Raw genomic sequence first — 106,679 nt, forward strand, 5'->3', positions numbered from 1 at the left:
TCAAAATTGTCCGATGATTTCCAGGTTTTATCTTTGACGGATAGGAGCAGGAAACGGCCGAGTATTTCTTGTAATGGGAAGACGAGAAACGGGTCGTCGCGTTGATAGCCAGTCAGGTGAGAGATGAGACCTACTGAGAGTGAGGACGGCGTACAGATAGTGAGTTCATGTGGTCCTCAATGCTTGGCTCTCGAGGTGCCATTTGATTGTTCACCCGGCCAAGCAGGACGACGACGGCACCATCAACGATGACAGCCGCGGCAGCGTGCTTAGAAAAGGGGGGGGGGGGCACAGTCCGAGCTCCGAGAGGCGAATTTCCTCTGACGGGTTCGAGTGATTGAGTACGTGAGTACGTAGCTTATGTGCTCATCAAGAGATGGCGGAGGCCATAGCTTCACGGAGAGAAATGGAGATTGGAGAGGGTGTTTGGCGTATCGAGTGGCGCGCCACGGGTCAAGTTATATGTCCAAATTCTAGAGGGCAGCGACGTCGTCATCCAGCATTACGAAGATGGCCAATATAGGGACGTCCAGACTCCAAAGGAGAAAACAGCGCCAGGACGAGGAGCTTCACAAGCAATGGAATGCAAGATCGGAGGCGCAAAGAGGCCCCTCCCGGGCCTCCCCTCCCACAGTCCACCTCGCGCGCACCGCAAGCTCGAGTGGGCTGAAGACCGGGACCGCGTAGCATCACATCCAAGCGTCTGCCACAAGGCCAGCTAGGTCAGGTACCTTGGGCTAATCGGTACGCGATGGAGGGATTTTCTGATAGCAGGAAAGCAACAAGAGCCTTGAGAGGCGAAGAAGAGTGTGAAGCCTGTCCTCCAATTTGGCTTGCTGTGCCCCACTATCTGGGCGTGGTGGTGCAGGACGAGCGCCAGCCGTTGGCTTGGGATCTCCCCGTGATAAAGTTTGGGGTGATGATGTGAAGCGATAAGCCTGGGTAGGCGCATGGCCAATTGGGTTACGGGAGGAACTTGGGGTCTCTTGCCCCTCCTTGATACTTGAGATGGTGTATCCGTACAGCGTAATCACGAACTAGGGACGGGAGACGTCTACACTACGTGAGAAGTTACCTTGGACAGAGTAAGGTTGAGGAGACAAGATACTGTATTAAGCGGTGAAAAAGGGGAACGTCTGCGCCGTTGTTGCGGAGATGTCCCTCCGAAAGAACCACTGCTCCTGCAGAAATGACTGACTGGATAATGCATGACAGTTCGAGGCAGATGTCAATTCAAAGCGCCTCATCTCATCCATCACCCAGCAAGCCGCAACTCACAGACTGGACACGCTTGGAGAGAGGTGGTGGGTGGAAGTAACCCGTCCGCTGGGACACAGATCAGCGGGTGCTCCGGCAAACCGTCAGATAAGGCACGCATACGTGTTGAGCAGCGACTTGTTGACCGGGCGCTTCTTTCCTCTACCGCCGCCTCCCTTTTCAGTGTGGCAGTTTTCCGTACCTACTACTACTCCGTACCTCAAGAGCAAGAGGAGCTCCTCCTCCCATGCTTCCTTCTTGATGCTGACTTGCTGCTTGCACCATCAGCTCCAATGATGACATAATGACGGTTCCGTCCACGGCATGCAGGAAAGCGCCGTGCGTTCGCGTATGTCTTCCGTGCCGGAAGGGAAGGAGAGGGGGGCGATTCCGCTCATTCGTTCATGAACTGCAATCATCAATGGTCTGATCCAGACGCAACCAAATTGGCCAATAATTCGCAAGGCACACAGCACTTCAGCATCTCAGGAACGCGGCTGCGACTGTGGGTCTACAACGGAACTGCTTGCACGAGTGTGGGAGCTTATGCCCCCGCCTTCTCCTTCTCCTTCTCCTTCTTTTTCTTCTCCTCCTACTCGCCTTGGCTTCACCACCCGTTTCATCTCTTAGGCTTGACCACATGCCTGCTCTTGAAGTCCTAAAGCATACGATTTTTCAACAATGGGGCATGGGGATGGATCATATGTTTAATGTACCTATCTGCTGACCGTAGATTTAACATGACGAGAAAATAAAATAAAAAGGAGCCCTGTCCAGTTGTCACGGCCGAGACCCTCTTTTGCCTTCTTTTTAACTCTCTCCGTCCCTTCCAGCATTCCACTTTGACACGATTTGGCGGGGCGAGAGTTCGTGTACCACTTTCACATGTCAAGAGCCGGGGTTACGATAGGGACGCATGCAAGCCATTGCTGCTGCTGCTACTGCTTGCTACAGTTACAGACAATTTTGTCACTACAGAACTGTCGGTCGCCTTGCCAAATCTATTCGCCCGTCCTACCATGAGATATCCGTACCGCTACGTCCTTTTTTCTCTTCCCATCGCTGGAGTTGCCGCTGAAGCTGTTCCTTCCAATGGGAGATCGCTACACGACCAATGCGACAATTTGAGGTACTTCACCCACGCATCTGCCCTGCGGGTTTTGCTGCCCACGGGCGGGACGGACAGGGATACGTGCTTTCGAAGCTGCCGTCAGCAGTACACTAGTGTACAATGTGCTATTGCATGTGGCTTGAGTAGCTAGCTACCTTACCTTGCGGATACTTACCTCACAAGCATCTACCCAACCATGGCAATTGCCATTTACTCTACACGATATCATTGAGCAGACAGAGAATCTTCACTACTCAATAGTAGTATCAATCCATTGCGTTACAACACAGGGCAGGCAGAGAGCCAGAAATGTAGCGCCGAGTCTGTACAAAGGAGCACACAGAAAAGCATGAAGAACAGCTACCTGCAGAGCAAGAGGAACCGACGAAGAAAAAGACGACATCCCACTGGCATGTGGCGCATGTACCTCGTTGGTAGGGATACTTGGGCCGGACCCGCCACCACGGCATTCCTGGGCGTCCCTTTCCTCGCATTCGACCTGTGAATGTCGAAGCACATGCTAATCAATCTACCTTAGTCTCGCATCCTAAGGGGTTCAGGCAACTTCGTTAGGCCAGCCGCATACAACAAGGTGAGGTGGGCTCTCTCATGCTCTCATGTTCTCACCTCTCTCTCCTATCATTTCGACCAAGACGTAGATAAATACTTTCATTTCAGTCCATGCCCGTCTGTGGCGTCAACCTCGTCACCATCCATCTGTCCACGCTTCTCTCCGTTCCAACCGCCTCTCTTCCATCCAACCAGCTGCCTCTCGGCTTCCGACACCCCTCTGCTGCTATCTGTGAGTCTCCCTCCTTCTCTCACACTCCCCTTTCTGCTCTCCTCCTGCTACGCTTCTCTCATGTGCGTCTCGTCTCGTCTCCCTCCCTTTTTAGCTTTGACTTACCTACTTACTACCTTTCTCCCCCTCCAATACGTCCTTCTCTTGATTCTTCCCCCTCCAACAACCAAACACCTTTCCATCTTCCTACACTCCCAGCTTTGCCGCTTCACTGTCCTAGCCCTTTCCGCCCTGCTCTGGACCTGACCAGTTCTGATATCGAATCGTTCAGCAAATCCTCCACCATATCTACTACGAGACCCTGTCCCGGAGCCTCAACCGCAGTTTCCCTAAGCCGCAAGCTTTCCCCCTGCGCACGAGCTTACTCCGCAGCAAATCCTACTCCAATCCTCGACCAGAATTCGCCGAGCTTCACGCTTCGACGAATCAACAACTTCAACTTTCCCACGAAACTCCCGCCAATCTACTAAATGCCCAAAATGGCCCAAGTCAACGGTGACCTTCCGAGCGTGCCCTCGGCTGCTCTCCAGGTGCGTTATCAATGAATGCAACCGTACTTTGACTCTTATCGCAATCTCCTACTAACCGTCCTGGATAGCACTTCCTGGATTACCCTGTAGTGCACGACGGTGTCGTTACCTTCAGGAACCACCCCGTCGGCAAGAAGTCCCTGGTCTACAGCGACTCTGCCTACAAGACCTTTGCCGAGCCTCTTCTCCCTTACTTCGCTCGTCCTTGGGGTTACCTGCGCCCCTATGCCGAAAAGGCAGACAACCTTGGCGACCAGGCCCTGACCAAGGTTGACGAGCGCTTCCCCGTCGTCAAGAAGCCCACCGAGGAGCTGTACGCCGGTGCCAAGGGCATCATTGCCCTGCCCATTCGTACTGGCGTCGAGGCCAAGGACCACGTCCTGAAGACGTTCAGCCAGCAGAAGAAGAAGGTTGGCAGTGAGAATGTTGTCGCATATGGCAAGGCCCTTATCGGAACCGCCCTTATCACCACCAGTGAACTCATTATCTGGGTTGGCGACGTCATCCACTACAAGAAGGAGGAGGCCAAGGACGTGGTCAACGAAAAGGTTAACAACTAAGTGCCATGGCTCGTAGTTGTACAGCTTGCTAGCTTGCTGATGTTTCCCCTCAACCCTCTCCAATTCATATACCCTTCCCTCCCTCCGCGGCGTTCTTGAACCGATTACAGGTTTTGGGACCGCGGTCATGATGGCGAACGCTTCTACGACATGTTGCAGCAAGGAACGGAATCTATACCTCGGATAAAGAGCTTTTCATGTACTGCTTTTGTGTGCTATGTTGATTTCATTTGTCTGTTCCAATCAGTCGTGTATGAGGGAGAAAGAGAGAGTGGAGAGAAGAGGCATCTAGCGTGCCGCTCCGGCCCTTCATTACCGGAGGCCAATCGGACCGGGACTATTCCCTCCGGGGCTGATGGCGCCCACCATGGCGCCCGATACGCCCTCAAGGTTGATAGGCACGGTTCAGTCGGCTTGACTTTCCGCAGACGTTGATCTTTTTCGAAAGGTTGAACTTGCGCTGGAGCTGGAGTTGGTACCGGATTTTTTCATAGGAATCCAAATCTTTAATAGACACAATGTGTGTCCTGACCAAGCTTGCCGTTGCTTGTGACGTAGCACCGCGTGAGACCAAGAAGCTAGCCAGCACGAGAGCTCACTCGCACAGGCCCAAGTCCTGGAGTACGTAGACGCAAAAGCTTCCGTGCAGAGTTGGGACATGCAAGAGTGATTCAAACTCTATATTCTATTTCTCATCTTTGTGAGGACAGTCTAGAGCAATAAGTCGCGCTCAACATCAGATCAACCCGCTACAAAACCTGGAGAAGAGAAAGAGCGACTGGGGAAGGTTGCTTGCTGCCGATTGGCGGCTCTTGATCACTGGTCACGGTGATTGGCCAGCATCTTAACAGGCGAACAGACCGTTTGCAGCTTCCCGACCTGACCTTACATCCGTACTGCAATGAGTTATACCTTACGCAGTACCTAGCTTCCCGAAGGTCCCCACACCCTTTGGTGTTCAATTGCTGACGTAAAGATCATCAGCCAGGAACTTACGGAGTACTGCGCAGGTAAGGTACTGGGCGGGTTGATGAGATGGGCGAGACGCTAAGGATGTACCTAGGTACCCTAGCCAAGCATTACCTTATGGACCCTGGCGGAGATGGTGGACAAAGCTCGCGCCGCGAGACTGAGAGACGTGCTTTTCCATTGCTGATGTAAATTTGACTAATGCGTCGTTGCTTACCAGAGAAGCGCATAAGACGATTCCTCACGATACTGTTGCTGCGCGCTTTGCCGCCTTTTCTAAAGCTAGAGTAGTATTTGCAATGTGGAGAGAACCAACGTATCTTCAGGTCCTTGGTCAAATAGATTCATCTTCTCCTTTCTAGAATATTTACACTTGATTCTTCTCAATCGCATCACCAAACTCTTTGAGAAGCGATCCGCGCACATATATCATCCCTGATCGCCACCCCTCATCAATGAAGTCCCTCTCATTCTGGCTATCCATCATCATTGGAATCGCATCAATTGTCACTTTTCGAGAATACATAGTGGACGTAGCATTCGCGACAGCAACGAGCTTATTCAACTCTCTGAGTAACATTGGGAACGGAAGCGTATTCGACCTTGAAGCCCAGTCTTCACAGCAACACGAATCACAAGTAGACCATCACCTTTACGCCACCGACATGTCTGTCCCTCGCGCCATCCGCAAGGTCTTTCTGGCCGTTGAGCAGGCTGAGGGTGCTGGTGCTCGTGTTCGTCGCTCCATCGGCACGCCTCAGCTCAAGAACTTTTCACCATTTTTGATGCTTGGTGAGTTGTTGATTAGCCCCCCCGCCAGGCGGGCTCGCTTTCCTTCCTGTTCAGCCTCCATAGACGGTAGAGTCCAAGCTTTGCTAACATGAAATTTCCAGACCACTTCCGTATTGCCCCCGGCTCGGGCTTCCCGGACCACCCCCACCGCGGTCAGGAGACAATTACCTACCTCCTCCACGGCGGCGTCGACCACGAGGACTTTGCCGGCAACAAGGGCACCATCGAGGCCGGCGACCTGCAATTCATGACGGCCGGCCGCGGCATCATGCACGCCGAGATGCCCAAGCAGAACCCGGACGGCAGCGCCAACGTCGGTCTGCAGCTATGGGTCGACCTGCCCAAGCACTTAAAGGCTTGCGAGCCGCGGTACCGCGATCTGCGGGCCAAGGAAATCCCCACCGTCGACGTCGACGGTGGTAAAGTCCACGTCAAGGTCATCTCGGGCCAGAGCCACGGGGTCGACTCGGTGCGAGATCTGGCGTACACGCCCGTGTGGATCTTGGATGTTCAGATCAAGCCCGGCGGCCGGGTCGCGCAGCCGTTGCCCAAGGGGTGGAACGCCTTTGCGTACACGCTCGAGGGACAGGCCATCTTTGGCGAGGGGACGCAGAAGAGGGTGGTGGACGAGTTCCACAATGTAGTATTTGAGGAGGAGGGCGAGATCGTCAATGTGGAGGTTGATGCCGGCGCTGACAAGGATGCGAGGTTCGTCCTTATTGCTGGGACGCCTCTTGACCAGGAGGTGGTGCAGTACGGCCCCTTTGTCCTGAGTTCCAAGGCCGAGGTGTATCAGGCTCTGATGGACTACCAGACTCACTCCAATGGGTTTGAGAGGGCCGAGGGCTGGCAGAGTGAGATTGGAAAGTCCATGATTGAATGAGACGATGCGAATTTTGCGTCTGCTATCCGTATTTGATTTGTAGTTCAGAAGCATCATGTATTTTCATCCTTTGGCATTGAGCGGAGGGGTATTTTCTTGGATTGACAGCATCTCAAGGGAGAAATTCGGAAGTTGGATGAGATACCATGGACACCATAGAATTGAGGAAAAAGAACTTTTACTACCTTGGTGAAAGAACGAAGGACAAACACTGTCTCATCACACTTTGGCCCATGTGCATTTCACCCATTGTTGTTGTTGTTGTCGAGATGATGCGCTGCAGTGCTGGCAGCTCAAGTGCACAGGCCGTTGCAGAAGTTACTCGCTGCGGGACGGGAACGCACAGGCCAACAAAGTTCCCCAGCTCTCCCTTTCCCTGCCGCCGGACTTGAGGTGGGAATTGGAACACCCACCCCATGCAAGCAAGGTACACGAAACCGAGTCAAGTCGCGGCATGCAATGCGATGACCTCCCAGCCCAACACCTAACACCCACAAACGATATGATTAACGACGACGCTGTGAAAATAACAACAACCCCGAGCCCTCTATACCGAATGCGCAACTGATATTCGAACCGACTGATATTTGAGCCGACCGATCGAAGAATCGCCAACCATTCATCGACGAGATTCCTCATAATACGAGCCGACGACAGCTGGCTAGCCAAGCCTAGTTGCCTCGACTCCCTCGAGCCTGCCTGCCATGGATGCTCCCATCCCTAAGCTCGCGGAGCTCCTCCGCCACCCAGATGATCTCGAAAAGATCGCCGGTCTGAAGCAGGAGTTCTCTCGGAAGAAAACAGCCGTCGACTCCCAGCTCCGCAGCGGCCTGCGAGAGCAGCTCGAGACCACCCAGTCCGGCATGACGGGCCTGACAGACGGCCAGAAGACGGTGCAGCTGATCAAAGAGGAGATGATCAAGATCGACCGCCTATGTTCCGAGTCGCAAAACATGATCAAAGACTTCAACAGCATCAACCTCGTCTCCCAGGCCCATCGGAATTTCGGGGCTGTCGAGGCCATGCGCAAGAACCTCGAGACGTTCAATGAGCGACTCGCCATTGTCGACCGTATGCTGGACGAGGATGAAGGGGATAAGGAGAACATGCCCAACCTGCTGCCTATCCACTACGAGTTGACACAGCTGAGAAATATTCGAGACGATGCCATGGAGCAGATACAGAGGGCGGAAGACCCGAGCCTGGAATCGACGCTCGAGGACTACTTCCAGAGGCTCGACACCATGATTGACTGGTTTGACGAGCATATTGGAATCCTGGCGCTGAATCTTATCAACTTGGTGGTTAATGACAACAATGGATTAGTGGTACGATTCGCCGTGGTCATCGAGGCTGAAGAGAAGAGTGACCAGAGGGTGCTAGCACTGCAAGAGGCGCTCAAGGATCACAAGGAGATGGCAACGCGCTTCCAGAGCATCACGGACGGCGCGAAAAAGGTGCGAGGGTACAAGGACAAGTTCACACAGGCCATCAAGATAAGTGTAGAGGGCCAGTTTAACGAAGCCAGAGGAGAATTCCTGGACGACCCTTCAGCGCTCGACAAGATCCTTAAGTGGTACTTCAACGACCTGAATGCCGTTAAGATGGGCATGACGCCATTGATGCCCAAAAAGTGGAAAATCCTCAAGGCGTATGGCGATATATATCACCAGACGATGCACGATTTTCTCACCGGGATGATTGACGATCCAGACGCAGCTTCTGCCAATACGTTGGAGATCATCAACTACCCGGAAAAGTACTACAAGAAGATGAAGAAGCTCGGCTTCAAGCAGGAGGATCTCACGCCCCACGTCATCGACTCAAGAGAGACGGAATTGGTCCGCGACTTCCGACAGCTCATCATCAAGTTCCTCGACGAATGGATCGAACGCATCTTCAACGCGGAACAAAAGGACTTTGCAGAACGCAACGTAGAAGGCTCCAATTTGGATCAAGACGAGTACGGCTACTTTAGGTCTAGGAACCTCGTCGACATGTGGCGTATGATGCGCGAGCAGATTGACGCTGCGGCCAACTCGAAGCGCATCGACGTCATTGAGGGTGTCATTGACGCCATGTTCTTGAGATTACGCGGTAGACAGCAGTCGTGGCAGAAGATGCTCGAAGAGGAAGCTATCAGATTCGAGACGGGCAAGGTCCCGGAGCTCGAGGGGTTCCAGCCTCTTCAAGATTGGCTCGTCGCCACGGCAAACGACCAGATTGCGTGCGTCGACGACAACGAGGAAGAGAACAGGTTCGGCTACCTCTCCAACTTTAAGCAAAAGTTTGAGCCCCTTGTGTCGCCGGCGTACATGGAGCGGGCGGAGACCGAAGTCGAGCTGCTGCGCGACGGCTACATCGACTTCAGCACGTGGTGCATTACAAAGTTTGTGCAGCTCATCTTCTCGGTTGACTTCAAGCTCGTCATGGCAGACTTCTTCACTCCAAAGTGGTACACGAGCACGGCCATGAAGCAGATGGTGGTGACGTTTGAGGAGTACGTCGGCGACTACCGCCAGGTGCTCCACCACTCCCTCGTCGATATCTTCACCGAGATCTTTTCGGACGAGCTCCTCGTGCGCTACCTTTCGTCTGTACGTAACAAGGGCGCAAAGTTTCGCCGGGCCGACCCGGTGCAGGACAAGCTCTTCAATGACATCTCGACTGCCTTTGAGTACTTTAGCGCCCTGCCGAACCCCGATGTCGGCAACTCGGTCAAGCAGACATGGCGCGTCACGGAGTACTTTTTGCAGCTCATCACCGTCGATAAGGACGCCATCCCCGATACGTTTGAGGCTTTCAAGACGGCATACTGGGATCTGCAGGTCAACTGGGTCGAGGCGGTGCTGCGGTCACGTGACGACTTTGAGAGGAGCATGCTCAACGCGATCAAGGCGAGAGCGGCGCAGATTGATGTTGTCAGAGGGCCTGAGACGATCATGGGCAAGGTCAAGTGATGGACGAGGGCGAGGACGACAAGGAGAAATCGAGCAAGGAGGGAGATCCGAGGTGGAGGCATAAGGAAAGGCCGCCTTTTCCGGCATTGTTTATATATACACTGCGAGCTGCAGTCAAATAATGGTTTGTCAGTCCCCAAAAGGGGGTGACAGAGCCCGAGTTATGAGGACAATGAGCACGCAAAGGATGTGGGAAGTTATCTGGAAGGGTGGTCGGTGGAAATGATGCTCTCTCTACCCATCGAGAGAATGTAAATACGGATGATTACGTTATAGACGTACTCTTTTTCCTCTTGCTTTCTTCCCATCGTGCAGCGATGGATGAAGTTAGGCTGGAGTCATGGGCACTTAAGGAAACACTTGGGCATCTGGTCTTTTCGTCGCGGCTTTCAGAGTCGAGCAAGGTCATTGAAAGGACCAACCAATCAACAAGGAGAAAGCTGACCAAATGCAAGAGTATTCACGTTCCGTAATGAGCATCCAAGAGGAGCATGTTCACTCCCAAACAAGGAGTCAGTCATAGCACTCGCAGCCATCCCTTGTCCAATCTTGTTGGCTCTACTCGAGCATTCAACGGATTACACAGTGAGACAGTGAGCAGGGAAATATCGTATCAGGAAAGGGTTGTGACATTGCTATGCTAGTATTGAATCGACATGTACATCCTACATACACATTAATATTGCCGGAGGCCCGCCATAATCCAAAGGGAGAATTGAGTGGCCTGGCGTGACAGGGTTTGGGATTGGGGGGGGGGGGGGGGGGGGGGTCCGAATAACTTTCAAGCACATTCAGGTATCTCCAGGCCAAGCGGGGAAAATGAGACGCTCGCAATCATGGGGGTTCATGCCCCTTTGCCGCCCACAAGGAAATAAAACTGCATTTCTGTTCTCTTCTTCATTGTGTTCTGCTATCTTCACGACTGGCTTGCAAGATAGTTGGCAGCCTGTTGACAGAGTTAGTCACATACACAAGGAGTGATGCATGCAATCCTCGAAGGAAATCAATCCACTTACCCTTTCCAAGTTGTAGTCGTACTTTTCCAAAGCGAGAATAGAGTCCTCTCTCGAATAGCCCATACTAGTGAGGTTCTTGAGGATCGGATCATCATGCTCGCCCGTGTGCGTCAGGGCTCTACCAGGGGTTGGTCGCGTATCCTCTGCAGGAGGAGCAGGGGCAGGAGCACTTGCGGTAGGGTTTGCATTGGCGTCACTGGGTGAGTCGAGACTGGCAAAGATGGCATCCCAGTCCTGTGCATCCGGAGCCGCTGCTGGGCCCTTTGACGCCGCACCAGCGTTCCCACCAGCGGTCGGGTTTGGCGATACTGATCCAAAGTCGTAGCTGCTCTCTTGTCCAAACGCAGTAGTTTCTGTCTTGGCTTGGCTGGGTGGTGGGCTGCTGTCGAAGACCGGGTTGAAATCATCCAAACCAGATCTAGAAATCGTCTGAAAGTCATCATCGGCAGAACCCTCTTTGGCATCTTCCAAACCCTCGAACTCATCATCAAGATCATCAAAGGAAGACTGAGCCTTGGGCTCCGGATGTTGCGCAGTCGCGGGCACTGAGGCAGCGCTAGCCTCCGATGTCTCGGGTATAGCAGGAGCTGCTGCAGCAGTAGCAGAAGCGTCGTGGATAGGCGCAGGGGAGACTGAATCCTCAATCGTAGGAGGAGCCGCCGCAGCCACCGGAGCAGTCGGGGAAGGGGCATCCTTGTGCTCCACAGGAGGTTCAGTCTTCTTCGCTTGAGGAGACGCCGGCGCAAAGTCGTCGTCAAAGCCGCCCCCCTCGCTGGCAGTGTCTGAGTCGTCGTCATCGTCGTCGCGGTCAAGCTCGGAGATGGGTGGGAATTCAGAATCAAAAGCTGAGAAGGGTTTGGTCGTGTCAGTACCGGCTTTGTCAGAGTTACTGTGCGCGCTGGTGAAGCTTGCAAATGCATCATCAAAATCAGCCTTGGCGTCGTTCGAGCCCATTGCAGCAAATGGGTCAGAATCCGCCGCAGCGCTGCCTGCCGCACCCGCACCCGCACCCGCACCCGCAACCACGCCTGTAGCCACACCCGCGGCTGCAGCTCCGTTGCTTGAAGGCTTCGCATCACCTTGGGCAGCTGGCTCATGGAAACTCGCAGTTGAAGCAGATGCCGTGCTCTGACCCGTTGCCGTAGGCTCCAGGGGAAAGGCTCCGGGCAGGGAGGCTGCTTGAGGAGTCTGGACCTCACCCTCGGCTCGAGATGCAGGCGGCGAGACAGCCCGAGAAGAGCTCAGAGACTCGTTCGCGTCGGCAAACGGCAGGAAGCTCGAGCTAATCTGTCTAGACTGCGGGGGAGCAGGAGGCTCAGCTGCAAGAGTGGCTTGCCTGCTGATATTGGGAGGCGTGGAAGCAGGAGGTGTCGAAAATGAGCCCAAGCTAGCGGTCGACGCACCTGTGTGTTGCGGATTGAAAGAGGTAGCTGGCGGCGGGGTACCGGCAGTGCCGACAGGGGGGAACGCTGGCCCGAAGACATCGTCAAAGGACTTGTCACCACTTGAAGGCTTGGCAGGCGGCGGCGAAGTGAAAGTACCCATAATATCAGTGCTTCCCGTTCTCTTGAAGAAGGGGTTGTTTCCACTAGCAGTCGAGGGCGTCGGGCTGGCTACTTGAGCCGACGACGCTACAGGAGAGCTTGTGTTCACCTGGCGAGACAACTCCTCATTACTCCTATGAAGATCAGTGATCTCATTTTGAAGCTTGTCACGCTCACCCTCGTTAGTTGTCAACTGCTTCTTGTTGATGGCAACAAGTCCCTTTTGCTGTCGCGCCTCGGACTTGAGCTTCTCGATCTGGGGCTTAAGCTGTGCGATTTCTGCATTGAGGTTGCGGATTTTCTCCTTCAGATTGGCATTCTCTTGCTGATCAGCTTGCAGTGCTGTATACACTTGCTGGTGCTGCGTCTGCAGGTCTCGATAGGTGCCGTCCAACGTCATGCATTCGCCTTGTAGCTTCTTCGTCTCATTTCTCGAAGTATTGAGCTGCACCTGCAAAGATTCGACATCTTTAGCTTCCTTCTCATACATGGTACGGAGTTGGGCGAGGCGGTGCTCAAAATTCTTCTTCTGCGAGTTGGCTTGGTTTAGTTCATTCTGCGTTGTGGTTCGTTGGCCTTGGACTTCCTGCATTTGCTTGGACAGGGAGCCGACCTGGTTCGACAGGTTCGCAAGCTCGGCCGTCTCGTTTGTCAACTTCTTGCTGACCTCAGGGTCACCGTCTCCCAAGAGATCTTCAGACGCTGAGGGAGCAGGGGGCCGACCAGAGTTAGAATCTCCAGTATTGTGAACTGTAAGTCCACGACCGAAAGAGGATGAGGGCACGAATGGCTTGAACTGGTTCCCGGTAGGCGATGGCCGGATAGGAGAAGAGGGTGCTAGAACAGCCGAGCCAGAGCCGAACGGATCGTTTGCATTCGAGCCACCAGTAGACAAGGCAACTTGCGCGGGAGCGGGTGCTGGCGGCGTATCTAGGCCGAATAGGTCATCAAGAGCAGACTTGGGAACGGGGACCGGAGCCGGAGCCGGAGCCTGGGGTTGAGGTGGAGGAGCATCAAAGGGAGATCCTGAGGTCTGAGGGCGGGCTTGCGTTCGCAGGCTAGGCGGGATGAGGTTGGGTGGGAGTGATGCCGGAAGGGAAACAGTGCCGTCGCGTCTCGTTCGCTGCTGACGGATCAAATACATGGCAACAGCAAAAGTGTCTCTGTTCAAGCGCCCCTCAGAGTTGATGTCTGCTAGATCCCAAATTTGGGCCAAAGCGTCCTCCGGGAGGTTCGATTGACTGAGAAAGGGGACAGCCTCCTCGCCTGTGATGAAGCCCTTTTGAGTCTTGTCCAAGTCATTATAAAGCACGTCGAAGCGCTGTTTGTCGTCGGGAGTGACTAGCCAGTCACTAGCAGGAGCGCCGGTCGTCTGCGCGGTGATGGGCGGGCGTCCAAGGGGACTGCCCGCACGATACTGGGCTGTACCGCTGAGTTGTCGCGGAATCGCGGAGATAGGCCCAGTTGTAGTGGGTGATTGCCTGGGTGCGGGAGGTCCGCGTCGAGTCGCGGCCTCGTAGAGAGGTGCTGGGAGGATATTGGGCAAGCCCCTGAGAGCTCCCGTCTTCATTGATGTGAGCAGATGCATGGCAATAACGAACTCGGTCAGAACCAATGCTCCGCGCTGCTCAGTGTCGGCCAATTGCCAGATTCTGCCCAGCACCTCAGTCGGTAGGCCTGATTTCTCAAAGATGGATTTGGCCGCGTCGCCGGGCAGGAGATTTCCGGCCTGCAGCGGCTGACGCTCGAATAATCCAGAGTATTGGTTGACCTTTTCAGGTGTAAGAGGAGGAATCCTGATGGATCCGCCGCCAGTGCCTTGGGCTTGAAGAGCGGCAGCGGGCGGGGGTGTAGGAGACGCGAGACCTGCTGGAGGAGGCATGCCATCAAAACGCGGCAAAGGTCCCGGTTGGAGGGCTATCTCGGTCGTTGGCTCACGTCCAGCTTGGCAGTGACCGATGAGCCTCAGCACCAGCCCAAAGCCTGCTGGGGTCAAGAACCCTCGGTTCTCCTTGTCCGCAATCTGCCATATCTGCAGACTTTGGCGTCAGCTATCGTCGCCGTTTCTCGGGTATCGGCACCGGGTTGTCTCCTTACCTCTCCCAGTACCCTTGAATCGAGTCGAGTCTTTTCAAAGAACTTGACAGCGGTCTCGCCAGTAACAACTCCTACACTTTCGGTATCGGCTTGGCGGAACAGTTGGCCATAGAGACGTTTCTCCTCGGGCGTCAGGTTCAGGTTCGGCGCGGCTGTGAAACACCGTTGTGGTCAGTACGCTGGCTCTTCTCTATTCGGATCCGCGCGCAAGCGCTACAGCGACTTGCGCACTCACCAGCATCAACGCCCTCTGTGGACATCTTGAAATATCAGGGCTCCTTTCGGTAGGAGCTACGAGACTTGCGCGGCTTGAGGTGGCCCCGATCTCGGTGATTGGCGGGAAGGTTGGTAGGTTGTCGTCAGTTTGGATGCGGCCTCCGGGAGGTTGGGGGCTTGATCGACTCCGGTTCTATCAACCGGGAAACGACACGTTAGAAGCCACACACACGTAAACTGACGAGAAAAGTTGGGAATAGGTTAAAGTTACCTTGTACACAGATACTGTGCCCGGTTCTGTTATCTCAGAGAGAGATGTAACAGGACGTATCTCGCGTTTGGACGTTGGTTCCTCCCAATGTAATGAGGTAGGTAGGTAGCGAACAGCACGAGGTCGACTGTGGACGGCTGGGGGGACTGTTGGTCTCCGCTGGCAGGTCGTCAGGCTGGCTAAGGTAATTCGCAAGCCAAGCCACACGTTTAGGTACCTGTGCCTTGAAGAAGTACGTACTTTAGCTCCCGTCTGTGTCGACCTGCACCGATGCGCCCCATTTTAAAGCTCGGGCACACTTCCCACTGCACCCCCATCCGCATTTGACACATCCGACTCCTCCGCGCCGTGCTTCCGGTACCACTGCATCCCGCCTACTTCCATCCCACCTTACCTAGCGTTTCGAGGATGATTGTGATTGTGATTGTGATTGTGTAATGTATTGATTTCAGCTCGCAGGCCTTCGGGAACAGAGCCTCCAACGATGAATGGATTCCAAGATGAAGATTGCGCATAACAACATGTAGCCATTGAACTGTGTGAAACGCGGTACAAGGAAAGGTATTGGAGATATCCGTAGTAAGGCGGGAATACGTAGCACCACACAATTCAAAGCTTTGAGGTGATTCATCCTCGTGGTATTAAAGTCGGCTATTCTTTTCTCACTCTAACAACTGAAGTAAACACGCCTTTGGCCCCGTAGGACGACAGCATCATTGCAAACATCCATGACACCAAAGCCTGCGCCCCATAAAGAATCGGGGGGTGTTGCTGCGCAACTTGTTCCGCATCCAATCGCCAGGATATAAACATCTTAATACTCAGCCTCAAGACCCTCCTCGCCCTCGAGAGAGTCGGCAGCAACCTCCTCGTAATCGCGCTCCAGAGCAGCGAGATCCTCACGAGCCTCGGAGAACTCACCCTCCTCCATACCCTCACCGACATACCAATGAACGAAGGCACGCTTGGAGTACATGAGATCGAACTTGGTTGACAGGGCGGACCAGGCCTCGGCAATGGCGGTGGTGTTGGAAAGCATGCACCTGAAATGACTGTCAGCGACATACATTCTTACTCTTTAGGGATCATGGCAGGACTTACACAGCACGGCTGACCTTGGCGAGGTCACCGTTGGGCACCATCTGGGGAGCCTGGTAGCAGATACCAAGCTTGAAGCCAGTAGGGCACCAATCGACGAACTGGATGGTACGCTTGGTCTTGAGGGTGGCAACAGCGGCGTGGGCATCGTTGGGAACAACGTCACCGCGGTACAGCAAGCAAGTGGCCATGTACTTGCCGTGGCGGGGGTCACACTTGACCATCTGGTTGTTGGGCTCAAAGCAAGACATGGTCATCTCTTGGACAGAGTTGGCCTCGTGGGCGGCCTTGGCGGCCGAGATCATGGGCGCGTAGGCGACCAGGGGGAAATGAATGCGAGGGTAGGGGACCAAGTTGGTCTGGAACTCGTTCAGGTCGACGTTGAGGGAGCCGTCGAAGCGGAGGGAGGCGGTGATGGAGGAAACGACTGCGGGTCACTCGTCAGTATCCCAAATTTTTGACAGGAAGCGTCATGTTGTCATGGTAAAACTTACCTTGGGCGATGAGGCGGTTGAGGTTCTCGTAGTTGGGGCGCTCAAGACCCAGGTTGCGACGGCAGATGTCGTAAATGGCCTCGTTGTCGACCATGAAGGAGCAGTCAGAGTGCTCGAGGGTAGTGTGGGTGGTGAGGATAGAGTTGTACGGCTCAACGACAGAGGTGGCGGTCTGAGGGGCGGGGTAGACGCAGAATTCGAGCTTGCTCTTCTTTCCGTAGTCGACAGAGAGACGCTCCATGAGGAGAGCGCCGAAACCAGAGCCGGTACCACCACCGAATGAGTGGAAGACAAGGAAGCCCTGAAGACCAACGCAGTTGTCGGCAACACGGCGGACCTTGTCGAGAACCTGGTCGATGAGCTCCTTGCCAACGGTGTAGTGGCCACGAGCGTAGTTGTTGGAGGCATCCTCCTTGCCAGTAATCATGTGCTCGGGGTGGAAGAGACCGCGGTAGGGGCCAGTGCGGACCTCGTCGACGACGTTGGGCTCAAGATCGCAGTAGATAGCACGAGGGACGTACTTGCCCTGGCCTAGACACATTCCGCTTGATCAGTACAATACTCAACAAATGATCTGGGAGTTTGTCAGGCCAAGATCGTACCAGTCTCGGAGAAGAAAGTGCTGAAGCCATGGTCGGGGTCAGCCGCCTTACGCTCCTCGGTCAAGTATCCATCGGGCTGGTAAGAGAGTTGCACGTTAGGATGCTGAACGGAATGAAGACGAGACGTGTTGCAGGCTTACCTGGATACCGTGCTCAAGGCAGTAAAGCTATAGGGCGTTGACGATTAGTTTGTTTCCTTCGAGTTGGCGGTGCCAAATTTGTCTTCTTCGAGTAAGGCTTTGACAAGTCGTTTCCAACAGTCGACTCGGCGATATGGGATATCGAACAAACACGAGAAACATACCTCCCAGCAGGAGTTGGCGATCTGGCAACCGGCCTGACCGACTAAAGGAAGAAGTTAGCAGGTGTTAAAATGTCAAAGATTAAAGGGCCGTTATGGCGGGCGATTGCCGCAGGCGCATCTGGTAGCTGGGGTGAGGATGCGGTGAAGGCGGACGCGTGGGGTCGGGGAATCAAAACAAAAGTCGGATCTGCTTACCGTTGATGCTGATGACCTCACGCATATTGGCGGCAAGTTGTATGAGGGTATAGACAAGCGATTGAAAGAGGAGAGCAAAGAAGCAGGACTCGAGGAGGTGAGAAGCAAGCAAAAAATGTCGTCTTTGCAGCTATCACGAGAGGATGTCGGACAGGAGGTTGAAAAGGTTAGGTTAGGCCTGGCAAGTGCAAGGGGAAGGAATAATAGGTGCTGGGCTCGTGCTTGTGTCTTTTCGGTGGTGGACTGTGGACTGTGGACTGCCAACTGATGGTGCTTGCTGGCAGGACCGGGGCGCGGGAGACCTTGGGACGTGAGGTGAGGTGAGGTGGGACGTGGGACGTGGGACCGGGTCCCTCAGGTAGTCGAAAAATCGGGGTGGGGTAGGAAATTTGGTGCGCCAGGGGCCGTGCAGCCAGTCCAGCGAAGTTTTGTTGATATGAACGGGCCCAAAGTGGTAAGCGCGTCTGCCCACGGTCTGTTGTCGTTGGCGATGCTGTCCAATCGCAGGAGCGCACGACGGGAGGCACCGGGGATGTCTTATTGGCCCCCTGAATGGGGGGACTCGGCAGGTAAGGTAGGTACAGGGCAGCCTTGGGTAAGGTACGTATCTCGGAGCCTGGCACTCTGGGAAACATTGGAGAAATCGCTCTGCGGGCTAATCTGCCATTGGCAGGCAAGGTTCACCGCACTTCGCTGGTTCCAAAGTTCGAATATGGCCTGCTAGGAAAGTTGCCTTTACTGTGTAAGGTAGGTACCTCGAGGTAAGGTACCTAGGCATCTAAGGTCCCTTCTGAGGCAGGAGGTGAAGGAACACAACCCTTTTCAACGCAAACTAGGTATTTAATTACCATTAACACACAGTACGATACGAGAAACGTCGAAGCCGGGTTGGTCCAATTTTTTTTTTTCCCCCCAAGACGTGTTCCACGACGGTTAGAAATGGAGACCCCGGCCACGCCTTTCTGCATTCATGTATGGATACCTAAGCTCTTGGGCAACTAAAAATCGAACAGTCGTTGAAGAAACGTTCTCGAGAGGTCCGTCCTGCGAAACACAGAATCAACGTATCTGCAGACGAGGGTAGAGGCTAGATGAGGATCATCTTTTTCTGTTTGGCTCTGAAATGGCCTTCAACAGCCTTCAAGCATCAGATACCTACAAGTCCAGGCAAATGACGGCCGGTGGCTGAACCCAAACACACAAGAATCCCCTTCCTCCGGAGCCCGCATCCGTAACCAAGGGAAAGTCAATTAGTAAGGCGGGTTCCGCACCTCACCAGGCTCCAGGAATCCTCAATCGCCGAGTGGAAACAGGACCCATCGGCGAACCGTGATGGCGGTAAAACAAAACAGTAGCCTGGCGTTGTGTCAAAATGGGATTCGATAAAGACGTTTTGTTGTTTCATGTGTAGGTAAAGTACATAGAAGCCTAGGATCGAAGACAGCAGAAGGCAGAAAAGAAAGAGAGCGAAAAGAGGCCCAGGCAGACCAAGCCTCTCAGGCGTCCGTCCCAGTCCAGATCAAAACGTGCCAGTCAGTCCCGTCATTCTCCACCCCTGTCTCACATTCGGCTCGCCGAGTAATCCCTACCTACCTACCTATCAAACAGCTTCACTCAACTACATCGCTGATCACTATACGCAGTATTTACCTACCACCACCGCCACATCTCGTCACAACAAAAGTAACCCAGGCAGCAGACAGATTAACTCCTCAAGGCTTCCGAATACCTTACAGCTGGGACCTGCTGCCTCATCGCTACCTAGGTCAACAGACAACTATGCAGCTAGCCTTCGCCGCCGGCCTCACCCTGGCCTGCTGCCTCGATGTTGTTCGGGCCAACACCGAAAAGGTCATCTTTCTCGGGCCCGAGACGGTTAATGTTCCGGCCACACCACCAACAATCCAAGACCTTCGTTTAGACATCCTCACGCCCGATGAGTGGTCCAAACGGGTTCAATTGCCAGCATCTTTTCCAACGTCGGACTCTCCTCTGGGCACGACATCCTGGCTGCTGCTCACCAACTTGACCCAAGGCCAGCGTTATGAACTTCGAGTTTGTTGGTCGGCCACGGTGCGTTGTTCGGTGACCCTTCTTAATATCTGGCATTGAATTCTTATGATACCTATACAGCAACCCACTGCTTTCGCGCTCGACGTATTTGAGCTGCCCGCCGTGTGGGATACTCCGGAGCTCATCTCATCATTGGCAACTTACGCATTCTCCCGTCAGTCTAATCAGGACGATGCCGACGCGCACCAAGCCTTGCAAAGCAGAGGACGGGAGCATGAGAGTTCGCTGCTGTTTCTTCGGGTTTCGGCCTCGGCGGATTATTTCACAGACAACGACACACTCATGACCAAAGTCGAGCCCGTCAGCGTTGACCTGATCCTTGACCCGTTCTTGTTCAATGTTTTGCCACGATCCTTGGTGCCTACCGTCGCTTACATCGTACTCGTGGCGCTTTCAGCTTGGTTCCTATCTAAACGCATTCTCGCTTGGATTCAACCGGTGCTCGCCGCTGAAGGCCGGTCCACAGAAAAGAAGAAGAGGCTCTGAGCACGTAACTAATGCAACGCGTCGCCTTCTCCATGGATTCATCTCTTGCTCAAAACGAAAGGACCTCTAACAACAAAAATTCCATTGGGTACAAAAAGCCCCCGCGTGTTGCTTCAAATAATATCCAAGGCTCGTCGCATATCTCCCATCATCAAGCAGCAAGATTTGCAAAGGAGGGGATAAAGTCCGCTTTACCTGCCAAATCGGCATCCCCTGCGTCATTCTTGAGCATATCTTACTCGGGAAAACGAACGGCTAGGTCCGATAATCCATGTGTACTATTGACGTCGGAAGCCACGCCAGGTCTTACCCGGCTACGGGAGCACTCTTTAAATACACGCCTCTTCACAGGCATCTAGTAGTGGTTACCATAGCTGGGTTGTTGAGAAGGCTGGCCGCCGTACGAAGGTTGGCTGGGATAGCCCCCTCCAGTCTGAGGGCCCTGTGGACCGTTGCTGTAGGTGGCAGGGTTATATCCTCCGTATTGTTGTTGCTGTTGGTGCGGCTGGTGTTGCTGCTGGTTGTGCTGCTGGTTTGGCTGGGCACCATAGCTGGACTGCTGACCATACGAAGGGGCACCACTGGAAGGTGGAGGTGGGTAGGACTGAGTGTGCGACTGCTGAGAGGGCGCGCCGTAGGAGTTGTTGTGATGAGGTTGGCCTTGGTTTGGCGGAGGGGCGTACTGATTAGGAGGTGGAGCATATGACTGCTGCGAATGGTTCTGGCCCTGGTTCGGCGCAGGAGAGTGATATGAACCTCCCGCTGGAGTAGACGAGTGCTGGTTATGCGAAGACGAACCAGGTGGCTGGTAAGAAGTAGGAGGAGCCTGGCCGGTGTAGCCTCCGCCTCCGCCGCCTCCGGAGGCATTGTTGGAGTACCCGAAATCATTGTTGCCCTGGATGCTCAAGTCAGTCATGCGCCTGGCAACTGATTGTGTACTCTCTGACATACACCGTGACTCTGCTTGTTTCCGCCAAACATGGTTGCAACGCCACCCATCAGAGACCCAGCCAGACCACCTTGTTGTTGATGACCCGAGGACTGGCCGCCATGGTAATTTTGTGACTGGCCCTGCTGAGACTGCTTTCCGCTCGAGAGCAGGCTCGAGGCTAGAGAGCTGCCAATCTTGCCCAGTGAACTCTTGCCGCCCCCGCTGCTACTCCCATGACTGTTACCGTGCCCACCGATACCGTTCATCAATTGACTGGCAATGCCCCCAAAGGGGCTTGAGCTGCTTTGGTTGCCGGAAGAGGAGCCGTGATTCGAGTTCTTGCTGCTGCCAAGAAGCGCATTCATGGCCATGCTCTGGGGAGGGACCCAAGTCAGTAATCGTGTCTGAAAGCATAGCAGGAACCAAACAGCGGGCGGGAAACGGGCGGGCTAGAATATAGGGAAAGGGGGAAAGGAGGGAAAGGGTCGCATGAAACGTACGCCCAGTCCGCGATCGCCTGTCTGGCCGTCGATACCCCTCGTGCTGGTGGTGTCGGGAGGCATGGAGGGGTTGACGGGTTCGAGGGTGCCATCGGCGTGCTTCACCGTCTGGCTACCGTCAGGATGGGTGATGACCTCGGGTTGAGGAACACCATAGGGGTGGTCGGAAGGTTGAGCAGGTGTCGCGCCGGTGGGCGCGGCATCAGTCGGGGTCTCCCATTGCGAGACACCCGTGGAAAGCTGCACGAAGTAGTACTTCTTGCTCGCACCATCCCACTGAGCAATCCAACCAGCAGGGAGATGGGGCGGGGCATACGTGGGGCCTTCAGCGCCCGGTGAGGTTGGCCCTGCCATAGGAGAGAGTTCAGAGGTCGTCGTCGAGTCGATATGAGGCGCAAAAGAGAGCCAGAGGGCGGCGGGTAGAATGCTACGGCTGGAGGGGATCGCCAACAGTGGACGTGTGGTGTTGACAGAGACGAAAAGTGGCGGGGAAGGACAATGGTGCGGTAAGGTATTGATGAATCCAAGGTAGGTAAGTTAAGGTCTGGATGGATACCGTACGTCTACGGGTAGGTGGTGGGCGTATCGGCACTAATACATGTGGGTGGCCCCGGGGTACAGGCAGTGCAGACAGACTGGATTACAGCCCAGAGGGCAGCCCAGATTTAGGAGCCCAGGGTTTTATAAGGTAGAGATCCATTGCCAAAAGGGACTGAAAGGGGGGTCCATCCATTCATTGCTGCTGCGCTCTGACTAACTATTTACCCATTTCCCACAAAGAAGCCCGGGCGATATGTTCAGCCACCACATGGACTGACGCAGGCACAGACAAGTCTCGATTTTGTCGTGAGAGGGGCAAGAGCACAATAGCTGCTTCTGGGTTGGCTTGGTCAAGATAAATGACTGCCTTATCTCAATGTAAGGTGGGTAACGTACCTTTGGTGACCGGTTTGCGGTCAACATTGACGAGGGGTTATGGTACCTTAAGGATAACCCGGAAGATGTTGAAGATGACAGCAAGGAAATCGTCCCTATCTAGGTACCTCAAGGATAGAGTCCCAAAAATACCTTACCTACGGAGTACCAGACGTCAAGTTCGAACAGACTTTCTATGTATCTTCAATGTGATATGCGACAAGGTAGCCAAGCGCCAGACCTGACCAGCATTGGGCAACGAAAGGGAGCAGCCAGAAAGAAGTTGGACGGTCAGATTGAAATGAATTGCCTAGGTTCTCTCTGGTTAGGTACTCAGGTTGGGCGCCGGTGGAGTCGGGTTTGGCTGGGGCGTGGCAAAGCGACTGCGATTGCGACCATCTAAGGTAGGTAGGTAGGTATGACCGGGCACCTCAGGATCTAGATTCCTCTCCATACCTTACTATGTGTACTATGAACCTAAGGATATCAGGGTTTACAATGGACGTAGCAAATGAGCCCGAGGACCGCGGTAAATCATTTTGCAGCCTGCAAAATATTGCTGAACTGCGCTTCCCTGACAGCTAAAATTACAGCCCCAACAGAGTTGCTGAACGTCGCTGCTTAGGCTGTCTTCATCCTAGATGATATCCGACCAAGCCACAGTCCACGCATTTGCGGTGAGATGTTTGGTTGGTGGGCGGCCTCTGAAGCTTAGTTTGAAGCTTGGTTCTCGTCGCAGCTGCCCACCTAAGTTAGCCCGGGTATTTCGAGTCCAGGTCAAGCCAGGTCTGTGATTTCAGCCCACCAGCCACATATGGCCTTCACTGAGAGTGGCTGGAGGTTGCGGACCGAGGAAACCCCGGCCATCAACAGCGTACCTTATGACACCGACTCTACGGAAGCTCGAAGCACCTTCTATGTTATAAGAAAGAGTCGGATACAATAACAGACTGTCCGTGACGGCAGGAGCACAAACACAGGGAGAGACCCCATTCAGTCAAGAAACGATAAATGCGGGCAGGCAAGTCCTCGCAAAAACAACCGTCTTAGTGGTTACGGCGTGGGTTAGGTGGGATTCATTGCCTGGAACCTCAATGAGTGCTGGAAATGTAGATGTCGTAACGAGGGAACGCTGCAGCAGCACGATTTGAACCCGTCGACCTCACAGTGTCGATGCATCGTCGCTCGTTGACTAAGGCGTCGTCCAAATCATCAAGCACCCTCAACTCGAAAGCTCCCGAGTGTCATCGTCCTCGTATCATGTTCGCCAAAAAGGGTTGGCGGGGAGCCTGATGAGATCTCAATGTCCACGTCCTTTCAGGTGCCGGAAAGTTTCGTCCATATACTTTCAATATGCACACAAAGGGCGAATCTACCGCCCCAGCGTCATCTATAATATAATTACTTGCCAAGGCTTTACCAACCCCTCATCTCCAGTCGTAACCAACATCTCTTCAATGCCTTTCCTCTCCGAACCTGCGTCGTATCGTTTGCACCAGGTGATATGGTTGATCTCGTACGGGCCGTGGGCATTAGGCACCTCTGCCGCAATGCGCCACTTGCCTGATCCCACAGGCACATCATCCGGCTTTCCACCCTCGATGGCCTCATCTGTCTCCATCGGCACGACATCCCCGGCATCATTCGCCTTGCCTCCCTCGCTTTCGTCCTCCTGGTACACCGCGATGATGCTGTCGCTCCCCGTGCTAGCCACCAGCCCCGTCGTCGCGCTCCAAGTCGCCGAGTAGATATCGCGCGTGTGTGCCTTGGGCAGGATTGCCGTGCACACCCATTCTTCGCGCAACGATCTCCGCATTGTATTGGGAATGCCTCCCAGTCCTCCGCCGCAGCCTCCGCGGCCACCCGTTTCGTTCTCCTCGTCCTCGACTCGCAGCGTCCATATCCGTATTGTCTGATCCGCCGAGTAACTGAGCAATCTTGGGAAGGCGCCGTCATCTCTCGGCTTCTCCTCCCATTCCACACCCCATACGGTGCCCTCATGGCCCTCCAGTACCGACACACAGACCCATTCGCCGTCGCCATCTTCGCGCCATATGCGCACAGTGTTATCGTAGCTGCTGCTTGCGACTACGTCGGCGCTGTATCTCCTTCGCGAGTTGCGACCCGGTACGTCAGGGCACCACGCGATACCCTTCATATCACCGTTGTGCTCATTCAGCACGGCGACCGTCTCCCACTCGTCATCCCCCTCGGTGGCGCCCACATCCTCCCATATCCATACCGTTTGGTCTCTACTGCACGTGGCGAGATATGCGCCGGACGGCGCAAAAGAGACGCCTTTGATCTCTGAATCGTGGCCCTCGAGTACGAGAGTAAACTCCCAGTCCTTCTCGCCATCGCTATCCGCATCGTCGAGGGAGCGACGTGCCGTCTTGCTCAGGTCGGTTTCGAGTGGTTCCGCGGCGTTGGCGCCGTTGCCAGAAAATGGGAGTTCGCCGTCCCAGCGCCACAGTCCGGCGGTGGAATCAAAACTACCGGTGACAAGGCACAGCTGGTGCGGAGGGAGATTAGGTTTCCAAGCTACCGAACGGATGGAGCGGGTGTGGCCACCGGTCAGCGTGCTGTGGGAGGAGAGAGACGAGAGCGAGAATATCTTGACTGATTTGGAATATGCGGTCGCGATGAGAGGGAGCGTGGGGTGAGGTACGGAGCACCAGGCACGCTCGTAAAGATCGGGTGTGAAGGGCGTGAGAGGGAGGACTTGGACCGCCGCTTTCGGCGCCTCTGCCGACGGACTCATCTTGATAGCGGGGTTTTTGTGAGAGAGAGGTCTTGATGGCGGCCAAAGAGGGTATGCGCTTCAGATGCAATTCGTAGATGGAAAGACTGCTGGATTTCGAGAGACAGCGTCAGGATACTGTGGTAGATTGGCGCATTGAAACACCACCTTTCTGGGGGTACAATTCCTCAAAAAGCCCGCCGTTGCATGTGAGTAAAGTATGAGTATGATTTGTTACAGTGCAAGATTATCAACCACTATCAGTGAAGAGATATGTACCTGATGCTGATTGATAAAATCAATACCCCTCCACAACCCCGGCGGATTTTTCTGCAGTGGATGGCGGGCAATGAATGATTGACTGGGGGTAATGTGCCCCGCGTTGTTTGGGTCCATCAGGTCAAGCCCGCCCAGGCGATAGAGGTTCGGGCAATCGTTGTTCCTAAGGTAATCGTACCTTGGTTGCCTCGAAACCTCATAGCCGCTTCCCGCCCCGCCTACGTACCCTAGGTAATTACCTCCTTACCTTACTGTTGTAAGTGTACATAGATACCGAAGTGTTCGGACCCGAACATCGGCCCCATTTGTCTGACCCACGTCCGTGCATCCCGGGAAGTTTCCGTCATTCCATTGTGACCCTCTGCCGCGCTGTGACTCTGGGAATGGAATTAAGTCCGCTGATAATAGCTTCTTGACCAATTCGTCGCCGAACTCCTCACAGCAGTCACTCTGATTGCGACTCTCAGCGCTTCCAAACCAAGATTGTTTGAACATTAGGTACCGACCCGAAGTTCACTTCTCTCTCACACCCAGCCAATCTCAAAAGCTTTATTGTAGGACGGAGGGCGGTTTCAGACAGATGATACTTAGACCAGTAGGACACAGAGAACGAATAGATGAGCCATGCCAGGCAAGTAGCCCGATTGCTATCGACCATTCTTCCCTCTGCAGAGCCACGAATGAGTCTCACAGGTCAAGACAGGTAAACAACAAGCTTCTGCTTACTGTGCAACCAAGACGTTGTTTCCACGGTCATTAAGCAGCGATGCTCACCGTGAGATGCCCTTTGGAAACGATCAATTAGCCTAAATTCTCCTGCCTTTTTTCTCATCTCTCTGGTCTGTTATAGAAGCAAAGGAAACACCAGAGGGGATATCCAGCTTTATGGAGACCTTGGAAGGAACCTAGTGGAGGGCACACATGTCTCAAAGCTCGGCTCTCAACATCTACGTCGCCTCGCAAGCGACTCAGGACGCCCATCGTTGGACTACATGAGTCATGGTGGGTGGTACATTTTCTTAGCAGCGCAAGACAATCAGTCGATCTCAATTGTTCGATACGTCAAAGAGAAGCGGCCCGTTACATTGACAAAGACAACAAGAACCTAGCCCTGAGGTTGACGTGTGGACTGATCAAACATCAGGTCATGTGGAGAAACTAGGTAGTGAGCTAGACTTCAGCCAGCCAGACGCCGGAAAAGATGACATCCAGATCGTAAACGGAAAACGGAACCCGAACCCTAGATATTTCCCCGTCAAACGTATAGAACTGGCGCGCCGACTTGTCCGTGTTACTTTCTCTGGTCAGCTGACATCCGGTGTGGTGAAAGGGGCACACTCTAACTTGAGCTCGTCCGACTGTCGATCGTTGAGACGGCCACGGTATCCGGCACCATTCAGAATTCTGCGCGCCCCCCGGGTCGATTGTTGCCAGCCGTGCCAGCTTCGCACCCTCCTGTTACTAGCTCATGGGACAGACTCTCGGATGAACACACCTTCTCTTGAAGAATCGGATCCGATGGCTGGCGGGAGACTACTTACAACGCCTGTGAAGCGTTCCAAAAATCAATCGTTCGCGTGCTTCACGCCTCCAGTTTGACAATCTTCGGATCTGGTTGGTTATCACCCCAATCCGACTAGGTAGGACTTGACATGGTGAGAACCTTTCAACTTGAAGAGGCTAGAAGGGAAAGCCTTGTGCCCACGCAACACCAACAAAGTTTCGCCCTTGCCCATCCTGTCAACTCCCCTCAGATCTAGCGCGATCAGATCAGGAAGGGCTGGCCACAGACAGTCCGAAACGTTGACGGTCGATAGATTTCCTCAGGGCCCAGGTAGCATACCGGTCGACTAATCGCAACAACCACATGGCAAAAGGGGGGCCGTACTATCGCGTTTTAGCTAGTTTCCAGGCTTGACGGCGTATGCTCACCGGTTGATTAACCGAGGAAAGTAAGCAAATCCTGACACCTTTGCGATTTTGGAGTTCGGCCATCGCAAAGAGAAATTCAACCTGGTGTCAAAGTGGAAAGCCGATCGTTTCCGGAATGGTCGCAACATAGGTAGCATGGCGCAACAGAGCCGAGCGCAGGATGGGCATTCCACGGATACTTTGTGCGCAGTATTCGGTGGGTGATCGCTCCTCTTGGAAACATCGATCAACATCTTGTAAGTAGGGGTGAATAAGCGAGATCAATGTGGCAGATGAAGAAGTGACAGAGGGTCATGGAGAACTTGGAAGAGTGACGCAAGGGGGTCCTGACGAGAAGTATGCGGCCTGCCGCCCAGTATGCTGGTAATACTACCTTTTGCCCAACCGCAGCTGAACCGCCAACCAAGACATTGGAATCATCGTACCTTGTTAGTCGATTCTGTACGTCGTCACGTCGTGTCCTCCGTCGTGGCTTTTTCTTTTCTCTTTCTCCCTACGTCTTCCTTAGCTCCGGCTCCGTGTCGGCCACATGGGGCCAAAGAGGATCACTAGCTAGGACCACATTGGCCCATGTAATGTCATTGAAACAAAGGCCAAGGTTCGGCGGGACCTGGACGATGGATGTCTGAGCAGCGAAAGTCTCTTAATGGGCGGTCAAAGTTGGGACGAACTGCTTCGTCTGATGATGCTCTCAAGAAGGGTTATTGACAGCGGATTCTCTGCGTCCAGGGGATATTTTCACGTCGATTGTCAGCACAAGTGAGTAGACCCTACAGGTAAGAGAGAGAATGAGGCCACTTCGAGTCAAGTAGTAGGAGTTGACTTGCAGGGATGTTGGGCGGAGCGAAGTATTCGGACATCCTCTTTCATCTCAGGAAGCGTACTTAGTTCTCTAGGCTCGAGCCAATCGTTTCTCATGGACTCCCGCTCCCTTACTTCTGCCCTTCCGAAGTTCTGGTGTTTCCCCAGAGCTAGGGCCACAGCAAGGTTCAGGGTCGAAGAAACTGTGTTCCCATAGCAGCATGGCGTCTGTAGATGCCAAGCTGACGATGCACCCCTTGCTCTCTCATCACCTTCCACTGCCTATTTTTTGTGCTGTGTAGGTTAGGTTACTGGACGCTCAGTCGAATAGCCCTGTGCGTTGTTCAAGAAGGGGGGGGTGAGCGGTGACGGTGGGCCATATGTGCATCTATGGCGCTCACTAGTGTCGGTTTGGTGTAATTCAAGTCGATCCGGGACCTGTGTGCAACCAAAAAATAGATGTCGCGATTCGCGAAGCCATCGGCGGCCGCCTCTTCCTGTCAGACTGGACAAGAAAGACCCTAGGGCAGATGTAAACTTCGTGGCCCCAGCGGCGATCCCAGGTTACAAACGAAGACTTTAAATCTTCGAGTTGTCGAAGTTGGAAAGGGATTGGAATTCCAAACCGGCCTAGGCTACGGGATGTGGCCATCCCCGTTGAAACGATATGGATCGAGGCTAGCACTTGACGTGTCGGGGAAGCGCAGCCAACACAGCACGACGGTTGGCTGAGAAATTGGCGACTCGTATAAGGTAGCTGCACAAACGCGCTTCTCCGGGTGCGCGGGCTTACCTAGCTGAAGCCTCATACTGCTCGGAGGAAAAAGAAACTCGCGTTGGATAAGCGAATCTCACCCACGGAGTGTCATGTTGATGCCCACACATCACGTCTCCGTATAGCGAATGAGCTTCTATCGCGGGACTCTTCAGAAAGTTCACAGCCGGATGATACTGTCCAGTTCCGACTTCGCACCCCAGCCGGGCCCCCTCTCCTGGTTTCCGTCCGCAGGGATAAGTGCAGATCATCCTGCCATCTTCCGTCTAGGTCATCCCAGCAACCGTCGGCGATATGCGCATAGCCTGATTGCTCTGGAAAGGTTCTTCATCGACGAAAGTTGTGATTTTGCACGAATGGCTCCCGAAGTGTGGCTTTCGGTTTATTGCGAAGCAGTAGGTACGAAATGTGTCTTCTTGTGTGTTTGTCGCCTTGGGGCTGGTCGTGCGGCATAGAGCCACGCCCAAGCCAAGTTTCCCGAGCCAACCGTTGACTCGAACACGCCGAGCCGTGTTGTAGAGACCAATCGGTCTAGTCGGCGCCTCCCAGGTAAAGAAATACTCGTGAAGGCCACCTCGGTTGAACAAGACACTGGTTTTCTGTTCAATCAAGGGCGATGAGTGAACCGCCAAATTCCTCCCTTGACCCTGCCATGTCTCTCATGCCGCTGACTACCTACCGTCGTCTCGACGTCTCGAGGTCCGTCGGTCCATAACGTATGCATTCGTAGTGGTGGGGTACTTGGAGCTGGACGGTACTGCTGTTGGAACTGGAGAGGCGTCTCTTCATGCGTGTCTACGACATGTTCCATGTAGCGACCAGCTAGCTGAAAGACTTGCCAATCCCTACGTTGTGCTAGCCAGAAGTGGCTGGAATGCCGTTTCTTCTTCCACGTCTCATGGTATTCAAGTGGAGATTCGCATAGGTTAAACTGTCGTCTCTGCTGTCAAACTCACCGTCCAAGTCAAGACGGCCGGCACAGAACACAGTCGATTAACGATTTCTCTTTGGAGCAAAGGAGCGGCCAATTTCCTCACCGGCGTCGAGGAGGGCCACACCCCTCCCGACCCGCTACAACAAATAACTAGCTCATCGCGCACTAAGATAGGTCGTCACGAAGAGCAGGTGACCGAGAACGAAGGTCCGAGCTGGTGGCTGGATAACAACTTTAGTTGTTAGTCAACTTTGGAGTAGACTAGAAAGAGGCTTGTTCTGATCTTGATCGGCTCGGCTGCCCTTTACCGACGAACCACCGCTTCTCGACCCATTCGACGTCGATCAGCTCAGGCCAGCCAGGAACACCCGGCCCTTGGCCAAGCGTGGCATAGGTACATCGGCCGAGTCTAGCCTCGTCCCCCAAGCTGGAGGCCCAGGAATAGCTGCTCGTCTTCACGCCCAGTAAGGGTGAAGAAGAGAAGAAAGGTGGGATTCATGACCCCCAGCTAGTCCCTCATGAGAACTACACTCCGTGTCAGTGGGGATGCATTGTGAGGATTGCCCGTTGTCGCGCCTGGAGCATCCGCCAGTCTTGTACCGCCACCTCTTGTCTTACCCTGACACCCTTGATATATGTCTTGGACGGGCCCCAAGCCGTTCGCAAGAAGCACGTATCCATACTCTCTCTCTTAGCTTGGTCAACGGCCTTCTCATTCCCCGGCTTACCACGCAAGTTGAAAGATATATCAGTGAGCCGCCGGTTGACCATCGAGGTCAAGAGAGACATTCCAGAACGACTCGATTCCGGGTGGACTTTCTCTCATGTTGCTGTCAAGATGCCCGCAACAACCGAGGACTTGTTTGCAGAGTACCACGGACAGGTGGTTCCAAGAGCCTTCAATGGCGGATTCATCACTCTCAGCTTCGCCGTGAGCTTGATCGGCGCCGCTTCCACCCTGGAGCTGCTCAACAGACGGACTTCACCCAAGGGCAAATTCAACCAGTACGCATCATTCATAAAACTAACCCATGACTCTTGGCTTACACTTGAATCCACAGCCTGCTTCTTGTCAGCTCTGCGGTGACGATGGGCGGCATCGCAATTTGGTGTATGGTACGTACGTCTCTTGCCCTCAACAGCTCGCCACGTCTAACACGTCTTCAGCATTTCATCGGAAATAGAGCCATAGACTTGGCTAATGGAGAACCGGAGTTGCAAATTGCATATTCGAGCGGCTTCACAGCCTTGTCTTTCTTCGTCCCTATTGCCGTACTTCTCGCTGCCTTTGTTGCCGTCGGTATCAACAATACCGTTTCTTGGTGGCGAGTCTGCATCGGAGGTGTTTTGGCCGGTGCTGCAATCTGCGGAATGCATTATCTCGGAAACAACTCCATCGACAACTACATCTGCATTTATAATCCGATCAATGTTGTCGGTGCGGCACTCATCGCGGTCGCTGCTAGCATGGTGGCTCTCGCCCTCTTCTTCGTCTTCCGCGCAGCCTGGACAACATGTTGGTGGAAACGAGCTGCTTGCTCTGTCGTCTTGGCCGGCGCAGTCTCTGGAATGCATTGGTGTGCCGCCACAGGTACCGAGTATCAACTCGTTCGTCTCAACGTTGGAAGCAACGAATTATCCCGTAACACAACCGTGATTGTTGTCATTTGTTTGGTAAGACGATGTCTTGCGTCTCCTCTTTGACAATGAGACTGAATCGCTGACTACTTGCCTAGTCCATCGGCGCCTGCTTCGTCATGGGCGGGACAGCAATTTACACTGCCCGTATCATGAGGCGCTATGCCAGCAAAGCTCAGCAGGTCGTCCTCGCAGCTGCGGTCTTCGACAAGCACAACCGCATCCTCGTCAACCCAGATGGCCTGATCCCTACCGAGAAGATCACCGACACGTTCCTGGAGAAAAATGCCAGCGATAACTTCAGCATCGCCCACCCCTTATTCTTGTGGATGTTTCAAGCATCGCGGAATTGGTCTGGCATCTCGACCCTTATAGGGGGAATGACAAACCATCTTGCCTACCTTCCAAGACGTGGCCGCGACCGTGACTCCCGTGCCGGTATTCAACTGATCAACGAGCACGGCGAGCTGATTGACAATTACGACGTTATTTTCCGCGAGCTCTTTTGTGTCGCGGCTGCCGGCCTTGCCGAGAAGATGAAGGAACATCTGACATCTGTTGGACTCTTGTGGGACGAGATCTTACCAACGGGCGCGAGCGGGGAACGCCCGGGACATGAGACGAGCAGCCAGCAAGACGTCGACACCATTCTGAGACCCGACGGTTCGCTAAGGAAGGTCGAGGCTACGAGCAACAGTGACGACCTTGCGGAAAAAGGCATTGGCCGCCGCAAGGCTCACGAATTCGGGCGGGGCTCTCTTATGTTCTTGGTGCGTCGAGTGCAGACTGACCGAGAGATTGAGAGACTCGAGGCTGCCGGCTACCGCTTCGCAGAGCTCCGCCAAGTGAGCAACATCATCGCGTCCAGCATGCAGATCCAGTCGAGAGACCTGGCGACGAAGCTGCAGAACATGGTTTCGTACGTCAACGACAACAACCAGCTTGAGCCTGGCGTACACGTGGGCTTCTTTGGCATTCGCGCTCGAGTAGGTAGTTATGGGTTCGACGTTGCTGTTCGCAAGGGGGCCCGGCACCTCCTACCCAGCGTGCAAATGCCCATCGACCGAGTCGAGCCCTGGCATCTGGACTTTCTCCATCAGCTCGACCGGCTGACCACGCTCGGAGTGAGTAGAAGGATTGCTTCCATGAGCAACCTATGCACACGAGAGACGCTCTTTGCAACACAGCTGACTGAGAGTATCGACGCATTGAGAACTTGGATCGACGACCCGATCTTCAATGAAGCCATCCTCACCAGTACCGTCGTGACTCTACCGGCGGACAAAGGCTCGGCCTTACAACCGACAAGCTTGATCGCGTTCCGCCTGGTTATCCCGATTCACGTCATATTTTCCAGCCCCAAGTGCGACTTCGTTCCGCTGAACTTTTTCAAGGTCCATCAGCTTGTGGGTCGAGATGCATCGCGGCATCTCGCCTTTACCCAGTCGGTGCATCGTGAGCTGGCGCCGGTAGTCCAGTCAGTGCCGCTTGAAAAGCCTAGCCCAGCCATGACCAGAGACGGGAAGTCTCGCTTCTCGTCACGTCTTCGTAATCTTGGACGCTTCGCCCTGTCGCGCCCTGTCGACTCGGAAGGGAATCCAATTTCCACAGCTCTCGGACGCTCTTCATCGAGGACGAATTCGAATGCATCAAGCTCGACCCTCAAACTCTGGACAGGCCGACGGGACAGCGATCCCATGTCACCAGGCACTTCGAGCTTCGATGGACCGCCTCCCACATATTCGAACAACGAGGCAGCCAACCAGTCTTCACCGTTTGGGGGCATCATGGTGTCAGAAGAGATTCGTGTCGAGATCCACAAAGCCGACGAAATGGCTCACTCGGGATCTCACGATGTGGGTGTATCTAACCGAAGAACACCAACGATGCTGGGCAGAAGGGCCAGCGACAGCCCCGGAAACATAGCCGGCAGCATTGGCTGTGACCAGACGGCGGCTGTGAACGATGACTGTCGCGGTCCCAGTGCGAGCGGCAGTGCCATTGAGATGCGAACGCTACAGGTGGCCGAGGTGAGAACCAACGTCCATGCTGGTAGCGGCATGCAGAGTTCGAACGTAGAGTCGGAAAGAGTAAACGATGTACCGACGTTTGTTGACGAGCTCTTCACCATCGCCATTGAGAGTCGATGATTGTTTTGGGAAAGCAAAGAAGGTCATTGGCGTTTTCGGGGAAGCAGTCGGAGTTATTTGTGCTAGGTGTTTTGAACGAAGGCAGGCAGCATGGCTAGATACCCGGGGTTTGAACCAGTGTAGAAGTAGGCGAGTAACGAATGCTATTACCATTAATTCATGAAGAGCTATTAGTTGCATTCAGATGACGAGATAATGGTGTGTCTGGTTTAAGGTACTTCAGCAACCTGCCACCACAGGTCGGTATCTGAGATGGCTGTTCATTCTAGAGCGCCTACAGTGTACCTTACCTTAGGTAGCGCAACTCATTAGTACCTAAAGTGGGACCGGGCATGAGAAGACCCGGCCGGGGAGAAAAGGGGCCTGCTCACCTGTCACCTCTTGAAGTGGAGGACCTGGAAGCCGGACATTCCATTGGTAAGGTACCTTAGCACGCTTAGGTAGGCTTCTTCATTCATGGAAGGCACTTGGATCCGTGTATTCTCGACCACCTTCCACACCTAAATTCTTCCAACGAGAGTACTAAGGCAAATCGGGATACCAAGGGCGGAAGAAGGAGCTCTGGATATTAATTGCCCAATATCAACAGTTATTTTGTTGTCAGTGCCCTTTTGGCATCTTGTAGAGTAGAAACTTTGAACCTTTTACCAACCTGGAAGGTATTTAATGTGGTGTGCTGTCACTGTAATTCATTGGCCCTGTCACTAAGAGTGCTGAGGCACCAGTAATAAGGTACTCCATGCCTTCAATGCTTTCCATCCATGAGGTAAGTTTGTAGGGCAAGGAAAGGTAGGTAGTACCTAGTGTATACAGCGGATGCCTCTTCCTTCTTCGTTCGGGTGGATTGTGGAGAGACCTGGGCATTCGAAGTGTGCCAAACTGCACCAAACTGCACCAATCTGCAGACCCTACCTACCTACGGTAGGGTAGGTAGGTAAGGTATCCATCCATACGTACCTTACCTTACACAATAAGGTAGTAGGGTACTGCGTACTCCATACAGCCAGTACTACACTACCTTCCTTACCTTCCTCCGCACCACCTCCCGTCCTGCAGAATCAGATCTACCCTACCTCACCACCCGACTTCCCGTCCGTCGTCTTGTCTTATCCGAATCAGCAATTGCCTTCACTGCACTGCCTGGACAGGACATTGTGTGGTGGTCGATGTGGACTCCAATGCTTTCCACTCTTACCCTTGCCTGACCTTCCCCGGCACTGAACTGACGACCTCAATCGTCTTGCATCCGCTTTTTGTTGTGCTGCGCCGCCGCGTCGTTCCTTAACTCGCCTCACCTGGCCGTCCCACGAGGCATTCCGAGCCACACACCCACCATCGGACTCCAACTCGTACCTCATCTTCACCACCACGTCACCTTCACTCTTGCCCATATCAATTTCTCCCATCGTCATCCTGTCGCCTTTATTCCCATTTTACTTCCCCCTCTTCTTTTCCCTCCTCCCTCCCCTACTACCAGCCCGCCTCCGACTTGAACACGAATCATGAATGGGGACCTCAGTCTATCGAGGGCCCTCGGGGGACTACGAATAGCCAATCCAGATGACGCCGATGCCTCTCCAAGCGATTCACAAGATGCCGAGACCCCATCATCGACCGACCGGCATTCAGACCATGACATTCAACGCCAGCAACAGTATCAACTTGATGCTCATACCCGTCTAGCGCCCCTCGACGACCCGATCATACAGCCATCTCCGAGTCCCATTGGATCTACTCCCACCTCAGACAACTTGTTGTCTCCCATATCCCACACACAATCCTCCGAGGCACCGTCACCCGCCTATGATGGCTCACCGAGCCATGCCGAACCCCGCCGAACGAGCCCCAGCGCCGCAATGCGGGCAGACGTCTACAGACAGCCCGTCTCCCCATACTCCGAACTCGACAGAGCTCCAGGGAACCGATCTTCCGTGTCGCCAACAGCGCGGCCTGTCTCTGCACTATATAGCCACCAACCTATGGCAACTGAAGTAGGACATCCGCTTCATCAACCACAAGGTCAAAGCGATCGGGCGCGGCATTCTGCCTACGGATTGCTCGCCAGGCAAGATTCGAACCACGCTCAGGGCTATCCAGGCAGCTCAACACCAACGAGGGAGCCGAGCTACAGGGCGCCGGCCAATCCAACCCGCCAATCCCAGTTGCCTCCTGGCTCCGGATCTTTGCCCCCACGGAGGAGCTCGAAAGGCATGGGCGGTGGATATGTTTCGGCAACAGCAGCGCCAGGAGGCCCCCAAGATCTCTATGGCCCAGAGGCACCGCTACCAACCAGTAGCGAAGAGTGGAAGGACCGCGGTGCCGCTGTAGGCGTGCGCAGAGAAACAGACTCGAATGGCAAGACCGTCATCCGACATGTCAAGAAGGGAGTTAGAGACTTCGCCTTTGGACGCGTGCTCGGAGAGGGCTCATACAGCACGGTCTATTTAGCTACTGATCGACAAACTCTTAAGGAGTACGCCATCAAAGTCCTCGAGAAGAAGCATATCATCAAAGAGAAGAAGATCAAGTACGTCAACATTGAGAAGAATACCCTAAACCGCCTCACCGAGCATCCTGGAATCGTACGCCTTTATTATACGTTCCAGGACGAAATGTCTCTATACTACGTTCTTGACCTTTGCAACGGCGGCGAACTTCTCGGAGTACTGAAAAAGACGGGCTCTTTTGATCTGGAGTGTACGAGGTTCTACAGCGCCCAAATACTAGACGCCATCGACTACATGCATTCGAGAGGAGTCATCCACCGCGATCTCAAGCCCGAGAATGTCCTCTTGGACGACCACATGCATGTGAAGATCACAGATTTTGGCACAGCCAAGCTACTCAAAGACCCGAGAGAGGCGCAGAATGTCAGTGAAAGCGCACGGGGACTGCCAGAGAGTGGTCGGAGCGAGGCAGACGACGACAATCGGGCGGCTTCATTCGTGGGTACCGCCGAGTATGTCAGCCCCGAACTCCTGACCAGCAAGAACGCATGCAAAGCGAGCGATCTGTGGGCTTTCGGATGCATAGTATACCAGCTGTTAGCAGGGCGTCCACCTTTCAAGGCCGCAACGGAATATCTCACGTTTCAGAAGATTGTCAACTTGGAGTACGACTTCCCTGCCGCCTTTCCACCAACAGCTCGTGATTTAGTGGAGCGATGCTTGGTCCTTGACCCAGCCCGTCGTCTCACCGTTGAGCACATCAAAAACCACGAGTTCTTTGACGGACAACCATTTGGCAAAGGCCTATGGAGAACCAAAGCCCCACGGCTTCGACCTTACAATCCCACACCACAGGATCCGACTGTCATTCAACTTAATGGCGTGAGCAACAGTCCAAACGCTGCTGCACCACCTAGGAGCTCCCAGCCGCAAAGTTCGGCCCTGAATGGCAGCGCTCGACCAGCCAGAATCATCACAGAGCTTCCTCCTCCAACCCAGCTGGATATCGAGTGGTCCCCAGTCTTGACGAAGAACAACGAGAGGATTCTTAAACTGGGCGACTTGATGGTCGTCTCGAGCCCCTTGCCGAGCGGCCATGGGAAAGGTGGCGAGCACGCCGAGGGACACAAGAAGCTATCGAGGTTCTTTGGCGGAAGTACGACCAAGAAGAGACAGAGGCTGGTAATGGTAACTTCGAGCGGTCGCATACTGCTGGCACCGGCTGGCGGAGAAGAAAAGCGCGCCAAGCAAGAGATTTCACTGCTTGCGCCCGAATGCACGTGGAGGACGCAGCTTGACGTAAAGGGGCAGACTGTATGGTGTGTCGATGCGGTAAGTATCCTGGACAAGAAGTCTCGCCGCTCATCTAAAATCCGACAGGGCGGCGTCCACTACACATTTGAGGAGCCCAAGGGGAGTTCCAGCTCTTCAGAGAACGGCACCACGGCCAGCGACTGGATAGAGTCCCTGGAGAGAGCCAAGGAATTGGCCTTGTCTCAAAATCTCTCTGGCTCTTATGCTGGCGACAACGGTTTCGATATGTCATCCACAGTGTCGAGCCCTGCTAGCACTCTTGGTGGACGCGGCGTTTACCCTGATAGCTTCAGTGTCAGCGACCGATCCGGTCGAAACCATCTCAGCAAAAGCCAGGCCAGTCTGGACGATTCAGCTTCTACTACCAAGCGAAACCGTTTCAGCAAAAGACAGTCCAAGAATGGTCTTGGCCAACAATTCTAATCAGTATGAGGCTTACGACGACTGGAGCCATAGAATCTTCACGGGTTTCAGGGAGGTTCGGTAGTTGAGGTGAGAATCGCGGCTCTCAGGCAGAGAGCCAGCAAGAGAAACTTATAGAAGTTTGTAATGCAACGAAACATGGTTCGGGAGGAAGCATTCGGGAGCGTGGCGTATCATCGGCTATGCACTCTTCGACAACTTGACCGCTTTTGCAGGGAAGTCCTTCAGCTTCCCACTCGATGGAAGCATTCACGAGGTGGGGATGGAGTTTTTCGCTGATTCGCCACGGAGGTTTTAGGGGTTTAATATGTCCTCGGAGAAAATAAACCCACGAGCTTTGAAAACCATGGCCATGTGTGTGCTCCTATCTATATCTAACGATCTTCTGGAAACGGAGCGGATACTTGCTGCCCTTGCGCAGGTGGACTCGGGAAACCGTATGTACGCATAACGTTGGTAGATGAAATAAGGTGCCTGCCTACCTGATGTGAAGCCACATTCGAGGAGAAGAGAGCAGTGTTGGTATACATGTCTGTGGCTTGTAAGTGAAAAGGTACCGGGAGGTGACTGTTCTCGTTAATTGAATACAATTATCTCTATTGTAGTTGTCTTTTGCACTCGGGCATTATGGACAGGTGGTGAGGTACAGCATGTTAGTACTAGATGTGACTCCTGTCTGCTAAGGCAGAGTGGCTCGGATGCTCTCAGTTAATGTGGAACCTGTACAGGGGCTGCTGCATCAACTGGCCAATTGTGGCCGGCATAGGTGCTGCCTTGCGCCAGACCCTGCGCCTTCGCCGCCCGTCGTTCACTCATGCACACGCGCGTTTGAGAAACGACGCGACCTCTCACATTTGGCACATTTGGCAGTGTCATCTTTGATTTTCGATCCTCAGTGGGAAAAGATCTGGTTGTTTTCTTTTGCTTTGCGCGCATCTTTTCAAAAGTCATCGTCAAAAATGCAGCCCCAGTACCGCCAATACGCCGCCCATGCTGGCGCGCCGCAGGTTCCCCAGCGGGCTCCACATGCCCCAAATCAACGGAGAGGCGGCATCGGTATGCCCGTTCCTTCTTTGCCTTAGCCTTTTGAGACCTCGGACACCTTTTCCCCTTGCTCTACTGTTGCGCGACAAGTCCAAAAGTGCTAAACACGACGACAATTGTGCTAACGATGCCGCCCAAAGGTCCCATCATGCCTCCGAGCCACCATGCTCAAGCAGCCATGAACCAGGCCGCCATGGCGCAGCACCATCCTCCGGGCCAGGCCCTTACGAGCGAGCTTGCCAAGCGTCGCAGCCGAAAGCCGACCGACAAGACATTGCCTGACGGTGTCGAGGAATGCATCACGGACACCGAGGTCGCTCAGAGATACAAGGATTTGCGCGATTTTGAGCGACGTCTGGACGCAGCCATGACGCGCAAGCGACTCGACATTGTCGAGACAGTTGGACGAAACGCAAAGGTTAGTCACTATCCGCGATGCGACTCGACTGGGAGCCATTATTTCCCCCTTCTGGCCTCACGCGACAGCAGAGCTAAGTCTCGCATTGTAGCACTACAGAACCCTTCGCATCTGGATCAGCAACACAGTCGAGGACCAGGCTTGGCAAGGAAGTGGCCTCAGCGTTGATAGCTTCGACTTCACCCCCAGCGCCGAGCCTTCTTACAGGGTTAAGATTGAGGGACGACTACTTGAGGACGGGTCGGACGACGCGTCAGGAGAGACTGACCAGAAGACGGATTCTGCACAAGACGGAGGCGAGACTGGGTCAAGGAGACAAAGTTCTGCGCCCGTGAGCCAGAAACATCGGCTTTCCCATTTCTTCAAAGCGCTCAACGTCGATTTTGACCGAACTCGCTCGAGAGCCGCATCCGATCAGACCGTGGAGTGGAAGAAACCTGCTTCTCAAGGCGCAGCGGCAAGTGCAGACTTCGACGAGTTCACCTTCAAGCGGAGCGGGGACGAGAACATGAACATCACCATCAACCTCCATCGCCAGGAGGATCCGGAGCGATATCTTCTCAGCCCCGAGCTGGCCGATGTTGTGGACATGACCGAGGCTTCCCGTCAAGAGGTCGTCCTCGCAATTTGGGAATACATCAAAATGATGGGCCTCCAAGAAGACGAGGAGAAGCGCAACTTCCGTTGCGATGAGCTTCTTAAAAAGGTTCGTTGTAACCTCACCCAGGAACGATGTTTGGCTTCTAACCGATCGTCTAGATTGTCAACGGCAGCGATACTGGAATCATTCCTAACCTGAACGATTACATTCAGCCGCACCTCCAACCTCTGCCACCAGTCAGCTTACCATATACCGTACGAGTTGACGAGGATTTCCACAGAGACGCCAAGCCCACCATCTACGATGTGCGTGTGGCGGTAGATGACCCCTTGCGAGCCCAGCTGGTACCTTTTGTTACCACTCCTGCGTATGCAAGCGCCCTTAAGGAGGTTGTTGGTATGGATGAACAGCTAGCAACGCTTATCTCGGCCGTCGCGAGCTCTAAGGCGAAGCACTCGTTCTTCACATCAATGAGCCAAGACCCCACCAACTTTGTGAGGAATTGGATGAGTTCGCAGAAGCGGGATCTGGAAATCATCATGGGCGAAGCGACCAGGGGAGGCGGCGAGGATGCCACGGGCGACGACTGGCGACGAGGTGGCAGGGATAGCGTTTGGACGACATCCAACGCGCGCGAAAGCGTCAGTGTCATGTTGGCCAAGCAAGCCCCGCAAGCGTCTAGGTGATGCGATCAATCGGATGAGTTGCGCGTGTTGGATTATTCTCATTTGTGCGAGGGGTTCCCACCCCCCTTAACGAACTCGGGCTGAAAAAGAGGGGCGTCAAGGGTTGAGGCTGGCTTGTGATGATGCGCGATATCATACTGTATTGTTTTCAAAGTGTAATGGATTGCCGGCCTAGTGGAAATTGACGAACGAACATTGACTAGGTCTACTGAACTTCGAATGCCGTCCGCGTGCGTGACATCAATGGAGGGGCCCAGCGGCGATTGTGCTAAAGTCCGAGGCGGAGGTTTCCCCGCACACGATGCCTGCCGGCCCCGTGGCGGCGTCCGACGGCCAACGTGATGTATATATATCACAGTGACTTAGGAGACGCCTGAGCTTTGCGAACGACTTGTGAGTGGATAAATACGTTTGTCTACATTCCACGTATTCACAACAATTAAACAATGGCATCCATCTTCGTCCCTGGCAACACGGCCGTCATCACGGGCGGTGCATCTGGCATTGGATTGGCAATTGCCAAGAAGTGCGTCGGTCATGAAATGAAGGTCATCGTAGTTGATCGCGATACGAAGCTTCTTCAGGCGGCAAAAGAAGCCCTTGGAGGGTCCTCCGCCACATTCGAGCTGGACGTGAGCCTCCTCCAAGATTGGGAAAAGCTCAAGACGGAAGTGAATACTTCCAATGGAGGTGCGCTCCACCTTTCCTCCGTCTCCCTTGTCTCCATCTTTACAACGCCTCATGAGGTCCTCCGTTTCACATGCTAATTGTTACTCTAGGACGTATTGATTTATTGGTTCTCAACGCCGGCATCGGTCCCAAGTCATCATGGCTGGACACAGACAGCTTTCGTAGAATCTTGGATACCAACTTATACGGCGTTATCAACGGGATCAGTAGTCTGCTACCCCTCGTTGGCAGTGGACAGTCTTCCAAGTCGGCCATTGTCATCACGGGCTCCAAGCAAGGTATTACGAATCCACCAGGGAACCCAGCCTACAATGCCAGCAAGGCGGCTGTCAAGTCTCTGGCAGAGCACCTATCGTTCGACTTGAAGAATACGGCCACATCTGTGCACCTCCTAGTGCCGGGCTGGACATTCACAGGCCTTGCTGGTGCTGCTCCTGGCAGGGAGAAGCCTGCGGCTGCTTGGGCACCAGAGGAAGTGGCCGGCTATCTGGAGAAGAAGATGAACGAGGGGTTATTCTACATTCTCTGCCCAGATAACGAGGTAAGTGAAGAAATGGATCGCAAGAGGATGATGTGGAGTGTCGGGGATGTCGTCGAAGGCCGCCCACCCCTAAGTAGATGGCGTGATGACTACAAGGATGAGGCACAAGCATGGATGGCCAAGCAGTAGCACTGTTAGCTAATGGAGCACCTTATCTGTGAATAATGCAGAAAGAAGAAACCGCTTCTCGCTATCGTTTGTCGATTGATGAAGAGCAATGCACTCATGAAGGACTTCATGTCTGATGTCTTCCTTGTCTTTGGAAACCCGAGCTCAAAACGCCGCGCAAATGCAAATTCCACCGTTGCATCTCCTAACCCTTACATCCCATTGCTAATAACGGTCCACCGACAGATGCAATGTGGGGCCTTTCCCTGGGTAGGACGCAGCTATGCAAGTCAAATGCCTACTGCATTACAACTAGGCCATGAGACAGTATAACCCGCTTGCCTGTCTTCGACCTAGCCGCCACCCGGCATGCCATGCCTCTGAGGCGGCACTGGATTTGGTGGCATATTCCTGATCTGCTTGATCAAGAACTCTCTTTCGTCGATGAATTGTTCGTCATCGGTTCTATCCTCTAAGAAGTGAGACAGGAATGTGAGCAATTTTTCCCGGTTCATGAGCAAAATCTTCTGGACCGCAATGGATTTGTGGGGGTTGGCCACAAAGACCTTGAAGACATGAAAGCCCTCATACTGCACCATCTTGCGATCATCTCTCAAGAGGTTCATGCATATCTTGAGATGCTCTCCACGGTCAACGTAAGCTGTCATGACGCTGTAATTTGAACGGTCCAGCAAGATTTCACCCAAAAGCTTGATGGACTGCCGCTTGGTAACATAGCTGTTTGACTGCACGAGGATGTTGTTGTACTTGTCGAAGAATAGGTCGAAGTTTACGGAGAGATATCTCGGCACCAGCTCCTTGTGTTTTGTGAGAAGTTCCTGCAAGACGCGGGTGTTAGCGATGTGATCTTGAACCCCATGAGTCCCTCAAAGTAAGGGGGTTTACCCTGAATGTGGTGAAGGCATCCGCGGCTACTTCAAAGGAGCTCTTGTCGACCCAGTCAAAAAATCTCCAAAAGACGCCCTCGCCGCTCTGTCGACGGTCCCTGTCAATCAAGTTGATGCCCTTATTGCTGGACCCAGACTCCTCGTTGTCGTCGTAGAGAATGATGGCGGCGGCGGCCTCCGACTTGAGAACTTCTCGAAGTACAGAGCCGGCAGGCGTTGCACTTTCTTTGTGTTCGTAGCCGCGGCACAGTTCAAGAAGGACTTGTGGACGGTTGTTGACGACATAAGACAGAGCTAGAGGATCGCTTTTCGGGGATGCTGTAGGCGGGCGGAAGCGAAAAACGTATGAGAAAATAACCTGGGTATCTTTTCTCGATTCGAAGGGCAGACGCCAGAGGTTCACAGCCAGCAAGTAAAGTAAGTCTTCCTCAATCAAGCCGGTGACCAGCTGGTATATCTGTTCCGGGCTGCTATCGGACTCTGACCTGAAGTTAACGGCTGGCTTCGACAAAGGCTGTGTGTGGGAGGTGTACCATGGGTTCCTTGGAGGATAAACTTCATCTGGTTCAGGACTTTCGCGAGCTCTTCGGCCTGTATTGGAAATGGATGTTAGAGATCGAGCAAGTGCTAGTTGGAGTTGGTAGGGTAACCAACCTTGGCAGCGCCATTTGGCCCTTCAAGCTTCGTTACGTGGTCTCTGGCTTGTTTGGGTAGGTCAACGGCAGGCCTTGTCCGAGCCCGGCCGAAGAGAAATGACATGGCGAAGGTGGTGGGCTAGGCCAAGGCACGAATCTTTCCTGAGGACTGCCGGGCGGCTTGACGGTGAGGCCACAGATAGCTACGGTTCCCGATCTTGAGTAAAAGGAGTGGGCAGGCAACAGCTATTCGCGACTACAGGCAGCTCCTGAATCGGACTCGTTGGCAATGGTTGGTAGCTGATACCGAAGAGGTGGTGGGCTGAGAAATGAGCCGTTCGTTGTGGGACAGCCTGGCCGGGCTTCGTCGACGAAGGTTATTTGTTTTGCGGCGATGGTCTGTCGGAGACAAGGTGGAAAGGCGCAATTCGATGAGGGGAGGCAGAGAGGAGGAAAGAGGAAAGTCCTAGACTGGTCGAAAGAGAGGAGACAGGCCGATGGGCGTGGTGTTGGGCCGAGTCCGGGTCGGGGTCTTGTTTACGTTAATACACGGCGGACGACGATCCCGCCGAGAAACACTGAGGACTGGAGGCGTTGCTCTTGTGATGAAAGTGGTTGCTTGGGGACGTCAAATTGGCCGGCATCTTCCACTGAGGTCGCACGTTGCTTCGCCTCCTACTCCTTGAGGTACCTCAGGCTCCTTAAGGCGCCTTGGGGCGTACCTAAGGTCTGTGAGGTGAGGCCCAGGCGGTGACGGGACTGAGGTGCCCTGGAGGAACAACCTAACCAACCTAAGCCAACCCAACGGATGAACCTCCTCAGTAAAGTGCTGATCCGGAGTGGTGCGAGAACAATGGACATGGGACCTCCCACCCAAGTTACGTGCCTAAGGTGGTCACCTACCCACCTACCACGCCTAGCTACGTTACCTGCCAGGTAGATTACCTAGGTTGTGTGTGTGTGTGTGTACCTCTGAAGGTTCCCAAAGTAGGTACCTAACGAGGTGGGGTGCCAAAACACGCCCAGGTACCTCTATCTAAGTATTCCCTCTCATATTCGTATGCGGAGTACCTTCTTCCTTGTAGCCTGTAGGAGCACCACGAATACCTAAGGTAGGTACTTGGGAAGCGTACGCATACCGCTAGTACTCACCCGCCAACCCCTCACTCAAGTGTCCATGCTGAGATGACTAAGAAGAGAAACTGAGTCGGTCGTCTGAGATGACTTGGCCGATTGCCCCGCGCTCGATAAGTCAATTGAGAAAAAATTACCCCACTGACTCACCTCTCACACTGAACCCCTCCAAATACCCCCCAAGTCGCCCACGTCCTCACAGATCCATACCCTCAGTATCTTGGGGTTTGACTCACATGACCCATTGACGCTTCTTCGTGGTCTTCCTACGAGGCTTCGTTGATCTCCAGAAGCTGCGCAGCTCCCGCCTCCTCTACTCAACGAAACACTGCCTGACCAAATTCACTACTGTTTTTTGGTGTGACACTATTCGGTTCGGCAGAGCCGCAAACCGCAACCCGGCTACGTTCCCTTACGCGGTTTTTGACTCTGACTTTGTCGCCTTCCGATCAACATCATGTCTATTGACTTCCCTAAGGAGGAGGAGGCTGTCCTCCAGAGATGGCGCGAAATCAAGGCATTTGAGCGTCAGGTAAGCCCGATCTCTTTTGCCCCCAGAGACAACAGTCGCACTCTCTGTTTGCGTCAATAACATTTCGTGTTTTTTTTTTATCCCGTACTGACAATCATCGCGCACGCAGCTCGAGTTAACACAGGGCAAACCCCTTTACACCTTCTACGATGGGCCTCCTTTCGCCACTGGTCTTCCTCACTATGGCCACTTGCTCGCCTCCACCATCAAGGACATCATCCCGAGATATTGGTCCATGAAGGGCTTTCACGTCGAAAGGCGTTTTGGGTGGGACACCCATGGACTGCCCATCGAGCACGAGATTGATAAGAAGTTGGGCATTTCTGGCAAGGCTGCTGTCATGAAGTTGGGATTGAAGAACTATAACGCCGAATGTCGATCTATTGTCATGCGCTACAGCGGGGAGTGGCGTCATACCGTTGAGAGACTCGGCCGTTGGATTGACTTCGACAACGACTACAAGGTAAGATCATTCACCACGTACCTTGTAGTATCACTAAGACTGACGAACACTTGTTCCCCAAAGACCATGGACCCTACCTTTATGGAGTCCGAATGGTGGGTTTTCAAGCAGCTATTCGACAAAGGCGCTGTCTACCAGGGCCATCGCGTGATGCCTTACTCAACAGCCCTAACTACAGCATTGAGCAATTTCGAGGCCAATCAGAACTATCAGGATGTCAGCGACCCTGCCATCGTCATCTCATTTCCCCTGGTCGAAGATCCCGAGACTCACCTGCTGGCATGGACGACGACTCCATGGACTTTGCCTTCGCATCTCGGCTTGGCCACGCATCCTGATCTCGAATACATCAAGATTCTTGACGAGAAGTCAGGCAAGAAATACATTCTGCTCGAGAAACTTCTTGGTACACTGTACAAGGACGTGAAGAAGGCCAAGTTCAAGATCCTTGAGAAGATCAGCGGCAAGGCCATGCTCGGCTGGAAGTACGAGCCCCCTTTCAACTACTTCTACGAAGAATACAAGGACGTTGCCTTCAGGGTACTGAACGCTACCTACATTACCGATGACAGTGGTACCGGCATCGTTCACCAGGCACCCGCTTTCGGTGAGGACGATTACAACGTCGCCGTTGCAGCTGGCATTGTCACCGAAAACAGGGCGCCTCCCGACCCTATTGACGACAGCGGTCACTTCACCGGCCGCGTTTCTGATTTCGCCGGCATGCACGTCAAGGAGGCCGACAAGCACATCATCAAACACCTGAAGGGTGCCGGAAAGATCGTGGTCGACTCCACGCTCAAGCACTCATACCCTATGTGCTATCGTTCTGACACCCCTCTCATTTACCGCGCAGTTCCCTCGTGGTTCGTCCGTATCCCCGAGATTATCCCTCAAATGCTGGAGAACATTAAAGGCTCGCATTGGGTGCCCTCTTTTGTCAAGGAGAGGCGATTCGCCAGCTGGATCGAGAACGCCCGTGACTGGAACGTCTCACGAAACCGTTACTGGGGTACCCCCATCCCACTATGGGTCAGCGATGACTTGGAAGAGCGAGTATGTATCGGCAGCGTGCAGGAGTTGCGTGAGCTGAGTGGCTACACTGGAGACTTGTCTGATCTTCATCGAGACAGCATCGACCATATTACGATTCCTAGCAAGATGGGCAAGGGGACTTTGAGACGCATTGAGGAAGTGTTTGACTGTTGGTTTGAATCTGGCAGTATGCCATACGCCAGTCAGCACTATCCCTTCGAGAATGTTGAAAAGTTCGAGAAGTCGTTCCCTGGTGACTTCATTGCCGAAGGCTTGGATCAGACCAGAGGATGGTTCTACACTCTACTTGTCCTCGGCACGCATCTGTTCGGCAAGATTCCATTCCAGAACTGCGTTGTCAATGGCATAGTTCTGGCCGAGGACGGAAAGAAGATGTCGAAGCGCCTCAAGAACTACCCAGTCCCTGATTTGGTCATGGATAAGTACGGATCCGACGCCCTCCGTCTCTATCTCATCAACTCGCCAGTCGTGCGTGCTGAACCACTGAGATTCAAGGAGTCTGGTGTCAAGGAGGTTGTTCAAAAGGTTCTGCTACCTCTTTGGAACAGTTACAAATTCTTCGAAGGCCAGGTGACGCTGCTCAAGAAGGTCGAGGGAATTGATTACACTTGGAGTCCAAAAGCCCTGTCGAACAACGAGAACGTGATGGATCGGTGGATCTTAGCTAGCTGCCAGAGCTTGCTGCAATTCGTCAACCAGGAGATGAGTGGTACGTTGAGACTCTCACACTTGTCTCCATAAACCTCGCTAACATGCCTTTTCTACTAGCCTATCGACTTTACACCGTTGTCCCGCGTCTGCTCGGGCTCATTGAAAACACCACAAACTGGTACATCAAGCTCAACCGAAGACGTCTCAAGGGTGAGAATGGAGTCGAGGACACCCAACATGCACTCAACACCCTATTCGAGGTCATCTTTACGCTGTGCCGCGGCCTTGCTCCTTTCACTCCCTTCATCACCGACACCATTTACCAAAAGCTCCGCCCCTTCATTCCTAAGGAGGCCGAGGCAGAAGACGCGCGCAGCGTCCACTTTTTGCCGTTCCCCGAGGTGCGCCAGGAGTTGTTCGACGAGGTCGTCGAGCGTAGAGTCGGTAGAATGCAGAGGGTCATTGATCTGGTCAGAGTGTCTCGCGAGAGAAGAGCAGTCGGTCTCAAGACCCCGTTGAAGACGCTCGTGGTTATTCATCGCGATCCTCAATATCTCCAAGATCTCGAGTCTCTCTCGTCTTACATCAAGGAGGAGATGAATGTAAGAGATCTAGTCCTCACATCTGACGAGGCCAAGTACAACGTCCAGTATAGCGTTACTGCCGACTGGCCTGTGCTAGGTAAAAAGCTCAAGAAGGACATGGCGCGGGTCAAGAAGGCGCTCCCGACGCTCGGTAGCGACGCTGTCAAGGAGTACTCGGAGAAGAAGGTGATTCTCGTCGATGGAATCAAGTTGGAGGAAGGCGATCTCGTTGTGAGACGAGGCTTGAAGGAGGATGAGTCCTCGAAAAATCTGGAGACCAACTCGGACAATGACGTGCTCACCATTTTGGACGCGGAGCTTCATGTGGAACTTGCCCACGAGGGTCTCGCAAGAGAGATCATCAATCGCGTACAGCGTCTCAGGAAGAAGGCCAAGCTGCAACCGACGGATGACATCAAGATGGAATACAAGGTTATCAGCGACCCTGACAACATTGGCCTGGAAGAGGTGTTTGTTTCGCAAACTAAAGTCATTGAGAAGGCGCTCCGCAGACCGGTGGACAAGCACGAAGTTACTACGGTGGAGGGCGAGGTACCGAGCGAACAGCAGAAGGGAGTCATCGCAGAAGAGGAGCAAGAAGTGCAGCATGCGACATTCTTACTCCGCCTGCTCGAGCTTTAGATGCGAGGTATGTAGTGAGAGCAACCTTGAGGTAGCTTGGATCACTAGTACATGGGTAGTTTAAAATGATGAAGGCCTAAGAGGTCTGAAGAGAAGATCGATTTCACTGCAACAAGGCTCGAAGTCTTAGAGACTGCTCTATTGTGCTTCTACCATGATTATTTTGCTTTGCGAGCAGCAACCTTTTGATTGAACGATTCAGTGTCAGCGACGTGGTAGACTCAGTAGAGACAGAGGTGGAAAGGGGCACGGTGGTGAGAAGTACAAGATAGCAATCCTTCAGTCTTAGAAACTCCTTCAAACACTTATCCTTATGGACGGAGTTGTAGTCGGCAACGATGCACTTGCCGTACGTGGAGGTCTATTTCTTGGTCAGTACGTCTTCGAACCGTAAAGTAGCTACGGCTGGACCAGGGGCCTTGACCGAAGGACTGACCTCGGCTGAACATTGACTGACTGCGGCTGCAAACTTCTGGATTGGCCGTGTGCGAACCATGATAACTGCTTGGGATGGGCCTCGGGTAGAAGGGGGTGGAAGCAGAATGAAAGATGTGATTGTTGCGCAGTTGATGGAATTACGTCGTCACAATATGAAGGTACGGGTGGCCGAATCTACCTTGGGACTGATCAAAGACGTCGCCGAAGTCTTGCCTTAGGATAAGGTAGGCAGGCAGCGGGTGTGGTAGGTACCTTTGGTAGGTTCCTTAACTCAGTTAGGAACCTCCCTTCCTATGAAGCCATGGGCTTGCCTTAGCGTGATAGGGTGAGCACATATTGAATAAGAGGCCTGTTGGGCTAAGTCCAAGATTCGGTTATATGCATAGCTTTCAGACCTACCTACCTATTGTAGGGTGCCCAATGGATCATGAAATCCAGCTGTGGCGGGGGGGAGGAGCAGCACAGGGTGACAGGGCACAAGCTCTGGGCCCTTGGTAGCACCCATGAACAGACGGGTTCGAGCAGGCTGACCTATCAGCAATGCGTCGCGACACCAGGATCAATTGCAGCCCAGCCAACAGCAGCGTACCCATAGCGGCTATCTTGGTGCTCCGCCATAGGACGCGAAATAAACAGACGGGGGGAAGAAGAGAATAGGAAGAGGAGAAAAAAAAAAAAAAGACGGGGTTGGGAGCGACCGTGGATTGACCACTTGCTGATACCCGCAAATATATCTGTGTCTGTCTGGTCAAGACTGCTGCAAGAAGTGGAAGCAGCTAATACATCACAATATACCTGACCTGCCTATTGTGACACCCGGTCTTCTCCCCGTCAACCTCGATTTTTGGACATCATCCATCGTCGCCCTTCACCGGCCAATTGCGACCTCGTTAGTCCCCTACGCGCCTAACCCGTAGCGCGCGGTGGACATGGCAGCGCCGCGACCAGCTTATTGCCATCATTCCGATTTGCGACTTTTTGCGACGCGACTCAACACCAGCTACATGATCAATCATCGCTGCAAAACGTGAAGCTCTTTCACAGTCCAACTTGTCGCGATCAAATGTATCCAGCATTCTTGCCCGACTATACACCATCACCGGGATCAAACCTGGCTCCTTAGCATTACGAAGGCAAGCTGTAATCGTACTCGGCTATCGCTACCACCATCATCATCATCACTACCACCACCACCACCGCCCCACACTCTTCTACAGCCGTTCTATTATGCTCCCAGCCTGGCGCCAGTTCACATGCCGTCGCTGCCGCATCGCCCAGTGCTGGCCCCCCGTGACGGCATATCCAGCTTTGTGTCTGTCCAAAGCTCGGATTCCTATTACAGCGATCATGGTAAGTGCAGCTCAAAGTGCACCTTTACAGCATCATTACCTACACCCACCATGCCTTCGACTGCAAAGCGCACTCCGTCTGACGACGTCTCACAGAAATCGCCATTCTACACCGTGTCGTCACGGCAGCCCAGGAGAACCTCGAACTCCTTCCCGAGGGCGAGCGGCTGGCAACAAACGCCTTATTCCAGGCTTATGATGCCGTGCTCCCACTCTTTGGCATCGATCCGGAGGAGGAAAATCATATCTCGCGCCTCGTATTCCGCGTTGGCGGTGAACGTGGCGAAGGGTCACTCCAGGAGAAACTTGACGCCGTCTTATCAAGGATGGGCATCGGCCTCGAGTTCGGAAGTGAAGGTTCCAGGGTATTATCGAACAACGGCGACGACGGAGACGAAGACGGAGACGAAGACAGAGCCGGAGCCAAATATGAGGAGGCTGTTCCGCCACAGCCTACGCTTACGGACACGGACCGAGACTCTGACACGTCTGGATACGAGTCCTCCAAAGAGGTTGAGCTTGCACTCCGAGAACCAAACGCGCCTCTGCCACCTTCGCAAGCGCAAGCGTCACATCACTTGGACGACGCTGAATCTCCCCCAAGGCTGACACGCGTTGGCTTGGTATCGAATCACTTGGATCTAAAGCCTATCAGCCATAATAAACTGCCATCCCAAAGCTATACTCCCTCGACGGCTGGAAACACAGAACAGAGTCGCCAAAGCCGGCAGTCGGTATCTGGCACCAGTGTGCAACGTGGCGCCAGCGACACCACGGTTCAGCCCATTGAGGCGTCTTATATCCATCCTGCGAACGAGACCGAGGCGGTCGCTCTACCAATACGGACAAAGCCCGTAAGAACGGTGAACTGGCTGCTTCCGCCTGATACTGACAGCATCAGCGCCGGCACCAGTGTCGGTACTACTGCCCCAGAAGCAGTTCGAAATGGCACCAGTGTTCCTGAGATCGCGGAAGACCATTTTGTCCCTGATATTGAGACACGGAATTGTCATGAACGTGAGCTCAGTACCCTACAGCGGTCATTACACACGCCTGCTGTACGTGAGTCTACAGTCCAGGAGATTGCCGCTCGTCAAGCTGCCACGCAACAGCAAACTGGCGAAGAACCCTATGGAGGCGCGATCGAGGTTGAAGAAGCAGAGCCAGTGATTGACGACGAAATCAATGGAGACCCTGACGACGAAGCAAGATATGCGGTACTGGAATGGAAATCAACCAAGGTGAAGGGGTACTTGTTGCTCCTACGAGGACTGTCACACTGGAAACAACACGCTCTTGACAAGCTCGAACGAATGGCCGTAGCCAGGAGGCATATTTTGCGGATGCGTCACTTCGACCCGTGGGAGCTGGTCACGGCCGAAACTAGGATCCGTGGTCGTCGCGTGTTCACTTCCCGTCTTATGGCCTCATGGCTCAGGCGCGCTGGTGATGACTTGGATACAGAAGATGCAGCATTGGCCCATACCCAACGGAGTACGACCCAGAATGCCCTCAGACACTGGTCGACCTCCTGCCTGACCCCGACGGAACCTCTTTATCCGCCGCGCACTGTGTCCATTTATCTGCGACAATGGCATTCGGTTTGCTCAATTTCAGAAGGCCTAGGGTCGCACATGGAGAATCTGTATGAAGAACATGGAAGATTTCGGGTCTTGAAGACATGGTCCTACCAAGCAGCGTTTCATCTGAGAGATGTTACGGCATTCCGCAGATATCATGTCGTTCAGGGTTCTTTACACCAGTGGCATCTTGACTCAAGGGTAGAGGTCTTCAAGTCCAAGTTGGAAACCAAGCTCCTTCGTAGCTGCTTGTCGAGGTGGCAAAGCGCGTGCAAGGCGCCACCAACATTTGGCCAGACCAACGTCTTTAGCCGCGGTATTGCTGTAGAACCTGTGTCCAGCATGGCTTTGCCCAGACCGCGGCGAGGCGTGAGTTCCCTGATGGCCATATCAGATCGTCTGCTGAAGACCAAAGTTCTTGGCAATTGGCAACGGCAAGCTTCAATAGTCGCCAAGACGAGCACGAGATCGCGTCGGTTTGCATCGCATCAAGGGGCGCATAAGGCATTAGAAACGTGGCATATCGACGTCGATGAAAAAAAAAACCTCCAGAAGTGGGTGCAGCGTGGTTGTTTCTACATCAGTGCCACACATACACTCAAGACATGGCGATCCAGATCAGCTTGGAGGTCAGGGACTCGTAAATCCTATGCCCGATGCAGACAGCACGTCAAAGCTACCTTCACGAAAGGCTACCTTCATCTGTGGAAGACAGCTACCCGTGCTCACGGAAACTTGGGCTCGAAAACAGATCAGCATCACATTGTAGTGGAACATGATCGTCTCATTCACATGCTGAAATTGTGGCGAGACGAAAGCAGTCGCGATTGGGGAACGGGTATACTTCTGATTGCAGCATGGTTGGACGAATGGAACGGAATGTCCCAAGACTTCGCAGCCAAAGAGGACCGCATCAAACAGGCTTGGTCGGTGAACCTGAAGTCACGTTGGTGGAGCCAGTGGCAGTCATCTTTGCTGCAATTGAAAAGCCGAGAATACGTGGCACTGGACGTGAGGGAGAGGAACAGCAAGAAGGCTGTACGACGCCTTCTGCTACATTGGAAGGGGGACAGGAATTTGAGCACATCTCACCAGTCAGCTGCACTTAGAGCTAGTCTCGGCAGCTCAAGAAGAGGAGCTGGCTTCGTGGCCAGTCGCACCTCGCTGCCACTCTCGAGAGCAGTTCATGAACGACCCAGCGGGCCAAGTCTTAGGGGTTCTAGGATACAAGAAGTGGAGCCAACGGCTGACGACGACGATCACGACGGAACCGGGTCAGGACCAGATGCTGATGGAGTTGTAGCGGATACACCGACCCGGTGGACGGGTATGGCGTCTTCTGTGAGGCTTCCGTCCATGACACCTTTTGCTCCCCTTCCAACGCCATTCGAACGAGAGCTCCGGGAACGGTACAACCGAAGCGTGCCTACAGCTGCCACTGGCCATATGAGCAGCCTCTCCTTCGCACAGGCGCAAAGACTCTCTGTGGCCGGGACACGGCGAGCAGCTAAGGAGAATACAGCGGATGATGGGAGAGGTGGTTGATGGGACATGGGCGGAAACCTTTTATGAGAACAGGTGATATGCAACGGTCATGTGGATATCATTCGTATGTTTGGAAACCTTTAACCGGTATACCCAGACTATGTATTTTTGTATTACAAATGAAGCCTTTTGGCATGGGCTAGAGATCAGTGTTTGTTCTTCTGGTATCGTTGTGGAACAAATGCTCATCATCTGCCTAAGTGAAGATGCGATATCTTAGGTATCAGTCGGGCAGGTTGTTGGCTCACCTTGAGCCTGCTTGAGGTAGGTACCCACCTTAAAGTAGCTAGCTATCTTACCTACCAATACGGAGGATGTATACAGATGCAAAGGGACCAACTGGGTGACAAAAAAGAGCAATCCAATGCTGGAGTGGCCCCCTTCTTATTACCCGTGCCATTGTGATAAATGCATCACTACGGCTTGCCAGACGTGTTGTCTGAGGAATATCTTAAACAAAACAAAATCAAAAGTAGTAGTAGTTATAAGGTAGAATGAAGAAGGTGGAGAGAGTTGAGGTACCGTGGGTACTGAGCAGCAAACCGTCATGTCGCTGTCACCCTTTTGGAGACGTAAGGTACCGATCGACCCCACACCCCTGGGTTTACCACCCGCTGCAGTGCGCATTGCGCACGCCTAGGCACGGTATTAGTACGGATACGTTACCTTCCTTGCGCCTGGGAACCTTACCATGGCATGGTCCAAGTTTAAGCTCCTCACAACACTTGCATTGACCGAACTCGGTCTATGACAGAGCTCAATCCGCACGCCAAATCAGACGAGGAGCCTTTGGAAAGACTTACCAATTCTCAAACACTGACTCAAGCCCAACCCGCGATACTCGACAACTATCGAGGCACCACGTCCGCCTAAGCAATGCTGCTGTGGTTTTCTTGCTAGTAGGATGAGAGCAGTCCTCCCAGGTAGGCCGAGGTCTGGGCTTCAAGCTCTCGCGACGGGCTTTTGGGACTCGAGGCACTTCAATGTGAGCCACTTGATCATGCTTTGATGACCTTCTATCATTATCGCTTCCGCTGCCATAGTGCTGACTTCTGATCACCCAGGTCTACATAACCGGCAGCGCGTTTACCATACTTGGCGATGCCGACACCATCATTCAGACAATATACGACGACGATCCGAGCCAGTTGCAGGCCGCAGCCTTCGACGAGTCCTCGGGCAAGATTGCAACCTGCACCGAGTCCGTTATTCGAGTCTATAAACCTTTTGGGCAATACGAAAATGCGCTAAAAGTAAGTTCGTCCTCCTTACCAGGCGACGTTGTCTTTGCCCTTGGGGTCCATCTCCCATTCTGCTACCCGTTCCGCACCTGTCGCCCGTACTAGCTTGCGAACAAATGCTGACGATACTCCTGCGTATCAGTGGGGTCTGCAATCATCGTACCCAGTTCCTGACCACCAACATGCCACCAAAGGGATATCTCTAAGCTGGGGCGGCAACGAGGAGCTCCTGGTTGCCCACTCCGCGTTATACTTATACTCAACCGTCGACGAGCCGGAACAGTTATGGAACAAACCCCTTCCGAATTCCGTCAAACTAGCAGAGATATCCTACGATTCAGCATACATAGCATGCGTAGGCGCGCATGACTGTCTCGTCAAAGTCTGGCGCCGCTTGACATATGGTGCTGAAGATGTGCGCTTCGACCTGGCCTACCTACGCCACCCAGATCTAGTAACGAGCCTGCGTTGGCGAAAACCGCTGCATACCAATCAAACTTTAGAGAACGTTCTTTTTACAACATGCGCCGATAACGTTGTCCGAGTATGGACAAGCACTGACACGCATGCCTTTCGACACGTGAACCTTTGGGGGTCCATCGACTTGGTTTCGTCCTTCCGAGATCTTGGACTTAGTTTCACCACGACTACAGCGCCGCTAGTTACCTTCGTCATTGATGGAAGAGAGGTGTCTGCTGCTACAGAGCTGGCTGTCCAGCGGTGTTCCGTGAAGGAAGAACCACGCGATGCTGCTCTCGAATGCCTCATTTCTTTGGCCAACAACAGCGCCGAGCTATGTGTCGCCTCTGACGCCGTTGGAAACATGGTGGTATTTGCTTTTGAGGACGTGGGCTCCAAGACGAGAAAGTTCCATGATGCCATCAGAGTGACAAGTTTTAAGTCACACACTCTTGATTTCAGGTCTGACCAGTATGTCAGCATACAAAGCTATTGCGACCGAGCCACCGGGCGACTGCATGTACTCGTTCACGATTTTGACGGCCAGATCCAAATATACGACGCCGACTTGGCAGAGTTTCTAAGCGCAAAGAACAAGTCAGGCCGTCTTGCGCGGCGCTGTATCTGGGCCGGCCATTCAGCGCCTATCCAAAAAATGGTTCGAAACTTCAGTGGTCGAGCTGTTGTTTCTAGAACCGAGGAAGGCGAAAGCATTGTTTGGACGCACTCCGAAACCAGTCAGACCAGCCTGTCACGCCAAAGTGTCATCCAAGGAAACGCTCACATCCATCGAATATGTGTGTTACGCAAAGGCCGTTTTGTCATATTCCTAGAGCAAGGGAAAATATCACTATGGGACTGTCGGCACCAGAAAGCAATATTACTCGCGAGTCAATCGTACGATATCTCAGGGAAGCCCTTGTGCTTACTGATTCTGCCTCGGCATCGAGTTGAGGAGTATGCCGTTGCTCATATTGCAACTGTCACGTCGGATGAGGAAGGGCTTGTTTGGGAAGTCAATCTACCTCGATACTCCAGTCAAGGTGTTGATGTACATGCCAATGGCCAAGACGAGACCTCGATCAGCGAGTTTTGCAGATTCAAACTGAAAGACGCCGAGGGGATCGCCTATATGCTCCCCGTCGACCCAGCGGGATCTACGCCCGCCACATCTGGCTTTCTTGATGTATTTGCTAGGGACATCGCAGTGTCATACACACACGCAGGACGGGTAGACTTTTGGACAGCGAGGGTCGGCAATACGGGAAAAAGTGTCGGATGGCTCTCGACCTCCTCAGCAGAGACAGGCCTTGTCGAACCGGCTCTTGTCAGTGGCAGCACTCTCAAGAAAGCTGCAATCGTGGATTCCGCAAGGTCCCAGCTGTTTATTTGGGACATCGGTGGCGCTCGACTTGAGTTTACACAGGACTATGGAAGACACAATTCGATACAAGACCTTGACTGGACTTCGACGCCAGATTCACAATCCATCCTCGCCGTTGGCTTCCAATCAAAAGTCGTTCTGCTCAGCCAGATGCGGTTTGACTACTTGAACAAAGGTCCGGCCTGGGCCGCAGTCCGGGAGATCAGTATTCGCGAATTCACTCCTCACCCAATAGGAGATTCGACCTGGCTAGGCGATGGACATCTCGTTATCGGTTCAGGTAACCAGATGTTCGTTCACGGGAGGGAGTATGACCTATCCGGCTCCTTGATCAACAGCCTGCAACTGCCGCACAGGAAGAACGGCGTCTGGGATCTTTTTGACGCTGTTCAGAGGTTTAACGGCCCTCTGCCGGTTTTCCACCCTCAGTTCCTGAGCCAATGTATCCTTGCAGGGAAGAGCACCATAGTCCGAACGATTCTGATGTCACTGCACAAAACTCTCAAGTTCCTCATTGCAGGTGAGACGGTCGATGACTACCTTGGACTCGAACCAGCGGTTTTCTACTCATCCGGGGTAAGGCGTTTGTTCATTGCATTGACTATTACTTCAACCAAAGGTGGAGCAGAGGCTAACGTACTCACCAGGCCTCACCGACGCAAGCATCAGAGTCCCAGGTAGGGTCTCACTTCAGTCTGCAAGTATCTGCCGACGAGACAGACGACTCAGAGGAGCCTTTCAGCGAAGAAACTGCACTTGCCATCAATGTTCGTCTTACCAAAGTTGGCCTCCAACAGCTGTCGGGTCATGAGCAAATACAACTGGCTGATATCGTTGAATGCGTGGGGATCGTCGAGAAACAGCGCAGATCCCTGGACGAGAATGGTGCACGTTTTATGCTCTTTTTCCGCCAGCATGGGCTTCGCAAGGGCCGGACAAGCGAAATCCAGATGTCCTGGCGAGAAATCAACTGGGCTTACCACTCGACCAGCCAGGATATTCTCACTGATTTCGTCTCCAAACAATGCCACGGTGCACTACGCTGGGAGGATGCGCGGGAGAGCGGCATGTTTATGTGGCTCACCGATCGGAATGCCTTGGTACGTAAGCCCTGTTTGCACCGCCAAGAAGTGCATATCAGTTAACAATAAGCGTAGCTTGCGCAATTCGAAATCGTTGCACGTAACGAATACACCAAGAGCGAGATGAAGAATCCAGTTGACTGTAGCATCTACTACCTGGCTCTCAAGAAGAAGACAGTCCTACAGGGACTCTGGCGAATGGCTCACTGGAATAGAGAGCAGGGGGCAACGCAGAAGTTGCTGTCCAATAACTTTGAAGACCCGAAATGGAGGACGACGGCGCTGAAGAATGCTTACGCGCTGCTAAGCAAGCGACGCTTCGGTGGGTCAAGAAGTGTACTAATGAATTTCTGAGGCTGACATACGGGCACACAGAGTACGCCGCAGCATTTTTCTTACTTGCGGACCACCTGCAAGATGCTGTCAATGTCTGTTTGAATCAACTTAAAGATCTTCAGCTCGCAGTAGCTATCGCGCGTGTCTACGAAGGAGACCGAGGTCTAGTGTTGACGAAGCTCCTGGAAGAAGAGGTACTAGCTGTGGCCGCCAAGGAGGGCAACCGCTGGCTTGCATCCTGGGCCTTCTGGATGCTGAATCGCAAGGATATGGCGGTCCGGGCCCTGATTGTAAGTTCCGTTACGTGGCTCTCAAATGATCTGCCGTTTTCTGCCAGTACCTAACGTATCCTTGGTGTTGTAGTCACCGGTTTATACCCTGGTTGAGACGCCGTGCTCTCCAAACATGCAATCGAAATTGTTCCTCACAGACGACCCGGCATTAGTAGTACTATACTCACAGCTACGGCAGAAAACGCTCCAGACCCTTCGCGGAGCCTCAAAGGTTACACCACGCGTCGAATGGGAATTCGTCCTCCATAGTGCCAAGCTCTATGACCGAATGGGATGCGATCTTCTCGGCCTAGACCTAGGTAATTCCCCCGCGGCGGTATGGGTACGATTTGATGGATCTGACATGACGATAGTACGCAACTGGGAGTTTCTGAAGCCAGCCCCGCCTATTACGAATGGATTAGGCGGTGAGGTCAACCCGCTGAAGCTACTGCGCCGACGCAGCTCGCTTGTAGTTGCAGATCTGCCCGTGTCAAAGCTTCATTCCGAGATGAGATCAAGCGGGCAGGGGAAACAGTCAACTCCAACGGTTTTCCAGGAACCAGACTCAAGCTCGCTGCTTGATAGTTTCGGGTTTTGATCACAGGAGCGCAAACGGGTCTACTTGTTGCTTCAATACAATAGAGCAGGATGTACGATATGCTACCATTGTCTCGTAAAATATGAATGCATGCGGCGGGAGATGATCTTCTCAATACGTGAAAGGTGATGAGACGACTTAGAAATTGGGTATCAGAAATTGGCGACGCTCTCATGAGTGCCTAGAGGAACTTGTTGCTTACTAAGCAGAGTCACAGTTTCCCCAGTCCGAGCACGTCATCCTCAATTGTTGCCGAACTCCGTCCGGACCAGCACTGGGACCTGGACTGGTCTAGTGCTCTTTGCTGGCTAGCTATTTGATGTTCCACTGGTGAGGCAGAAGGGCGAGTCGCGCGGCCCCCGAGCCGATGGTTATTGGAACATTGTCCTTAGTTGGTGGCCCTTCTCCGTGCAGGGGGATCCGGAAGATAACAATTCAATTACGGATCCCGTATCTCGACTTCATGCATGCAGCGGTGAGGGGGCGCATCACCTTTTGTGTTCATATGCTTGCTGTCTTATGTAATTGATCATCAGCCTCTATATTGTTTCATTGCGTACGAAGTTCCCTCTCTACTTTTGGCTGAGCGAAAGGAAGCTGGAACAACAAACCACCGCCACCTTAACTCACCCTCACCCTGCGGCTCTAGGCTTTCGTAGGCACTCCCATCCCATGCACGCGTCCGCTGGACGAGTCACAATACAAACGACAGGTTGGTCAGTACGCCTTTAACGCGCATAGTAGCGAGGTTGTGAAACGCCTTCGAATACCTCACTTCTGGACATTCCGATCGACCTTCTCACATTGCGGCACTGCCCGGTCAGAGTTTACGACATTGATCATGGCGCCTGATCGGGGATATCGCGACGATGCCGATGGCGACGTTCACGATACTATCAGCAGCAGTAACCGCAGCTCGATTTCGCATGCTTCTTACCCCGAGAATACCTCCGAGCGGGGACCTGTCATCCACGGCCGCAGCTTCACCTTTCGTGGTGTTGCAGTCGGCCTGCTGGTCGGATTGGTTATTTGCTTCTCCAACATGTATTTTGGCTTGCAGACGGGTTGGGTGAGCACCATGACTATGCCAGCTAGCTTGATGGGTTTCGGCATCTTCAAGGCCCTGTCCAGGCACCTGCGATTCCCATTTAGTCCTGTCGAGAATGTCCTTGTGCAGACCGTAGCTGGAAGCATGGCCATCATGCCACTTGGCTGCGGATTTGTCGGTGTGGTATGTTCCCCATGCCCCTGGCATTGTTACTTCTCTCCGCAACTTGATGCGGTAAACCAGACGAGGTTAATGGCTGACATGTCACTTTTCCTCGTTCAGATTCCCGCCATGAACTATCTCTTGGCTCCCGAGGAACAGGGGCCTCTCAACATCCCCTTGTGGAAGTTGATCACATGGTCTCTTGGTCTTTGTTATTTTGGTGTTGTCTTTGCTGTCCCCCTGTGAGTTGGCTGCAGAAAGCTTGCTCGTCGACCTTCAGTCTAACCTCCAATGCCAGTCGGCGACAAGTCATCATCCGAGAAAGGCTCCGTTTTCCTAGCGGATTTAGTACTGCTGTTCTCATCGGGGTCCTTCATGGCCAGACGCGGAAGGCCGGCCCCGACGCCGTATCAGGCGGCTTCGCGAGTCTCGTACCGGATCATGACTCGAAGCCGAATTTGACACTGGGGTCTAGCCGTAGCCACAACATTGGAGATCCCGAAAATGCCGATTCCGAGTGCCTCGAGAGTCGCTCCAAGGATGATTGGGCTCAGAATGTGAGGCTACTTCTCATATGCTTTGGGATTTCGGGCTTGTACACTTTGTCCTCCTACTTTTTGCCCGCTTTGCGAAGTATCCCTATATTTGGCACCGGTGCCGCAGGAACTTGGCTTTGGACGTTGAACCCGAGCCCGGCCTATATTGGCCAGGGCATAATCATGGGTTCTGAAACGACTTTACACATGCTGCTGGGAGCCGCAATAGGATGGGGGTTCCTCTCTCCGCTAGCCAAGTATCGGGGATGGGCACCTGGTTCCATCGACGACTGGGAAACAGGCAGCAAGGGCTGGATCGTGTGGATCTCCCTGGCCATTATGCTCGCGGATGCCATTGTCAGCCTCAGTTACATTGCTTTCCGCCCCTTGGCCCAGCGTGTTGCCAATGAAGGTGTGAAAGGTATGTGGCAGCAAACTTTGCTAGGTTGGCAGAAGCATTTTGGGGCCAGCCGGCGTTCCACCCCAGCATATACTGCTCTGAACACGGATGAGGATGGAGAGGCGACGAGTACCTCCCGGCTCGTGTCTGACGAGTCGCAATCCTCTGTGGTTCACCGTGGATTGTCAACGTCGGGTGTCAGCGATGGTCGCGCCGACGAAGCAGACGCACCAGAAGACCAACAAATCGACAACAAGCTTGTTGCCGTGGGGCTGATTTTGTCCATTCTGCTCTGTATCATCACCATACACATTGTCTTCGGCGACCTGGTTCCCCTCTACGCCACGGTCGTTGCTGTCCTAATGGCTCTGCTGCTCAGCATCATGGGTGTCCGAGCACTCGGTGAGACGGATTTAAACCCCGTATCCGGCATCAGCAAGCTTGCGCAACTATTCTTCGCACTCATCATTCCCCAATCACATAAGTCCAGTGTGCTTATCAACTTAGTTGCAGGTGCAGTGGTAAGTGGTCTAATAAACTCCAATTTCGTAGTCTAAGTAATCGCTAACTGAGCTTTCTAGTCCGAGGCCGTATGTCACTTGATGCTACGCTACTAACTTGACTGGAATTGACGCTGACTTGCCGAACTTAGGGGGCTCTTCAAGCGGGTGATTTGATGCAGGATCTCAAGACAGGCCATCTCTTAGGAGCCGCGCCCAGAGCCCAGTTCTGGGGCCAAGTGATTGGAGCAACAGCAGGCGCTGTGGTCAGTGCCTTTGTGTACCAGCTCTACACAGCGTGAGTTACAATGCCAACACCATTGATTTCAAGATGCTGATCGACCTTTATCAGAGTCTATACGATTCCGGGAGATCTCTTCCAGGTCCCAACGGGATACGTATGGATCTTCACGGCCAGGCTAGTGACGGGCAAAGGCTTACCGCCTATGGCGCGTGAGTGGGCAATCGGCTTCGGTATCATATTTGCCTCCACGACAGTTGTGAGGACCATGGTGACCGGCAAGCCTTGGCGTTCACTTGTGCCAGGAGGTATTGCCGTGGCGGTTGGTAAGTGTGCCTTGAAAATTATCATATCCCCTAAATTCGATGTCAGGGGCAAGATTGACCGAGAGATGGTAGGAATGTATAACGTTCCATCGTTCACCCTGGCCAGAACTGTTGGCGGCTTGCTAAGCTGGTACTGGGTCTCCAGGCGAGGCGAGTCGAGCACGCCATTGATTGTGCTGGCATCAGTGAGTACTGACGGTGCCCACACGCGAACAGGAGTGGTAGCTGACGCAAGCTGTGTTCTAGGGCTTCATACTCGGTGAAGGGTTTCTTAGCATCGTGAATCTCATTTTGCAAAGCATTGGTGTTCCTCACTACTAGAAGCGCAGGCATGAAACGATGTCTCTATGGCTAAGGTGTAGGAGGTGTCCGAGGACAAAGTGATTGGACTGAGGAACAGGGATAGGGGAGCCGAGCGAGAGACTGGGGCATTGAAGGAAGTCCTAGAGAACAGCAGAGAATGGCAAAAGCAACAGTTTCCATATCGAGGCTGGTCATCATAGCGAGTAGGAGGAAGATGTACGCACTATTTATTGATTCCTTGCCATGGATGTACAAGCTTTAAAAAATTCAAGCCGCCTGTCCTGTTATCACCACGCTTCCAATAGCTGTATTTATTCTTTTTATCTCTTACTTGGGCTGTTGTTGATATATTATAGAGTTGAAAAAAGATGCAGAAGAAAAACAGGATACTAGCAATGAAACTGCTGGGACCCGTAATAACAAAGATATAAACGCTATTCACTTGGGTGGCAGATCATTCTGTCACCCACTTGAGGGGTAATGGAGGGGTGGAGGGGTAACAGACAGTCAGAGAGGGGTAGGAAAAAGGAAAGCAAAATATTTGACCAAATTTCAATCCAAAATGAGAAAACAGGGGGGAAAGACCTACGACCAAATAGAGGAGGAAAAAAGAATGGAAAAAAATCGAAAAAGGCGGCATATAACAGCGTCTCTTCCCACCTACACGCCTACTTTACCAAGGGTAACCTTAGGTCCAATCCAATGACAAACGCGGGTAGAGAGGGTAACTAAGGCAGCCATGGAAGGAGGTAGTCCACCCAGCTTCATTGGACGGCAGGTTCAGTAGGTGCCGGCCGGCGTGCCTGCCGGACCCTTCCACGGTTCCAAATTATTTTATCGGGCCCCAGCACAGTCCCACAAGCTTAGAGAAGGAGGAAAATATCCAATCCTTTACTCAATCTCTCACCCAACTCCAAGGTGACATCAACTTGAGCAAGGCAATCTCACCAAGAAGACCCAAAGAAAATACCTCGTCGACGAGGAAACCCGTGCCCTGCACTTGAATTGTTTGTCAAGGAGCACGAATTATTCCAAGTCGACCTGAAAGTGAGCACCTTCAAACATGACCCAAGACGATCTCAAGAACGGTGCTCGCGCCGGCTCCGATGTCTCATCTGACGAGTCTGACTGGGATGATGCGGAGCCCGAAGAAGAGGAGGCACAATCCTTCATTTCTTTGCTTGACGATACCGTCTTTCCTGACGTCGATGCCATGCTGTGTCACTGCCGCGCAAAGCACAACTTTGACTTCCTCGCCATCCGCCGTCGGCTTGGTCTTGACTTCTTTGGCACCGTCAAGCTTGTCAACTTCAGTAAGTCCGGGACCTGGTACATAGTGTGGATGCTTCACACCGAGCCAACAATCGCTTCCCCCTTAAAGATTGATGGTTTACTGACTCATGCATAGTTCGTCAACGTACTCATGATGGCGCTGCTCTGCCCGAGACTATCTCTGTTGACGATATTGCTGACGAGCGCTACATGAAGCCCGTCATTGAAGACGACGCCTTGATCATGGCCCTAACTGAGCTGGATCTTGACGACGAAACGCCAGAGCATCCTCAGCAAGCGCCACAAGGGGGTGCCTCTCGGGAAGCTCAGCTTGAAGAAGAGTTGGCACAGCTTCAATCCCAGTTCGCAAAGTACCGCAATGCTGTTGAGCAGACTCTTGACCAGCGCTGGGGAGAAGACACACCCGTTCCAACCCGGGCCGAGAAGCCGCGTGACCCGGACAATAAGGGTGTTCGGAAGGACGAGTCTCAGTACTACTGGGAATCATATGCCTCTAACGGTAGCCGACGTTCATCCTGAATTCGGCTGCTTATTATGCTAACGTTCCTTCCCAGATATTCACGAGACGATGCTGAAGGACAAAGTTAGAACAGACTCTTACCGCGATTTCGTCTACAACAACAAGTCTCTGTTCAAGGACAAGATCGTGCTAGATATTGGCTGTGGTACCGGTACGTCTCGCACCAAAAGCGACTGCCAGCTTTGTGAACCTTCATACCTAAACTGTGATTTCTACGACAGGCATTCTGAGCATGTTCTGTGCCAAGGCCGGTGCGAAGCAGGTCTTTGCCGTTGACAAGTCCGATATCATCGACAAGGCCCGCGAGAACGTCTTCAACAACGGCCTCACCGACAAAGTTACCTGTATTAGAGGCAGGGTCGAGGATATCAGTCTTCCTGTCGATCAAGTTGACATCATCATCAGCGAATGGATGGGCTACTGCCTGCTTTATGAGGCCATGATGAACAGCGTTCTCGTTGCCAGAGACCGTTTCCTGAAACCCGACGGCCTCATCGCCCCGAGCATCTCCACCATCTGGGTGGCGCCCGTCTCGGATCCAGAGTACATCACCGACTTCGTTACCTTCTGGGATGACGTCTATGGCTTTGACATGAAGTCAATGAAGGAGGGCATCTACGATGAGGCTCGCATTGAGATCATGCCAGAGGACTGCATCTGCGGTACCCCCTCACAGATCTCATATATTGACCTGCACACCGTCAAGATCGAGGACCTCGATTTTGAGACCCAGTGGAAATCAAAGGTGACCAAGGACATTCCGTCACTTGACGGCTTTTTGACCTGGTTTGACATCTTCTTCACGACTTCTCGACACGATTCGATTCCGGCGGATCTGCAGGTCAAGGCCGGCGAGGCCAGTGTCACCAGACCTGGCGAGGTGGCCTTCACTACCGGCCCTGCAGGTCCTGACACTCACTGGAAGCAGGGTTTCCTGATGAACAAGTATCTTGAGGAGAACGCCAGTGTCACGGCCGGCACCGAGATCTCTGGGCGCATTGTCTTCAAGGCACCTGAAAATAACCCCCGGGCGCTGACTATCAGCAATACTTGGACAGTACCAGGCGAGGACAGCAAGACGCAACTGTGGAAACTCAGATGAATCAGTAACAGCCTCCAAATCCGCGATTCTGAGTCTCACCACCGACACGCAGATCACCGTTGAACAAAGACCAGAGATTGATGCTAAACGTTCAGAGGCGTTTGTCCTCAAGATGGACTTCTCATCCTGCCTACATGATGTCCGCCCTCTTGCAGGGTGTGATAGATCGCGGCTAGATGATTGTCCATATGCCAGCACGCCAATCGGAAATCTCGCCGGCGTGGTATCGTCTTCGGCGACATCATGATACTGGAAAGGAGGGCTGGGATGCGCACAAGCAGGCAGAGGCAAACAAGTTGGGTGGATGCTTAGTTAAGTCCCAACTTGGAAAAAGGCTTCTAGCCTCGGGATAGATAGAACTCTCAAGTATCAATGTCCTCTCATCCACGCGTGTGCATGTAGCTGATCATGATTAAGGATTTACAAGCATTGTGCTAATGGATCATGCGATTGACGTGCTTTTCGTGTCCTCTTTGTCGTCGTTGTTATCGTCGTCGTCTTCGTCTTCGTCTCTGTCTTCCTCCTCCTCCTCCTCCTCCTCCTCCTCGCTGTCTTCATCTCCATCTTCTTCGCCATCAGATACTGCTTCTCCCAGCTCCTTGAGTTTTGCCTTTTGTGCAATAAATTAGTCAGAGAGACTTACTCATGTCTTTGCTTTCGACTCACCTTGTACCTGGCTGCCTTCTCCTCTAGGTCGCCAAAGACCATGAGCAAATCATCAAGCTCGTTTTGAATTGCCTTCCTATCCTCCTGGGCCTTCTTGGTCGTAACATCGTACTGAGGACAAGGTCAGAATACATGCAAGTCTCTCAATGTCAAGCTTTCGGTAGTAAAATCTCGCACCTGGATAAACCTCTCTTGCGCCTCGCGTAGATTTTTCTCGAGCTGCTCCACACGGGCGTTGGCTCTAATGGCAAGATTTTCCTGGTCATGCTCCTTCTTCTCAAGCTGTTCCCGAATGGCTTGAATCTCCTGCGCCTTGGTCTTCTTGGCCTGTGAAAGGGTTAGCTTCACATTCAAGCAGTATCACGGTTACTTAGTCACCTTCATAAGATCAACCTCAAGACGACTTATGGTGGCCTTGAGATCTGCCATGTCCGCCTCCGCCCGGTGGCGAACACGATCGGCGTCCGACTCTGCTGTCTTGCGGACCTGCTCTAGCTGCTTGCGATGCTCCTCGGACTGCGAGGCGGCCTGGGCTTTGGCGGTCTGCCGTGCTTGCTCAGCCTTTTTTTCAAGCTCCCCCTCGAGCGCCCTAACGCGCGAAGCTGTGTTTCTCTGTACTTCCTCAAGCTGCCTCTTGTTCTGCTGCTCGAGAGCTGCGACGTGAGTGGCTGACCTCCGCTGTTCCTCTTCTAATCGCTTGCTGTATTGCTGTTCCAGAGCCGCATTTTGAGACTCAATCTTGCGGTTTGTCTGCTCAATCTGTTTTTTGTGTTCTTCCTGAAGGCTTGTGATTTTACTTTGTAGATTCCTAAAGAATTGGCTCGTTAGTGAAATCACTGAAAACTAACTGTCGAGACTTACCGTAGCTCTGCGTCGTGTTGTCTTTGCATTCCCTCGTTGACTTGATTGATTCTGGCCAATTCCAAAGCAGTGGTCTCCCGAGTTCGCCGGTGGTCGGCTTGTTCCTGGCCGAGTTGTCGACTGACCGTCTCCAAGCTGACCTGAGCCTCCTGCAAAGCTTGCTGCTTTTCAGCTAATTGACTCCGTAGTGAATCTACGAGTTCTCTGGACACTCCTGTCTGGACACCATTCTTGACCACGGAAATTTCCAAGCCGGGGTCTCGATCGATGCCACGAAGTATTCGGCTGTAGTTGTCCTTGAAGAAGTCGATGAATGTCGAGTCAAAGTAAACGTCTGGCAGACTGCCTAATCCGGAATTACTGAGATTCTGAGGAATAACCTCAAAATCCCTAACCAGCGGGTCGCTTCTCAACTTAGACAGCTTGTCGATGTATCGTTCGCGGCCCATCCGAGAAAGAAGAATGGAATGAAGGTCAGCTCGAGGAATTGGTGAGTCCTTTGTCGAGAACTCATAAAGAACGCCCAGCAGCATCGCGCAGAGACCCTGGACAAGGTCGCCAGTTGCGTATGGATGGTTTACTGCCTGTATAAGGCTCTGAGTGTTCGCTCCCTCTCCAAGAAAGTCGTTGACCGCATCCAAGTCCTCAAACATCCAGCAAAGGAGCAGCATGAGGTAGCCAACGACAACCCGGCTATCCTCGTCCCGGTTCAAGCAGGATATCAAATGAGCAGCAATGGTCTGGATACTCGTGACAACTTCCTCTCCGCTTTCAGCATCGCCTTCTGAGACAGCCATGACCAAGTTTTTGGCCTTTGGATTATCAAAAACCAGGTGCATCATGATTGTGGAGGCAAACCAACTTCGGTAAGGATTAGCGACGGCCGCGTCTGATGAAGGCCGCAAAAGCACCGTTAGGACATTGGCCGTCTCGTCAGCTCCCATGTCATGCCCCTCAATCGCTCTCCGCAGGAAATGTAAGCGAATGTCTGCATGATTGTGGAAATAAGCCTTGAGACAATCGCACGCGGCTAAACGTAAATCGAACGCCTCCAGATCCTGAACGCTGAGGGTGAGGTCCAAGAGACCATCAATCACGTAAACCTTGGCCACGCCATTGGCTTGCCCTGATCCGGCTGCCGAAGGCGATTCGAGAGGTGACGGGACTTCAAGCTGCGCGAATCCTTCTTGAAGGCTCGGGTTGCCCTTGATGATGTCGGCGCAGGTTACTAGAGCCTGCAGGCACCTTCTTAACATGATAGCACAAAGATCAGCGATGGGAGACAACCAACCTCGGCCTTGATTGGAAGCTGGGCTACATGGCTGAAGGCCAATTGTAGGGCGTGGAACAGCAAGCCATGTTGCCAAAAGGCAAGCTGGTTCTGCGGCGTCCCCACAGCCCCTGCTACTAGAAACAGACGAACGACAGCCAGAAGCGCGTATATGTTCCGGTCACGCTGGGCCTGCGCCCACGCTGCAATCTCTGCATCCACCCGCTGGGCCTTCTCTGCACCCTCTAGTAAAACAGACAAACGATGGATACCGCCCGATTCGCGGAACAGGGACTGATTTGATGGGTTCCTCCTGAGCAGGTTTGCGACTAGAATCAGGCAGTCCTCCACGACACGATCTCCTTCGGGAAGGGAGCCTTCTGCAGAAATGATGCCAAAGAGTCGATCAAAGGCATTCTCGAATGCCACGAGTTTCTGAATGTCGGTCGACGAGGGTGTGAGAAAGGTGAGGAGTGTAATGGCTTCGTTTCTGATGGCCTCGCGGCTGTCGTCTAGCACAGCGACAAGGCGAGATATTCCCAAAGGGGCAGTGAAAATGCACTCTTCTGTACGCTCGGTTCGGGCAGAAAGGATGGCAGCTAGCAGCTGGAGAGAGTATAGTCTCGAGTAGAAGTCGGTGGAGTCGAGGAAATCTAGAAGGAGCGTGATGTTCTCCTGGCGCTGTGTGAATTCATCAGCAAGCCACAGAGCGATCTCCTCCGAGGCTTCCGGACTGTCTTCGTTAGGACTGAAAAGCATGAGCAGGGTCTCGAGGACGACCTTGACAGTGTCAACATCTTCGGCATCTTTGCTCAAGCTGCCTATCAGACTGCGAAGAGCTCCAGAGGCAACAGAGGCAGGGAAGTCCTTTGCAAAGCTGCGCAAGCCGAGTATAGCAGCACGACGGTCTTCAAGAAGCGTGGCTGAGCTCAGCCGACCGCTCAGGACGGTGATGGTCTCACCGACCGACTGCTTCGCCGGTGCAGTGGAAATAGAAAACATGCTGTCTTTTTTAAGTGCCGGCCATCGGGAGCTAAAACAGACGGTGAGGATGAAAGAGAGAAATGCAACGTTAGAGACAAAAGGCTGTAGAGAGACGTGTCATGTAGAGATAGGACGAAGCATTGGAACAACCAGGTTGGGCTGCTGTTGTGGAGAGCTTTATTTCGTCGCACGACGAGAGGCCTAGGACTTTCTGCATCTACACACACGTATGAGGGATGTTTACGAAAGGTGTACTTTCATAGGTGCTCGTACTGATACAGAGATATTGAGTTTATATGCAATAATACGGCTGGATGCTCTCGTCACTGGAATAGCAAAAGACTGCTTAGCGCAGTATCGGAAATATCGAAGAAGCAGCACATCGCGTTGTGTACCTTAGTCATAGCGTTTGATGGAGCTTGAGATTAGTCAGGACCGGAGCAGTACTATGGTACCTTGCGTACCTTAGGCCGTGTGGATGTACCGAGCTGGCGGCAGAAGCGACGCTCGCCCAGATACATCAAATTGAGAAACAATGACCTCGAATCTAAGGTATTACATTTGACCGTGGCCCTCTTAAAGCCTGCGTTCAGTGTTTGCGCAACGGCACCCTGTCCGAATCCATTACAGTGCCTTGTCTCTTCCCACTTCAGAGAGAGATTGGTGCAGCACAAACCTGTAGTAGGCGCACTTTTGTCTCGTGCGCAAAGAAGTCTCGTAATTTTCATTCTTATTGCTGCACCACCTTCGTCTTCAATATCGATCCCGCGACTCCGATCCCGCGACTCTGAACCATCGCGTGCTACAGCATAATAACTTTTCCTCTCTCCCTCGGTTTGCGGACAAGCAAGCTCTCCCGAGCGGCCAGGCCCCAGCACCCATGCGTCACAATCTTCTCAATATATTCTTCTGCGACGCGAGAGCTACCTGCTCTCTTCACCCTGTGCCCGACGACCGTCGCCAGGAAATCAATCCATAAGCTCTGAATCTGCTTTGTTGTAGATACTTCGTCTATCAGAACACCCTTCAAGATGGGTATCCCAGCGGCTTTCCGATGGCTGTCAAACAAGTACCCCAAGATCATCTCCCCAGTCATCGAGGAGCAACCCGTCAAGATGGACGATGGATCAGAAATACCCGTCGACACAACCGGGCCTAATCCGAATGGCGAGGAGCTCGACAACCTGTATCTCGACATGAACGGTATCGTGCATCCATGTTCCCACCCCGAGGATCGCCCCTGCCCCCAAGGATGAGGAGGAGATGATGCTTGAAGTTTTCAGGTATACGGATCGTGTTGTCAATATGGTCCGGCCGCGAAAGCTGCTGATGATTGCTGTTGGTTAGTTCTCCTCCCTATCATTAATTTCATGCGTCGATACCGTTACTAAACAAAGATTTCTTTTTTCTTAGACGGCGTCGCGCCACGTGCAAAGATGAATCAACAACGATCCCGTCGGTTCCGGTCTGCGCAGGAAGCCCAGGAAAAGGAAGAGGATAAGCAAGAGCTATTGAAGTTGTTGAAGCAGCAGAATGGTGGCGCAGTACCTGATGACACGCTCGAGGGCGTCACCAAGAAGGCTTTTGACTCCAATTCAATTACTCCCGGCACTCCCTTCATGGACATCTTGGCCTCGAGCTTAAGATACTGGTGCGCGTACAAGCTGAATACAGACCCGGCTTGGGCGAAACTTAAGATCATCATCTCCGATGCGACAGTCCCCGGCGAGGGAGAGCATAAGATTATGTCATTCGTACGATCTCAGCGCATCTCTCCCGACTACGACCCGAATACCCGACACGTCATTTATGGCCTCGATGCCGACTTGATCATGCTTGGTCTCGCAACTCACGAGCCTCACTTCCGAGTTCTACGTGAGGATGTCTTCTTTCAAGATAGCAAGGCCAAGATGTGCAAGCTTTGTGGGCAGAAGGGCCACGAGGCTCGCGCTTGTCGTGGGCAGGCCAAGGAGAAGGTTGGCGAATTCGACGAACAGGAGAAGAGTCCCACTTTGAAGCCCTTCATCTGGCTACACGTTCCCATTCTGCGGGAGTACTTGGCAGTAGAGCTTAATGTTCCAGGTCTGCCCTTCCGCTTCGACCTGGAGAGGGCCCTTGATGACTGGGTATTCATGTGCTGTTTCGTTGGCAACGACTTTCTGCCTCACTTACCGGCATTGGAGATCCGGGAGAACGGAATCGACACCCTGACAGCCATTTGGAAAGACAACTTGCCATTCATGGGTGGCTATGTCACCAAGGATGGTCACGTCGACTTGGGTCGAGCGCAGTACATTCTCAATGGCCTAGCGAAGCAAGAGGATGCGATCTTCAAGAGGAGAAAGGAGACTGAGGATCGTAGAGAGGCCAGCTTCAAGCGGAGAAAGCTTCAAGAGGAGCAGCGTAACCCCAGATTTGCCAAGCCGAAGCAAGTCGACGATGCGTCTGCTGGCTTGAGCTTGTTTGCGGTGGCAGGAGGACCAAATGGGATCACCCACGACAAAGTAGTTGGCCGGTCTTCTAATATGAACGCCAACACTGCCAACAAGAGTGCCGCAAGCGCTATACGGGACCAACTGAAAGGTTTGACGCCCAGGAATGAGATCAGCCAGGAAGACGACTCGGCGAAGGTCACGAAGGACGAGGTCCCCAAGCCAGCTGATGAAAATACCATACTGGGAAAACGCAAAGCTGAAGATGATACTGCAACAACGGCCGATTCCGCCGCGGCCAGCGCAAAGGGCCCCGGCACGTCGTCCGCTGCCGAGGAGGCTGCGGTGGATCATGTCAGAATGTGGGAAGAGGGTTACGCCGATAGATACTACGAACAAAAGTTCCATGTTGATCGGAGCGATCTCGAGTTCCGGCACAAGGTTGCGCAGGCTTACGTGGAGGGCCTGTCGTGGGTTTTGCTGTACTACTTCCAGGGCTGTCCCTCATGGGAATGGTATTACCCATACCATTACGCGCCCTTTGCTGCAGACTTTGTCGATCTTGATAAGATGGATGTTCATTTTGAAAAGGGGCGGATTTCGAAGCCGTTTGAGCAGTTGATGAGTGTGCTGCCAGCAGCCTCTCGCCACGCGTTACCCGAAGTCTTCCATGAGCTTATGCTGAATGAAGATAGCGATGTGATCGACTTTTACCCGTCAGATTTTGAGATTGATCTAAACGGAAAGAAGATGGCATGGCAGGGAGTAGCATTGCTGCCGTTTATCGAGATGCCAAGACTGCTCGCCGCCATCGAGACGAAGTACCCTCTCCTGAGCGAGGCAGATCAGGCACGAAATGGTGTCGGAAGGGACGTGTTGCTCTTATCAGATGCTCACCACGAACTGTATGATGAGATCACCACTGGTTTCTACTCGAAGAAGCAGGGAGCGCCGACACTCAAGCTCAGCCCACGGACCAGTGACGGTTTGGCTGGCAACATCGAGAAGATTCCTGATTATCTGCCTCACGGAGAGTTAGTGTATCCCCTGGAGCGCGGAGGAATGCCAAATCTCGACTACGACAGGTCTCTGAGGTAAGTTGATCTCATTAATATTGTAGACTGTTAATTGCCGCGACTAACGATGAAGCAGAGTATGGTATACGTTCCCAGAAAGTTCGCACCCTCACAAGTCGATGCTGCTGCGTGGCGCCAAGCCTCCGGCTCCAGCTCTAGATCGCAACGACATCGAGACTTTGAAGGGTAAGTCGGCGCGAGGCGGGCGTGGCTACGGCGGAGCCCCCTTTCAACGCGGCGGTGGACACCACAATGGCGGTCGGAGGGGGGGGCAGTTCAGCTACGCTCCTGATGGCGGACAGGGTCGCCAAGACCGAGGGCCGCCCTCTTACGGAAGTAGTGGTGGTCATGGACGGCAGGGATTCCAGTCGTCAGGGCCACCGCCCATCCAATCATCGTGGCAACCTCCCCCTCCCGGGCACCCTGGGTTCGGTATGGGTCTTCCACCGCCACCCCCTCCATCGGGGTATGGAAACGATGGGCGAGCATCCAACGGTTCCTACCGCGGAGGAGGCTACAATCAGCACCAGAACTACGGGCCCCCGGCACCAGGGCCGCATTCGCAGTACAGCTATCCCGACGGAGGTCGGCAAGGAGGTCGTGGGGGCTACCAGGGCCGCGGGGGCTATGGTGGTGGACGCGGCAGCGGCGGCGGAGGTGGAAGTGGCAGATATGGCGGCGGCCGCAATTATTACTGATGTTTCGAGGGGTGTTGCTGTCAGATACGAATGTTCCGACCATTGAAGCGCACCGAGAACTTTCTCTTCACGACAAAAGCAGGAGGGTTGGCAACACAAAAAGGGTCATCGGTATCAGCCGCATAGCGTACGAATAGTGTAAATGGGCGGGCATTGTAAACGCGTTGCCAGAGACGTGGCGTGTTGCTCCAAAGAGCGAATTCCTGCTTGGTAGCGTGGATAGTGCCACAGGTACATGTACGTCAACATCATTGTGGCAGCAGTCCTTGCTTGTCATCCTCAGCCTGTTTCTAGCAGTATTCAACGATAAGGCACAGTAAAATAAAACGACCCTACATTATGCTTGGCCGTTCAACTCAGTGGAGATGATGCCTGTTTCGGCCGGAGTCATGAAGCGGCAAATAGCTGATGTTGTACTGTTGAAGCCCCAGGTTATGCTGTCGAAGCTCAAGTTGAAACCGCTGAGGCCTAAGATTCTATTCCAGCGTAAGCACGCAGGTAGGCAACCTGGCATCCCCGCCGGCACTCGCATTTAGGTTGACGTCCAGGCAAAGGGTCCACGCGGGTGACAAAATCATCCGCTGGACCTCTCAAGCTCTCTCTTTTTACCCAAGGCCTATTCAGCACTAGATAAGTTAGGATACCTAAGACAAGACTACTATTAAGAGAAAATTAATCAATGTATTTTTTTGAATATTTTGAAATGAATTTATCTTATTTAGTTGATATTAAAGGGGCATATTTTGGCCTAGGAGGCAGGAGGATGAATCTGTCACCCGCGTGGAGCCATGGTACCATGGCCATGGGTACGAAGTCAGGGACAGGTTGAAGTTCACTGGCTGCCGCTCGGCTTCAGACCTGCTGCCCCACACCACCTTCCCGGGCTCAGATCCCACCGCAAGCTTCCAGGATGATGCAGAAGCAACGGATTGCACCAGAGCTCACGTAGTATCCAGTCATTGCCTTACTTAACTCTCAGTGCCCCAACTTAGATCAAACTGCCGCCCTGAGGTAGATGGGATCCAGAAGGAGATGGACTGGTTCGGTGTCTCTGGCATCCCGTCCGCTTCTTCTACTAAAGGTACCTTTTACCAAGGCGCACGTAAGGCAAGCACGGCAAGGTGGCTCAGTAGGTACGTATAGCAATTACCTTTAAAATACCGAAGCTACGACCGACTATCCGTACCTTAGCTTTTGAAGAACCTTGGCATCCCATCCCGTTCCGCGCACACCAACCCCACTCGCTTCGAAAGTACTCCGTACCGCTGAGACGTGACATTGGCTGCGTTGTATGGCGTTTCGTGCAGACCGGATCTCAACTTTAGAGGTTATAATTGTGTCCCTATCGCGCCTTGAGGTCCTTTGAGCGGTCGGTAGGTAAGGTAAGTGATAATGTAGATGATTCAAGGTCGATACATAGGTACCCAAGTGGATGACAAAATGGATTTCCTTCCCATACGTCTTGAACAAGTACCCCTTTTACTACCCGTATCAAAATTACTACCCCTTCTGTATCACAATCCTTCTTTATATATGTAAAAGAATATACTATATCTCACAGATAGTAGTCCTCGTGATAATAGCGGTGGAAACTGCTTTGTCGGATGTGCTCGATCGGAAATCGATTTTGTCACCCACTTGGTACCTTGAGTAGTGCTACCTACCTAAAGTAGGTACGGATACTGAGACTAAGGTACTGTAGGTATTTGGATCGTGGATCATGGACAGTGCCCGGTCTGTCACCCTCTTATGAGACAGAATCGTCTCACTTTCCCGTCCACTCCACGTCCACTTGCTCATTCGTGCTGAGGTGGGTCTCCTTGGAAGCCAAGCTCAGTGGAAGTCCAGGTATCAATATCCGTACGGCCACATGGCGCAATGGGAAGGTCAGGCCGCTGTCAGGTAAGGTAAGGTACGGTTCAACACGCATTGCTGAGGTACCTAAGTATCTGTACCTCGAAAGGCGACTAAACCCATCTTAGGTAAGGTAGCAGCTGTCCTTGGGCCAGACGACGCTATCAGTGCTGCGAGTACAGTGCTACCCCTCCACCATCTCCCTCCTGACATGGACGACCATCAAATGCATGCAGGTGCGTCTTTCGCCTTTTTTTCCACCTCAATATATTTCTTCGCCTACCTATCTACCTTACCTACCTACCACAAGGACCGAGTAGAAGAAGGCGTGCCATTTGTCACCGCAGCAAACCAAAACAGATGCTGGTTCAACGCATCAAACCGCTCTCTGTCGCCTAACGCGACTCCTCAGTCCCCTTAGGTCCTTTGCCTTAACTTGCCTTCCACCACAGGTCAGCGCATCATCGTTCGCTCTCCTGCCCGGCTACCTCCCTTCGCGTACTACGACTGCGACGACGAGCCAATTGGCCCTCCCGACCCAGCGATACCTCGGCTTTGCGCTCGTAGTCCGTCGCCGTCGACCTCCACTGTAAACAATATCTACGACGACTCCATAACCACAAAAGCCCCGTCGCAATACTCGGCCAAGTCACCACGCTACTTGAGCTTGAGGAAGGCGCAGAACTCTGAGGACGTGCGCGTACGGTCATGAACTTTATCGTTTTGGAGCGCAGACATGAACGGCGATGCTGGTCTCGTCGGCTGCCTGGTCGATAGGCTTGCCACCAGAGTAAGTCGCTCCTTTCTTTCCTGCTAGACCTTGATCATGAAAGGCGACGCGCCCCCCCCCCCCCTTCTCCCTCTTCCTCTTCCCAACTCGCTTGCGTATCCTGGCTCTTGGAGACTTGACTGACCATCTTTGCGCCCCTCTCAGCTACCTCACAGAACGGGAACTCATGGACAGGAGCTTCAACAGGACGACGTTGTCCTCATCACGAGGTCGACGCTTGTCAAGATCAGCACCTCGGCCGTCGCCTTTGTTCTCGATTCCCTCATTGCACTGCTCGAAGACATAATACGAAACTACAAAGGCCTTCCTCCGCCCGCCCACCCTCCTCATGTGCTCCTTTCCGAAGTTTACGTCCTTGCCCTCGCTGCCGACTGCTGCACCGCCCATTGGGACCAAGTCAAGGCACAAGGCATACGTCAGCCTTCTGCCGATGCAGACACTCGTCGTGTTACCTCAGCAAACCTCGCAAACGTTCCCGAGCCGTTAGACGAAGCCCTTGTCAATCGCGTCTTTGACTTGGTCAGATGGCTTGTTGAACCCATTCCCGAGGGCTATGTCTTACCCTCATCTACCATTCTAGACGATACCTCGAGACACGCCGACTCCATAGCCCGCTCCTCGGGCGGGCTTGCCTCGCCGCTCCCCGGTGATGCTGACGCTGCCGAGGACGACGAAACCTGCCCACTACCCAATTAGCCGTGTTGGAACCTTGCATTAGAATCATTGTGGAATACGTCACGGCCTCTACATGGTCTTGCTCTTTTGACTACTTCAGGAACGTCGTATATACCGTTCGCACTGCAGCTGTAGTGCAAGCTGCTCCCGGTCAGTCGGCCGCTACTCCCGACGACGACAAGGCCTCCCTGGCGGTGCTTAAGATCCTGTCCTTCTTCTGGGTTGACGCCCAAAAGCTGGGTCTAATAATCCAGGAGATATGCTCCAGCTTCCTGCATTTCCGCAAATCCTTCCAAAATACCGTTGCTGTCGTCGCCCCCTTGCTAGTCACCAGGTGGCTTGATCGCTACCCACATGAATTTGTGCAGCAGCACACTTTACACAGGCGTCTCGACGGCGGCGCCGATACTCTGTTTGACATGACACAGACGGTCGTTGACAATGGTCGCAAGAAAGGGGTTCTATACCCTTTGCAGACCACGTTGTTATTCCTACTACCCGATGTTTTCGAGGTGGCTAGTAATCTCCGCGAGGCTAAGAGTAGCAGTATGGCTAAGAAGGTCGGCTTTCTAGACAACTTAAGAAAGGCCCTGAGGAACAAGAACGAACAGGCTGCTTACTCGCTGGTGTCCCTCTTGAGGGCATCTCGCCACTTCGTTGCCGAAGACGATGCCGCATTGGTGAGCTACGCCATGGATGTGCAAGACGAGGTCCGCGAGGCTGTCTTTCGGCGCGGCAACGAGTCCTCCTTATTTGATCAAGACTTGATGACAGCTGCGTTTGTCAGCCTCGCTGAACTGAGTCTAGAAAGTTGTGTCGATTCACTAAGAGAGTCATATCTCGGCCTCTCTTCCCCGCAGGCTTTCAAAACTGCCGTCGTCCAAGGCTGCCGTTACTTTGCCCGTCAAAACGACTCACATGTTTATGAGCAGCTTTTCGCTGTCGCGGGACCCTTCATGCGGACGCAGCTCAAGGTACGTCTAATGGACATCAACCCCCTTTGTATTCGCACCCTATCGCATTCCCTCTGTAGGCCAGGTTGGTGACCTAGGTAGCAGGCTGTTGCGGACTTGCCAGCAGAAGCTACAGCCGTAGCTCTGGCCCTACCGCGCCGCGACTCGAACCTACACTCGTTCACAAATATGGCATGCGATGTTCTTAAGTTTTTAGATGCTTCGCCCCGTTCTCTGTTCGACGGCGACAGCCAAAGCGATACGGTTACCGGCGCCGCTGACGAGGATGTGTTCTTGTCCTTTCTCTCATGTGTCGTGTCCGCCAACCCGACCATTAGGAGACTCGCCACAGGTGTTGCGAAGCGTCTCTTCTCTGACAGCTCCATCATTGACACACTTCGTTCCCGTGGCAGACTGAGTTCTGTAGCACTGAAAAGGGAATTTTGGAGACGCAGGTATGAAGACCGGTGACTTCCCGAGTCTTTTCAAATATGAAGATGGACTAATGTAAGCTCGAGCAGCTCTCTGGTATTACTCAACATGTGCAATGATGTCACATCCGATGGCAACGGTTCGGAGGTGAAGGCCATTCATGAATACCTAGAAGCCCGGAAGTTCTTGCTGGCGTCGCTGCGGGTAAGTTGAACAGACTTAGTTACAAGCGCCCGTCAAACTAACAAACCTTGCTTTGTCCCAGGAGCTCTCTGATATGCCCGAAGGCGTACCCGAAATAGAGGCAGCATCCTCCAGACTTGAAACGACGCTCCTAGTCTCCTTATGTTCAGCTGATGTCGAAACCTGTCAGACCGTGACCTCGTGCATAGGCCTCTTTTTCGAAGAGAATAACCTTGTGGACATCACCTCTGACACAGCCAAAGTATTTGCCTCACTGCTACGCAATGGCGAGGTGTACGGCGAGATCGCCTCTCGAGCGTTCCGATTCACAGGGCTCGTGGCTTTTCAAAAGAGGGTTCGCGGCTTACTCCGCCGGTTACAGTATCCTACGAGCGGCATCCTTTCGGCCTGGGAGTATGGTTTCGAACGATGGCTCCTTCTTTCGAGAGAGGTTTCAATGGCACCTGTTGATGCTGTCGATGAAAGAACGCTGACTGAATGGCGAAACTACTCGGGATTCCTCGCATCTCTCGGGGGAATATGCACGGCGAACCAGACCATTATCCTGGAGGAGCCAGCACTGAACGGCCTGAGGTGGATTGATAAGCTCTCCTCAGAGAACCATGAAGAACCCTTATTGAGCAGATATCTGAAGTTGAGCATCCAGCTTCTTGGATGTGCAAGCGTCAGGATCAGAGAAGCAACCAGGGAGGTTTTATCAAGTGAGGTATCATCCACACTTTACCAAGCTCTCTTCAAATCTCTCGAATCTGAGCTTGAGGTCTTGTTCACCGGTGCACTGGCGCCGAGTGACAAGGCACAGGATGTCGAAATTATATTTGCCGAGCAAGCCATTTCTCTTCTGAAAGCGCTCGTGGAACGGCTCGAGAGCCCTTCGGACCTCGGTGCCGCTTCAGCCATACATCTTGGTGCTCTCGCACTCAATTTCGCGAAGTTCCTCGACGGTATCGCTGATAGCACCAATACCCTCCGAGTCAAGATCAAGGTCTGCCAGCTGTGCGAGGCCGTGACGAAAAGGAAAGAACACTTGAACCTCAGAGATGACGTGCGGATCCGAAATCAGCTCCTGGAGTACATCTTTGGCTGGATTGCTCGGCCGCGGTCTCCGCGTCTTGACCCAAGTACCAGCTCAAGTGGCCGTCTAGACGAAGTCGTGAGAGTGCAGAAGGACCTGGACAAGGCTTGCTTGAAGTCCCTGGCCGAACTCACTTTCCGCCTCCCCTTGCAACCTGGCGAGGGCCAGACCGACGCTGGTACGAGTGAGCTCAAGTCACAGATGTTTCATACCTATTTCAACAGATTCCTTTCGCTACTCAACCACGAATCTCTTGAAGGCGGGAGGAACGATTTGCTGGCAGGAATTTCCAGTCGCGATGAGGGTGGATCTTCGTCAGAATTTGCCATCACCATTCTCTCGAATCTGTTGAGTGCTAATATCGACGTCGGCCTGAAGCACTCTCTTAATATTGGATACCATGACAATGTCGAGATCAGGACAGCCTTCGTCAAAGTCCTTTACAACATCCTCATTCAGGGGACAGAATTCAGCAACCTGACAGACGCTGCCGTCAGCGAGAAGTATGACGAATTACTCGAGGTAAGCAAAGCTGCGTGGTTCCATGCTGAATCGGTGGTGCATTATCTAATACGGTCTACAGCTCCTCACCAAAGACATGACGTTGGTAGCAGCGATGAGCGCTGTGTGCCCAAGCAGCGAGGTTGACGAACTGACCGTCTCCCTGCTGACAATCTTCGAACATCGTGGTCTCAGCTTTGAACTGCTAGAAGTTCTCATCAAGCAAGAGATCGAAGAAACAGGTGAGACCGGCAGTCATCACTCTTTCCTGGAAAAACCCCTTTCAATTAACAATCTATCCAGACAACGAATCAGAGATATTACGGCGGACGTGCGTCGCAACCAAAATGCTTTCCGTCTACGCTAAGTGGAAGGGACAACCGTACCTCAAGGCGACACTGCAAAAGGTCGTCGAGAGGTTGATGTTGACTTCAAAGGACCTAGATCTTGAGTTAGACCCGGCTCGCGTGAGTTCTACAGATGAACTCCAGAAGAACGCCCTCCAGCTGCGTATTGTAGCGAAGGTATTCATCGACGACATTTGTGCATCATCCTCGACCATGCCAGCCTCATTCCGCAGAATATGCAATATTGTGCGTCTACCGATTGTCAAATCCCTTGTACTGCGTACTAACAAGAGTCAGATCTCTGCTGCCGTACTTCCACGATTTCAGGAGGCCAAGTACACCGCTGTTGGAGCATTCGTTTTCCTTCGATTCTTCTGCCCAGCCATTGTTGCGCCTGAAGTCGAAGGCTTAGTTACCACGACACCGTCAAAGGAGATGCGACGAGGGCTCCTTCTCATCGCGAAGGTCATTCAGAACTTGGCAAACAATGTTCTGTTTGGAGCCAAGGAGCCCTACATGTTCCCCTTGAATGACTTCCTTACTCAGAACATCTACAAGGTCACAACTTTCTTGCGCGAGATTTCTGTGAGTAGCCCCATCAGCCCGCGCGACGCAGTTCTTTTTAGCTTAAAAACTGATTTTGACTGTGTGCTAGGTGCCTCCAGAGAACCTCGAAACTCCTCCCACTATCGAATCATTCGACTTCGGATCTTGCGTTGCGCTACATCGGTTTCTGTATGACCACTGGGATCACATGCGCCAAAGACTTGTCACTCAAGAACGGAAGGACTTCGTACGGTCGCCCGCTGAGGTGTCCCGGGGTCGGTCGCCTGTTCTCGAGCCTTTGCGCAATCTCATCACGAATTTAGGCCCCCCGCCCTTGGCTGTAACTTGGAACAGACCACAAATTTCAACAAACACTCCGCCCTCATACTCAAGATTTCAAAATTTTATGCTTCGAAACGCATTTCGGAGTACTGAATCCTTTATCACTGCTAGAGCCGTCTACGACGGAGGTGAAAGCAAGGTACTGTCTTACCCTGGAGCAGCTTCTCCCAAATATTGCTAAGTGCATCTTATAGGACTCTCTTTCCATAATTTGCATCATCCTACGACACATTGATGCAGAGAGCATAGACTACGATACACTCTTGTACTGCTACCTAAAGGTAAGCTTCAAACTCATATTAGATCTATCACCCCTTCGCTTCGATGGATCGACCACTCCATTTGGCCATAAGGAGTGCTTCTTTTTCTTCAGCGTCTGTTCTAATCAATCCTGTCCTCGTCTAGATCGCAAGTCGCCTATGGCATAAGCCCTTCGGCCTGCTCATTGACGCCACTTGCTACAATGGGCAAAACGAACCCCAAGACGAGCTCTTTAAGAAACTTGAACAGCTTACACCCGTGGAATTGTCACGGAATCTTGTCAGAGTATATGTCTACAACATGAATAGCGCCTTCAGGTAAGGATCAATGAGGCAGAATATGCAATGTGTATCCCATGTTTCTACGTCAGATCCGCATAGCTAACGTACAGAAGGAAATGCTTTCGGCGACTTCTACGAGTGTCTGCCAAGAGCGATAACAGTGTCTTCAATCCGAAAAATGTCGACTACCACTTGATTGGTAGCCTTCAAGATTTGCAGGCTCATTTTCATCTCAGCCAACTTCATCTGCCGAAAGAGACAATCAGCGTTGTCACAGATACCCGATACGTGTTTCAACCCATCACCCGACTGTCCAAGACAAAGGGTAAAATTGAGGTTGTCATCAAGGTTGGCAGCCAATTTGTCCAGGTCACAACCACCAAGAAACAGGAGGTCTTCCCTGGCTATAGGCTGAGCACGACTGTGAACGACATCTTCAGGTTAGGCGAAGTGGAAGAAGCTCCTACGTCAATACAGACTGAGGATGACTCGGCCTTTGGTCTGCGTGCAGATAATGGCAAGATTGTCATGTACTTCACCAGCCCTAAAAAGGCTGATGTGCTCCAGACAATACGCGGCGCAAAAGCCAAGTATGGCAAGGATACAAGAGCGCACAAGGCCTACGAACGATTGATCCGTCCACAGGATGTTCCGGGCACCTTGTTGAATCTAGCCTTAACGAACCTGTCAAGCTCTGATCACGTTCTCAGACTATCGTCCTACAATCTTCTTGGTGCTCTTTGTAAGGCCTTCAAGTTCGGCGCGGCTTCGAACTTGATGTGCACCAAAGGTATGTTGCAAAGTCAAGTGAATGTGGGAGGTGAAGTTCCGCCAGAATTCAGCTGCTGACCACTACAGATGTTTCCGTACCCATGGACCCGTCCCATTTCATCATCAAGATTAGCAGGCAATTGGCAACGTCCGAACCTCAACTGACCTTCGATTTTTTGACCGAGTTCTTCGTCGGATGGGAGACCTTTACTGACGAGCAGAAGCCGCTCAGCCTGGCATATATGGCTCCATGGCTGCCCGGCTTACGCACTGGGGTTTTGGCAAACGAATCCGATGCCGAGAAGGGAAAGGAGAAGATTGCAGCATTATTTCGCAAACTCATAGATGTGGCCATGTCAGATCACGGGCTTACGTATACGCTTGAGCAAGCTGTCTGGCCCGCCATCTACCAGGATGAAACAATACTCGACATTTTCCTTGAGGAGCTCATGAGAGCAGCTCTAAGCTTTGGATTCTCTGAGGAGCCTATGGAAGCTCTGTCATCAATCGTCTCCGGTATGGGAAGCATCACCCTGCGTGGTAAGGTGATTTCCCGGCTACGCAAGGCGTTGAATCGGTCCTCCCTCAGACCTACGAAGTACTTGCCTGACAATACAGTGTGGGCCGAGATCTGCGTTTTACTTCATTTCTGTTTGTCATTGTCGTTCGATAATGGCGTGCAGTCCCAACTATACCTGCCAGAAATATTTCACATCGTCACAATCTTGGCCAACACAGGTGCTCCGGAGGTTCGCTTGCTAGTGCATAGGCTTCTTGTCAACACTGTGCACGCAGCTTGCACTTCTTTCAACCTAGACGAAACTCGGTTCAACAAGCTCAGAGGTAGTTTAGACTTCCTCAGTGAGCCCAGGAGCGAGATATTCTCAACACCTCCCCCATTCCTACGCGATGGAGCCTCCATGTCGACTACACAGGATGCTGGGCCTTCGCTGGCCGCCACTGAGAACCTAGCGGCAGTCTTGTTTGAGGTCTGCTCGGTAGCAGCGCCATCTATCGACATCTCCAATGCCTGGAGGTCACGCTGGATGAGTCTGGTGGCCAGCACCGCATTCCAAAACAACCCAGCTATTCAACCCCGCGCTTTTGCCGTCATGGGCTGTTTGGCACGAGAGGAGGTGGATGACGACTTGCTCTACCAAGTGCTTGTCGCTCTACGTAATAGCGTCGGCCGCTTAGGAGACGACACGAACAGCGACATGCTTATTTCCATTGTAACTTCTCTGTCGAAGATGATGGCAAAGCTCCCGTCGGCATCTCGTTATGGTCTGCAGCTCTTCTGGCTGGCCATCTCCCTTCTAAGACTTGTACCTCCGGCCTTATTCAATTGTACAGCGCAATTCCTGGAGGCCGTTATGACTAACATCAGCACTGTTGGTGATCTCAGAGGCGACAAGATGGGTCCTCTCCTTCTACAGGGCCGTGTTCAGCTCGAAGAGGCTGCTCTGCCTCTAGATGACGCATACGGCATCCACTTCACGCCTGAGAACTTCCATTTCGCAGTCTGCGCTTGTCTCGCTCGTGGTCTTGCGGACACTACCACGAAGACGAATGCCATGCGAGTACTCTCGGCTTTCCTAGACATGGCCGGCAATCCTGCCAGTGACGCTGGGAGCCCGTCTGATGACTTATCTCGGTCGCCTTACATGGCTCTCATCCTCGCACGAACGGTCGAGAGCGATGAGCTCAGGGACAGTCTATGGCTTGCGGGTATTGATCCTTCCCTTTTACGAGATATCACTGGCCAGCAGAGATACGATGATCTCGGCGGCATGAAGGATAAAGATCTCCTCCTGAATACGGCCATCGAGTTGATTGACTTTCAGTACTTGGAGGATGCACTGCAGAACCGGACATTGCAGTGGCTGACGGAACTAGCAGCAGCCAGGCCGTCTGTGATCATGCACCTGTAAGCTATTAACTCTTCTTTCTCATCTGAGCGGACTCTTGGACTGATTGAATCACAGCTGTGGGCCTATTGTTTCTATCCTGGACGATGTGCTTCTGCATTGCCAGAATTCGTCGACTTTAGAGTCTGCGCAAGACTTGCTGCATGCACTCACGTCAAATCCGAAGTTTAGCACAGCGCTAGAGTCCACAGCCGTCTTGAATGAGATTCTTGAGGATATGGGTTTCAGCGGGTTATGGCGTTCGTGTTCGTTCAACTTCAGCCAGGACCAGGATAGGAAATGTTTTCTTCTGACTGAGAAGCTAATCGAAGTAAGTCATTACTACCTTACTGACGCCATACTAGGGACAAAAGTGCTGACAGTCCTAGCTTATCATAGTGTAGTTAGTAGGAATGACTCTTGGAGGCAAAGCGATGATGTTCCATGGAGAGACGTTTCTGAAACCTTAGTACGCATAAAAAATGAAGAAGAAGAAGAGTAAAAGAAAGCTGTAATTAAAGTAATGCTTCTATAACTACCCGTCTCTCCTCTGAACGGGCTGCCTACCAATGAGACCTCTCGATCATTACTAGCCACTTTCAGCCACAGGAGGCACGCCACCCGAAGCTCACCCTACAAGGGCCCAGAAGACCGGCTAGCATCACGATTCTGTATGCATAAGGAAACGGAGAATATTGGTTTATCCAGTTCTTTATCTCTTATCGGGCTGAAATGGCGAATGATATGCAAGTGTAGGTCAGCTGTGTACCTTTAGGTAGGGCAGGTAGGTCAGCCGTACGGAGCATCCGTACCTACCCATGTGGGTCTATAGCTTTTCTCCACCAGTCCAAGACAGATTTGCCGCAGGCCCGTATGAACCCGACCACCTACTCCCGAGGACCGACAAAGTTCCGTCCTTGCTTGCCTCCTTTCATCTTTTCCATGCTCATCCAGCTCACGGCGACGTACTCCATCCACCACCGCCCTATCCGCCACCATGTTGCGAAGCTCTGTGTACAGAGCCGGCACTCGGGTGCTTCACACCTCAAAACCTACAAGCTCATCATCATGCTTCTCTACCATCGCGTCGCGAACCTCAACGAGGAAGCTCGCTGCTGCCCGTCGCCCCCTGGCCTTAACCAGCCAACGTCACTACGCGAGCGCGACCGACAATGCACCCAACCCCAACGATAACTTCCTATCCGGCAACACTGCCAACTACATTGACGAGATGTACATGCAGTGGAAGCAAGATCCCAAGAGCGTTCACGTCTCATGGCAGGTCTACTTCAAGAACATGGAGAACGGCGACATGCCCATCGCCCAGGCTTTCACTCCTCCCCCTTCTCTGGTTCCTGGTGCCATTGGCGGCGTTCCAGCACTCGGCGCTGGCCTCGGTCAGGGCTCTGAGATCACAAACCATCTCAAGGTCCAGCTTTTGGTTCGCGCCTACCAAGCTCGAGGCCATCACAAGGCTAACATCGATCCCCTTGGGATTCGAAACGAGTCTCAGGGCTTCGGTAACATCAAGCCTAAGGAACTGACTCTTGAGCACTACCAATTTTCTGAGAAAGATCTTGACGCCGAGTATGAGCTTGGGCCTGGCATCTTGCCGCGCTTCAAGAAGGATGGCCGCGAGAAGATGACTCTCCGCGAAATCATTGATGCTTGCGAGAAGATTTATTGCGGCGCCTACGGCATCGAGTTCATCCACATTCCCGATAGAGAAAAGTGCGACTGGCTGCGTGAGCGAATCGAGGTCCCCCGACCTTTCAAGTACTCCATCGACGAAAAGCGCCGCATCCTCGATCGTCTCATCTGGAGTTCCAGCTTCGAATCCTTCCTTGCCACAAAATACCCGAACGACAAGCGTTTCGGCCTCGAGGGTTGCGAGACTCTCGTCCCCGGTATGAAGGCGCTGATCGATCGCAGCGTTGACTACGGCGTCAAGGACATCGTCATCGGCATGCCTCACCGTGGTCGTCTAAACGTTCTAAGCAACGTCGTAAGAAAGCCCAACGAGTCAATCTTCAGCGAGTTCGCCGGAACTGCCGGCGCTGAGGACGAAGGCTCCGGTGACGTCAAGTACCATCTTGGTATGAACTTCGAGCGCCCTACACCCTCCGGCAAACGCGTCCAGCTTTCTCTCGTCGCCAACCCCTCTCACTTGGAGGCCGAAGACCCCGTTGTGCTCGGCAAGACCCGCGCTATCCAACATTACAACAATGATGAGAAGACGCATCGCACAGCCATGGGCGTTCTGCTCCACGGTGATGCTGCCTTCGCTGCCCAAGGTGTTGTCTACGAATGTCTTGGTTTCCACTCTCTTCCTGCCTTCTCTACTGGCGGTACCATTCACCTTGTCGTCAACAACCAAATTGGCTTCACCACCGATCCCCGATTTGCCCGCTCCACAGCTTACTGCACCGACATCGCCAAGGCCATCGACGCACCCGTCTTCCACGTCAACGCCGATGACGTTGAGGCTGTCAACTTTGTGTGCCAGATGGCTGCCGACTGGCGCGCTGAGTTCCAGCAAGATGTAATTGTCGATCTTGTTTGCTACCGAAAGCACGGTCACAACGAGACCGACCAGCCCTCTTTCACCCAGCCTCTCATGTACAAGCGCATCCAGGACCATGAGTCCCAGATTGCCATTTACGTCAACAAGCTTCTCGAGGACGGCAGCTTCACCAAGGAAGATATTGAGGAGCACAAGCAGTGGGTCTGGGGTATGCTGGAGGAGAGTTTCTCCAAGTCCAAGGACTACCAACCTACCTCCAAGGAATGGACCACCTCCGCGTGGAACGGTTTCAAGTCTCCCAAGGAGCTTGCGACTGAGGTCCTTCCTCACAACGAGACAAGCGTGGACAGCAAGACTCTAAATCACCTTGGCGAGGTCATTGGCAGCACCCCCGAGGGCTTCCAGCCTCATCGCAACCTCAAGCGTATTCTGTCTAACAGGACCAAGTCTGTCGTCGAGGGCAAGAACATCGACTTCCCCACTGCGGAAGCCCTTGCCTTTGGTTCCCTCGTCACTGAGGGCCACCACGTTCGTGTTTCTGGTCAGGATGTTGAGCGTGGAACTTTCTCTCAGCGCCATGCTGTCTTCCACGACCAGGAGACCGAAGACACCCACACTCCTCTACAGCACGTCAGCAAGGACCAGGGCAAGTTCGTCATCTCCAACTCATCGTTGAGCGAGTTCGGCGCTCTCGGTTTCGAGTACGGCTACTCTCTGTCTTCTCCCAATGCTCTCGTCATGTGGGAGGCCCAGTTCGGTGATTTCGCCAACAATGCGCAGTGCATCATCGATCAGTTCATCGCTTCGGGTGAGGCCAAGTGGATGCAAAGAACTGGTCTTGTGGTATCTCTGCCCCACGGATACGACGGCCAGGGTCCAGAGCATTCTTCTGGTCGTCTCGAGAGATGGCTACAGCTGAGCAACGAGGACCCTCGCGTCTTCCCCTCCCCTGAGAAGTTGGACCGCCAGCACCAAGACTGCAACATGCAGGTCGCATACATGACTAGCCCCTCCAACCTGTTCCACATCCTCCGCAGACAGATGCATCGTCAATTCCGCAAGCGTAAGTTTACTCTGATCATGCCATACTTGTAGTTCTTCTTGCTCATATTCACTAGCTCTCATCATTTTCTTCTCCAAGGCTCTGCTCCGCCACCCATTGGCTCGCTCCAACATTGAAGAGTTCTCTGGTGACTCTCACTTCCGCTGGATCATCCCCGACCCGGAGCATGAGACTGGCGTCATCAAACCTAAGGAGGAGATTGAGCGCGTGATTCTCTGCTCTGGCCAGGTTTGGGCTACTCTATCCAAGTACCGCGCCGATAACAAGATCGACAACGTTGCGTTCACCCGCATCGAGCAGCTGAACCCCTTCCCCTGGCAACAACTGAAGGAGAACCTCGACCAGTACCCCAACGCCAAAACTATCGTCTACTGCCAAGAGGAGCCCCTGAACGCTGGTGCTTGGAGTTTCGTCCAGCCTCGCCTGGAGACTCTGCTCAACAACACCGAGCACCACGATCGCAAGCATGTCATGTACGCTGGCCGTGGCCCTAGTGCATCTGTCGCCGCTGGTAACAAGGGTCTGCACAACAAGGAGGAGCAAGAGTTCCTGGAGATGGCTTTCTCCGTTAAGCAGGACAAGCTGAAGGGCGAGTAAAAAATGACTAAGTTCAAACAGACATGACATAGCGGGTGAATGGGAAGAGCCTTGGGAAAGGCATGGGCAGGATCAGAATAGTGGGAGCGACGTCTTCCTTGTACAATTGTAAAATATACAGCTTTCTTATAGATTCTGAACCACAGGTCGGCCCTGTGAGGTGTCCTTGAGTGTCTGCAGAGAGCATGTAGGTTGTTGCAGACAGACTACACATGTGAAAAGCTCAGGCCTGTGCGTCTACTGGCGTGGTGGGCTGGATGCCGAGAGCACGAATGTCCGGGTTCCGCAGAACCCTACTAGAATACCTGCTTGGCTTATTGTGTCGTAGTATCGAGCCAGTGGTCCCTGAGATTGAAGTTAGTAATTAAGGTCGTTATAGTAGCTATAGAGCTTGAGAATGAAGAACCTACCAATAAGACTTTCAAATGTAATAGAGTTATGTGGGTATCGATCGGAATCGTCAATCCTCATGGCCATTTGCTAGTGGGATGCCCGACGTTGAACTTTGTTGAATAGTTGGAAGTGTTAAGACAGTTGAATGCTGTGTAATCTTAACGAGCGAGTTGAGTAGTTTGATTTCGACCTTTAACTTAACGCTGTATACCAGTGCTCTGTATGCTGGCTGAGCCGTAGGTAAAGAGGCGAAAGTTGACGCAAGTAATGTCAGGTCGAGGAATATAACAAATCCATTGACCACTAGAAGGGGTGTAGCCAAGTCCTTTCTTGGGTTTCCGTGGATTGATGATGTTTTGAGCCTAAAGAAGCTGATGGCCGCGTGGATATATAAGCCCGAGATGATTGACTCTTCGATACAAAACAACGTCATCTCGACTTTCCTCCAAATGAAGAGAACTTTGAACCATGTGAAAAGGTTGGAGGGTTTCGCGGTAGTACCAAATTGAAACACCATGGTTGGGATGTGTGTAACAGTCCCGAAAATGATAATCATAAGGAGAACAGATCGGAGAACTAGGTGTTCTTGCCTTACTAGGTGAAGACGAGAATACAACACCATAGATTGACCTGAAACCATGAGAACTGTCCCTAAAACAAGAAGAAATATCATATAATAATCTGGCGACCGCAGGGTGTAGGCTAGTAAGATGAACCCGATCGCATAAGGGATGATTCCGTTTGTGGCAATGACGAAGCTCCAGAAATACAGCCCAGACCTACGCACAAAGGTACTCCAGATCCATAAATCTAGTTCGACGACATTGTACATTGCAATGCTGTGAAAGACAGTGGCTAGGATGAATTCGAAGGCTGGTGTTGAGCATCCATCCCGTACATCGTGTGGGAAAAGAGCTGACATGCTTATGGAGGTTTTTACCAGATGAGGATATTAGACGAGAGAAGAGGAATTGCTGACCAGGACAACATAACCATCAGCAATGGGGAATCCCTCGACCTTTAAGTTTCGGAGTATCGGCTTGGTGAATGTCTGCCCCATCAACTGCTGGATGGCGTCAGTATAAATATACGTACTTTTTTCAGAGATAACAGCGAATTACATATCTACCCGATCCTATTTCCCTTATATCCGCCTAGGAATAGCTTCGAAAGAAGGTGAAAGCTGGGAAAGTCTAGAGACGGGTGTAATGACGCCTTCGAAAGTTGATGGCGTAGTGATATAATGCTGTCTGAGCAGAGACGGTCAAGAACATATGGACTTCGACGCATGAGAATCTCGTGAACCCCCTTCCATGTCTCGAAGATAACTACCACAAACAACGAGAGACTTTTGCTCACCGACCTTTTACGTATCTTCTTTCGAAGCCTCATCCATAACACTAATGTGCCTAATAATGAAACGTTGCTCAGCAGAGGCGGTCAGTAGGATTCTAGCCCTAAGTGTAATCAAGTGAGACCTCGATGTATTGCTTTGTCGTTTCCTTGCCTAGTGAGCCACAAAAGTGGTGGCAGGCCACCGAATGTCACTACTACGATCTCACAGGTGAAGTCATCTTCACGGCCTATGGCAAGATACCTATGTATCTTTGCACCCTGCAGCATGTTGCAGCCATTTCACTAAACACCATGGCCTAATCTCAGGTCAATGGTAGGGTAGATGTAAATGCTGACGGAACAATGATGTGACTGATATACCTGGTGTCTTAGTAGAAGCCCTGTTGAAGGAAGCACGCACCTTACGCAGGCCTACGCTAGTCGAGCGCCCGATAGTTAGACCAAGGCCGTGATGTATACAGGGGCGTATTAAATAGCTATTAAGTAATAGGTTTTTCTTTTTTCTATCTTTGTTTATTACTTATGCGGTTTTCTCCTTTTACTAATTGCTTAAGTAGAATTTTAGAATAAATATATAATATTAATACTTATTTTATAATTCTATTTTTTATTAACTACTTGAGTAATTCTTAATATTAGTTATATAATATTAATATATAATATTAATAAAACCTAAGTATTTTAACTATATCGTTTAGCTATCTTAATTATATACTATTTTTTTTTAATATTGCTTTTATTAAATACTTAGGTAATTTTTAATATTATTTATATAGTATTAATATATAATAATAATAAATACTTTTATTATTCTAATAAATATATTTTTTATTTTTTTACTTTCCTTTTTATAAAGTTTATAATAATAAATTAATGATAATATTAAGTATATAATATTATTATTATTTTATAAGCTTATATACTTAGCTAAGTTTATAGCTTTTCTAAGTAATAATATTTTATAATAACATAATATTAAAAGTTTTATAATTATAAACTTTATAAGAGGGAAAGTTAAAAAAAAGATTTTTTTATTAAAATAATAAGAGTATTTATTAATATTATATATTAATATTATATAAATAATATTCCCCGACGGAGCAATTTGCCGGGGTAGTACCGTGTATTATATATTAAGGAAAACTGGGTATATTGCGCTTTATATTTAATTATTAATTAAAACTCCTAACTTTTTATTATTTTTAAGTTATTTAGAGAGCGAGCTTTACTTATTTTTAATATATATAAGACCTCTTAGTATTAACCCGCGTAAGTAGTTAAGTTTAATATAATTTCTTTTTTTTATATAAATATGATTATTACTTAGGGGGTTTATAAGAACTATTTTAAATATTAATTTATTATTTTAACTTTTTATATTTTTTAATTTATTTATTTTAATTATTATAGTTAGGCTAATATTAATTTATTATATTTTATTATTAATATTAGTATTATAACTAGCTAGTTATAATAAGTATATTAATAAAAAATTAAGGCTACGATAACTAAGTAAATAGTATTATAATTATAAATAGCTTCCCTAAAACTATATTTATAAATCGTAAAATAAATAAAGCTTTAATAATTAATTATAATTTTTATTAAAAAAGGTTTTTTTAATAAAAATAGCTAAAAAGTAATTATAAGATTTAATATTAAATTAATTATTAAAAAAGTTATAAAAGTTTATTTTTTAAACCCGGTTTAAGTTTATATTATATATAAGTCTTATATATTATTTAAATAGTTTTTTTATAATTAAGATTAATATTATAATATTAGTTCTATAAGGGTAAACTACTTTTATTTTATTAATCTTATTTATAAACCGTTTATCGTTTATTAATCTTTTTTATTACTATATAACTTATTTATAATTTTTTTTATCTTATTAAAATAATTCTTATATTAATATCCTTTATATATATATAGCGTATTATAATTATTATAAACTTATAAAGTAGGCCCTAGTCTTAGTTATATATATTAAGTTATAATATTAAGTTTTTTTTTAAAAATTTAGTTTTATAAACTTATAAATAAGTATTTATAACCTAGGTTAGGGCTTATTAAGTTTATTTATTTATTTATTTTTTTATAATACTAATATTATATTAAGTTACGAAAAAAAATTAAATTTAAAAAAAGAATTTAAAAAAATAAAAAAAATAATTATAAGCGCTTTATATTTTTAGAATTTATTAAAGCTCGTTCGTTAATTATTAATATACTTTATATTTATTATTTTTTATATAAAGGTCCTATATTAGTTTAATAATAGCTCTTTTTATTATTAAACTTATATCGAAATAAAAAAAGCTTTATAATAGAGTATTAATAACTTTAACTTATAAGTTTTTTTTAGTAGTTTTTTTTATTTATATTTTTTAATATTTTTTTTTATAATTTAAAAACTTAATATTTAATAAAGGGAATAGGATAAAAAAAAAGAAAATAAATAAGGAACTTTTTAAGCTTTATAAAGAGCTAGTTTGTTTTTTAATTATTAATAATTATTATTATTAATTATTTATCCCTGTATTTAAAAAAACTTATAAACTAGTATATAATTATTAAAATAAGATTTTTTATTAAGAAATATAAGAAGTAAATAAGTTTAATATTTTAAAATTTATATTAAATACTTATAAACGTAATATAATTAAGGAATTATAATTTATATAAGTTTTTAATAATATAAATTAGTTTATTTTTAAAATTAATAATAAGTTCGCTTTTTTTAAGTTTATTAGTATTATTTTTTAATAATTTTTTAAGGAGTTATTAAGAGTTTTAGAAATTCGTAATAAGTTCTTATATTTTTTTTTATATTTATAGTTTTTTTATTTAATTAAGAATTCTTATATTTCGTTTTTAATTTTATAATTAATAATTTATTTAATTTTATATTCTAGTTCGTTTAGTTTTATAATAATATAATTTTTTTATATATAAACCTTTAAGTATTAATTTTAAAAAAAATAAAATATAAAAAAATTAAATAATATTTTATTATATTTAGGAATCTTAATTTATAATTAACGTTTAAAACTTTCTAAATAATTTTTAAAAGTCTAAGTTTTTTATAATTTAATTTATTATTTAGTTATTTTATTTTAATATTATAATAATAAAAATAAGTATTATCCTTTTTCTTTTAAAATTAATCCTCTAATTTTTTAATTTATTTATATTTTTTTTTATATATTAGTATACGAACTCGAAATTTAAAAAATACTTTTTTTTAAATTTCTCGGAGTTTTATTATATTTATTATTATTTTAATAGCTTATAGTTTTTTATTATATTTTTTTATATATTATTAGTTAGTATTTATAATTTAAATAAAACAGGGGATTTTTTTTATATTTTTTATTAATTATATTATTATATATAAATTAGGCTATTAATAATAATATTACTTAGTTATTTTAATTGTAATTTATATAATAACGGAGGTATATTTTAAAAATCTAATTAATTTTTTTTTATTTAATTATTAGTTTATAAATAAAAAATAATTAATAATTTATAATTTATACTAAGTTACGAAATTAAGGATTTTTAAAATTTTAAAATAAATAAAATACTTTTATTAAAAATAATTTTTTTTAGTATATTATAAGTAGTAATAATATTCTTAAGAAACGTATATATTAATTCTTTTATATTACTAGCTTTTTTATAAAGTATAAAATAAGTAAACTTAGTAAGTTAATTAATTATAACTAAAATATTATTATACTATACGTTTATAAATAATTCTTTAGACTTTAATAATTTAATAATAAAGTCTTATAAAATTGATTATTATACTTTTATAAGTAGTTATAATAGTTATAACTTACTATATAATTTATATAGGCTATTTTTATTTGTTTTATAAATTACGTAGTTCTTAATTACGTTAATAATTTTAGTATATATAGCGGATTTATTATAATACTAATAAATCCGTTTTTATATTTTAATAACTTTTTAATAACTATATATAAGTATATTATAAATTTTTTATAATAAGCTTAAAAAATTATTTTTTTTAATTAGGTTAATATTAATTTTTTTTAATTATTATAAAAAGTTTTATAATTAATATAAAGCTATTTTTTTTTAAAGATAATTTACGTTTTTTTAGGGATTATAATTTCGTAGTTAGGTTTTTTTATTAAGAGCGTTTATTTTACTATTTTCTAAACCTTTTTAATAAATAATTTAGAAATTATATTTAAATAGAAACTCGCTCTATTTAATTTATTATTTATTTAGATTTTTATTTATTATAAAGTTTATAAAGTTTTTTATAATTTATATAGATTATAATTTCGTACTTAGTTTTAAATAATTATAATCTCTATTTTTTAAAATAGTTTTATAATAGCTATTAATTTTTTAATTATAAATTTATTAATTTAATTTTATTTTTATAAAATATTTTAGAATAAAAATAATAAAAATAAAGTTTTTTTTTATTTTATTATTTTAAAACTACTTTTATAATAAAGTCCAAGGCGTTAATTTCAACTTTAAAAAGGTTTTTAGGGGTTTAAAATTATAATAATTAGTTTAAAAATAACTAAGTTTTTAATTTTAATTAATATTTTTTTATATTTAGAGTTTTAAATAAATAGGTTATTTTTTTTATATTAAGTTATTAAGAAGTTTAATAATATTAGCGCAGTTTTTTAAAGAATTATTAATAAAAATTTATAAATTTTAAAAAATTTTTATATATTTTTAACGTTTTATAATATAAACTAGTCCTTAACTACTTTTATTTTTTAAAATTTATATATAAATTTATTTTAATATAATAGTATATTTAAAAAAGTTTATTTTTTAGATATAGAACTTATATTTAAAAGGTTTAGTATATAATTTAATATTTTAGAGTTTTTTAAAATATTATATAAATATATTTTTTATATATTTTAAAATTAAGAAAAAAAAATATTAATAATATAAATAATAATAAAAATATTAACGAATTCTTAAAATATATAGTTAATTATTATTTAAAAAAGTTATTAAAATATTAATAAGTTTAAAAGGTATAATAAAAATATTTAAAGAGTTTTTTTATAAGTTTAGAATATTATTTTTTATTTATTTATTTTTTAAATTTATATTTAATTAAACGTTTTTTAAGGTTTATTATAATAAATTAGTTAATTTTATATAATAAATCTCTAAGCTCGGTAATAAAAAATAAAAAATAAAAATTCTTTTTATAATTTTATTAAGTTTTTTTATAATTAATAATAAGTTTTAGTAATATAAAAAAATAAGAGTAATTTTATAGGGGATTTTAAAGATTAAATATATCCTTTTCTTAAGTTTTTTATTAATATATTTATTAAAATAGTTTTATTTTTTTTAGTTTATAAAGTATATAAAAAAGAATTTAAGTTATACTCTTTTTTTAAATTTGATTTTTATATTTTAATTATTATATTTTAATAATTTTATTTTTTTTAGGTTTTATAAATAATTTTATATATTTTTTAATATCTTTTAAGTATAATTTAGAGTTATTTTAATTTCTAATTATTTTATTAAATACGAATTTCTTAAAGCTTTTTATTATTTTAATAAAAGTTATATATTATAATTTTTTTTTAGGAGTTATAAGAAATTTATTTAAACCCTTTTTTTTAAGTTATTTAGTAACTAAATTTATTTATTAAACTTAGTTAGTAATCTAATTTATTTATAGGTTATATTTTCGTAATTACGAAATTCTTAGGATAATATTCATATTTTTAATTTTTATAATATTATATTATAATTAATTTTTATAATTATTAATATATATTAAAAGGTATACAGTTTTTTTAATTAATATATTTATTATTATAATTAACTCTTTTTTTATTATTATTTATAATTAGTATAAGTTATTTTTTTATATTTATAATAAGTTAAGTTTATTTATTATTTTTTAATAATATAAAACTTTTTTTATATATTACTATTAATTATAGTATATAATTATTATCCATATATAATAAGTTTAATTAATAAGTATATGTTATATTATTATTTAGTTATATATAGGAACTTATTTTTTAATATTTACTTTTTTATTATTTTTTTTATAATTAGCTTTTTTTAGTTTTTTTAATATTCTATTTTTTTTAGTTATTTTTTTTATTTTGTTTATTTTTATTATTTTTTTTAGGTTCGTATTTTAAAGATATAATAAATTTAATATTAGTTATATTTATAATTAGTTTATATTATATTATTATTATTTTAATATTATATAAGGAAGTTTAGGTTTAGTTTAAATATTATTTTATGAATCTTATTAAAATATATAATTATTTAGTTTAATAACTAATTATTAATATAGATATTTTTAATAAGTTAGTTATTATGTTTTTATAAATAGAAGTAGCTATTTTTTTTAAATAAGAGGTATTAAAAGTATTTATTATTTAAGTATTCTATTTAAAATAATTTTTTTATAGAATATATCCTTAGTATTAAATAAAGGAGCTATTTCCTTTTATTTAGAGTATTATAAGAACTTTTTTAGGTTTTATTATTTTATAGAATTATAATATTTATTTATTATTAAATAGATTAATATTCTCGTATTAGTTTTTATTAAAATCCTTTTTAGAACTAATATTATTAATATTAAAATAAGATTTATAATCAATTTTTATTTAAATACGTTATTAAGTAACGTTACGAGGTTTATTTAAGTTATATAATAATTTTTTTATTAAAAATAAGTTTACTAAAGCCCGCGTAAAATTCTTTATTAAGTTAGAAATCAATTTTTTTTATAATTTTTTTAAAATTAAGGTTTAGTTTTTTAATTATTTTAATTTTATTTTTTGTATAATAGGTTTTTAAGTTATTTTTTAACTTTATAAATAAATTTTTTATTACTATTTTTTTTTATTATATAAATAAATTTAGGATTTTTATTTTTTATATTAGAACTTTTTTTTTAGTTAGAGTAGATTTTTTTTATTTTTAGTATTTTATTTATAAGTTATAATAAGAGTTCTAATAAGTAGTATAATAATATTATATTTTAATTATTTATTATTTTTTCGGTTTTTTAGGGTACTATCTAGTTTATTTTTTTATTATTTTAATAAGTAAAATAGTTATTATTATAATAGGCTATTTAAGAAAGTTGTTTATAAGGGACTTTTTTATTTATAATATTAACTTGTTTTTTTTAAAATAGGTTAGTATTAAATATGCTTAGGTTATTAATAATTTTTTAACTATATATCTTAGCTTATTATAATTATAATATTTAAAGTTTTTTTTTAAGTAGTTATCCTCTTTTTTAGTAATACTAAGGTTTATAGGATTATTATATTATTTATAAATAGTATTTTAGTAGTTATTATTTTAGTTATTATAAGGCTTTTAGTTTATTTAGAAACTATATTAGGGTTATTATTAGTATTTACGTTTTATATTAGGTTACTTTTTTTTTATATTTATAGAATTAGTTATTAATTTTAATAACGAGTTTACTATATTAAAAAAAGTTATTTAGTTTATTAAATTTAATTAGTTCGTTTTTAATTTCGTTTTTTAGTTTTTAGTAAAATATAAATATTTTAGTATTATTAATAAGATCTAATTAAGTATTAAAATATTTAAATTTAATAAAGTATTTTTTTATTAATTTAGTTTATTATAACTACGTTAAGTTATACTTAGCTTATTTTTTTTATTAAGATTTTAGAATAGGGACTTAAAAGTTTTTTTAAATTTATTAAAGTTATAATAAATATTATATATTTTAATAGAGTACTCGTTAAGAGTTTTTTTATTAAAGTATTTTTTTTTAAATAAGCTTAAACTATTTAAGGGCTCGTCCCTTAAAGAAGTTAGTAATATATATAACTTTTTTTAATTTTATTAATAAAGTTTTTTATAATAAAAGTTTTAATAGTTTTTAATTTAAATTAAAAATCTTTTAAAAAGTACTTAGGGTACTATTATAAATAATAAATACGCTAAGCTTAAGTTTTTATTATTTTTTTTAAAGGGGGTATTAATAATATTAATAATAACTCGGAGAGTACTAACTTTTTTTTAAAAAGCTTAGATATTATTACTTTTTATTTTTTTAAGTTAAATAATTTTGTTTTTTTAGAGCTTAAATATATTAAGGTCTATTTTTAAATTATTAAAATATAATTTTAAAGTTTTAGAGCTTATTTATAATTTTATTATATATAGTTTATATTTTAGTAATATTTACGTTTCTTTTTTTAACTTTTTTTAGAGTTATTCGTAGGTTTTTTTTTAAAAAAATAACTTTATTATTAAAATTAACGTTTATTAGGGCTATTTTTTATTTCTTTAGCTAGGTTTTAAATAAGTTATTTAGAAAAAGTAAAAGAGCCTAGAGTAAGTAATTTAGTTAAAATACAAAAAAATATTATTTATATTATTTAGTTAGTTTTTTATAAAATAAACTTATTAAATAAGAGTAATTAAAATATTATAACTAGCTAGTTATAATAAGTATATTAATAAAAATTAAGGTTATAATAACTAAGTAAATAGTATTATAATTATAAATAGCTTTTTTAAAGCTATATTTATAAGTTATAAAGTAAATAAGGCTTTAGATAATTATATTATTAAATAGCTTTTAATATTAATATATAAAATAATTAACTTTAAATTAGAAATATTAATAGTAGTTTATAATATATATTACTATTAAAATAAAGAAGTTATAGAAATTTATTTTAAAAACTAAAAGCTCTGAGTTTATATTATATATATAAAAGACTTAGTATATGTATTTAAATAGTTACTTAATATATTAAATTAGGGACCGATATTATAATATTAGTATATTAATAGGGGAAAAAAAAATTGACTTTTTATTTTAGTAGTCTTATTTATAAATTGTTTATCGTATATATAGTCCTTTTTAATTATTATATAAAGCTTATTTATAACGTTTTTATTTTATTAGAGTAATTCTTATATTAGTGATATATAGGTATATATAGTATTTATTGTAGCTATTATAAGCTTATGGGATTAAAGCCCTTGATCTTAGTTATGTATATTAGGTTATAATAATTAGCTTAGTTATTTATAACGTTTATATTATTATTTAGCTAGGTTTTTATATTATTAAAATAGTACTTTTATTACTTTTTTTAATATATTTATATTAATTATAATAATTATAATATTAAGCTAATTAAAAAAAGGGGCCTAGCCTGAGGGGGTAAACTTATTAAAAAGTATCGTTAAGTTCTTATTAATATAGTTATTTAACTAGCTAACTACTAACTAGTTATTTAATTAGTTATTTAGTTTATATATTAACGGGCTTATTTAATAATTTATTTAGTAATTTACTTTAGTTTAAATAAAAAAGTAGTTTATAAATAATATAAGAAAGTAATAAGAATAGAAAAGAATTTTTTACGAGCTATAGATAAAAAGTAGTTAAATATTAGCTCTTTTAGCCCTTTTTTTAAAAAACCTTTATATTATTATTAAAATTTAAAACCTCTATAGTTAAGGGCTACTTTTCTAACTTTTTATAACTAAACCTCTATAATTAACTTTTTTAATTAGTATTACTTATATAATATAATAGCTTATTTATTTTAAATTATATAATAATTTTTCATATTAAAATTACTATATTAAATTAAGCATGTACTTAGGGTATATTATGTATACTATATAATTAAAAAAGTATACTATATTATATAAATTTTTCTTAAAAAGCCTAATCCCTATTAAAATCGATCTTTTTATACTTATAAAGCTAGAAAAAAAACTACTATATATAAAGATATTTTTATTAAAAAGCCTATTTTATTAAAATTATAAATATTATTATTATATATTCCGTATTTCTTAATTATATTTTATAAAGGGTAAATTAGGCTTAAATAATTATAAAATCCTTAGTTGATACTTTTTAATAATTAATTTTATATTAAAAACGTGTTTTTAGTTATAATTAGTATTATATAAAGTTCTTTATTTAAGTTTTATATTAAAATAATAAGTTAGTATATTAATTACGAAATATTATTTTTAATATATTATAAATAATAACGGCTTTTTATATAAATAGTTTTAGGTCTTTTTTAATAATTTAAAATATAAGGATAATATAACTTTTTATTTAAAAAAAGAACTTATTATTATATATAAAGAAAAATAATTATAAAAAGAAGAGGTATATAAAAAAAAAGTGAATAACTCGTTATAATAAGCAACTTGCTATATAGGTATATTAATTATTTATTATTTAAATTTTGAATTAAAATTATTATAGTATTAGGCGCTAGGGCCCCTATATGCTCGGGCTTTAAGTACTAAACGGACTTTTTATAAATTACGTAATTATTAAACCGCTAGGCTTAAAAGCCTAGTACCCTAGATTTTACTTATTAGTTTATTTTTTTCTCTTTTTATATTAAGTTATATTTATTAAATTAATATAAATAGCGTTCTAACTTACCTCGAGTTTATTTTTATAATATTATTTAATATTATTTATAACTTTTTATTTTTTAAAAAATAGAACGATAATATTTTAACTTATTAAATTTATTATAATAAATAGTTATTTTTATTTAAAAAAAAAGCGTAATACTAAGTAATAGTTAACTAATTAATTATATAAAAGTAATTAATACTTTTTTAAATATATATACTCCCTTTATTAAATATTATAATTTAAAATAAGAGTTAGGGAGGATAAATATTCCTTTTATATTAATAGCTTTTTAATAAGGTTATTACTTATATAAATAATACTAGAATATTATAAGTATTAATAAGAACGCTAAGCTCTTTTATATTTAACCCCTGAGATTAATCTTATTAATTAACTTATTAAATAGCTTTTATTTTTTTATTATATAAAATAATTAATTTAATTTTTTTTATTATATTATTAATAAGTTCGTATTCTTTATTTAGATTTATAATAAAGGACTATTTAGTAATATTAAGTAATATAATATTAATTTTAAGTTTATTTAAGACTTATATAATTAAAATAAAGGCGCTACCCTTTATATTTAGGTTAAGAACTAGTTAAAAATATATATTACGTAGTACTAGTTTAAGTAAATACTAATTTTTATAATTAGATAACTAAGTAATAGTACTAAGTAGTTTTATAAAATAACTAAAAAGAATATTAAAATTATTAATAAAGTTATTATAAAGTTTCGAAATATTAAAAAGTAATTAAATAAAACCTTTTATATTAACGTTATACTTAATAAACGTATTAAATAATTAAAAGATAGTTTTATATTTCGTATTAATAATAACGAGTATAATAATAATAATAAGGCTTATTATATATTTGAATAATATTTTACTTAACTTGAGGTATAAGGTAGTTATAAAGGTACTCTAATTTTAATATATTAACTAATTTATAAATTAAGTAAAATACTTAACGTCCCTATTTTTACAAGTAATAATAATAATAAAAGCTTAAAGTTCTTTTATTAACTTTAGTATATTACTAAGCGCTTCGAGAATATAAATTTTAGTATTAATAACTACTATTTAGAATATATTATTAGTAAAATTAATAATATTATAGCTAAATTTATTTATTTTATATTAGTTTTTAATAAAATTATTATAATAAACTAGTTATTTTATAAATTTAAATCAGTTTATATTAGCCCTATTATTATAAATAATACTAATTAAAAACTAAATACTTTTTTTATTATACTAAAAAACGTTTATTAAAAGCGCTTTATTTTTATTAAACTTATTTATATTAATAAGCTCTCTAAGTCTTAATAAAAATACTATTTTTATAATAAGTTTCTTTTATTTATTTTTAGAACTAGGCCGTTTTTTAAGTATTTAAATAAGAACTTTATTTTTTTAAAAATATATAGAGTATATTACTTAGCTTATTAATATTATATAACCCCTGTTAATTAATAATAAGGCCTTAAAAAGTATTATACTTATTTATATTATTATTATTAAAAATAAAAAAAGTAGTATTACTAAGTATAATATTTATAGTTAAGTTATTAATTACAAAACTATTCTTAAGGCCTTATATTAAAAACTTAAAAATAGTAATATTTATTTTATTTATAATAAGTTTAGTTATATTTTTTAAGATTATTTTAAAAAAACTTATTATTATTATAATTATTATAAATATTATTAATAAATAATATATTTTAAATTTAAAAAAACTAAGCCCCTTAGTATAAATAACTTCTTAGTTAGAAGAGAAGTATAAAAAATAAAAAATTAGTAATTTATTTAGTAAATTTATAAAATTTTATAAAAAGATAGCTTTTAAAAATCGAGCTTATAATAATATTTAATAAATATAAAATTTATTTAAAACCTTATTTAATATAAGAGTTAATAAGTACGAATTTATAAATAATTACGTAATTTTATTATTATAAGAATTTTACGTAGCCTTATTTAGTAAATTATTACGTTTTATTTTTTATTATTAAATTTAATAATAAGTAGTTAAAAAATACTAATATAATATAAATTATTAATTTATATATTAATTATTAAGTTTTTTTTAAAAAATACTTTTATTTTAATTTAATATAGGGCACTATAACTTAATTTTTAAATAAAAATAGTTTAAGTATTATAAAGTTAACCTTAATATATATTATAAGTACTTTATATAGCTTAAAGAATTATTATTATAAAATATACTTTTTATTATTATTAGGGATATAAAGGATTTATATACTTTTAAAATTATTAATATTTAATATTAAATTAATACTAAGTAATAGTAAGAGATATTTAGAATAAATATAGTATAGTATAACGAGCAGTTATAGAAATAATAAGTATTATTTAGGCTTATTAAAATACTTTATTAACTCCTTAGTACGTAAAATTAGTATATATAAAAGTCTAATAATACTAAGAGTATTTATAAAATAAATTATATACTTATTAATACTTAGGTAATGCCCCTAATAAAAGTTAAATTTATATAAACCTCTACTTAGTATAAGAGGGTAAATAATACCCTAAATATTACTTTTATTAGCGCTTTAATATTAGAGGTTAATTTAAAATATAAAAATATAAAATTAAAATTAATTTTATTATATAAGCTAAATTAGATAATTAAAAATAAGTAAAAAAAAGTAAAAAGACTTCCTAAATAATAATAATTAAGAAATTAAAAACTTTATTATTATAAAGCTTTTTAAAAACCCTAAAGCCTTAAATAAACGTTTTTAGTAAAATAATAAGTAATATATTAGTATTATATTATAATTATAATTATAAAATAAAGCTTATAAAAAGAGGCTAAGAAAAACTTATTTATTACCCTTTTATAAATAATTATTACCTAAGCTAAAAAGTAATTAGAGCTTATTTTTTTAAAATATTTTTATAAAGGATTTATTAAGCTAAGTAACGCCCTTTTTATTTTTAATAACCCTATTTATTAAAAAAAATATAATAATAGTTTATAATTTTATATTAATTTTTAAAAAACTAAATAAAATTATAAAAAAGATTAATATTTTTTTATTTTTTAATTAACAAAATATTATTATAATTAAGCTAAGTTAAGGTTTTTATTAAACTTAATATTAAATAAGCTTTTTATTATATTTATTTTCAACCCTATTTTAGAGGACTTTATGATATTTTATATTTATTATAAGGGATATATAAATATAAAATATTATTATTTAGCCTTTATAATAAGCTAATTATATATTAAAAATATATAAATAATATATTAATAAAGTACTTAAATAATTTTTATATAGCATATATAAATAATATTTTTATTTTTTTAAATAACTTTTTATAATACTATAAAGTATATTATAAAAAATACTAAACTAGTTATAAAAAAGCCAGGGCTATAAATAAATATTAAAAAATATAAATTTAATATTATTATTATAAAATACTTAAGGTTTATAGTTAATATTAATAATATATAACTAGATAAGAATAAGGTTTTTATAATACGGAATTAAAAACTACTTATATTATTAAAAAAGTATTTAGTTATTTTTTAAATTTTATAACTTTTTATAAAAAAGTTTATAAAAAGATTATAGATATTTAATTAAGTTATTAATAAAACTAATTAGTAAAAAGCGTATTTTTTTTAATTTAATATAGATTATAATAATATATTTAAAATATTAAAATTAGTTTTTTATTATAGTATTTATATTTTATTATTTCTAGCCTGAGTTATTTATATATTTAAAAACTAATATATTAAACTTAGTATATATTAAGGCTTTAGTTTAGTAATAAATAAATAATAGTTTATAATACCCCTGTCGTATTTTATTTAAAAATTATAAATAATATAAAGCTTAATTATACTATATATAATAAAAAAGATATTAATAATAATAATTTATTTAAAAAAGTAGTACGTAGAATTAGTTAGTTATTATCAAAAGTTTAATATTATTATAAATTATTAACTACTTTTTATTTTTTTATAATAAAGCGCTTTTTAAATTTATAATAAGCTTACTAAGCTAATACCTTAGCTAATTTTAATTTTTAAATTTAATATTAATTAAAATAAAAAAAATATATTACTAAATATATTATTATAAAAAAAAGAAAAGATATTAGGACTTAATAAGTACTAAAAAAGGCTAATTATATTTAAATCTTATTATTACTAAGCTTATTATTATTAAATATTATTATTAAACTATAGGCGTTATTAAAAAATTATAATTTAATAGCCCTGAGCTTATTATTAAGTTTTTTTATATTAAAGGACGAGCTTTAAAAGGTACTTATTAATTAAAAAAGTATTAAAACTTAATTATAACTTTAATAATAATATTATTAGTTTTAATATGAGTATTAATAATTAAAGGGCTATAAATACTAAAAAGTTTAAAATAATAAGTTATTTATAATAAATAATAAGTTCGTTATATTTAAAAAGGAGAACTTATATATTATAATAATCTACAAAGTTTATAAATAAAAGCTCTTTATATACTTAAATTATAATAAAATAATTAAAATAATTAAGTAATAATATTATTAACTTAGCTTTATAATAAATATATATTAATATATTAAAAATTATTATATATATTATTATTTTTTAAAAAGCTTTATAATAAGCCCCTAAAGGGAGCTAAGGTTATTATTTATACTTAACTATTTATAATAATATATTTTAATAAACTTTATAATAATACCCTCTAATTAAAAGGGAGTATAACTTAATATATATAATAATTAATAAGCTAAATAAAAGAGCTATTTTAGTATTTTATTATAAAATTATTATAACTTTAAAAATATAAATAAAATATTTTATAAAAAAGAGTATTATTAATTTTTAGGCTATTTAAGATTATTATTTTTAATTACGGCCCCTTAGTTTATATTAAATTTTTTAAAAAGAGTTTTATAAAGCTTTATAATATTAAATTATAATTATTAATAATAAATTACCTATAAATAAATAATTAAACTAAGATCTTTAAATTAATATATCTTTTAATACTTTATAACCCCTAGTTAATTATTATTAAAATAATTAGAAATAATATATTATTTATAATAAATTTTATTTATATAGCCTAACTAAATAAAATTATAAAGATTATTATTTTATAAAATTAAATTTAGTTATTAACCCCTAATTATTTCTTTAACTAAGCTATTAAAACTAAATATTTTAATATAATTAAAAAGAAGCTTAACTATATAAAAGCTTAATAAATAGTTTAAAATATTTATAAAACTTAAGAAATTACTAAGAGTAATATAAAAATTACTTAAATAAAATATTAAAAATATACGAAATTATTATTAATAGCTTAATAATTTAAAAATTAGTAATAAAATATTTATAAATATATTTTATTAAAAAACTAAAAAATATTAATAAATTATAATAGTTTTTAAGCTAGCCCCTAGCTTATTATTAATATTAATTTAAGTAGTATATAAATTATAGAAATTATTTATAAAAAATAAAGTTTATTTAGTTTTTTATTTAAATAAATTATAAAAAGTTATAAAGGACCCCTTATTAAGATAGTATTAAAACCCTTTATTATTAATTTATTATAGTATAAATAAGCTTAAATATAAGGTTTTATAAATAATTTAATTATAAATATAATATAATAAATTATAATACTAAGTTAATTAAAAAAAATATAATAATAACTTAATATAGTATAATATAGAGAGCTTTTTATAATATATTAATAATATTATAGGCTTTTTTATAAATAATATTTTATAGCTATAGAATTATTATAAAACCTCTTATTATAGTTAAAAATAGTAGTTAGTAATAGCCTAATCTTATTATAAGTTAATAATAATATAAT

At 46.9% G+C, this 106,679-nt stretch overlaps 17 protein-coding genes across 17 annotated transcripts; 11 read left to right on the top strand and 6 right to left on the bottom strand.

Annotated features, from left to right (window-relative positions):
• Window positions 1-3,649: 3,649 nt before the first annotated feature.
• Window positions 3,650-4,260, top strand: N0V96_001868 (uncharacterized protein; the record flags this gene model as incomplete). The annotated part of the gene is made up of 2 exons (XM_053193091.1): window positions 3,650-3,700; window positions 3,769-4,260. The coding sequence occupies 2 exons, from the start codon at window positions 3,650-3,652 to the stop codon at window positions 4,258-4,260; spliced, it is 543 nt and encodes a 180-aa protein (XP_053049622.1).
• A 1,634-nt stretch (window positions 4,261-5,894) lies between these two features.
• Window positions 5,895-6,904, top strand: PRN1_1 (RNA pol II transcription cofactor; the record flags this gene model as incomplete). The annotated part of the gene is made up of 2 exons (XM_053193092.1): window positions 5,895-6,021; window positions 6,123-6,904. The coding sequence occupies 2 exons, from the start codon at window positions 5,895-5,897 to the stop codon at window positions 6,902-6,904; spliced, it is 909 nt and encodes a 302-aa protein (XP_053049623.1).
• Window positions 6,905-7,608: 704 nt separating this feature from the next.
• On the top strand, window positions 7,609-9,864 carry SEC6 (SNARE-binding exocyst subunit S6; the record flags this gene model as incomplete). The annotated part of the gene is made up of 1 exon (XM_065756356.1): window positions 7,609-9,864. The coding sequence occupies one exon, from the start codon at window positions 7,609-7,611 to the stop codon at window positions 9,862-9,864; it is 2,256 nt and encodes a 751-aa protein (XP_065615596.1).
• Window positions 9,865-10,780: 916 nt separating this feature from the next.
• On the bottom strand, window positions 10,781-14,781 carry N0V96_001871 (uncharacterized protein; the record flags this gene model as incomplete). Its single annotated transcript, XM_053193094.2, has 4 exons — window positions 10,781-10,810; window positions 10,881-14,456; window positions 14,522-14,673; window positions 14,757-14,781. 4 exons carry the CDS (start codon window positions 14,779-14,781, stop codon window positions 10,781-10,783), a joined length of 3,783 nt encoding a protein of 1,260 aa, XP_053049625.2.
• A 1,041-nt stretch (window positions 14,782-15,822) lies between these two features.
• On the bottom strand, window positions 15,823-17,726 carry TUB1_1 (alpha-tubulin; the record flags this gene model as incomplete). Its single annotated transcript, XM_053193095.1, has 7 exons — window positions 15,823-16,051; window positions 16,110-16,533; window positions 16,601-17,131; window positions 17,203-17,278; window positions 17,343-17,369; window positions 17,507-17,547; window positions 17,702-17,726. 7 exons carry the CDS (start codon window positions 17,724-17,726, stop codon window positions 15,823-15,825), a joined length of 1,353 nt encoding a protein of 450 aa, XP_053049626.1.
• A 3,914-nt stretch (window positions 17,727-21,640) lies between these two features.
• N0V96_001873 (uncharacterized protein) lies at window positions 21,641-22,291 on the bottom strand (the record flags this gene model as incomplete). The annotated part of the gene is made up of 2 exons (XM_065756357.1): window positions 21,641-22,124; window positions 22,284-22,291. The coding sequence occupies 2 exons, from the start codon at window positions 22,289-22,291 to the stop codon at window positions 21,641-21,643; spliced, it is 492 nt and encodes a 163-aa protein (XP_065615597.1).
• Window positions 22,292-23,996: 1,705 nt separating this feature from the next.
• Window positions 23,997-25,367, bottom strand: CIA1 (Cytosolic iron-sulfur protein assembly protein; the record flags this gene model as incomplete). Its single annotated transcript, XM_053193098.1, has 1 exon — window positions 23,997-25,367. One exon carries the CDS (start codon window positions 25,365-25,367, stop codon window positions 23,997-23,999), a length of 1,371 nt encoding a protein of 456 aa, XP_053049629.1.
• A 6,214-nt stretch (window positions 25,368-31,581) lies between these two features.
• N0V96_001875 (uncharacterized protein) lies at window positions 31,582-33,855 on the top strand (the record flags this gene model as incomplete). Its single annotated transcript, XM_065756358.1, has 2 exons — window positions 31,582-31,587; window positions 31,804-33,855. The coding sequence occupies 2 exons, from the start codon at window positions 31,582-31,584 to the stop codon at window positions 33,853-33,855; spliced, it is 2,058 nt and encodes a 685-aa protein (XP_065615598.1).
• A 1,856-nt stretch (window positions 33,856-35,711) lies between these two features.
• On the top strand, window positions 35,712-38,039 carry PKH1 (serine/threonine protein kinase; the record flags this gene model as incomplete). The annotated part of the gene is made up of 1 exon (XM_065756359.1): window positions 35,712-38,039. One exon carries the CDS (start codon window positions 35,712-35,714, stop codon window positions 38,037-38,039), a length of 2,328 nt encoding a protein of 775 aa, XP_065615599.1.
• Window positions 38,040-39,231: 1,192 nt separating this feature from the next.
• Window positions 39,232-40,788, top strand: ssr3 (SWI/SNF and RSC complex subunit Ssr3; the record flags this gene model as incomplete). Its single annotated transcript, XM_053193101.1, has 3 exons — window positions 39,232-39,501; window positions 39,593-40,207; window positions 40,261-40,788. The coding sequence occupies 3 exons, from the start codon at window positions 39,232-39,234 to the stop codon at window positions 40,786-40,788; spliced, it is 1,413 nt and encodes a 470-aa protein (XP_053049632.1).
• A 684-nt stretch (window positions 40,789-41,472) lies between these two features.
• N0V96_001878 (uncharacterized protein) lies at window positions 41,473-42,148 on the top strand (the record flags this gene model as incomplete). Its single annotated transcript, XM_065756360.1, has 2 exons — window positions 41,473-41,478; window positions 41,612-42,148. The coding sequence occupies 2 exons, from the start codon at window positions 41,473-41,475 to the stop codon at window positions 42,146-42,148; spliced, it is 543 nt and encodes a 180-aa protein (XP_065615600.1).
• Window positions 42,149-42,480: 332 nt separating this feature from the next.
• HYM1 (Hym1p) lies at window positions 42,481-43,007 on the bottom strand (the record flags this gene model as incomplete). Its single annotated transcript, XM_065756361.1, has 2 exons — window positions 42,481-42,931; window positions 43,003-43,007. The coding sequence occupies 2 exons, from the start codon at window positions 43,005-43,007 to the stop codon at window positions 42,481-42,483; spliced, it is 456 nt and encodes a 151-aa protein (XP_065615601.1).
• Window positions 43,008-45,261: 2,254 nt separating this feature from the next.
• On the top strand, window positions 45,262-48,732 carry ILS1 (isoleucine--tRNA ligase; the record flags this gene model as incomplete). The annotated part of the gene is made up of 4 exons (XM_065756362.1): window positions 45,262-45,336; window positions 45,461-45,799; window positions 45,863-47,564; window positions 47,624-48,732. The coding sequence occupies 4 exons, from the start codon at window positions 45,262-45,264 to the stop codon at window positions 48,730-48,732; spliced, it is 3,225 nt and encodes a 1,074-aa protein (XP_065615602.1).
• Window positions 48,733-63,598: 14,866 nt separating this feature from the next.
• rmt3 (Ribosomal protein arginine N-methyltransferase rmt3) lies at window positions 63,599-65,450 on the top strand (the record flags this gene model as incomplete). The annotated part of the gene is made up of 4 exons (XM_053193108.1): window positions 63,599-63,848; window positions 63,944-64,327; window positions 64,383-64,499; window positions 64,570-65,450. 4 exons carry the CDS (start codon window positions 63,599-63,601, stop codon window positions 65,448-65,450), a joined length of 1,632 nt encoding a protein of 543 aa, XP_053049639.1.
• A 442-nt stretch (window positions 65,451-65,892) lies between these two features.
• On the bottom strand, window positions 65,893-69,280 carry USO1 (Vesicle-mediated ER to Golgi transport protein; the record flags this gene model as incomplete). The annotated part of the gene is made up of 6 exons (XM_065756363.1): window positions 65,893-66,060; window positions 66,117-66,209; window positions 66,294-66,443; window positions 66,495-66,900; window positions 66,978-68,212; window positions 68,269-69,280. Coding segments are annotated over 6 exons (3,064 nt in total), but the record flags the coding sequence as incomplete, so codon positions are not given.
• Window positions 69,281-76,255: 6,975 nt separating this feature from the next.
• IRA2 (Ras GTPase activating protein ira2) lies at window positions 76,256-76,777 on the top strand (the record flags this gene model as incomplete). The annotated part of the gene is made up of 1 exon (XM_065756364.1): window positions 76,256-76,777. A coding segment is annotated over one exon (522 nt), but the record flags the coding sequence as incomplete, so codon positions are not given.
• Window positions 76,778-85,484: 8,707 nt separating this feature from the next.
• On the top strand, window positions 85,485-87,995 carry KGD1 (2-oxoglutarate dehydrogenase E1 component; the record flags this gene model as incomplete). Its single annotated transcript, XM_053193114.2, has 1 exon — window positions 85,485-87,995. A coding segment is annotated over one exon (2,511 nt), but the record flags the coding sequence as incomplete, so codon positions are not given.
• Between the last annotated feature and the right edge of the window lie 18,684 nt (window positions 87,996-106,679).

Source organism: Colletotrichum fioriniae (genome assembly GCF_027942845.1).
Source record: "Colletotrichum fioriniae strain IMI 355084 chromosome Unknown scaffold_1, whole genome shotgun sequence".
NCBI lineage: Eukaryota > Fungi > Ascomycota > Sordariomycetes > Glomerellales > Glomerellaceae > Colletotrichum > Colletotrichum fioriniae.